The sequence below is a fragment of the Schistocerca americana genome, chromosome 2 (genome assembly GCF_021461395.2).
Source record: "Schistocerca americana isolate TAMUIC-IGC-003095 chromosome 2, iqSchAmer2.1, whole genome shotgun sequence".
NCBI lineage: Eukaryota > Metazoa > Arthropoda > Insecta > Orthoptera > Acrididae > Schistocerca > Schistocerca americana.
In genome coordinates this window covers 374,472,340-374,616,518 of record NC_060120.1, presented here as the reverse complement: position 1 = coordinate 374,616,518, position 144,179 = coordinate 374,472,340, and the positions used below count along the sequence as shown (strand labels likewise).

Sequence of the window (144,179 nt, the reverse complement as noted above, 5' to 3'; positions counted from 1 at the left end):
ATACATTCTGTTGTTACCACCTCCGCCTATGGTTTTAGAAATTCTGATGGAATGTTAGCAACCCCTACTGCATTATTCTGTCTTAAGTTTTCCAAAGCTCTTCTAAATTCCGATTATAATATTGGATCCCCTGTTTCTTCTACTATATGTCCGAGCAGGCACACGGGGAGAGGGGTTTATTAGTTACTGGGAGCTCCAACGTTAGGCGGGTGATGGAGCCCCTTAGGGAAATAGCGGAAAGGTCGGGGAAGAAGGCCAGTATTCACCCTGTCTGCTTGCCGGGGGGTCTCATCCGAGATGTGGAGGAGGCCCTGCCGGCGGCGATAGAGAGCACTGGGTGCACCCGACTGCAAATTGTTGCTCATGTCGGCACCAATGACTCCTGCTGTCTGGGTTCAGAGGTCATCCTCAGTTCGTTCAGGCGGTTGGCGGAATTGGTGAAGGCGGAAAGCCTCGCTCGCGGGGTGGAATCAGAGCTAACTATTTGTAGTATCGTTCCCAGAACCGATTGCGGTCCTCTGGTTTGGAGCCGAGCGAAGGCTTAAACCAGAGGCTCAGACGATTCTGCGGAGATCTGGGGTGCAAATTTCTCGACCTCCGCTATCGGGTGGAGAAATGTAGGGTCCCCCTGAATAGGTCAGGCGTGCACTACAAGCCGGAGGCGGCTACAAGGGTAGCGGAGTACGTGTGGAGTGCACATGTGGGTTTTTTAGGTTAGACAATTCCCTCCCTAGGCTCCACAAGACGCCTCCTGAGACGCGGCAAGGTAGGAGTAGGCAAAATGCAACAGGGAATAACAATATTAATGTGCTAATAGTAAACTGCAGGAGTGTCTATAGAAAGGTCCCAGAACTGCTCTCATTAATAACCGGTCACAACGCCCATATAGTACTAGGGACAGAAAGTTGGAGAAATCCTAAACTCAGATTGGAATGTATACCGCAGAGACAGGCTGGACAGTGAAGGGGGAGGCGTGTTTATAGCGATAAGAAGTGCAATAGTATCGAACGAAATTGACGGAGATCCGAAATGTGAAATAATTTGGGTGAAGGTCACGGTTAAAGCAGGCTCAGACATGGTAATTGGATGTCTCTATAGGCCCCCTGGCTCAGCAGCTGTTGTGGCTGAGTACCTGAAGGATAATTTGGAAAATATTTCGAGTAGATTTCCCCACCATGTTATAGTTCTGGGTGGAGATTTTAATTTGCCAGATATAGACTGGGAGACTCAAACGTTCATAACTGGTGGCAGGGACAAAGAATCCAGTGAAATATTTTAAGTGCTTTATCTGAAAACTACCTTGAGCAGTTAAACAGAGAACCGACTCGTGGCGATAACATATTAGACCTTCTGGTGACAAACAGACCCGAACTATTTGAAGCAGTTAACGCAGAACAGGGAATCAGCGATCATAAAGCGGTTACTGTATCGATGATTTCAGCCGTAAATAGACATATTAAAAAAGGTAGGAAGATTTTTCTGTTTAGCAAAAGTGACGGAAACCAGATTACAGAGTACCTGACGGCTCAACACAAAAGTTTTGTCTCAAGTACAGATAGTGTTGAGGATCAGTGGACAGAGTTCAAAACCATCGTACAATATGCGTTACCGTGCGGTTCTGGCGCTGCAGTCTGGAACCGCGTGACCGCTACGGTCGCAGGTTCGAATCCTGCCTCGGGCATGGATGTGTGTGATGTCCTTAGGTTAGTTAGGTTTAACTAGTTCTAAGTTCTAGGGGACTAATGACCTCAGCAGTTGAGTCCCATAGTGCTCAGAGCCCAGCCAATATGCGTTAGATGAGTGTGTGCCAAGCAAGATCGTAAGAGATGGAAAAGAGCCACTGTGGTACAACGACCGAGTTAGGAAACTGCTGCGGAAGCAAAGGGAACTTCACAGCAAACATAAACATAGCCAAAGCCTTGCAGACAAACAAAAATTACGCGAATCGAAATATATTGTGAGGAGGGCTATGCGAGAGGCGTTCAATGAATTCGAAATTAAAGTTCTATGTACTGACTTGGCAGAAAATCCTATGAAATTTTGGTCTTATGTCAAAGTGGTAGGTGGATCAAAACAAAATGTCCAGACACTCTGTGACCAAAATGGTACTGAAACAGAGGATGACAGACTAAAGGCCGAAATACTAAATGTCTTTTTCCAAAGCTGTTTCACAGAGGAAGACTGCACTGTAGTTCCTTCTCTAGATTGTCGCACAGATGACAAAATGGTAGATAGACGACAGAGGGATAGAGAAACAATTAAAATCGCTCAAAAGAGGAAAGGCCGCTGGACCTGATAGGATACCAGTTCGATTTTACACAGAGTATGCGAAGGAACTTGCCCCCCTTCCTGCAGCGGTGTACCGTAGGTCTCTAGAAGATCGTAGCGTTCCAAAGAATTGGAAAAGGGCACAGATCATCCCCGTTTTCAAGAAGGGACATCGAACAGATGTGCAGAACTATAGACCTATATCTCTAACGTCGATCAGTTGTAGAATTTTGGAACACGTATTATGTTCGAGTGTAATGACTTTTCTGGAGACTAGAAATCTACTCTGTAGGAATCAGCATGGGTTTCGAAAGGGGCGGTTGTGTGAAACCCAGCTCGCGCTGTTCGTCCACGAGACTCAGAGGGCCATAGACACGGGTTCACAGGTAGATGCTGTGTTTCTTGACTTCCGCAAGGCGTTCGATACAGTTCCCCACAGTCGTTTAATGAACAAATTAAGAGCATGTGGACTATCAGACCAATTGTGTGATTGGATTGATGAGTTCCTAGACAACAGAACGCAGCATGTCATTCTCAATGGAGAGAAGTCTTCCGAAGTAAGAGAGATTTCAGGTGTGCCGCAGGGGAGTGTCATAGGACCGTTGCTATTCACAATATACATAAATGACCTTGTGGGTGACATCGGCAGTTCACTGAGGCTTTTTTCAGATGATGCTGTGGTGTATCGAGAGGTTGTAACAATGGAAAATTGTACTGAAATGCAGGAGGATCTGCAGCGAATTGACGCATGGTGCAGGGAATGGCAATTGAATCTCAATGTAGACAAGTGTAATGTGCTTCGAATACATAGGAAGATAGATCCCTTATCATTTAGCTACAATATAGCAGGTCAGCAACTGGAAGCAGTTAATTCCATAAATTATCTGGGAGTACGCATTAGGAGTGATGTAAAATGGAATGGTCATATAAAGTTGATCGTCGGTAAAGCAGATGCCAGACTGAGATTCATTGAAAGAATCCTAAGGAAATGCAATCCGAAAACAAAGGAAGTAGGTTACAGTACGCTTGTTCGCCCACTGCTTGAATACTGCTCAGCAGTGTGGGATCCGTACCAGATAAGGTTGATAGAAGATCCAACGGAGAGCAGCACGTTTCGTTACGGGATCATTTATAATCGCGAAAGCTTTACGGAGATGATAGATAAACTCCAGTGGAAGACTCTGCAGGAGAGACGCTCAGTAGCTCGGTACGGGCTTTTGTTAAAGTTTCGAGAACTTACCTTCACCGAAGAGTCAAGCAGTATATTGCTGGCTCCTACGTATATCTCGCGAAGAGACCATGAGGATAAAATCAGAGAGATTAGAGCCCACACAGAAGCATACTGACAATCCTTCTTTCCACGAACGAGACTGGAATAGAAGAGAGAACCGATAGAGGTACTCAGGGTACCCTCCGCCACAGGTGGCTTGCGAGGTATGGATGTAGATGTAGATGTCGACTCCTGATTCTTCTTCTATCACGTAATCTAACAAGTCTTCCTCCTCACAGAGGAATTCGAGTACCTCTTTGCACCTATCCGCCCTCTGCTCTGCATTTAAAGGTGGAATTCCCATTTATACTCTTAATCTTACTACCCTTCGTTTTAATTTCACCGAAGGTTGTTTTCACTTTTCTATACGTTGAGTCAGTGCATCCTATTTCTTCAGATTTTTCATGCAGCCATATCGTCTTAGCTTCCCTGGATTTCCTATTTATTTCATTCCTTAGTGACTCGTAGTTCTGGACTCCTAAACTTCCTGGAATATTTTTCTGCCTACTTCTTTCGTCTATCAACTGAAGTATTTCTTCTGTTACTTACGGTTTCTTTACAGTTACCTTCTTTGTACCAATATTTTTCTTTCCAACTTCTGTGTTTTTCCTTTTGAGCCTCAGAAAACTTCAAGCGTCTGTCTGTATTCCCTTGTACTTCCGTATCACACTGCTTTCTACATCTACATATATACTCCGCTAGCCACCAAGCGGTGTGTGGCGGAGGACACAAACCGCGCCAAAGTCATTTTAACCCCCCCCCCCCCCCCCCCCTGTTCCACTCGCGGATCGCGCGAGGGGAAAACGATTGTCTGAACGCCTCAGTACGGGCGGTAATTTCCCTTATCTTTGAATGGTGATCATTGCGCGATTTGAAAGTTAGTGGTAGTAATATATGCTCTACATCATCGGTGAATATCGTATTTTGGAATGTAGTGAGCAGCCCCTTCCGTTTAGCACGGCGTCTATCTGTAAGTGTGTCCCACTTCAAACTTTCAATGAGATTTGTAACTCTCTCGCGATGGCAAAATGTACCAGTCATGAATCTTGCCGCTCTTCTTTGGACCACCTCAATCTCTTGAATCAGACCCAACTGGTACGGGTCGTATACAGGCGAACAGTACTCTAATACTGGACGAACTAACGTATTGTAAACAATTTCCTTTGTTGAATGACTGCATCGCTTCAGGATTCTACCAATAAACCGCATTTAGAGTTCGCCTTTCCCGTTGCTTTTATTATCTGATCGTTCTATTTGAGATCATTTCGAATAGTAACACCCAGATGCTTGACTGGGCATTTATTTTGTACTCATACATTAATGGGGATTTTCGTCTTGTTATACGCAGTAGGTTACACTTACTAATATCGAGAGATAACTGCCAATCATTACAAATGGTTCAAATGGCTCTGAGCACTATGGGACTCAACTGCTGAGGTCATTAGTCCCCTAGAACTTAGAACTAGTTAAACCTAACTAACCTAAGGACATCACAAACATCCATGCCCGAGGCAGGATTCGAACCTGCGACCGTAGCGGTCTTGCGGTTCCAGACTGCAGCGCCTTTAACCGCACGGCCACTTCGACCGGCCAATCATTACACCACGCATTTATTTTCTGGAAATCCTCATTCATTCGTTCACAATTTTCGTGTGATACTACTTTCCTGTAGACTATAGCATCATTGGCAAACAGTCTAATGCCGCTGTCAATACAATCAACCAGATCGTTTATGTAAATCGTAAAAAGCAGCAGACTACTACGCTGTCCTGGGACACACCTGAAGTTACGCTTGTTAGTGTTGAAGTCTCCCCATTCAGGGCGACATACTGCTCTCTGTCTGTTAGAAAACTTACTATCCAACCGCATATGTCATCGGATAGAGCGTAAGCGCGCACTTTTTGGAGCAAGCGACAGTGCGGAACTGAATCGAACGCCTTTCGAAAGTCGAGAAATATGGCATAAACCTGGGAGCCGGTATCTAGAGCCTGTTGTATATCATGCACAACGAGGGGCAGCTGTGTTTCGCATGACCGCTGTTTTCTAAGACTGTGCTGGTTTCTGCAGATGAGCTTCTCAGAATCTAGAAAGGTCGGTAATTATGTGCGTCCGATTTTCTACCCTTTTTATAGATTGTTATGACCTGGGCCTTCTTCCAGTCCCGTGGCACTTTCCGCTGTTGCAATGATCTCTAATAGATGATGGATAAGAATGGTGCTATATTTGTAGCATAGTCAACATATAATCTTACAGGGTTACCGTCTGGGCGAGATGCCTGCCTGGCCTCTACGGATCTTAACTGTTTTACAATCCCAGATACACTAAACACTACTTAGCCGTTCTTGCGTTTGTTCGATAGTTGAAAGGGGGAATGATGCTGCAGTCTTCTACCGTAAACGAGTTTTTGAAAGCTAGGTTTAGAATTTCGGCCTTCTGTTTATCATCATCCGTTACATTACCCGTTGTGTCAGCAAGAGAAGGTATTGAATGATTTGTTGCGTTCATAGATTTTACGTACGACTAAAATTTTTTGGGGTTATTTTTATACTCTGCAGATAAAATATTGCTTTCAAATTCGTTAAAAGAATCTCTCATTGACCTTTAGACAGCTGCTTTCATTTTGCATAACCGGAACCAAGTGACCGCTACGGTCGCAGGTTCGAATCCTGCCTCGGGCATGGATATGTGTGATGTCCTTAGGTTAGTTACGTTTAAGTAGTACTAAGTTCTGAGGAACTGATGACCTTAGTTGTTAAGTCCCATAGTGCTCAGAGCCATTTTGAACCATCTGTTTGCCAGCGGGTCAGAGACTACGTTTAAAACGACTGTGCAAAATTCTCTGCTTTCTCAGAAACTTCTTAATATGTTTGTTGTACCAAGGTTGATCCTTTCCCTCCCCTTTCCCTCACCTGTATTGCTCGCAAGGCACAAGGCTTCTACTTACGGGTCGCACGCATTATTCACCACTGCTGGCAGTGCACTGACCATCTTGTCGTTTAGTGGATTACTTTGTTTTCTCAATAATAACTCTGTCATTCACGAAATACAGAGTGTCAGTTTGGCAAGTCTTAGGTTGATAAGTTGCGTCTAGCATGTGTGCATCGCTCTGCATGACGGCACATGCGTCATTATTTTCATATTTCTCATATGAGGAACAGGAAGAAAAGCCTTTGGTAAATCTAATTGCCAGTCGTTCAGTATTAAAAATACGATGGGTTACTGAGATTCCGCCAAGAATAAAACAGAACTGGCAATTTACTTTGTGTGGATTTTTAACCTTTTCACATTTGAAAAAGCATATAACATCTATGAGTGACGGCTACATTTATCTTGTTGAGAGGTTCAATTGAGTTTCTTCTGCCAAAAGAGAGTGTAAATTGCTCAAACTCTCCTTGCAGTAGCAACAGAGTGCCTCATTAAACAAGCAGTTGACAATCAGAGAGGTCAGTAGCTTACGGAACACCTCATTGTGTTGGTTTTCAGTAATGTAAGAGAAAAAAAAACATGTTTGTTTTAAAACTAGAAAATTTTCTTTTAGCAGCTGGGTTTACTCTTAAAAATTTACAGTAATGCATTGAAAAAATGAAATAAAATTTATATCTTTTGCTATATTGTCGTAGATAAGAAAGATCTATGTGTTAAACGTATGGCAATATACTCCCTTCCTTGTGTACTGTCATTCGTCAACAGGTCTTTTCGTTATCTCGACTGGTTTAGGAGATATTAGGGACGTTATGAATATTTCGTTATCACGTGTCTGTGATCAGATATGAACGGGCTACGTAAAATCCATTTGATCGAGACTGGAGACAAACAGAAACCTTATTCCAGCTCGAAAGAAAAGTTCAATATGCTAGCTAAATTTCATACATACCAACATATAGTTAATATGCACCAAACGCAAAATCTTTAAGACCACTATTTTTCATTACAAACTTAGCCATTTTCGTATCTTTTTCAGCCCGTTAATTGAATATAACAGCATAAGGTTGGAAACTTGTGCGCATTACGAACCGAGCCTTACATCCTAACCTAACACTAACTCGCTTTAAATACTCCGGCCCTCCAGTTCTCGTTATTGGGATCGACGGCATTCACAGTAATAGCACATGATTCCATCATTATCATATTGTAGTAAATCTGTGTACTAGATGCTGCAACACAGTCTAAGAACTAGCCGAAGTTGTATTCAAGATGTTGACATTCACCTGATGAACTTTATGCTGGTCGCCGCCTATCATCGACTGATGGAGCAACTGACTGCCTTCCGACAACAGCACATTATAGGGCGCTGCTAGTACTGAGCTTCGACACGAAATCTAACAGTGCCTCTTGGGGTCAACGTTCCCTTCCAAAACACAGACGTCTTCAAGTGCTGACCCCTACCGCAGGTAGGTACGTGAAAGCTGTTTTTCAGGTTGAACATAAGGATCTATTGGCCACGATAAAGAGTAGTTTTTAGTCGTTTGATAGCAAGTAATAAAACATTGTTACACGAAGTAGAGGAAAAGAACAAAACATTGGTAGATTATGAGGAAAATGAACTAGCTATTGAACTGCAGAAAGGTCAGGAAGAGTTTAAGCTAACTTTGCAAGATCGTTTTATGGTACAGATGCATTAAATCAATAACCAAGTCATCCATTTGACTGAGATGGTATCGGAACGAATAATGGAGGAAGTAAAGATGTACGAAAAAAGTAAAAAAATGCACATGAGGCTAAGTAACTTGAGAGTGAAAGGTCGACGTGTCCAAGTGGATAATGTGAGTGTGGCAAGCGTGGAGGGTTACGCCCGTAGTAGAAAAGGAACAAAGGTCAGCGTAATGATGAGACACTCACTCCGTACTGGGCCGGAGACAATGAAAACCTGCTAAAAGCGAGAATTAGACAACTAAGGAAACATTCTGAAAATTACGTGGGAGCCGGCCAAAGTGGCCGTGCGGTTAAAGGCGCTGCAGTCTGGAACCGCAAGACCGCTACGGTCGCAGGTTCGAATCCTGCCTCGGGCATAGATGTTTGTGATGTCCTTAGGTTAGTTAGGTTTAACTAGTTCTAAGTTCTAGGGGACTAATGACCTCAGCAGTTGAGTCCCATAGTGCTCAGAGCCATTTGAACCATTACGTTGGACGTTTAGACGGAAAACAAAGTTCAAATGGCTCTGAGGACTATGGGACTCAACATATGAGGTCATCAGTCCCCTAGAACGTAGAACTACTTAAACTTAACCAACCTAAGGACATCACACACGTCCATGCCCGAGGCAGGATTCAAACCTGCGACCATAGCGGTGACGCGGTTCCAGTCTGAAGCGTCTAGAACCGGTCAGCCACACGGCTGGCGGAAAACAAGGAAGAGTAAATGTTAACAATGTTGTTCTTCTCAAGCAGAAGTCAGCGATAGTGATAATCAGTTTTGGGAAGAATGGGCAGATGGCTAAATCAGAAATTTCCGACCTTTGACCCAAGGAAGGAACTGACCCAGGTATTGTTCTGAAGGCGTTTCACTAACCTTCCCTGCAGCTTCGGACTACCGAAGAGAGATATGTTTTGTGATAGTTCAGTCGGTGGTAACTGCTTTGCAGTGGGAACTGTTAAATGTAGACATATTTAAGTCCTATGAGAGATCTGAAAGACTAGTCAAAGGATGAATAGAAAAGTTTAAAGTAGCAGTTGATGTGCTCAGGCGCATACAAAGAGATATAGGGTGGTTATATGAATTGCATGGAATATTTAGATATTTATGAACCACAACTGACTGAGTTGCTGATCAGTAGGTTAACGACAGCCGTTAGAGAAACCTGATAGGAAGAACTTGGCACAGTTCCCAACAATTGCTACAATTTATTGGTCAATGCGATTATTTAAATTCGTCAAGGCATAGTTATAATAACAAGGGAGTACAGAGTGGTCATAAAATAACTGGTTAAAAAGGGAGAATACCCAGGAGGTACGTACCTGTCAAGACAGCTGTGGACGGGTTGTGTACAACCAACAAAATGCTAACCAAAGTAAGAGAGGAAATACACATACATGATGGATATCAAAACCAGAACTATAATAATTGTAGTAATAGCAGTGAAGGAAGGAGATATGGAAGAGTCAGTCCAACCCGAGGAAAGAATATGTCAAGCGCTAAGAGGCAGTAATAGGCCTTGAAGAGAACCGGTTGTACCGAAGGTATGAGAATTAGTGAGTGTACACCTGAGGCAGGAAAGTAGATCTGCTGATAACACCATACCCAATACAATAATGCAGGAGTCACCTTTTGTAAGATGTCAAGAAGGAGTAAAATTAAAATAATAATAATTATTAAAGAAACAATTTGAAGGAGGACGACTTATCAAAACCATTGCTAACAGGACGTGTCAATGACACAAAGCTGACATTAATGATCGACTTCAGAAGCGACAAATTTTTAATTGACATAACGTGTTGGGCGGTTATTAAGAAGCATGTGGAGGCAGTTATCTTACCGATACAGACGATTTTGCATCAGGTGACTGGAGTTAGCAGTAGGATGGTAAAGGAGGACGCTAAAATAAAATTTTGTATTGAAGAAATGAATTTCGAGCAAACAATGTATGTAGTAGCAGGAATTGACTGTCCTTAAAAAAAAAGTCAATGTCTTTATTGGGGAATGGAATATGAGCGTATCTTATGAGGGAGAGAGAAGGAAAGTAAGATATTTTTGGTGATTAATAAGTGTTGGAAGAGCAGGCTTCGGAGGAAAATGTGTGGAAGGTCACTGTAGTAGCATTTGAGTAGCAAAATGATGTAGTAAATAGGAAGGATGAACAGCTTGTAAATGAGGTAAATACGGAAGACGATTTGTGAATCAACCTTGAAGGATGTAAAAACTTAGAACCAGTACAGAAACTGTAGGCGATAACAAGACACTACATAACATCACAAAGAAAATGTCGAGTAAGAAATTTGGCGGTGATTTGCCAATCAAGGACAAGCAAGGGAAATTACTCACAAATCGAGAAGACCAGATGCAGAGGTGGAAACAACATTTTGAGAACATTCTGAACAGATGACAATATAACTAATCTGAATGTAGATGGGGAATGACTCGCACAAGATATGTCAATTAATCTAGAACTGCCATCCAAAGAAGAAATCGCTAAAGCAGCCAAACAAATAAAAAATGAAAAAGCTCCGGGCCTGGACAACATCAGGCCAGGGTTATTTAAAGTAGATCTCTCTATAACAGCAGAAATTTTACATCCACTCCTGACAGCAACATGGAGGAATGAAAAAGTACCGAATGATTGCAACAGAGGGTTGCTCGTCAAGCTCCCTGAGAAAGGAGACCTATCCGTTTGTAACAATTGGAGGGACATCACCCTACTGTCAATCCCAAGCAAGATCTTCTCACAAATAATCCTCAATAGGATAAAATCATATATAGACAAGAAAATAAGAAGAGGATGAGCAGAATTCAGGGAAGGTCGCTCTTGCATTGACCAGATAACCACCTTGAGAATAATAGCTGAAAGTTCATATGAATACCAGTTTCCGCTCTACATGCTGTTTTTAGACTTTGAAAGGGCCTTCGACACCGTAATTAGAACAAAATTATGGATCTCACTACAAACTTTTGGAATTCCCAAGAATGTAATTGCTCTTGTCATGTGCATGTATGGAAACTACACGTGCCTGGTTCAACATCAGGATCTGCTTTCAGATCCAGTAGCAGCGAAAACAGGAATTAAGCAAGGCTGCATGCTCTCACCAATATTATTTAACGCAATAGTGAATCTTGTAAAGACGCAAGCAATGGATAAAGCGAGAGGAATGAAATGGTGCAATGGAACACAACTAGAAGACCCAGATTTTGCAGATGTCCTATGCCTTCTGTCCCATACCCCAACGACATGAAAGAGAAACTAGAAGATCTGAAATCTGCGGTGAAGAAAATGGGTTTGAAAATTAACGCGCAAAAAACAAGAGACATGCGGGCAAACGATAACAACACTACAGAGCTTAAGCTAGGGAAGCAGGTAATCGAAAGGGTGGGTAAGTTCTGCTACACTGGCGGCATGATCGCATCATCATATGGTGGTGCAACAGAACACATTAACAGCCGCATCAACAAAGCGAACAACGCTTTTTCAACTCGCTGCTCTGTCTGGATATGGAAGGAAATGACGTTGAGGACCAAATTGCGGATACTTGAAAGTAATGTAAAATCTGTGCTTCTATATGGATGTGAAACATGGAAAGTGACAAAGCAACTTTTGCATTAACAAAACACCATGAGAAACAACCAACTAGAAGCCAATAGTGCTGCAGATAAGAAGCGGAAAGTGGAGATGGTTAAGGTATATACTTAGGAAACCAAATGAAGATACTGCGAAGGAAGCGCTTTATTGGACCCCACAGGGACGACGGAGACGAGGCAGGCCCAAAATGACGTGGAGACGATCAGCTGAAGCAGAAGGTCAACAGCAAGGAATACAATGCGAAGAAGTGAAAACACTAGCTGAAAGTAGAACAAGCTGGCGATCTTTTGTTGCGGACCTATGCTCCTCATAAGGAGTTAAAGGCATTAAGAAAAAATATAAATAAAGTGCAGAAAGTGCAACTAGAGGAAGTGTTAAACCAATATGGATAAGGTATTTTTTTCCAAAAAGCCCTGGAATTATACCGGAGTATGAATGAAACAAAAGACGAAAGAGAATACAATGCTTTACAAATCTCGATAAACTAGTCACTAAGTATTAGACAGCAGGTAAGAAGGATGTTAGAAGTACAGGAAAAACCTATTGTGAGAGAAAGTCACGCTTGCTGAACATAAGGTTTCTGTAATAATATATATTTACACTGGGTATGACTATTCCGGTGAGAGTAAATGTTTTGTTCATTTGAAGAAACGAAAACCCTCAATATAGGGAGAAGGAAGGAGCAAGTTAAGAAAAGATTGAAGTATTAATGAAATTTTCTAGTAAAGGTGTGTGGTTTATGCAAACTTGGATATGGGGAGAAGGAAGGAAAAAAGTTAAGGTAATGAGATTGTTGTCCTTCCAGAGTTCAAGAACAGACATGCTACAGTACAGTGGAAGAAAGAGCTTAGACGCAGAAAATATTCACGGTGAATTTGTTCAGTAGTGGCCTATTATATTTAATTTTAGTATTAGGTAACTTTTTTATGTTGTACAGTAATGAAAGATGATTTTCTAAAAATTTCTTCATACAGTGAATTCTGTATGTCACACACTTAGCACTGAGGGTAGTGGGAATAAATAAATAAACGGTTGCAATACTGAAGAACTTTATTTAAATAAGTAAACCAGAAAATTTGAAGGAGGAAGACTTTAAACAAAGATCAGGTTATTGAATGCTAAAGAATTCCATGAAAGAAAAAGGGGTGGCAGAAAACAAGTTTTATTGACACTTGACAATATTAGCAACTATGTGAGTAGGACCATTTTTAACTCCATTTTATGTGAAGGTAATATTTCAGTGTTGTGAGTGCATGAGTGCATGTTCAGTAGTGGAGTGTGACTGTTGTTTGCAAGTGTTGTTAACAGAGTGTAAGGTAACCGTCATTCAGCGAAGGAAGACTGCTATTCATTTATTTATGCAGAATGGATTGTTATGTTACGCAGAGAAAAGTGAAGAAATTAGTTTTGAGTTATTTTTGGAGCCCAGAATAGGTGATTTAGGAATAATGAAGAGGCTATTTAGTGATTAGTTTTGGATGGAGTGAACTGAAGGCTTAAGGAATAAGGCGAAAAACTATTCTGTTAAAAAAATGGTGTTTAAGGTTGCGCTAAATATGAATGGTAGTACGAATGAAAAAGTATAGTGTCACATAATCTCAATTACATGCCACAGTAACACACCAACTGCTCCATGTTGACACGAAAACAGCTAACTGGAAAAATATTTACTATTGATCATAAGAATTCATACCCTCTGCTTTGGCATGTGGACTGAAACACACAAAAATTATAACGGCTGTGATATATAGTAAAATTTTACACGGGAAAATGTTATTGAATAAGTGAAAAGGAGGAATTTTTTCCTTTTAATATGGGTAATTGTTTCACAGAGTCACATAACAAAGCAATACGAATTCCTTTCACTTCATGTGTGCTAAGAAATTTTCTGCATTTGGTAAGAAAAGAAGGTAACAGTTTTTGGCGCAAATACTTTCACATGAATTTCGTTCACAAAGCTCAAAGCGTTTTTTTTTTTTTTTTTCATGGAATGCATATAATTTCTCGGCGCACATAAATTGAGTATAATTTAAGTAAAACGTATTGAATGATGAAGGTAAAGAGGAAGTAATGGTTAAAAGGTTTTTATTTCGTTATTCATACCGCAAAGGATGGAGAGAGAGTGAGAGACACGTCTGTGACAAAGAAGAGAATTTCATCTGTGTGGATTAAGGAGGACGCGATGTAGAGAATATGAGCTGTGGACGAGAGTGACATCTCTGAGCGAGTGATAAACCCCAAAGAGCGCCAGCGGGTTTTTAAAATGAGCGATGTAACTATAAAAACGGTAATTATTCTTTGATATGACGATATACTAATTAATTATTGTTAAGAATCGCCTTGTGTCATGGATGGAGAAGAGATAGTAGTACCGTTCACACGACATGGAAAGTCTCCAAAATGGGCGGGAGAGAGAAATGCTGACCACATGCCTCTCCATACCACGTCTAGATGTTGCCGCAAGGCAGAGAATAACATGGCGGCCGGTAGACATTCACTGGGGCTTCAAAGCCTGGCCCAGAGCTCGCAACCATATTTCTTGCCTTGATAATGCCCTCGGGTCAACTAGCAAGACAGTACGGAAGTTCCTATTGGTATGCCATACTCTGATAAAACCACTCGATGATGACTTCATCATAGCCATTTCCTTGTCACTAAACTTTAAATGGAAACACTACAAGCAACTCAGAAACTCTAAGAAGATTCCGACTTCATGTACGAGGGTTATTCCAAAAGTAAGGTCCGATCGGTCGCGAAATGGAAACGACTATGAAAATCCGATAAAGCTTTGCACAGATGTGTTGGGTAGTGTCTCTAGTGTAACCCCAGTTAGCATCACGTCGCTCTTCTCATTTCTGAGCTCGCAGTGAGTGCGTAAAGATGTCTAGAAAATAGTGTCTGCCGCCAAGTACGACATTCTGCAGGGGCAATGAAGATGCTCCTGCATCGTTTTCAAATGGAAATGTTAGATTACCCACAATACAGTCCGCAATTGTCTCCCCCTGAGTTTCATCTCTGGTCACATGAACCGCTGTCTTTGACGACAACATTTTGACACAGACAACGAGGTGTAGGCCAGCGTGGAGAATTGGCGGAAAGCACTGGCGGCTGCCTTCTATGATGAGGCTATTGAAAAGTTGGTACAACGCTATGACAAAAGTCTAAGTCAGAACGGCGACTATGTAGAGAAGTAGCTGAAAGGTGTAGCTAATTGTTACAAGTAAAACATTTCTGATGTTCACTGTGGTTTCAATTTGGCAATCAATCGGACCTTACTTTTGGAATAACCCTCGTATATCTAAAATGTGACAGCAAAGAGAAGAGTTCGAAAGTGTTATTTTCTTGGGATTACATGTTGAAAGTGAACTGATTTCGGACATCGTGCCTCAGAACTCTTAAAACGCATATGCAAATATTTTTTATCTTACGGATACTGTCAAATACAGAGGAAATAAGAATAAAATGTAGGCATGCTTCGGCTACTTTCATACCATTTTTTGATATCTCTTCAAAACAAGCTGCTTGCAAAATTATTTTTTGTATGAACATAAGAACTTCCTACAGAGCTCATTTCAAGCAACTGGGCACACCAACTACTAGTTACAAAAGTACACACCAAACATATTCGGAATGAGTAAATACATCGAGTTGCGGTTTTCACCAAGCTATAACGGACAATTGGCGAATTTAGTGACGTTCACAAGTAATTGTTATATTTGTGGTCTTCGAATTACGACACCGACTGTGTTTTTTTGCTACTGAAACCTGTAAGCTTGAAGATCATAGGTCTGTGTTCTCTAAAGCACTCACGATCCTTCTTTGCAAACATTATTGAAAAGGTTCTAAAAACTGGAATTGTGGAGAATAAAGTACGCCACGGATAACGAAGAGCTACAAGTGAAAGAAATGAAACTTAGATGTAGTAACACAAAATGCAAATGTCACTACAAGCCATCTCGGAAGTACGAGATGGGTCAACGAAACGTGTGTTCTGTGAGCAGTGCATTCCGTCGCATTTCATCCTCTTTACATTTCTCTGCATCTGCAGCTTCGTGACGATAATTTCCAAAATTGGTTACAGAATGGTATCTACGAAAAGCAAGAAGTGATGTAGCTTGTCGATGTATAACTGCCGGCCGGAGTGGCCGAGCGGTTAAAGGCGCTACAGTCTGGAACCGCACGACCGCTACGGTCGCAGGTTCGAATCCTGCCTCGGGCATGGATGTGAGTGATGTCCTTAGGTTAGTTAGGTTTAAGTAGTTCTAAGTTCTAGGGGACTTATGACCACAGCAGTTGAGTCCCATAGTGCTCAGAGCCATTTGAACCATTTTGATGTATAACTTTGTGTAAGGAAGAAGCAACGTTTACAAACCTTGGGCTAGGTAATCTTCGCAATGTTCACCTCAGCTGAAACTTCATGGTGACTCAAAGATGTGGATAGAAACAACACTCTTGGTCTATCAACATTTCGTGCGTTTTTTTCAAGACCTGCAACATTCGTCCCAGTTTATTGAGGTGGATCGAATCACACTCAAGTATATCGAGTTCGAGTTATTAAGATATGCTGCTACCGCAGTTACTGGTGGATATCCCACTGGATATAAGGTAATAAGTGTGCTACCAACATGACGTATGTCTCTCCTATTTTTCACACGTAATTCTAGACCCTCATAAGAGAGCATTTGGAGAGCACTGAAAAAATCGTTCAGGAAACACATTAACTAAGCTCAAAACGTTTGAACTTTTATCTGTGGCGATGATTAAAACAAGACGTCTATTAGGAAACACCAACGACTCGCGAAAGCATGAAATGCCTTACAGCACGGGCCTGTGCTGCCGTTAACTCGAGATCAAATCCAACGTACGGTACTGTTTCTCCAGAATCAGTTTACAGTGTGTAGCAAGGCTCAAGGTCAACATTCTGAGCACTTGGTATGACATTAGTGATAGTAAAAACACGAACAGTAGCGGAGTTACATGTTTGCTTACATCTGGTACAATAGGACAGGCGTTTGTGTAACGCCGGCCGCTATGGCCGAGCGGTTCTAGGCGCTTCAGTCCGGAACCGTGCTGCTGCTACGGTCACAGGTTCGAATCCTGCCTCGGCATGGACGTGTGTAATGTCCTTAGCTTAGTTAGATTTAAATAGTTCTAAGCACAGGGGACTGATGACCTCAGATGTCAAGTCCCATAGAGCTTGGAGCCATTTGAACCATTTCTTTGTGTAACCTCTCCCTTGACGGCGGGACAGTTGCTTGCGGCGCTGTTATCTCTATACTATTTGATCATGTTATATCACCAAGTTCTCTTACAAGCTTCTTTCGAGTAATACATGAAAAAAGTATATAGTTTCACACTAGCAGTAGCAGTAGCATACAAAACTTGGGGTTTGAAGATTAATTACCAAAAAACAGAATACTTGACTAATGATTCAGATGAGCTTTACATTGAAGGAAAGAAAATCAAAAAGATAAACACTTTCTGTTATTTGGGATCAATTTTAGAAATCGAGGGAAAATCAGACTCAGAAATCAATAAAAGAATTAGTAGCGGACGGAGGGTCATTGGGATGCTTAACTCAGTCTTATGGAGCAGGAATGTAATGAGTAGAACTAAAAAATTAATATACAAATCCATATTAGAGAGTGTGGTTCTGTATGGAACGGAGACCTGGACAATTAACACGAAGCACACTAAAAAATTACAAGCTCTAGAGATGGACTTTTGGAGAAGATCGGCAAGAATCTCCAGGAAAGAAAAGATAAGGAACACCGAAGTAATAAGGAGAATGGAAATAAAAGAAAGAATATATGACGTAATGGATAGGAAGAAATTACAGTGGTACGGGCATGTATGACGAATGGAGGAAGCCAGAATACCAAAATTGATACTGGAGGGGGAACCGGAGGGGAGAAGAAGAAGAGGACGACCTGTGACCACTTGGCTCCAAAATGTACAGCACACAATGAGGAGAATGGGCGCAGAGGAAGAGGACACGCAAGATCGAAACACCTGGAGAAATATTTTGAGAGTATAGTTTAAGAACGTTTATTGTTTGTATTGTCATTTCCAGGTAAATTATTATGTTGGAGATAAGCCTCTGTAATGAGGAAAAGCTCAAAATAATAAAATAATATAGTTTCATTAAAAAAAATTCAATGTCCTAATTCAGAGACTATAAATAAGAACAATTACTTGCAAACGTCGGAAAATCCACCATATTCTATTCTATAACTAGACATCTCCATATTTTTATTCATTCTGTATATATCTGGGGTGGCCTGTCTTAGCTGCCTCACTCTGAAATTTTTTATACATAATACATACATTTTTTTCGAACCAAAAGCGCTGTTCTTGGAATGAGTACAAGAAATAAGAAATGCGGCTTAATTTAATCCATTATGAAATAAATCTACAACTTATAGACAGGAGAGATATTAATTCGTATCTCTATGTACCGACTTGACAGAAAATCCTAGGAAGTTCTGGTCTTACGTTAAATCAGTAAGTGGCTCGAAACAGCATATCCAGACACTACGGGATGATGATGGCATTGAAACAGAGGATGACACGCGTAAAGCTGAAATACTAAACACCTTTTTCCAAAGCTGTTTCACAGAGGAAGACCGCACTGCAGTTCCTTCTCTAAATCCTCGCACAAACGAAAAAATGGCTGACATCGAAATAAGTGTCCAAGGAATAGAAAAGCAACTGGAATCACTCAATAGAGGAAAGTCCACTGGACCTGACGGGATACCAATTCGATTCTACACAGAGTACGCGAAAGAACTTGCCCCCCTTCTAACAGCCGTGTACCGCAAGTCTCTAGAGGAACGGAGGGTTCCAAATGATTGGAAAAGAGCACAGATAGTCCGAGTCTTCAAGAAGGGTCGTCGAGCAGATGCGCAAAACTATAGACCTATATCTCTTACGTCGATCTCTTGTAGAATTTTAGAACATGTTTTTTGCTCGCGTATCATGTCATTTCTGGAAACCCAGAATCTACTATGTAGGAATCAACATGGATTCCGGAAACAGCGATCGTGTGAGACCCAACTCGCCTTATTTGTTCATGAGACCCAGAAAATATTAGATACAGGCTCCCAGGTAGATGCTATTTTTCTTGACTTCCGGAAGGCGTTCGATACAGTTCCGCACTGTCGCCTGATAAGCAAAGTAAGAGCCTACGGAATATCAGACCAGCTGTGTGGCTGGATTGAGGAGTTTTTGGCAAACAGAACACAGCATGTTGTTATCAATGGAGAGACGTCTACAGACGTTAAAGTAACCTCTGGCGTGCCACAGGGGAGTGTTATGGGACCATTGCTTTTCACAATATATATAAATGACTTAGTAGATAGTGTCGGAAGTTCCATGCGGCTTTTCGCGGATGATGCTGTAGTATACAGAGAAGTTGCTGCATTAGAAAATTGTAGCGAAATACAGGAAGATCTGCAGCGGATAGGCACTTGGTGCAGGGAGTGGCAACTGACCCTTAACATAGACAAATGTAATGTATTGCGAATACATAGAAAGAAGGATCCTTTATTGTATGATTATATGATAGCGGAACAAACACTGGTAGCAGTTACTTCAGTAAAATATCTGGGAGTATGCGTACGGAACGATTTGAAGTGGAATGATCATATAAAACTAATTGTTGGTAAGGCGGGTACCAGGTTGAGATTCATTGGGAGAGTGCTTAGAAAATGTAGTCCATCAACAAAGGAGGTGGCTTACAAAACACTCGTTCGACCTATACTTGAGTATTGCTCATCAGTGTGGGATCCGTACCAGGTCGGGTTGACGGAGGAGATAGAGAAGATCCAAAGAAGAGCGGCGCGTTTCGTCACTGGGTTATTTGGTAACCGTGATAGCGTTACGGAGATGTTTAATAAACTCAAGTGGCAGACTCTGCAAGAGAGGCGCTCTGCATCGCGGTGTAGCTTGCTCGCCAGGTTTCGAGAGGATGCGTTTCTGGATGAGGTATCGAATATATTGCTTCCCCCTACTTATACTTCCCGAGGACATCACGAATGTAAAATTAGAGAGATTAGAGCGCGCACGGAGGCTTTCAGACAGTCGTTCTTCCCGCGAACCATACGCGACTGGAACAGGAAAGGGAGGTAATGACAGTGGCACGTAAGGTGCCCTCCGCCACACACCGTTGGGTGGCTTGCGGAGTATCAATGTAGATGTAGATGTAGATGTAATGTTATAGTGGTACTGAAAATCAGAACAATGACGGACTGAGAAAATTCTACAAAAAAATGGCTCTGAGCACTATGGGACTTAACAGCTGTGGTCATCAGTCCCCTAGAACTTAGAACTACTTAAACCTAACCAACCTAAGGACATCACACACATCCATGCCCGAGGCAGGATTCGAACCTGCGACCGTAGCAGTCGCGCGGTTCCAGACTGCGCGCCTAGAACCGCGAGACCACCGCGGCCGGCGAAAATTCTATAAGATATCAACAGAATTAAGTAGTAATAAATTGTAGTGTTTATCATGCATTCGACATAGTGTAAAAACGTGAAATAAAATTTAAATATTGGTTATTCAGTTTTAGTACTTTTGCTTACTAAACTTTACAGCTCATCATGTTGACGGCCGTGCTGTAGTGTTTTTCTGTTGATTGACATAATTAAAGTGATCGACCTTGTTTTCAAAGCTACATTCTCGTATTGTTTGTGTAACGTGTAACTTGTCTTCTGTATTCGAATAAATTCATGTGTAAAGAAGGTCTGATTGCTCCTTGTCTTCCCAGTCTGACGCGTTCTTGCGCAGGTATGTCGACCGAATAGAAGAATTTTTAATGCTATAACTAACCCATAGAGATCGAAAAGGTGCCAACATCGTATGATGACACCTTTCCGACGTTTATATTCGACATTTTTTTGCATTTCGCTTCTTCCGCAAGAAAATGTGTTCCGTCTTTACGATTATTCATCTGGGACCATGGATGAAGCCCAGATGAAGACACATTGTGTATCATAGAAGTGATCTTCAGAGTCTGCTACAGTCGCTCTGGCATGTTAAGCTGAATGTAGTCTCAGCAGCCAGCCGCTGTAGCCGAGCGGTTCTGGGCGCTTCAGTCCGGAATCGCGCTGCAGCTACGCTCGCAGGTCCGAATCCTGCCTCGGGCATGGATTTGTGTGATGTTCTTAGGTTAATTAGGTTTAAGTAGTTCTAAGTATAGGGGACTGATGACCTCAGATGTTAAGTCCCATAGTGTTTAGAGTCATTTGAACCATTTTTAGTCCCAGTAAGCAGCCACTTGTACTGATTTAGCCCGGAAGTAACGTGTACTTTTGTGATGAGTAACTGGTGCAGGGGGTGACGGGAGTACCTTTTTAGTAATTAGGGACACATTTCGGTCAGGTACGCAACAGCCAAATTTAAGGGAAGAGGAGAGTGTCATGCGTGTTGGAGTGGGCCTCCGTGTCCTCTCATGGTCGACTTATCCTTTTTCTGCAGCTACTGTATATAACATACTATACAAGGAGGCGTCCAAGAATGGTTTGGAGACTCTTCCGGCAATGTTCTGTAAAGGTTCAAATCCGCGTCGGCTCCAGGACATAGCGGAAACCACCGCCACAGCAAATGTTACAACATAATTTTCCGTCAAGAATGTGAGGCCGAAACGAACTTCAGCCGGTAGCTTTCACAGAGAAACTAGAAGTTTCACTGTGAAGCGAAATCAATTCTTTGTAACCTGCTTGGACAGAACGCACAACCACTCTACCATTATCTGGGTATTGAAGCCGCCTCTATAAATATGAAAATATTCTGCGAGTTTATTAGCAAGAATGGTTTTTACTTATTGTTCTGACCGAGCGAGGTGGCGCAGTGGCTAACATACTGGACTCGCATTCGGGAGGACGACGGTTCAACCGCACGTCTGGCCATCCTGATTTAGATATCCCTAAATCGCTCCAGGCAAATGCCGGGATGGTTTCTTTGAAAGGGCACGGCCGACTTCCTTCCCGGTCCTTCCCTAATCCGATGAGACCGATGACCTCGCTGTCGGGTCTCCTCCCCCAGAACAACACAACAACCCCAACTTATTGTTCTGTTCCTGTACGCGCTTTTGCTGGGAAGTAGAAGACATCAGCTGCTGAAATTGTTTCGTTGCAATGGCAGTCTGAATTAGGTAATTTGTTGTTCTTCGGATATTAGGTAGAATGTTATTTACATTTATGAAGTTTGTATTTAATTCTGTTTTAGGTGCAGTGTTTATCCATAGTCTGTCCATATCTTATTGATACAATCTGTCAAGTATCTGTCTCAGTGGGTGGTCAATTTCAGAAAGCCTTTTTATCGGAAATGTGTCTGTCAGCCGCGCGGGATTCGGCGAGCGGTCTTAGGCGCTATAGTCATAGACTGTGCGGCTGGTCCCGGCGGAGGTTAGCGTCCTCCCTCTTGCATGGTGTGTATGTTTGTTCTTAGGATAATTTATGTTAAGTAGTGCGTATGCTTAGGGACTGATGACCTTAGCAGTTAAGTCCCATAAGATTTCACACACATTTGAACATTTTGTGTCTGTCATTAATTTCCATTGAAAGGCGTTGGGCATTTTTACAGTTTCTGGTAACAATACATTTGCTGGTGTCTAACAGTTAACTACAAGGCAATTCCTAATACATCTAAAATAAGTTTTTCCAGGTTCGAAATTGATTTTCTCTTGTCTCTACAGAACAAAGAATAATTCGGGCACATAAACACGTAACTACAACAGACAACGCAGACTCACGCCAAGAAAATCATCCCACAACATAAACACAAAACAGCACACCAAAACATACCATCACCAGTCACACACAAATTTGGTAACATCTTCAAAAAACGTAGGAACAAATTCTATAACGTAAAAAGATTAAAAACCATGAAATAATATAAAGATAAATACACTACAGTAGTTTAGGAATATATGAATTAAAATGTAATAGCTGCAATTTTAGATCTGTTGCGGTGACTACAATATGTTTTAATGCTCAGTACAAAGAACTTATAACGCTACTGAAGAGCGAATGTACGTATTCTACATATGCAGAACATCTAAAAAAGGGAACTCGTGTACGACACTGAGATAAACACAAGCTTGGAAATCTCATATTGTAATCACAAAGGAAAGAGAATACTCAGTCTCCAGGAAGAGTGTTTCACACAGAAGTGCATAAAGGAAGATGGAAATATTTTCAATGACCAAGCAATAAGCAACATGAGACGCTTGGAAATTATTCAGCATACACATGAAATAACGCACAAGGATTCCCTTAATATACATGTGCAGTCCACATGCATATAGTATGAGAAACAAGGCAAAATTGATTTCCACCTGTTTATCAAAAACATGTCCTCTTGCAAATATTTTGAGGTCTGGCCTCCTCACTGAGCGGATTTTTAAAGAGCCGCGGTATTTTGACCGTGCAAAGTACTAGCAAGATTCTACTGACCCTCGGCCCCCTTTCCTACAGCTTTTCATTTATTGACTTCATTGTTAGTGCTTCTTTGTTATTTTTCTCTTTGTTTCTATTATATTTCTTGTTTTTGATTTAGTCATATAGAAGTTTTACTAACAGTTCACTGATTGGAATTGTATTTATGGAATTGTTTTTCTTTCTTGAGCTACAATACATTCTGTTTCTATTATGCTGTACCTAACGCCTTCTTTAACGCATATGTTTCCGCTTTATTCGGTTTTACGTCAGCGAGATTAAAAAAAATGCTTCAAATGGCTCTGAGCACTATGGGACTTAACTTCTGAGGTCATCAGTCCCCTAGAACTTAGAACTACTTAAACCTAACTAACGTAAGGACATCACACACACGTCCATGCCTGAGGCAGGATTCGAACCTGCGACCATAGCGGTCACGCGGTTCCAGACTGTAGCGCCTAGAACCGCTCGGCCACTCCGGCCGGCCACGGAGATTCAATATTATTTTATAAAATTGTGTCTTGTGTTGGGAATCTTGTTTCTCTCTCTCTCTCTCTCTCTCTCCGTGTGTGTGTGTGTGTGTGTGTGTGTGTGTGTGTGTGTGTGTGTTGTGTGTTTTCTGTGTGTGTGTGTGTGTGTGAGAGGGAGAGAGAGAGAGAGAGAGAGAGAGAGAGAGAGGGAGAAAGGTATAGAGACAGAGAGAGAGAGAGAGAGAGAGAGAGAGAGAGAGTCGAAGAGAGTGACGTGGGTGGGGGGGGGGGGGGGGGCAAGGGGGGTGATTTTAGAGTGTGGTCCGGCAGTTAATCTCTCATGTCAGCGTTAAACTTCTTTTAATTGTTTCCTGCTGTTCTGTTGATATTTTGTTATCTATCTGTTCTTCCTAATCTACCGTGTGCTATAGGGCGGTAGAGTTGTTCACGTAAGGTGCTGTGTGCAGGTGCTAATTGTTCCGTTCGAGTATTTTTTGCATCAAGATGCTTAATTTCATTATTTAACCGAGTCTCTGTGCTCCTAATTTCGCATGGTGTGCTGCTTAATAATCATTATTTAACTTTACACAAACGTCATTCTAAATCATTTAATATTGATTACACTGTTTCATGTATGAAAGAAAAACCTATCTGTGTTAGGCTGTAAAATTATATCCTTCATTCGTTGTGGTATTGACTAGTTTCGACACTAAGTCATTTTCAAGCACTTACAACGTGGATGAGTATTATATTATAGATACACACTGTGGAAAACCATTGAACATATCAGTTCCGTTTAAATGTTACAGAAGAAGTCTTACTTCCTTATATGTGAAGCATTATGCAATATGTCGTACTTGTTGGGGCATACAATAGAGAAGTCATTCCATAAGTGAAGCCTTACGTTAAATAATTCTTCTACATTACGATCTAACAACGGAAATATCACGCTAAAAGCGTATAACTACGTCACATCATGTGTGAACCATACAACTTCCATGTACAGATTGAAGCCGAGGTCAGGTGCTCTAATTCTAGCAAAGATACATTCAAAGGTAAAGAATATGACTTTCGATAACGTACACCATTGTATATTACATGCTTCCTTAGCGTGCCAAAAATTGCATATTGATCTTATGTACACCATACTGCGTAATACTTATGTAAAGTGAGGAGGACTGCTTCTGTAGAATTTAAACACAACTGTAGTTACGTTCAGTGGTTTTCCACAATGTACATATTCCATGTAACACTTGTCTATGTTGATGCACTCTTTTGCAGGTGCTTGAAAACGTTTCAGGGTCGAAATTGGTAAACCACACAACGAATGAAGGATATATTTGTACAGCCTGCTACGAACAATGTTTTCTTTGATAAAGTTTTTGGAGGTTGTGGAACCACATACACGTATTAACAAAGTATACAACATTTTTATTGAATTTGATATTGATTCTCGTCCTGTGGAGTTGAATGATGGTTTTCTTGTATGTGTTTTAGGTCGGCGATGGAAATGCTTGGCAGGGAGTAATAGTATAACGAATTTTGCATACATTCTTGATCACATGAGACTTCAGTTGTGTTCATCAAGTATATAAGAAAAAATGTTATCCGCGACAGTGGAATGTACCCTTCCTAGGCCTATATCGGAGCTAATGAAAAGTTATATTAGCCAGTCAGTGACGAAAATTGTGTTATGGAATATTACGGATTATCATGGTCTTCCTGGAAATGGTGTTTGTCGCAGTGAACCGTTACTGAAAAACTTCTAAAAACGTCTGGTGATTATTGTAACCACCATTCCTTAACATTATTTACAATAAGGGACGCTTTCTTGCATATCACAGACAACACTATCAACAAAATTCAGGGCATTTCAGTGGGAATACAAGTTTTTCTCCCAAAACGTTGATACTAGAAATAAAGCTATCATCCGTTTGTTACAAGGTTAACACACATATACAATGAAGAGCCAAAGAAATTAGTACACCTGCCTAATATCATGTAGGGCCCCCACGAGCACGCAAGTGCAACAACACTACGTAACATGCACTCGACTGATGTCTCAAGCAGTGCAGGAGAGAATTGACACCATGAAACCTGCAGGGATGTTCATAAATCCGTATGTGTACGAAGGGGTGGAGATCTCTTCTGAACAACAGCATGTTGCAAGGCATCCAAAATATTCTCAATAATGTTCATGTCTGGGAAGTTTGGCGCCCAGCGGAAGTTCTTAAACTCGGAAGAGGGTTCCTGTAGCCACTCCGTAGAAATTCTGGACGTGTGGGGTGTCGCATGGTCCTGCTGGAATTGCCCAAGTCCGTCAGAATGCACAATGGACATGAATGGATGCAGGTGATCAGACAGGATGCTTACGTACGTGTCACCTGTCAGGGCGCTATCTAGACGTATCAGGGGTCCCATATCACTCCAACTGCAAAGGCCCCACACCATTACAGAGCCTCCACCAGCTTGAACAGTCCTCTGCTGACATGTAGGGTCCATGGATTCATGGGGTTTTCTCCATACCCGTACACGTTCATCCGCTCGATACATTTGAAAAGACACTCGTCCTACCAGGCAATATGTTTCCAGTCATCAACAAACGAGGTTTAAAGTTTTGTGTCATGCAGTCATCAGGGGTACACGAGTGGGTCCTCGGCTCCGAAAGCCCATATCGATGATGTTTCGTTGAATGGTTCGCACGCTCACACTTGTTGACTGCCCAGCATTGAAATCTGCAGCAATTTGTGGAAGGGTTTCACTTCTGTCACGCTGGACGATTCTTATCAGTCGTCGTTGGTCCCATTCTTGCAAGATCTTTTTCCGCCGCAGCGATGTGGGAAATCTGATGTTTTACCGAATTCCTAATGTTCATGATACACTCTTGAAATGGTCGTGCTGGAAAACTGCCACCTCATGGCTACATCGGAGATGCTGTGTCCCATCGCTCGTCCGCCGACTATAACAGCACGTTCAAACTCACTTAAATCTTGGTAACGTGCGACTGTAACAGCAGTAACGATCTAACAACTGCGTCAGACACTTGTCTTATATAGGCGTTGCCGACCGCAGCGCCATATTCTGCCTGATTACATATGTCTGTATTTGAACATGCATGTCTATACCAGTTTCTTTGGCGCTTCAGTGTATTTGGTGCATACCGCTCTTAGTAGCTAAAGTGAAAACGGAAAATCTATCAAATGAAGCCAATAATATACTTCAAACTGCTCATAATATAATGATTCACCGTTTTAGGCCCCCAGGGTACGGAAATCCAATAAGATTGGTATGGCGTGAGTGTGTCCGATGCAATGCTTAGGTTGTGCATGGCCAAGAGCGCTGGACGAGACTAATATCATGCCCCGGCTTTCCTAGCCGTAGGTAGCTATGTAGTTGACTTATTTCCACGAGAGATGCGTAGTTTATGGAGGTGCTGACAACTGTAATTGGACGACAAAATACTGCGTATGGTCTAAATATGTGTGTTGGCTTAGTTCTCTAGCTGGCCTCTTTCCAGTAAAGGCTGTTGTGGTTGAGAAATATTATTGACAAGTAAAATACTGAGCTGCGATCAGGATATCTTGGCTCAGAAGCTCTCTTATTTGCTTATTTTCAAGAAAAGGGCTTGGCTTAAGGAGGGGGTGATTGGTTGTTTCATTTCTATGGCACAAAATATGGAGTCGGTTCTGGGAGAGCTAAATATGTGTTTTGGCTTAGAAACCCTCCGAATATCCTACTTCCAAGGAATTTATGTACCTTAATAAAGGAAGGGGAGGTGTCTGGCTCACGATGTGTTCGTGGGTAGGGAGATGGGTGAGACGCAATGATGTCATGCGTTAGCGATTACCCTTGAATGGAGGGAACTTGAGAATTAAAATTTAAGTTCTATCTTGAATACTCACTCATTCCTACATCGGCTAACAATAAAGTTATAGCTTGGTACATAATGATGTTCAGTACAACGAGTGTAGGGCTAGAGGTAAACTGATGATAGGGTGGAGTAACAGTGAAGGAATATCCTTGTATATGATGAAGTAGTTAGCCGACAACACAGCTATAGTGCTTATAGCAATCATATTAAGAGAGTGTGGTATTAGTCAAACAATAGCCTGCCGCATTTAGAGGAGTTGGTTAACACCAAGACTGTAGTATTAATGGTATATTAACACTGTGTGATTATTTTGGGCTTCTTTTTTACAAGAGGAAAATTGGTTCATCGTAATATCATGGAAGTTACCCGCCCTTTTTACCGACCACAAGTGAGCTAGTTTCATCATCCCAAAAGTTTGCGTACGTTAATTCGTCATTTCTCACCATCTTTGATTATTCCCGTCATTTCACACGGAGTGACATTATCGGCAAAAGAGGTGGTGCCACCGGAAGTAATGTAATTGTTGAAGGAAATCAGAACCACACCATCAGTTCTTTCATCAGATAACTATTAATTTGAATTTCCCATTAGTCTTACGACAGAAGTGTAATGTGTGCTTGATGGAGGAAAGCTGTGCACTGGGAAGAATCCTGGGATGGTAGCATTAAATTTATTCAACAGTGTGTTACACTTAAGGAAACGAAACTATAAGTCACCAATTCGCAGATTTACAGGTAACTCACAGACACATGTGCGTTACTAACAAGACGAAGTTTTCACAGCGTAGTGAGATGGGTGTAGCAGGAACTGTGGGCAGTTCTTCTGGTGGTCAGTCTAAGTGTAGCATAAATGGAGAGCTCAAACCCAAATTGATTAACAGTTTCCAATGACTGAATCTTGCTAAACAGTGCATCAACTTTATTCTAGAGGCTACACTCCTGAAGTGCTTGAAGAGGGTGTACAGGAGGAATTGGCGCTACTCACATTGGTTCCGCTGTACTCCGGCTGCACCAACAGCACCACGTTGCTGCAGCTTCCAATAGCTTCAGAACCTGGCGTTTGCGTCTCCATCGTCCGAGAAGCCTTAGTCAGTGCCTCTCTGCTCTGCCAAGTGGTGCATTTTTTTGAAGATCGAGAGGCGCTCCTTCGAGACGGCACAGGTGACTTAGATATTTCAGAAAAGATGGCTACTAGATTTTTTACAGAGACATTCGTTAGCCATGCGGAGCTTCCTTTTCTAGAGCAGGCAGCCTCCTTTTCACGGAGAGCCTCGCTTTTAGCCTTGTCGTCAGTCGTACCATCCTTATTTGCGTTACCTTCATCTGGATCTTTCGGTGCAAGCTGCGTTTCACCAAGCTCTTCTGCCTTGTCGATATTACCTTCATCTTTCTTGTGTTTCTTAAAGCTGCCTTTGCCACCAAACTTCTTAATCAGTTGTATTACTCTCTTACTCGAGCAATCAGGCTTTTGCAATTCATCTCTTATTTCCATCACCACTACTTCTTGAGAAGGTGTCGAAGACCGTATTGGAACATCGTCGCTTGATAAATGTTCGTCATCGGTACTACTTTCTAATCTGCATTTAAATCCTTCATCACCTACGTCGCTAAACGACTCAGATAATGGCGATTCTCGAATTTCTTCCGGAGTTTTCTGTACCTTTACAGACTGGCTCCTGGGAGAGTCGTCCATGTCGCTAAACGATTCAAATAACTCTGGTTTCGGTATTTGTTTTTTAGTTTTCTGTACCGGAACTGACTGGCTTTTCGGAAACTTTGGACAATCCATTGCTTCCTTGGAAAATGCTTTCACCAGCTGCTTCACGCACGGCCCTCTTGATATATCCCTCCATGTTCGCGGTGACCTCTGATTCATCCGATTATAAAGTTTGTACAGGATACTCTCGAATATTCCCCTAGGGACTTCACTCACATGCTCCAACGTCTTGGGCAATTTCAACTTAGCTTCTTCCTCGTTAGATACAGTAAGCTCATCTTTCATTCCTTCAGATAGTTCTTGTGTGACTGGTGTCTTCAGTTGATGGTCTGTGCCGCTGCTTGATGTGACATCAGAGTCCGAATGCGAAATGTCTCCTTGTCCTTGTGTTTCACCACCCACGGGCGTTCCGATGAGCTCTGTTTGTGGCAAATCGTCTAGTCCTTTTGCTGTTATCTTTGCTCTTTCCGCGGTACCCGAATCGTCCTTCCCGCGAAATGTGAAATCTTGCTCATCTGAATCACTCAGCATTTCGGTACTAAGCACTCGCTCGTCAAGAGACTCCGAGCGGACGTCAGAGCTCACACTGTCCTTGTCTAGAGTTATTTGCAAGGGAAAACCGGAGCGACTACTCTCTTCGTTTTTACAGTTCTTTCCTTGAGAATGCACATCCCCTTTCTGCTGGCTGTTTGGTCCCACCTTCCCATCTTCAGTAAATTCTACACTGGGATTCTTTTCGGCGGCTGTTTTATGATTCCCAGAGTCCTTGAGCGTAGAATTCTTATCGGGATGTGTTGTGTCTGATACATCCTTGCAAACTACTGACGTCTTACTATTATCTTCACTATCAAGCGATATCTCACTTAGCATAGAATTTCGGTCCAAATCTTCCTTGAGACTTTGTTTACATATCTCTACTGCCTCTGCATCTATGTTTGTCATATTTTCTTCAAAATAATGCCGTTCACTAACGCAGGATTGAGGAGAGTCAGATTTATCTTCTAGCTGACCAGCGCAACTTTCTTCAATTTTATCAGTTACTGCTTCCTTAGATCCCAATGTATCACTTTCTTCCGCCGTCGGTGTTGCGAAGTTACTGTCTAAATCGGTGTGGCTACATGACTTTTTCGTAGCACATTCCGTAGCGTCTGCTTCGTCCGATGTCTCAGACGATTCGCTGTCCGTGGGACTGTACTCGGGAGTTTCGGGCCCTTCGACAGTTGTGTTTCCCGGAAACTCGTCTGGGTCATCCATCTCAGCGCGCCTATCCGAACGCGACGGCCGATGTAGATTAACAACGTCTTCTCGCGCGCTGCCGCCGCTGGTCACCAGTGTGGAGGTGACCGAGAGAACCGCCTCACGCGCTGTCTTCCGCGTTTGCTGCTGGCAGCTCACCTGTGGAGCAAAAGCGTTCCTGTTCCTCGTGCCCTCAAATTTTTCAATTTCTACTTTTAAGTGAACACAGGACTCACGTGAGCTGCAGCAGAACTGTTCCTCAGTGAGGCGAAAGTTAATCGTTACACTGCACTTTGATGTAGAGCTCTGCGCTTCCTTAGTGTCGTCTGTCTTCTGAAGGGCGCCCTCGCCTTCCTTAGCGCTCTCGTTGTGTTCCGGACAGCAGGTCACGCTATTAGGCACCGCATCGACGTCGTCTAACGAGGCGCTCAGGTATACGCTGCTGTCGTCAGATTGCACGGCTAGGCTGTCTCTGTTGCCCGTTAACGCACTCGCACCTTTTGTCTCTGTTCTGCTCCTGATGCCAGTCTGTCGTGGTAAGGATCGTCCCAAAGTTACATCTGCAAAGGGAAACGCAAGTATAACTTCACGTTAAAAGGCTGGAAGTGTCAGAATGTACAAACTGATAGATGTGTTTAAGCTTAATTCAGTTACTACCTTGTGGTTGTCTGCTGTTGATATTCGCTGAGATCCCTGACGCAAGGCAGCTCTGTTCTCCTTGTGTTTCCAGAATAGTTTCTAACTCACTGATGTCCTCAAAAACGCTTGAAACGCAGTATTCATTTTCGTCTCCACGGTTTTGTGAGCCTTGTATCAACTCTATGCCCACATTATCCAGTGAATAGTTTTCCATTGTTACTCTCATCTTTTCTGAAAATAGTGAGTACAGCACTACACATTTCGAATGGAATATCGGTGTCTTTCAATCTGACATTTACTTCCATTAGTTAGAGATTCTCATAGCATATACCAACAGCATACATAAATACTTGAAACTTAAGAGTCAAAGAATACATAACAAGGCTATTCCTTTAGTTCCGTCCTCTCATGTTCTACTTACTATTTTGTTCGCTCCAACAAATGCACATTAAAACAATACAATAGTCGTTAAGTCATAGAGCTTTTTATGAGAGGAACCCCGTTAATAAATGTCTATTAAAAATGTAATCAGTAATATAGTTATTTTATAGATGTAATTGTGGTTAAGATTTGGGAAAGTGGTGATGTAGCTAAGTTTTTATAAATTTATGAAGCTTTACCATTGATACTAATAATCATCTGTAAGGTGTGCTACAACAGTTGTTATACCAATTTAACACAAGGATTACTTCTTGATGGTAATGTTATAATCATGAAAATTGAGAGATGGCAGGAGTAAGACAGCTTTTTGTACAGGTAGTAATAAGTAATTAATCAATTTCCTTACTTGAAAGACTTTCAGTCTGTATCCTTCGACTTGATCAGAGAGTTCTGCTGTCGTCAGTTACTACCAGTTTTCCGTCTTGAGCTTACTGCAACTTAATTAAAGAGAATTACACCTGAAACATTTCGCTTTTATTTTTAAAGCATCTCTCGTGATTATTCTGCAAATTGGATACATACGTTTGTACATTTCTGGTTGTTGTGGGTTAAATACAGCTTTTTGTTTGTAAATTTGCTATGCAAGTTACTTACGGTGTTTGTTTACATATTATGCTTCTTCCCTCATTGCTAGCAGCGGTTGAAGTCGAATGACTTTGATTCCCGTATCGAATTGGCATTTTTTGCCATTATGCAATATTTCTTGCGGTGCGTTACATACACTTCACTTTTGTAAACTGAACTGAGGTTATGTGTCATTCTCACTCAGCACAGTAATAGTGTTTGTGTCTGGTCGTTTGTTTTGGATCACGTTATGAGTGTTGCCAACCTTTAAAACTACGAGATGAGGGGTGTGTGGGGGGTTCAGTGCAAGATAGTGGGAGCCAAGGATGGGCCTGTATGGTGATTAAACAGGATCTAGGAGGAGATGGTGGTGGTAAATGGAGCCTATGGTTACACGTATACATTTAATGACATATTAAGTGGTCAACCAGTCTAAAGAGTGTGTTGTTTACCAATCTGATGATTTATGAGTTGTTTCTTTTCTGTGATATTTTTCTTGTAAGATTAGGAGATGTTTTTTGTTGTTGTTTATCCTTATGATTTCCATGTCAACGTCTCTGGTGGTAATGTTATGTTGGTGCTGGGATAAGTGATCTGCAAAAGTTGAATGATTTGTCCTATACTTCCATGCTCTTACCACGTTTTCCTATACTGGATTAGGTATATAGATGACGTCTTGTACGTGATAGACGATTCGTTTTACAATACAGAAAAAGCAAAGCAGAGAGTTAAATGTCTTGGACAACACCATAAAGGTTGAAAACAAACAACACAAATTTGACATACACCGAAAACCTAGAACAACAGCTGAAATTATACGTCAGACATCACAAACCCCAGTTCTCAAAAGCAGACACCACTTAGTTACATGCTCCACAGAGTAAACACAATACCATTAGATACATACAATCACAAAAAAGAAACGAGTACCATAATACAAATATCGTAACACAAATAGCAACAAACACTGGATACAAAGCAAACTTAGTAACAATGCTGAACAATAAAACCAAGAAACAGAAAATAAAAGAACAAACACCCAGCTGTCACGAACACAAGGACAAAATCACACACAAACAAACACACAAAATACAAGAACACAAACAACACAAAATGTGAAAGAAATACAAAACAAAATACGATACACAGTTACATACATGCATACAACCACCCAGATTATCCAGTATTTTCAAAAACCAAGACATAAAGATAGCCTACCAAACCAACAATTCAATTCAGGAATATTTCCCAAAAATAACAGGAAAAACTGATATATATCAGAAATCAGGAGTATACCAACTGAGATGCAATACATGTGATGGAAGGTACATCGGTCAAACCTGGAGGACATTTGACACCAGATACAAAGGACATGTAAGAGCGTACATCTACATCCACATCTACACACCCAACGGTGTGTGACGGAGGGCACTTTACGTGCCACTGTCATTACCTCCCTTTCCTGTTCCAGTCGCGTATGGTTCGCGGGAAGAACGACTGTCTGAAAGCCTCCGTGCGCGCTCTAATCTCTCTGATTTTACATTCGTGATCTCCTCGGGAGGTATAAGTAGGGGGAAGCAATATATTCGATACCTCATCCAGAAACGCACCCTCTCGAAACCTGGCGAGCAAGCTACACCGCGATGCAGAGCGCCTCTCTTGCAGAGTCTGCCACTTGAGTTTGCTAAACATCTCCGTAACGCTATCACGGTTACCAAATAACCCTGTGACGAAACGCGCCGCTCTTCTTTGGATCCTCTCTATCTCCTCCGTCAAACCGATCTGGCACGGATCCCACATTGATGAGCAATACTCAAGTATAGGTCGAACGAGTGTTTTGTAAGCCACCTCCTTTGTTGATGGACTACATTTTCTAAGCACTCTCCCAATGAATCTCAACCTGGTACCCGCCTTACCAACAATTAATTTTATATGATCATTCCACTTCAAATCGTTCCGCACGCATACTCCCAGATATTTTACAGAAGTAACTGTTACCAGTGTTTGTTCCGCTATCATATAATCATACAATAAAGGATCCTTCTTTCTATGTATTCGCAATACATTACATTTGTCTATGTTAAGGGTCAGTTGCCACTCCCTGCACCAAGTGCCTATCCGCTGCAGATCTTCCTGCATTTCGCTACAATTTTCTAATGCAGCAACTTCTCTGTATACTACAGCATCATCCGCGAAAAGCCGCATGGAACTTCCGACACTATCTACTAGGTCATTTATATATATTGTGAAAAGCAATGGTCCCATAACACTCCCCTGTGGCACGCCAGAGGTTACTTTAACGTCTGTAGACGTCTCTCCATTGATAACAACATGCTGTGTTCTGTTTGCTAAAAACTCTTCAATCCAGCCACACACCTGGTCTGATATTCCGTAGGCTCTTACTTTGTTTATCAGGCGACAGTGCGGAACTGTATCGAACGCCTTCCGGAAGTCAAGAAAAATAGCATCTACCTGGGAGCCTGTATCTAATATTTTCTGGGTCTCATGAACAAATAAGGCGAGTTAGGTCTCACACGATCGCTGCTTCCGGAATCCATGTTGATTCCTACATAGTAGATTCTGGGTTTCCAAAAACGACATGATACTCGAGCAAAAAACAGGTTCTAAAATCCTACAACAGATCGACGTCAGAGATATAGGTCTATAGTTTTGCGCATCTGCTCGACGACCCTTCTTGAAGACTGGGACTATCTGTGCTCTTTTCCAATCATTGGGAACTCTCCGTTCCTCTAGAGACTTGCGGTACACGGCTGTTAGAAGGGGGGCAAGTTCTTTCGCGTACTCTGTGTAGAATCGAATTGGTATCCCGTCAGGTCCAGTGGACTTTCCTCTATTGAGTGATTCCAGTTGCTTTTCTATTCCTTGGACACTTATTTCGATGTCAGCCATTTTTTCGTTTGTGCGAGGATTTAGAGAAGGAACTGCAGTGCGGTCTTCCTCTGTGAAACAGCTTTGGAAAAAGGTGTTTAGTATTTCAGCTTTACGCGTGTCATCCTCTGTTTCAATGCCATCATCATCCCGTAGTGTCTGGATATGCTGTTTCGAGCCACTTACTGATTTAACGTAAGGCCAGAACTTCCTAGGATTTTCTGTCAAGTCGGTACATAGAATTTTACTTTCGAATTCACTGAACGCTTCACGCATAGCCCTCCTTACGCTAACTTTGACATCGTGTAGCTTCTGTTTGTCTGAGAGGTTTTGGCTGCGTTCAAACTTGGAGTGGAGCTCTCTTTGCTCTCGCAGTAGTTTCCTAACTTTGTTGTTGTACCACGGTGGGTTTTTCCCGTCCCTCACAGTTTTACTCGGCACGTACCTGTCTAAAACGCATTTTACGATTGCCTTGAACTTTTTCCATAAACACTCAACATTGTCAGTGTCGGAACAGAAATTTTCGTTTTGATCTGTTAGGTAGTCTGAAATCTGCCTTCTATTACTCTTGCTAAACAGATAAACCTTCCTCCCTTTTTTTATATTCCTATTAACTTCCATATTCAGGGATGCTGCAACGGCCATATGATCACTGATTCCCTGTTCTGCACTTACAGAGTCGAAAAGTTCGGGTCTGTTTGTTATCTGCAGGTCCAAGATGTTATCTCCATGAGTCCTCTTTCTGTTTAATTGCTCGAGGTAATTTTCGGATAGTGCACTCAGTATAATGTCACTCGATGCTCTGTCCCTACCACCCGTCCTAAACATCTGAGTGTCCCAGTCTATATCTGGTATATTGAATCTCCACCTAAGACTATAACATGCTGTGAAAACTTATGTGAAATGTGTTCCAAATTTTCTCTCAGTTGTTCTGCCACTAATGCTGCTGAGTCGGGAGGTCGGTAAAAGGAGCCAATTATTAACCTAGTTCGGTTGTTGAGTGTAACCTCCACCCACAATAATTCACAGGAACTATCCACTTCTACTTCACTACAGGATAAACTACTACTAACAGCGACGAACACTCCACCACCGGTTGCATGCAATCTATCCTTTCTAAACACCGTCTGTACCTTTGTAAAAATTTCGGCAGAATTTATCTCTGGCTTAAGCCAGCTTTCTGTACCTATAACGATTTCAGCTTCGGTGCTTTCTATCAGCGCTTGAAGTTCTGGTACTTTACCAGAGGTATAGGACAAATCATTCAACATTTGTAGACCACTTATACCAACACCGACATAAAAATTACCATCAGACACACAGACATGAAAATCACAAGGATATAAACAACATTAAATACCTCCTCACCTTACAACAAAAGTACTACAGTCAAAAAATTATTAAGGGAAAAGAAACAACCACCTTGGTAAACCACACACTGTTTAAACTGACGGACCACTTAATATAACATTAAATACACATGTATAACGACGGGATCCATTTCCCACTACCATCCACTCCCTGATTCTGCCCTATAATCAACATCCAGACCCATCCCCGCTTCCCGCCCCCCTCCCCCCAAAAAACAAAAAAATCTTGCAGTCAACCGTTCCCCTCCCCTAACTAGTGCCAGATCTCTCCCTAACATACAAGACTTTTTCACTAATTTACACTATCTTTCAAAGTCACAACATGAACGAAAACAAACGAACAGACTTAAACACTTTTACTGTGCAGAGTGAGAAACACACATAGCTTCAGTTCAATTTACAAAAGTGAAGTGTATATAATGCAGCGCAAGAATTGCTGCAGAATGGCAAAAACTGCCAACTGTATATGTCAATCGAAGTCGTTCGACGTCACCGTTCCCACCAAGGACGAAAGTAGCAGAATATGGAAAGAAACACAGTAAGTACGTAACTTGCACAAAATCTTTAGAAACAAAACGCTGTATTTAAAATACAGCAACCAGAAATTTCCAAATATATGTATCCAATTTGCAGAATAACCACGGAAGATGCTTTATAAATAAAAGCGAACGCATCTGGTGTAATTCTCGTTAATTAAACTCCAGTAAGCTCAAGACGGAAAATCAGCAATAACTGATTTTAACAGCTGCTGCGGAAGATGGACATGCAAACATACGCATTCTGTTGTACTCAGTGTTCTAAATGAGTGGAAAGACTTTAACGTGAGCTGTTTCTTAACTCAGAAGAGATTCTTATGTCGACTATCAATATTGTAACCTCAGTAGTATTTAAATTCTTTGACTTACGATGCATGTACATAATTTTTCTCATTCTGTAACATTACGTAATCTTGAAATACTCCGTAAACGTCTTTTACCAATATTCATCACGATACGTTATCTATGTGCTAAACTGTAACGTATGTAACTCGCTCACGCAAAGGAAATTTAGTATTTATGTAACAGAAAATATGGAGGGAAGTCAACCCATAGCGAAAAGGTTTAGGCGGAAGCGAAGATGTGGAAAAGCACGAGTTTGTGTGCCTCGTCTTTCTGTGGCAAGGGGTCTGTGTTTAGCCTTCGAAGAATAAACATGCTGAGAGAAGTGTGTATTTCTAGAAAACTGAATAAACATCCCTCCGATGTGAATTAGGATTAGTCGTTGCATCATGGCAGTTATTGGATTACTCTGAAATTTTCATTTCGGACGACAAGAAGAAATATTCAGAGCGTCATGCGGCATTATTATATCGTCATGAGGGTTTGTCTCCCCATCCACTTTCAGATAATAGTCAGCCCAAACAATTGCTGCATGGACTAGTATTGGAATGAAGTTTTCACACTGTAAGTGGTTAATCTTAAATGTGTGCCACGAACCTTGATTTATCCTATATCACTTTGATAAGATCTTATTTCTATTCCAAAATATTTGCAGTTTTAAAAACATAGTAAAAGAGTCGCACTAAATTACATAAATTATTTAAAAGCGTTGTTAAGGTCCATGGAGCAATAGTTTTCGGAATAGAAAGCAGGCTTTCGTGTGAAGTTCTCAACGTGGTAGTGATTATTAACTACATACTAGGCCATAAAAGATCACAGGCATGCGACGTACCTCATTATGTAACAGGTTTGTAAAAGTGCTTTTTTGTATTTATACTTATGTGTTTTTCTTGTTATTGTTTTATGGTGAAAGTGTTAGTCATGTAAGTCTTGTACGTTTCGTGGCCTGCAGCTTTTAGAAATCGTAAATATATCATCTTATCAATTAATCGTCCGACAAAACTGCCTTCTGGTAGTATTTTATTTTACCGTACTAGTTTCTGACGTTGCCCATCATCAGCTGTATCTGTTTCTTACAATAAGTTATTACAGATATATTGTAGAGTTTTATGCATCTGTGATTTTTCAGTTCATTGTAATTCTACTTCTCTTGTGTATCCCATTGAAAATATTTCGTAATATTAATGTAATAATCCTTCCCCCACCCCCCCTCCCATGAACCATGGACCTTGCCCTTGGTGGGGAGGCTTCCGTGCCTCAGAGATACAGATAGCCGTACCGTAGGTGCAACCACAACGAGGGGTATATGTTGAGAGGCCAGAAAAAAGTGTGGTTCCTGAAGAGGAGCAGCAGCCTTTACAGTAGCTGCAGGGGCAACAGTCTGGATGATTGACTGATCTGGCCTTGTAATACTAAGCAAAACAGCCTTGCAGTGCTGGTACTGCGAACGGCTGAAAGCAAGGTGAAACTTTTTTCCGAGGCATGCAGCTTTACTGAATGGTTAAATGATGATGGCGTCCTCTTGGGATCTACGGATCGAAGCGTAGAATGTCACAGCCCTTAATCGAGCAGGTAGGTTAGAAAATTTAAAAAGGGTAATGGATAGGTTAAAGTTAGATACTGTGGGAATGAGTGAAGTTCGGTGGCAGGAGGAACAAGACTTCTGGTCAGGTGAATACAGGGTTATAAATACAAAATTAGATAGGGGTAATGTAGGACTAGGTTTAATAATGAACAGGAAAATTGAAATACGGGTAAGCTAATACAAACAGCATAGTGAACGCATTATTGTGGCCGAGATAGATACGAAGCCCACGCCTACCATAGTAGTACAAGTTTATACGAAAACTACCTCCGCAGTTGACGAAGATTGATGATATGTATGATGAGATAAAAGAAATTATTCAGAGAGTGAAGGGAGACGAAAATCTAATAGTCATGGGTGATTGGAACTCGAGAGTAGGAAAAGGAAGAGAAGGAAACGTAGTAGGTGAATATGGAATGGGAGTAAGGATTGAAAGAGGGAGGCGCCTGGTAGAATTTTGCACAGAGCGTAACGTAATCATAGCTAACACTTGGTTCATGAATTATAAAAGAAGATTGTATATATGGAAGAAGCCTGGAGATACTGGAAGGTCTCAGATAGATTATGTAATGGTAAGACAGAGATTCAGGAACCAGGTTTTAAATTGTAAGACATTTCCAGGGGCATATGTGGACTCTGATCACAATCTATTAGTTATTCACTGTAGATTAAAACTGAAGAGACTGCAAAAAGGTGGGAATTTGAGATGAGACCTAGATAAACTAAAAGAACCAGAGGTTGTAGACAGCTTCAGGGAGAGCATTAGGGAACGATGGACAAGAATGGGGGAAGGAAATATAGTAGAAGAAGAATGGGTAGCTTTGAGAGATGAAATAGTGAAGGCAGCAGAGGGTCAAGTAGGTAAAAAGACGAGGGTTAATAGAAAACCTTGCGTAACAGAAGAGATTTTGAACTTAATTGATGAAAGGAGAAAATACAAAAATGCAGTAAATGAAACAGGCAAAAAGCAATACAAACGTCTCAAAAATGAGATCGACGGAAAGTGCAAAATGGCTAAGCATGGATGGCTAGAGGACAAATGTAAGGATGTAGAGGTGCATATCACTAGGGGTAAGATAGATACTGCCTACAGGAAAATCAAAGAGACCTTTGGAGAAAAGAGAACCACTTGCATGAAAATGAAGATAGAAACCCAGTTCTAAGCAAAGAAGGGAAAGCAGAAAGGTGGAAGGAATATATAGACGGTCTATACAAGGGCGATGTTCTTAAGGACAATATTGTGGAAATGGAAGAAGATGTAGATGAAGATGAAATAGGAGATAAGATAATGCGTGAAGAGTTTGACAGAGCACTGAAAGACATAAGTAGAAACAAGGCCCCGGAGTAGACAACATTCCTTTAAAACTACTGACAGCTTTGGGAGAGCCAGGCGTAACAAAACTCTACCATCTAGTGAGCAAGATGTATGAGACAGGGAAAATACCCTCAGACCTCCCAAAGAAAGCAGGTTCTGACATATATGAAAATTATCGAACTATCTATCAGTTTAATAAACCACGGCTGCAAAATACTAACACGAATTGTATACAGACGAATGGAAAAACTGGTTGAAGCTGTCCTCGGGGAAGATCAGTTTGGATTCCGTAGAAATGCTGGAACACGTGAGGCAATACTGACCCTACGACTTATCTTAGAAAATAGTTTATTGAAAGACAAACCTACGTTTCTAGCATTTATAGACTTAGAGAAAGCTTTTGACAATGTCGACTGGAATACTCTCTTTAAAATTCTGAAGGTGGTAGGGGTAAAATACAGGGAGCGAAAGGCTATTTACAATTTGTACAGAAACCAGACGGCAGTTATAAGAGTCGAGAGGCATGGTAGGGAAGTAGTGGTCGAGAGGGCAGTAAGACAGGGTTGAAGCCTATCCCCGATGTTATTCAATCTGTATATTGAGCAAGCAGTAAAGGAAATTAAGAAAAATTCGGAGTGGGAATTAAAATCCATAAATTCGGAGTGGGAATTAAAATCCATGGAGAAGAAATGAAAACTTTGAGATTCGCAAATGATATTGTAATTCTGTCAGAGAGCAAAGGACCTGGAAGAGCAGCTGAACTAAATGGACAGTGTCTTGGAAGGAGGATATAAGATGAACATCAACAATAGCAAAACGAGGATAATGGAATGTAGTCGAATTAAATCGGATGATGCTGTGGGAATTAGATTAGGAAATGAGACGCTTAAAGCAGTAAATCAGTTTTGCTATTTAAGGAGCAAAATAACTGATGATGGTCGAAGTAGATAGGATATAAAATGTAGATTGTCAATGGCAAGGAAAGCGGTTCTGACGAAGAGAAATTTGTTAACATCGAGTATAGATTTAAGTGTCAAGAAGTCGTTTCTGAAAGTATTTGTATGTAGTGTAGCCATGTATGTTAGTAAAACGTGGACGATAAATAGTTTAGACAAGAAGAGAATAAAAGCTTTCGAAATGTGGTACTACAGAAGAATGCTGAAGATTAGATTGGTAGATCACATAACTAATGAGGAGGTATTGAATAGAATTGTAGGGAAAAGAAATTTGTGGTACAACTTGACTAGAATAAGGGATCGGTTGGTAGGACATACTCTGAGACATCAAGGGATCACCAATTTTGTTTTGGAGAGCAGCGTGGAGGGTAAAAATCGTAGAGGGGGACCAGGAGATGAATATAATAAAGAGATTCAGAAGGATGTAGGTTGCAGTAGGTACTGGGAGATGAAGAATCTTGCACAGGATAGAGTAGCATGGAGAGCTGCATCAAACCAGTCTCTGGACTGAAGACCACAACAACAACAATGTAATAATACGATTACATGAATTATATGTACATATATATAATCAGCGTAAGCATTTTTTTATGAAGTGTACGCAGCTGTCATTGCATATTGCTTAAATGCAAATATTACTTTTGTTGTACATCGTAGAATATGTAGTTTGTATTTCTCATAAGAATCGTCAAGTGCATTTTCTCTGTTCTTTCAGCAGATATTTACAACTTCGCCTTTGCGTTGTGTAGCTGGAGTCAGACCAAACAATTATTGCGCATCGCGTCAAAGGCGACGTCCAGTGTCGATGGAAAACTTTGGCTTGTTTCCCGCAACAAAGGAAATGATTTTTAAAGCGGAATTTTACGTGCCCATTCGATAGGGCATTACCAGATTGGTCTAGCGCGATATTTGTTTTATCGCTATGTACTACAGCGGCAGTAAAACGCCAAGAATAACCAAATCTCCAGCAGAGGCAGGACTACTATAGCCCGCGCTGACTGTTACCGCCAAGCATGCAGCTTTACTCAGTCGCTGCTGGACAGTTGTATTTTACTCTTGTTTTACTGCCCCTATTAGTACACAGCGGTAAAACGAATATGGTACTAGATTAATTCTGGAGCATTCAGTTGAATAGGCTCACAGAATTCTCCAAGGAAAGAAACAGACGGACTCTGTTGACAATGGTCGTCGGATGAGAGCCGTGACAAGCATTAATTGTTTGAGTTGACTCCAACTACACAATTTAAAATCAAAATGGCAAGTGTTTGCCGAAACACATGAGAAAATTTTCCTTACTACTCTTAGGAAACACACCCAGTATAAGGCTACTTCTAATATGTATTATCTGTGTTGGCGGAGCGAAGAAATATATTTTTATTAAAGTATACTTCCGAAATTTTCGACAAACTTTTTTGTTTTGAAGATCGGTCTGTTGGTTTAACATAATGTAAGGACGTTCTGTTACGTATGTGCAAATTTCTGTTGCTTCCAAAATATTTAGTAAACTTCCTCTTTCGTCAATATGTAGGACTCATAAGCAGAAAAGCGACCGAAAATAGGTTTCAGAGTACAAAATACATCACGATCACAGATTTGTTCCAACATAGAACAATCCTACAAATTTACATGTTCAGGTGTTTTCGAGTTAAAATGCCATAGCTATGGGCAAATGTACTTAGAGCAAACTACATAAAATTTCAGAACAAGCTTTAAAGAACATCAGAAACTAACTGGCGCGAAACAGTCTTCGTTTAGTATACACTCAAAAGAGTGAAACAAAACAGCGAGTGACATGACAATTTCTATCAGTCCTAAATGTTGCAGAAAAAGGCAGTTTACTACATATTTAGGAAAAAACAGAAATTTTCACTTATTTTAAACGAACAAACCGATCTAAAAACAGCACAAAAAACAGTGAAAAATTAGCCAGTATATTTTAATAAAAACTCAGTTTTTTGGTCTGCTAACTGATTTAATACGAATTAGAGGTGATATTTCTTTGATTTGTACCAAGAGTAATCATTCCAAGTACAGGAACAGCCACTGACAGCCGCATATATTTCGTAAAAACTCAGTATTCCGTATACTGTGGGAATATATATATATAAATAATGTAATTGTATTATTATAGGATCATTACGAAATATTGTCACTGGGATACGCTAGAAAACATTACGTATAAGGAAAATCGAATTAAAATGAAATGAAAAATCACAAATACATTAAACCCTACAATACACCCTGAAAGTTACTTATTAAATGAATGTGTGTCTTTTGTATAGTATAGGTACCACTGATGACGGGTAACTCCCGAAACTAGTACGTTGAAAGAAAACACCATCACAAAATAGGTTTTACGCGAACAGTTAGTTAATAGGGTGACATACTTACAATGTCAGCCAGAGCTCGTTGTAAGACAGAACAGTTTCGGTTCCTTCCATGCTCTAGTCATTCTTTCAGTAATTCTACAGTGGAAGTTGATGCAAAGTTCAGTTAATTGTTCGTGAAATATTTGTGCTCTTAAAATTATGAGTTGCAGTATCTGAATCAAGCTATATCAGATTCACGGCCTCCATACAAAATACATGACTTGTGCAATGCAAAGGCTTACAAACAGTCAAAATTATTTGTGTTCATGTTAGTTAAAATAAGAGCTTTCTAACGATTTCAAAATTACTGTTTACTAGTAGTGAAGTTTCATGGCCAACCCACGTCAAAGTAATTAGTACTGTTTGCTTGCTAAGTGGCACAGTGCGGGCATCATGCTCTTGTTACACATTGTGTTGATATGCGCTGCTATAATTACCTCATGACTGGTTACTTGTTAATGCATGCTACCGTCTCTCGTGTCCTATTACTAAACAAAATCCTTATTGAAGAAAAGCTTAATGCAGCAGTTGTTTCAACTTTTGCTATACCTTTGGCTGGAATTACCTTTGCACTTTGTAGGGTGGCGACCGACTTTAGTTTGCATTACCAGAAACTTATACTCAGTGATAACAAATCTTTGGTTGGAATTCCATTAGAATATTTTTTCGTTCTTTCAATAGAGAGCTCACGCGGGAAACGAAATAAAGTCCGATCACCTTTCCATTAGCACACGATCACGATCTATTTGAAATCCTGGTAAAGGGGAGCTTTGTAGGGTGGTATTGCTGTATCAGTAACACCCCTCCCCCAAAGCGTTGTTAACATGATTGAAGAATGAAATATGTACCACTGCAAGATGATCAGACTATACCACTTTATAATGGAAAGAGAGTATGTCGGTGGTCCAGGTTATGCGGATGCACTCGTCGCATGCAAAAATGATTTCCAAATTATTACAGAAGGAATGGGTTACCAATAATCGAATTTTAATGTTTACATCATGCAATTGCTACAGACTGTACTTGGGTAAGTCGATTTTTGGGATTTTTTCAACGGAACACAAGATATTTGTTAATCACTAAACCATGAGGTTTTTTCTTTCATATAACAAAACGGCCACACAGAAATAATCTTTGTGATATCGAGGCTGACAAATTCAAATGGTAGCCGGTGCTGTCACACAAATGGTGTTAGAACTTTTTCGAACGTAGTACGTGTACAAGGAAAAATAACTTTCACCGGGTTCATTTTTCGTAGCTTGCTGGTGGACATACGCATTAGACACTGTATTGGATGGGTTCGATATGACTGACTTATTTTAATAGGTTAGTTGGTTTCTTGCTGAGTACTACGTTGTGATCAAGATAAAAGAAGCCCAGTGTTATACCGAACATGATATCTGAAGCTATTTCTTTAATGCTAGAGCGGCTCTCGATAATGTTGAGCGGCGATTTTGTTATCAGTGGTGCGTCGTCAGTCGTCGGTTTGAAGCTTGTTGTGAATATAGTTCTGGAGAATGTGTTTTTCAATTTATCTATGAGTGTTTACTCTTGAAACGTTTTTTGGATGCAAATCGTTTAAAACGTTAAATGAAAAGTTGACGATAAAATATCCAGAGTCAACTGCTGCTGCAAAAAGTGTTGTGCAGAAACTGATTACTAAATTTAGAGCAACAGGTTCAGTTGCTAACGCCAAATGCAACTACAAAATAAGTTTGTTCGCCGGAAAATAATGGACATGTTCATGAAATTGTAGTAAAAAGTGCGCGGAAATTAACTAGACTCGCGTCCGCGTGGCGGAACATGTTGAAGTTGTTTCATATGCGAGCATACAAAATAAGAGTATTGCAAGCATTAAAAGCTACATATTAGGCACAACGGCAACACTATTGCGAATGGTTACGAGTGTCACTGATGGTTTTCTGGATCCAAATTCTTTCTTCAACTCCGACTATGCGTGATTTCACCTTAGTGGGTACATGAACCATCAAAACGGACGCTGTTGGCCAACAGACAAACCGAGAGAACACTTTGACGTGCCTCTGTATGATCTGAAAGTAGGTATTTGTTATGCATTTTCAAGCCAACGGATTGTAGGCCTCACTTTCCTTAACAACACCGTGAACTCTTAGGCACCTGTAACGGAATTCTTGGAACCATTAATAGCGAAGCTAACGGAGGAAGGACGAGAGTATGTGTTTTTTCAGTAAGATGATGCTACGGCACATATTTCATAGTTTTCAGTGTCATACGTCCATGAAGCTTGCTGAGAAGAACGTACAGTTTCGTAGGTTTATGGCCTCCCATATCACCCGATTTGTCTACCTGTGATTTTAATTTGTGGGGTTATTCAAAGGGTTAAGCCTACAGTAACACCCCACATACAGTTGAAGAGTTGAAAACAAACATTCGCAGTGTTATTGCGGAAACCACACTATGTGAATTAAGGAAAGGTTCAAGAAACATTTTGAGACGTGGTGAATTGTGTATTGAAGTTTGCGGTGAACATTAACAGCACCTCCCGTAAACTATTGATCTACTGAACGCTGAGTACGCTATTTTCTATAATAATTATTTTCTACTTTGTATTCTGTGTTTAGAGTAAACGAGTGTATTGTCTGTATTTGTTTATAAGACACGGAGCTTCCTTTATTTTGGACACCCTGTACATGCCTGGGTCCCTTTCAGGAGTTTGACTGAGTAGCGTTGAGATTTTGGCCACCGAATGATTGTAACTGTGCATTACAACAACCATTAATAACACAATTAAATGTATGGTTTATCGACATGTAAGGATGCACTAAGAGTTTGTCATCTATTCTGATGCTTTGATGGAGTGTTCGACAGTGCCATCTGATGCACAAAATTGTTTTGTTGGATATTGGTGGCCCCTATCTTTCAGTCTGGGCTTATGCTCTTAGCAATGAGCGTACCGAGGTATTTTATATTGAGTTTGGTCCATGGTTTGCCGGAACTTGTGAATGTTAATACGGTTTAACTGCGTAACTGTTTTATACCCTATTCTTGTTGTGGTACAGTCTTTATAGATTGCGAGTAATACAAACGCTTAAGGAGAATAAAAAAATTAGTGGTGGAGAGAGAATTATTGTGTTATATAAGTTTCTCTGAGTTCTGAGAAGGAACAAGCTAGGTAGGGGCTATCTACTCTTCACCTTACGTTAACAGTGGTACTAACGTACCACCTTGTTTTAGATTTTCGATGCATCTGGCTACGATGTAAATATGCTTATGTATTTATTCGTTTCTCCTAAGCAAGGGAGTGTGTTAAAAAAGAAATTGTACGCGCTATGTGCGCCATATTGAATTTGGTGCCAAAACAGAACCTGTAAATGCGTGTTCGATCACTGAACAAATTTCTCCATGTATCTGCGAATCATCTCTTAAGTTTATGAAAATTAGTTCAAAGAAGAAGTAGATAAGTTTGATATAAATTTCAAAAGAACACGTAGTGTACATTGATGATGTAATTCAATCGCATTATTATGCATGGCATCCAGTAGCTTCTTATTGAGCTGCTAACTGTAGTCTCACTTCATATTATTGGAGCAACGAATGATCACAACTGCCTGGAGCTCTCACTAGCACGTCTCCGTTCCACTTTCGTACAGTGAGGTAGGTAAGTGGGCAACAGGTTTCATTATCTATTGTAATAATTCAGAATTAAATGATTCTCATTGTATGTAGTAAATCGACATTCTAATTAAAGGTCGGGGAAAAATACGTTGATTATAAATTGTGGGTTCTACTACAAAGTTTATTTAATGACACCGTATGCTTTGCGGCCAGTGCTAGGGGCACTCACAACAGTGCCTTCCGCAGTAGGTCTTCGCAGAAGTCCTTAGGCATATGCAGTGGAGACAGACTGGGGATTCTGGCAGTGACTTGGTCGAGGTGGTGGTGGTGGTTGTTGGGATGTTTAAGGGGGACTAAACAGCTAAGGTCATCAGTCCCCCATTCCAAAAAAAAACAGGCGAGACATAAAGTCGCGGAGCAGATAAAACCCCGAGGGGAAGGAGACTCCCACCCCCCCCCCCCCCCCAGGCACTAAAGAACACAAATTAGGCAACAAACACTACAGAATAGAAGAGTACAGACGAACATCAGACAGAAAGAAATAGAAGAAAAGAAGATGGCCGGAGACTGGTTGACTGACCACAAGAACAAATAAAGGGAAAGAGTCAACCATCCGACGACACACCAAAACAGCCACAAATATTGAGAGACGCGAGGACAAAAGACACAGAAAGGGAAAGGTGCAGGACCCCCCTAAATGGAACCGTAAAAAGGACTACCACGGATAAAATGTAAAACATTGTCAGCGATGAAGGCATCGTCGCATAAAATCAAAGGCAAAGTGCCCGGGAGATTGAAAGACTGCCGGAGGGAGCGCAGTCGGGGACACTCCAATAAAATGTGGGCGACCGTCAGCCGGGACCCACACCAACACAGGGGAGGATCCTTCTGACGCAAAAGATGGCCGTGGGTCAGGTAGGTATGGCCGATGCGCAGCCGACACAGGATTACAGAGTCCCTGCGAGAAGCCCGCAGAGAGGAGCGCCACACATCGGTCGTCTCCTTGACAGCCCGCAGTTTATTCGGGGCTGTCATGCCACGCCACTCAACAGACCACATCCCAAGCACCTTACAGCGCAACACCAGCTGCTGATCGCGAGCCGTAAGGCCGATCTCCAAAGCTGGGGCATCGATCGCCCCTTTGACCAGCCTGTCAACACTTTCGTTCCCCGGGATGCGAACGTGACCTGGCGTCCAAACAAAGACCACCGAACGACCAGAGCGGGTAATGGTGGAAACAGACTCCCGAATAGAGGACACGAGAGGAGAAGAGGGATAGCAGCGGTCAATGGCCTGGAGGCTGCTCAGGGAGTCACTGCAGATGACGATGGACGTACCTGAGCAGGAACGCATATGCTCAAGAGCGCGCAATATGGCCACCAGCTCTGCAGTAAAAATACTGCAGCCAGCCGGCAAGGAGCGCTGTTCAACATGGGCAGCGTGAGCAAAAGCGTAGGCAGTGCGACCATCAACCAGGGAACCATCAGTGTAGACAGGCTCACAGCCCGGAAATGAGGCGAGGAGCGCAAGAAAACGGCGACGGAGGGCCACAGGCGGAACCGAGTCCTTGGGTCCCTGTGCCAAGTCCAGACGGACGGACGGCTGGGGCAAACACCAGGGAGGCGTAGGTGCACGGACCCGGAAGGGAGGCGGAAGAGGGAATGAGCCCAGTTCCGACAGCAGGGACTGGACGTGGACAGCTATGGAAAGCCCAGACCTAGGTCGCCGTTCGGGCAGATGGAGGACCACGGCAGGGAAAAGCAGGCGATGATTGGGATGGCCAGGCGAGCAATGCACGTGGACAGCATAGTCGGCGAGCAGTCGATGGCGGCGAATCCGCAGCGGGGGAACCCCGGCCTCCACCAGTAGACTATCCACGGGGCTCGTACGGAAAGTGCCAGTTGCAAGCCGAACCCCACAGTGGTGTATGGGGTCTAACAACTTCAACACTGAGGGTGATGCACACCCATAGGCCAGGCTCCCGTAATCAAGCCGGGACTGCACAAGGGCTCTGTACAATCGCAGCACCGTGCAGCGATCTGCACCCCAAGACGTGTGGCTAAGGCAGCGGAGGGCGTTGAGGTGCCGCCAGCATTTTTGCTTCAGCTGAGTAATATGAGGAACCCATGTGAGCCGGGCATCAAACACGAGTCCCAAGAAGCGGCAAGTGTCCACCATTCCAAGCAGGTGGCCGTCGAGGTAAAGTTCAGGAGGAGGGTGGACCGTCCGACGCCTGCAGAAGTGCATAACTCTAGTCTTGGCTGCAGAGAATTGAAAACCATGAGTCAGAGCCCATGATGCTGCCTTGCGAACGGCAACTTGCAGTCTGCGTTCGGCGACTCCCGTAGTCGTGGAGCTAAATGAGATGCAGAAGTCGTCGGCATACAAAGAAGGAGACACCGACGACCCCACGGCTGCAGCCAGACCATTAATGGCCACGAGAAATAAGGAGACGCTCAACACCGAGCCCTGCGGGACCCCATTTTCCTGTATATAAGATGAACTAGAGGCGGCACCGACTTGCACCCGGAAAGAGCGGCGCAATAAAAAGGTTTGAAGAAAAGCCGGGAGCTGACCACGAAGACCCCACTCATGCAACGTGGCGAGGATGTGATGCCTCCATGTGGTGTCACACGCCTTCCGCAGATCGGAAAATACAGCAACGAGATGCTGACGTCGGGCAAAGGCCGTACGAATAGCAGATTCCAGCCGCACCAAATTGTCCGTGGCAGACCGGCCCTGACGGAAGCCACCCTGGGATGGAGCGAGGAGACCGCGCGACTCAAGGACCCAACACAAACGCCGCCCCACCATACGTTCGAGCAATTTGCACAAAACGTTGGTGAGGGTAATGGGACGATAGCTGTCCACCGCCAGTGGGTCCGCACCGGGCTTCAAGATGGGGACAATAAGACCCTCTCGCCATTGCGACGGGAATACGCCTTCGCTCCAAATGCGGTTAAAGATGGTGAGGATGTGTCTCTGGCAGTCCCTGGAGAGATGCTTCAGCATCTGTGCGTGGATGCAGTCCGGTCCTGGTGCTGTATCAGGGCAATCGGCGAGGGCAGCGAGGAATTCCCTCTCGCTGAAAGGAGCATTGTATTTTTCAGAACGACGCGTGCGGAACGATAACGGCGTCTTCTCGGCTCGCTCCTTGAGAGAGCAAAAGGCGTGGGGTAAGTTGCAGTCGCAGAGCTCTTAGCAAAGTGCGCAGCAAGGTGTTCAGCAATGGCGGCAGCGTCCGTGCAGACAGCGCCGTCCAAAGAGGTCCCAGGGACACCCATAGGGGTCTGGTGTCCATAAATCCGCCGTATCCGGGACCACACGAGCGAGGGGGAGACACGGGAGCCCAAGGATGAGACATACCGCTCCCAGCACTCCTGCTTACGCCGTGCAATACGACGACGGCTTATTACCGATCATCCCGTTTTTCCGCACAGAAACAGTGTTATCGACGGCATAACTGTCAATCAAAAGTCAAGAAATATGGCACATGACGTATATATATCAGAGTTCCAAATGTAGGCCCTGACTATTATCTACTTCAGAGCAAAATTATGATTTCTAAACTATTAAAAGTCATTAAAAATCGGAAGAAGCATTATAATGAGCCTGTATGTGACGAGTCAGAATATACAGCAAATAAAACATTTCACCGAATCATCATCCAAGATGCTACTCCAGGCGGGTGTAAAATGTATGTGCCCAACGGAAATAATAAACGCTAGAATGAAGATTTGGTCCTGTCTGACTATCCCCTGAAGCAGATCTTAGTATCTCTCAATTCTATAAATTACAATCTAAACATAAATGAATGATGAAGGCAACTAATTCTACTAAATGATAAACGGTGTTCCTGCTTATATATTTACTGTAGGTTAAAAAAAACTTTATGTCACAAAGTTTGCATTTCCGAAGTAAAATTACTAATCAATTGCCCATCTCTGCCCCTTATTATGACTGCGCGATCTAATAACAACGCGAAATGATTGACATCACCTACGTACCAAACACTAGAAGACACTACTTGCGAAGATGATCTACGGTGGTGTGGAACCTCAGTGGAAATAAACTAACGTGATCACAGCTGCTTAACTTTATAGCTCTAAAAAGCCGCAGCAGTTTGCGATACCACCGTAAGTGCTGCGACCGGTACGTCGAAGTGATGGTTCTCGTACTCGTCTGCGACGATGGAGGAACTCCAGCCACATATAAACTCCTTCACACACTAGGACGGCAGAAGACGGTCCTCTGACTAATGTACTCCAATACTATTTTCTCCTCTCTGTGCTCTACAGACGAGAAATACGAACTACTGGCCACAAGGACGGAGTTCAGATAACGTCTCAATGTAAGTATAGGCAGAGGAAGTGCTCTCAGTTACTGAACGCAGCGTACTCAACGACGACTTCGAACCCGGAGGTGAAGTCCAGAATCGTACATGTTCGAAACAGTACAGTGCCTAACTGTTCTAACTATAAACTCTCAGCCGCCCGGTGTGGCCGTGCGGTTAAAGGCGCTTCAGTCTGGAACCGCGTGACCGCTACGGTCGCAGGTTCGAATCCTGCCTCGGGCATGGATGTGTGTGATGTCCTTAGGTTAGTTAGGTTTAATTAGTTCTAAGTTCTAGGCGACTGATGACCTCAGAAGTTAAGTCGCATAGTGCTCAGAGCCATTTTATAAACTCTCCTGAGAGCAAAGACAGCAAGTCCGTCTGTACCAACAAAGCTGATACTGCACGACCGTCTCACACGGGGTGCTCACAACGGAAAACCTCGTCTCTCCACCGCCGGCCTCCCAGCAAGGCTCAGCTCCCCTCCATCGTAATTCCGAAAACGAATCATCTTCCCAAAACCACAGAATATTTTCCCTCTCTACAGATTCTTCCGAACGCCGACCAACCATATTTTAGTCTTTTGTCGTCCAGTGCTGAAAGTTTGCGAGGGAGAACCTATACTCGTACAATTTTACACTTCTGAGTAAAAATTCTTGGAAATAACCCAGCCTGCGTGGTTTCCTCTCACCTGCGTCCAAGATTTCCGTAGTTTCCGAATTATAATCCTTCCGGTTCGGCTACAAGACCGGCTGGTTTCGACTCTATTGTGCTCCAGCGCTTAGGTGCTACGACGTCCGTCTCCTACTTCCTGTGTTTAAGCAGGACCAACACACCTGTGTGGGCCTTCCACCCAGGGCTTGTGTTCCGTCTGCCGTTTCATTTCCACTGTCGTTCCAAACTCTACTAGTATGATAATAAAGACACTCCGTCACCTTTCATGCATTAAGCGTTAATAATTATTTACAAGGCCTATGTGACAATGTCAGTCTCATTTAAATACTCATATTTACTACCTATCAAAGAATACCTAATATGGTTGTAAATACGGCAAAGTATGTGGATGAGTGCTTGAAAGGTGCGAAATTATAGCCACCTTACAATAAAACCACATGCTCTTCTCGAACGCCGCTTAACTTTCGGGAGGGACCTTAATTTGTTTCGTACGCAAGTCGGGACGATGGTAGATTGCGGGGAACCCAGAACAAGGTCCACAAAGTTTAAGATAAAATAGGACACAAAGCTTGAAGATACTGACAAACAAGACGTTAATTGTGAAATATTTCAGAATTAACGTGTTGTTTGTCAGTATCTTCAAGTTTTGAGTCCCATTTTATCTTAAACTTTGTGGACCTTGTTCTGGGTATTCTTAAGTGCGTGTGTTTTCCCAAGGTGAGAAGAGACGTTTTTCAATAGCAAACGAAAGTTGCTAAGAAATATTCGACTTGCAATAGGAAGAATTTGAACAAAACCTCGAAAAGCGCCGGAGAAGGAAGAAAAACGATACACTGTCCGACCAAAAATTCTAAGACTAATTTTGGTCCTGGAGTATTAGCAGAGTCATAGCTGTAGCTACCGTGGCTGCTTGAACTAACTACCGTCAGCAACAGACGTTCATTCGACGAGTCAATTGTAAACAAGCAGTGTTAAGTAGCGGATGTGCAGCCGTAGAGTGTCAGCGTTGTTGTGTCACAAATTGCAGTCCAGAAAATTGTGGAAAACAAGTGTTCAAGACATTCGCCAGAATGACTTGAAGATTTTATCCAGCACACCTCGACTCTCGAAGAAAAACGATGACTCGTGGACGCCTGCTGTGACCTGATTAAAATGCAAAACGCGGACATCCGAAAGAAGGACTTATCTGGAAGTTCCACATGACGGTATCAACATTCTGGGCACTGTCTAGTGTCTGTGGGTGGAGTAGGGTGTGTGGGTGGGTGGGGGGGTGGGGGGATGGAGACTATGCAGAGCACCTGAAACATTAAAACTAATATCTGGACTTTTCTCTGTCTCAAAAGTTTCTGGACTGACAGGGTACATTACCGTGCTGTGAGACACTGCTTCTACGGCTGCTGTGGAGTTTTTCACGTTCCATAAAAAAACTCGCTCAAAACTTTTAATGCTACTGTACTTAGTCAATGATTTATTTGTGAAGAAATTAAAAAATAGGAAAATTTGTAGATGACTCATGTCGCTTATACAGAGATTTATGTTCAACAGTTATAGTGTTGTTGGGATGGTTGCTATCCTGTCCTCATGTTTAAAATATTACCTCCCTTGTTTATTTTAATTTCTAACTAATCCCACAATTTTTCTCTATTCCGCGAGGTATACATATTACATTATACACGTTTCCTGAGACAGTTTACTTTTAAGGCTCCTCGTTCGCTATCGGAGAACGGAGTCAATTTTATGCCGTTAGCGCAATGATCTGTTTGTTCTGCACCCTGGAACTTAAGAGTGACTCAAAAAGGCATTCTGTGCTATTGTGCTACCATGTTTGTTCTTCACTATAAACACTCGACTCTATGCTCTACATTCTACAGTGTAGCTTTAAGATGTTTTCACTTGCAACGTATTAATTACTCTTCCAATCTTTGGCGCATTAAGAGTTTATGAATAATGGTTGCTTATGAGCCAGTGAGTGAGTTGTAATTAAGAGTCACAGTCACTGCGAGAACAGACCCAACTAGCACCCGGAATGTTCCTTCGAGTCTGCTTAAAGAAAATTCTTTAAAATTCTAAACACATTACTCAAGACTGTTACAGCTTAGATGTTCCAGTCCTTTCTCGTAGCTAGAGAAATTAACTTAGATTCTTACCACGTTTTCTCATACATTTGGCGTCTCTAATGAGTTCAGTCTGGTCATCATTCCGCACACAAGAATGGATGTTATTCCTCAATTCCTACGCCTAGTGTTTTTATAGATATTACTTTCGTAAACGAGTAATTGCAGTTTACTACTGTATTGCACTAGCAGGAAAGCCTTGGACACTGATTCATGTCATATTAAGCATTCGTTCTAACTGCTAAGTAGCTGTCTTACTGATTTAAGTAGCTACTCATTTACCCTGTAGCCGAAATAGGCCACTTGCTTTATCGTTCAGAATAGTTGTCAACATACTGTTTCCATGCAAGTAGCGACAAGCCTTGGATAAAGCCAAAATTTTACTTAGCTGATCTCATCGTGCTCAGTCATTTGAACCATTTGAACTTAGCTGACGTAATTTATACAGTTTTCCTTGAACAGCCTTTCGTAATGATTAATTATGTACTCACTTAAAATTATAAGAGTACAACTCAATGAACGACGTGAAGTCATGTTAACACCTGCTTTGTTGTCTACCTTTGCTAGGGTTTGATGCAGCGCTACGTCCTGACTGGAAAATACTCCCATAAGCTGTGTATCGTCTGTGACGAGTGAAGGTCTTCTCTGCATAGGAAGCTTTTAGATGGACGAGAAATATACAATTGACCTGGATGTCTCTACAAACACTTTTAAAGACTGATAATTTTGTCTCGAATATTCTTCGATTAAAAAACTGAGATGGTTGCGATGGATGACATTTGTTGGGGATAGGTCATTATGTTATGAGCACTAGATCTAATATGCTGACTATACAACTCCAGGTGTTGATAAGCACTTCAAGTCTATATAAAGCGCAAGAACAACAAATAAAGAGGTAACGCAGGAAACAGACGAAGGATGCACACCTGGTATATACTGGAAACGAAGGGTACAAACCAAAAAGCAGTTTTGTTCAAACGATATAAAATTACGAATGACATCTTTGTATCTGTAGTTCCCTCAGGCCCGAACTATGGAACTCGGTGCAATTGAATGGCTTGATTGTCTGAACATCACAGAGAACTAGACCGTAGATGCAACCACATTGGAGAGATGTCTCTAGACAGATAAAATTAACATATGGCTCCAGTATAGATTCAGCAGCCTTTTCTATAGCTGTAAGGACTACAGACTGTGTGACTGATATGGCCTTGTACTAAAGGGAACTTGGCTATCTAAGCTGATATTTTGGCACGTCTGAAGCAAGAGAAATAACAGACGGTATATTTCCCTAGGAAGACTCTCATAGAATGTTACATTAAGGTGGGGTAAAAAATTTGATAAGATATACGGAAAGGATAACGTTACAGTGGGAATTAACGAAGTGCTGTGGCAGGAAGCACAGAACGTTTGATTAGGTGAGCAGAGGTTTACAAATACAGGGTCAGATAGGGATAATGCAGCAGTAGGTTTAATAATTAACTAGAGAAGAGGGATCAGAATGAACTAAAATGAATAGCATAGTGAACGGATTAAAGCAGCCAAGATAAGACACATATCCACGGCCACTACAGAAATAATTAAAAGAAATTATTCAGAACGTTAAACAAGTCGAAAGTATACTTTTAATGGAAACTAGAACTTTGTAGCAGGATAAGGAAGAGAAGCGGGAAGCAGTATGTGAACAGTAATTGCGAATGAGAACTGAAGAAAAATCCGCCTGGTAGTATTTTGTGCAAAGCACAATTTAATCACTGTAAACATTCCCCCGGTAATCGTTTCAGAGGGCTGTACACGTTGAAGAGGTTTGTAGACATAGAATGGAGTCAGTGACTTTTGAAATCAGATTTCACACCGAAAAACATTTCCATGGGCAGATGTTAGCCATGATCATAATATATTAGTTGTTAAATACAGATAAAAACTGAATGAGTTCCAGAAAGTTAGGAAACTGAAGAGACGAGATCTGAATAAGGTCAGAGAACCAGTAGTTGTTGAGGAGCATTAGTTATGCCTCACTGAAATAGAAAAAACACAAGAGATCGAAGTATAGCTTTCAGAGATTAAGTAGTAGAGACAACAGATGAGAAATTATGTATAAATATGAATCCGTACAGGACTCTTTGGATAGCACAATCGGTATAATATACAGTGTGTTACAAAAAGGTACGGCTAAACTTTCAGGAAACATTCCTCACACACAAAGAAAGAAAATATGTTATGTGGACATGTGTCCGGAAACGCTTACTTTCCATGTTAGAGCTCATTTTATTACTTCTCTTCAAATCACATTAATCATGGAATGGAAACACACAGCAACAGAACGTACCAGCGTGACTTCACTTTGTTACAGGAAATGTTCAAAATGTCCTCCGTTAGCGAGGATACATGCATCCACCCTCCGTCGCATGGAATCCCTAATGCGCTGATGCAGCCCTGGAGGATGGCGTATTGTATCACAGCCGTCCACAATACGAGCACGAAGAGTCTCTACATTTGGTACCGGGGTTGCGTAGACAAGAGCTTTCAAATGCCCCCATAAATGAAAGTCAAGAGGGTTGAGGTCAGGAGAGCGTGGAGGCCATGGAATTGGTCCTCCTCTACCAATCCATCGGTCACCGAATCTGTTGTTGAGAAGCGTACGAACACTTCGACTGAAATGTGCAGGAGCTCCATCGTGCATGAACCACATGTTGTGTCGGACTCGTAAAGACACATGTTCTAGCAGCACAGGTAGAGTATCCCGTATTAAATCATGATAACGTGCTCCATTGAGCGTAGGTGGAAGAACATGGGGCCCAATCAAGACATCACCAACAATGCCTGCCCTAACATTCACAGAAAATCCGTGTTGATGACGTGATTGCACAATTGCGTGCGGATTCTCGTCAGGCCACACATGTTGATTGTGAAAATTTACAATTTGAACACGTTGGAATGAATCCTCATCCGTAAAGAGAATATTTGCACAGAAATGAGGATTGACGCATTGTTGGATGAACCATTCGCAGAAGTGTACCCGTGGAGGCCAATCAGCTGCTGATAGTGCCTGCACACGCTGTACATGGTACGGAAACAACTGGTTCTCCCGTAGCACTCTCCATACAGTGACGTGGTCACTCTCCATACAGTGACGTGGTCAACGTTACCTTGTACAGCAGCAACTTCTCTGACGCTGACATTAGGGTTATCGTCAACTGCACGAAGAATTGCCTCGTCCATTACAGGTGTCCTCGTCGTTCTAGGTCTTCCCCAGTCGCGAGTCATAGGCTGGAATGTTCCGTGCTCCCTAAGACGCCGATCAATTGCTTCGAACGTCTTCCTGTCGGGACACCTTCGTTCTGAAATCTGTCTCGATACAAACGTACCGCGCCACGGCTATTGCCCCGTGCTAATCCATACATCAAATGGGCATCTGCCAACTCCGCATTTGTAAACATTGCACTGACTGCAAAACCACGTTCGTGATGAACACTAACCTGTTGATGCTACGTTCTGATGTGCTTGATGCTAGTACTGTAGAGCAATGAGTCGCATGTCAACACAAGCACCGAAGTCAACATTACCTACCTTCAATTGGGCCAACTGGCGGTGAATCGAGGAAGTACAGTACATACTGACGAAACTAAAATGAGCTCTGACATGGAAATTATGCGTTTCCGGACACATGTCCACATAACATATTTTCTTTATTTGTGTGTGAGGAATGTTTCCTGAAAGTTTGGCCGTACCTTTTTGTAACACCCTGTATAATGGAATAAAGGAGAAAATGCAGCAGTGTAGCAAACTAATGGGAACACAGACATCTACAAATGATAGTGACAGGGGCGGCTAAAGGGGAAACGTGAAGCTGTAGAAGCAAGAAGGGTACCGGAAAATTACTGAAAACTTTAGAGAAGAGAGGACAGGTTGTATGCATATTAAAGGCCCAGATGCCAAGCAAAGAAGTGAAGACCGAAAGGTGGAAGTCTGTATAAAGGAATGAAACTTAAAGAGAATGGTATGTAAAGCAAATAGAAAGTGGATGAAGTGAAATGGAGGCTGTAAAACTGTGAGATGTATTAGAAATAGCACGGAGATACGTAGTCGAAGTAAAATATCTGGAGTAGAGCTATTAAGATGCACGAGAAAACCTACGTTAACGAAACTGTTATATGAGAAATTGGAAATAGTAAAAATACCCCCAAACTCCAAGACGAATGTAATAACACAAATGGCAAAGAAGGCAGGTGCAGACAGGTGTGAGCATTAGAGATCCACCTAATTAATAATCATATAGTTGCAAAACATTACGTAAAAAGAATGGCTTTCGAATACATGTAGGAGTCCTCGAAGCAATGCTGAACCTACTGCTTCTCTTAGAAGATACACTGCAGGAAGGTAAACCTACGTTACAGCATTTGTAGAATTAGAGAAACCTTTTTAGATCGTTGACTGGAACATAGAATTTAAAAGTTATACGCAGAGAAAGGTGTGTCAGAAACCAAGGAAATATATGGAAAGGAAACTAATGTTCAACGAGAAAAATAAAATAATTGTTCTATCATATAGGTAAGAAAAAAGATCCATCTTTTTCAAGTCAGTACTTTATTTGTGTGTATCAAACACGTCTCTTCTATTCATGCTAGGCATCTTCGATAATCTACAATATAAACGATGTTATTGAATTATACATATTTTGATAGGAGATTTTTGTGTCCTTTTCAGGGATCCATGCGTTAGTCTGTATCTAGTAGATGCGCATAGTGCAAGTTTCTTGCAGTTGAAATTTCACATTTAAACATTTCACCGCACATAACTGTGGCATAGCACACAGCACATGGTTTTGCTCACATGTTGTAGGCCTGACAGAGATGGGAACTATATCGAATGAGAGTAGGTGTGGGAGTAGGGATGCAGGGAGGTAGGCTGAAAGAAAGCTGTGCTATGTGTATCTAGTATACGTAGAAGAATATATGGATACATGATGACATACAATGAATATAAGTATAAAGAAATCACGAACATATATATGCAAACAGCTAATTTAAATCAATTGCCAAGAATCACTATTGCTTGCCCATGAAAATACGTATAATTGAATAACTTTTCATGTGTTATAGACCACTGAATATACATAGCATGCATTAGTCAAACATACCTGATACACACAAATAAGATATTTAGGTGCTACATACGAGATTTCTTTCTTAAATAAATGATAAAAATAATTCTGATCCGGGGAAAAGGCTGCAAATATTAACAACAGAAATGAAAGACGTTTATTGATGACACTGTTATAATGCAGCAACATCAAAGGACTTACAAATCAAATATCTGGAATAATTGATGTATTTAAAGGAAGTGTAAGATGAATAACAACAAACATAATGTGAAGTTAATGTGATGTAATCGAATTAGATCAGATAAGCCCCTAAAATTAGACCAGTTTTTTTTTATTTGAGCAGCAAAATCAGTGACTATAGCCGAAGCAGAGAGGATATAATAGGCCGACTGGTAATAAATGATTTTAAGAGGAAGAAAGATTTCTTAACATTCATTACAAATTTAAATCTTAGGAATTTATTTCTGAAGATATCTAACTGGAGGGTAGCATTTTACAGAACTGAAACATTGACAATAAAAATTTCGGATAAGGACGGCACTTATGGAGTCCGATATTACAGGAAACAGTGAATATTTGGAGAACTCGAATTACTGGGTCTAGGCCAGACGGCATCAGGAAAATTAGGAAAAGGGTGCCAGATAGCAATTCTTGTGTATGCGAGTGTTATCCTTAGCCACGTGACAGAGGACATATCAAATTTCTATAAGGATTTTAACAAAAAGCATTCGCTAGCCATAGTGGATGGAGCAATGAGCAGCCTGGCTATAAACAGAGTTACAGCATTAATGCTGACTTGGATGGCATAGAAGTAGCAACTGCACATATTAGGGTGAGTGTTGTGGTGGTCTTTGGCAGCACCAGATCAGCCATGAGTCAGACACTGCTGTGAGTGTACTTCTGACTAAATCTGTCATGAGTGCAATACATATTAGGACAACTGACAAAGGGTATGCGCTATACATGGCCTACACTTGAATAAGAGAAGAAAAAATGTACGGCGAGCCAACATCACGCAAAGCAAAATTTCTGTGATTACTGTTGTCAGACACGTATCTTTTTTAGTTTTGAGACACGATACTAACATCCTGTTGTGAAATGATTGACATCCTTCGCCATTTTGAACAGCACATAACCACAGGATTAAAGAGGTTAAATATAAAGTGTTACAATAAAGCACATTAATCACGTAGAATAAAAATGGAAGTCATTTCATACACAGAGTTTGTCAGGGGGTGCATATGCTTTAAGGGGTGATAGTACTGCTGATTCTGAACAAGAAACTTCATGTGGACATATACCCCATTCCGAATGATTTCCCAAGCGCAACACATTTAATGTCAGTTTTGTAAATTTTTCTCGAATAACTTGAAAACCGCTACAGCAGAAAAGTATCGCAGTATAAAATTAAACTATATTAACTTCCCAAAAAAATCCTATTCATTTTTTTCTCTAGAGGAAATAGTCTGCGCGAAGAGAGCGTGAGAAGACTGAAAGCCTCATGCGACGATCATGCGCAGTAGCTTAGGTAGTTTCGTAGACCAATTTGAGGTAGTTGCCGCATTTCATAGTCCGCAAGTGACCCATATCAAATTGTTCGTCTCTCACTCACCTACACTAGTGTGCTACGTTTTAATCGATGACAATGATAAAATAATACAGAAAATAGATAACAATGTACATTGAGGGTGTTCTTTAGAAAATAGATAACAATGTACATTGAGGGTGTTCTTTAGAAAATAGATAACAATGTACATTGGGGTGTTCTTTATCGGAAACCATTCGGAATCACCAATATTGTCACCCCTCAAAGCATGTACCTTTTCTCTTGACTCATCATGTATAAAGACAGAACACTATCTCAGATACATTGAAAGAAGGTGATTTGGTAGAGATGAGAACATACAAACGTATGCTAGTGAATCAATATTAAAAGAATTTCATTTTTAATTGTAGCTGTTCATAGATACTCTCTGGGAAAATTAGAACTGTTAATGAGGCTTGTGAATTACTTACTATGCTGTAAGCCAGACAACAAGAAGCAATTAACAGTCTGTGGTGATTTCGGTGTATATTTTCTAAGGGATTTTGATAGATAATATTATCTCTAACGTTTATTTATCTCATACAGTTTTAAATCAGTAACTAACGTTGCGACATGAATGGATAAAGACAGCAGAATGACTGATAATATTCTCTTTGATGAAGCTCAAAGCACGAAAATATACGTATACCTAGTAGCAAAGATTTCTTTCTGATCATGAGACACAGTTAGGATAAACATGATAGTGCATTAAGCTATAGATTACATCCAGTGGAAATCGGTAAGAATACTTAATGACTCCACGTCAAAACTTCAAAAAATAGTTTATAATTTATGGCCCGGGATGAAATGCATAGCGACTCAAAGGTAGACACAAAATCTAACATATTCCATGATAAATGCATATCATTATCGGAAAAAAGCTTTCCTCATAAATAAGAAAGGATTTTCTGTGATGTATGTAAGACTATGCGCTTATCATTTGAGGAAATAATTAATGACGGTGACTGAGAGCTACCACTTTGTTTCATTAGCTTGGAAGAACAGACTAATATTAGCAGCATCGCAAAAGGAAATCTGTAAGGACAGTATTTATCATAACTCTTGAATAACGGGTAAAATTTAGCGATAAAAGTATTCGGTGTAAATCAAAGCGCACATGTGCTGCATCCGAACTGCATTTGTATCTATCAAATAAAAAATAACGAATAATGTATCTGGCAATGGACGCACCGTGTTTAAAGAAAGAACATTCGCAGAGAATACTTGTCAACGAACGTCTAGTAGGATATGTTGAATGCTAGCTTCCGTTCAGTGAATCTGAATACAAATGAGAACAATAACTGAAGCATAACAATATCATATTATCGTGAAAGATTTACATCAAACACGTTAACTATGAAACAGGATTATGGTCTATGCTCCTTACTGTGCAAATGGTTCAAATGGCTCTGAGCACTATGGGACTTAACTGCTATGGTCATCAGTCCCCGAGAACTTAGAACTACTTAAACCTAACTAACCTAAGGACAGCACACAACACCCAGCCATCACGAGGCAGAGAAAATCCCTGACCCCGCCGGGAATCGAACCCGGGAACCCGGGCGTGGGAAGCGAGAACGCTACCGCACGACCACGAGATTCGGGCCTTACTGTGCAATGACATTTAAATTTTAATATTTACTTCGATTACTTTCAGACATTAAAATTCCAGGCAATTCTTCATATTGTAGTTAATTAAATTATTAAATTAATTAAATTTTTATATCACTAGCCGTGGTTTAAGTATTTGAACACGTATCTGGTATATTACTGACCGACCTTTAGTGCTTGTACACAATGTTTTCCTTTCATTTAAATGTTCCAATAGGAAATCAAGAACAATTAATACGTCTATTAACACTCAGGTTTTGTCTCATTTGAAAGTCAATTTAAAGACACCAACTCTATTTAATTTGTCGGTAGTAAAAATGCATAGGTTTAGAGTTAAAACCAACTGACATCGACGTCGTTACTAGCGGATTTCAAGGAGCGTGCACGATGTAAACATTTGTAACGCTGCAGAGAAATCCTGGAAAATGTCATGAGCATCATCGGCCGAGGAATTATACACAAGGCCTCTCCCGTTCTGCATAAAGTTCTGCCTTTCCCCCATCCCGTCCCTTCTTTCATGGCTAAATTGTTGGAGGTTTTAGAATACTTGTGTAACGACTGCATTTAGAGACAAATGTTTAAAAATGAAACTGTTTTAAATAGCGATGGCATCAGACGCCTGGGCAGTAGCCAATAATAAGCAGTCTGCTAATGTTAATATCGCTTTTTGTGAAATTCCACAAATAAATTACATACTATAGTGAAAAGAATTAAATCTACCGTACAAACTCGTAAAGAGGGTATGTTGTTATCGGTTCTTGAAATATTCCGCCTCAATAGCTGAGTAATGCCGGCACGGTTGCTCAGCGTGTTCAGTCAGAGGGTTTGCTACCCTCTGTAATAAAAAAAACTGAGTTCACCGATTAACAACGAACTAAAACGGGTGCCTTACGGCGTCCGCCCAGAGCAGATGCAACGAACGAAAGCGAACAAAATGAGATTTAAAAAAAAGTTGTCAGCACGGTAGAATGCTATGCAAAGAGCCCGGGTTCGATTCCCTACTGGGTCAGAGATTTTCACTGCTCAGGGACTGGGTGTTGTGCTGGTTTCATCATATCATCCCTATCGCCGAAGCGGCGTCACCTAAAAAGACTTGTACCAGTCGACCGGTCTACCTGACGGGAGGCTCTAGCCACATGACATATGGATTTTTTTTTCTTTGCTGGCGAGTCATTAGTTGGACTACGTTTTAAAAAATGTACTAAAATTTAAATTTTATTAAAATGTTATTAAAATTTCTTGGTAGTCAGTTACTATAACTTTCTGATAGCACAGATATCGATTATTTAGTTATCTTGGGTCTGTGAACGAGATGGTATGTGACAGCGTATGTTACTACTTTGTTATTGTTCATTTCGTGCAGCGGAATGTTGTTCTGCTTTAGGACATATTACCATAGTTTTCTCTGCGTTACATTAAGTGCTTTGGTAGATGTCAGGAGGGCACATATTACTCTCTGACTGGTTCTCATATTTGAAAACGTTAAGGCAGCTTTCAGCTCTGCCCATATTCAGACAGTATATTTCCATTAACAGAAACACTCCTTACGAGTAATTGAGTCAAAAGAAATATTCGACACAAGTCGTCGTGTTTCACTAATGACGTAATGTTAATGGCTGCTGTGATGTCACCTTTTGCTATAAATATTCAAAGTTTGATTGTCAGTTGGCGAAGCCAACGAATGTGAAAGCAAAAAACCAGACTGTGGTGACAGGCCGTTCTGTAGTTAAACCAGTTTCATAAAATCACCAATAACATCACGCCATAGTCGCCATGTTGTTTACGATGTTCATCACGTGTTTCCAACGTCAACAGTCAAAGCCGACTATTAGTACTGAATAATCCTCAGTCCGAGTATTTTCGTTCCATATATGTTAGGTAATGTACGTGATTAATTTGGTGAAAGACATCTCCTAAGAGTATGTCTATAACATACAGCTTGCTTCCATCTTAAAACTATATTTTAAATAGTAGGAAGCATAGGAATGGAGAATGCAATGTTTCAGACAGACCCGGCTTGAGCCTGGAAACTGTTAATGATGACGATAATTATGTCCTCACTACATTAACCTATTACTGGTCTGTACATTGTTAATAGCGCTTCTGATTAAGCCTGGATATTAATATTTCCCGTAACCATAATCTCCACTATAAGTTCGGAGTTACGCAGCGGAAAACAGATAGGAGGTGCCCCGTTGTCTTACTTAAAACATGAGATAATAGATATTGAAATTTGTTTGAGTTTAATGGTAGGCTATATTACTTACCGGTGACGAGGGTACGACCATACCAGTTCCCGCGGTTGGTTATGAAGAAAGTTATTTCCCGATGTTATAATAAGGAAGCGTCATCTTATGAACCGGTAATTGTTTCCATCTTTTTAGTACTTGAAAATTTAACGTAGCATCGTGATCTTTGCTGTTGACTGTGCACAGATGCCGCACATGCCGAACAATAGAATCCGCTGTGAGACAGTTGAGCGTAAGAACTTAAAATTCCATGGAATTTACACGCTTGCTAAGGAATATTAATATTTCTGTTCTTACGTTATATCTGACTTTGTAGTAACTGGGTGGCTAATGATTTCACCATACAGTCTCTGTTACAAAAGCATACCGAAAATTTATATTGCATTTGTTCACTCAAGACTGACTTACACAATCCGTTCTCTGCTTTCTGTAACGGCATTTTCTTGTATGTAACTATAAGGTTAAGAAACATGCAAATATCGCCTTTAGTGGTCTCTTACGTTCATTGAAATGGAGAGTCAGAGGTAATGAAGGATTTCTGTAATAATTTAATGAAAAATATAGCATTTTACATTAAGTATAGTTTTAATAAGCTGCAGTTATTGATGGCCAAACATGTGAAACACCTTCTCAGCTGTTCCTTCGTTCTAGGATTGATCATTATATTGTACACTCATGGCGTTATCAGTTCCATGAAAACCGCTGTTGTCAGTCAAAGATATTATGATTCCTTTGTTATGTAGCGCTTCATATTATCCTGCAAGTAAACAAAGCAGATACATTAGCATATAACTGATATACGAGAGAATCTACCAGAACATTACATATCTACATTTAATTACATGAAGAACTCATGATACAATGCCTTCAGGCTTCAGTAAAGCAAACCAATCATAGATATCATAATAGGTCTACTTGTACGCTACGGGTTTAATACGTTGTTCAAATGGCTCTGAGCACTATGGGACTTAACATCTATGGTCAGCAGAACTTAGAACTACTTAAACCTAACTAATCTAAGGACATCACACACATCCATGCCCGAGGCAGGATTCGAACCTGCGACCGTAGCGGTCACGTGGTTCCAGACTGAAGCGCCTAGAACCGCACGGCGACACCGGCCGGCTTTAATACGTCCTAGGCATCATAAAACACTTATATCTGTAGCCGTCGACATCGTACAGTACAAACGAACTGACAGTCGTACACCATAGAGAAAAAACAGAGCATCGAAAACCAGCTTTATGTTCATGAAAGTAGCTTACCGGATTTCCTAAACTCCGCAAGCATTTCATGGTATCATGGGAGTTGATGCATTCATCGTCTTCACCTGGAAAAGATGACAAACAAACGTGTCAGTCTCAGGAATAATTGCGCAACTTGGTTTTAGATGAAGTCTCTCTTGTGACAACGCCATTTAATTATTATTGGTTTGTTTTGTTCATTGATTATTTATTCAGGCATCGCCAAAGAGGTAAAATCAAATATTTAGTATTTTTGCGTCTTTTTGCATTAGCGTGCTACAGTTTTCTCTCAAATTTGGAGTCCTTTCACTAACGAAACTCCTTCCACCAGATCATGATTGAATAAAAAAATACTGACGTACGATAGAAAAATCTCTTTTGTAACGAACGAGAGCCAAACGTAAAGCCGTTCAACGTTGTCAGTACAGCCTACAGTATAATTTCTGGTATCACTTTCTCAAGTAAATTCCTATATGCGTTTTCAGTGAGAAAATCATCACCTAACTGAGTCCAAGGAGATCGGCAATTCGTCAACGTGGTTGGCATGGTTAAACCATAAATCGGGAATCACAATTTTCACTTCATAATAATTCTTCAGTTGCTTAGATTTATTCATTTTGATTTTAAGGTACAATCATATCTGCTAAATGTCGATATAGGAATACTGTTAAAATAGCATTGACTCTATATACATTGAAGGGAAAAATCGCAACACCAAAAAGTAATTAATGTAGAGCAAGGAAATCTCTGGAATAAATTTTTCTAGGTATCGTATTAAGTTGATTAACATTGAAGATCAGAGGTTAATGTGAGCGCGAGACAAGCTGTTGCAAATTTGAAATGCTGTTACGCTAATAACCGGTGTAACCGCCAGACATTTGGATGGAAACATGCATACGTGCGTGCATTGTGTTGCACGAGCGCCAGATATCACTTTCTGGGAGGGAGTTTCATGCCTGTTGCACTTGGTCGGTCAATACAGGGGCTGTAAAAGCTGTTTGTGGATGACGCTGGAGTTGTCCTCCGATGATGTCTCGTATATGCTCGATTGGAGACGGATTTGGCAATCAAGCAGGCCAAGGCAAAATGTCGTCACTCTGAAGAGCACGTTGGGCTACAACAACGGTAGGTGGGTGAGCGTTATCCTGTTGGAGAATACCACCTGGATTGCTGTTCATGAAGACGTCGAATCACGTTACTCACGTACAAATTTGCAATCTACGCGTGATAACCACGAGAGTGCTCCTGCTGTCATCTGAAATCACACTCCAGGTGTGTATCCAGTGTGTCTAGCACGAAGATAGATTGATTGCAGGCCGTCAACTAGCCTCTTTCTAACCAACAAACAACCATCACTGGCACCAAGGCAGGGACAACTTTCATCGGAAACCACAACAGACCTCCACCGTGCCATCCAATGAGCTCTCACTCGGCATAATTGAAGTCGCAAACGGCGGTGGTTTGGGATCAGTGGAATTCACGCTACAGGGCGTCTGGCTCGGAGCTGTCCTTCGAGTAACCAATTAGCAGCAGTTCGTTGTTTCACTGTCGTGACAACTGCTGTTCAAATTGCTGATACACATGCAGTACGATGCGTCAATGACATACGTCGTACATAGTGATCGTCCCTCTTGGTAGCACCGTGTGACTGTCCGGAGCCCGGTCTTCTTGCGACCGTACATTCACGTGACGACAGCTGCTGGCAATCATGTACGGTGACTAAATCCCAGCCACGTCTTGCTGCAGTGTCACAGAAGGAACACCCACTTTCACGTAAGCCTATTACACTGTCTCGTTTAAACTCAGTGTGGCGTATTTGTCCCCTTAAAGGCATCCTTGCCTAACATCAACTCACCATGTCCAATCTCAGAGGTAACTAACACTCACGACCGTTACAGCGTGTATTAAAAGAAAACCAGATTTGCATCCTCATTATCATGCTACTAGCGCCACCCATATACTACACTACTGGCCATTAAAATTGCAACACCAAGAAGAAATACAGACGATAAACGGGTATTTATTGGACAAATATGTTATACTACAACTGACATGTGATTACATTTTCAAGCAATTTGGGAGCACAGATCCTGAGAAATCAGTACCCAGAACAACCACCTCTGGCAGTAATAACGGCCTTTATACGCCTGGGCATTGAGTCAGACAGAACTTGGATGGCGTGTACAGGTACAGCTGTCCATGCAGCTTCAACACAATACCACAGATTATCAAGAGTAGTGGCTGGCGTATTGTGACGAGCCATTTGCTCGGCCACCATTGACCAGACGTTTTAAGTTGGTGAGAGATCTGGATAATGCGCTGGCCAGGGCAGCAGTTGAACATTTTCTGTATCCAGAAAGGCCCGTACAGGAACTGCAACATATGGTCGTGCATTAGCCTGCTGAAATGTAGGGTTTCGCAGGGATCGAATAACGGGTAGAGCCACGGGTCGTAACAAATCTGAAATGTAACGTCCACTGTTCAAAGTGCCGTCAATGCGAACAAGAGGTGACCGAGACGTTTAACCAATGGCACCCCATACCATCACGCCGGGTGATACGCCAATATGGCGATGACGAATACACGCTTCCAATGTGCGTTCACCGCAATGGCGCCAAACTCGGATGCAACCATCATGATGCTGTAAACAGAACCTAGATTCATCCAAAAAAAATGACGTTTTGCCATTCGTGCACCCAGGTTCGTCGTTGAGTACACCATCGTAGGCGCTCCTGCCTGTGATGCAGCGTCAAGGGTAACCGCAGCCATGGTCTCCGAGCTCATAGTCCATACTGCTGCAAACGTCGTCGAACTGTTCGTGCAGATGGTTGTTGTCTTGCAAACGTCTCCATCTGTTGACTCAGGGATCGAGACGTGGCTGCACGATCAGTTACAGCCATGCGGATAAGATGCCTGTCATCTCGACTGCTAGTGATACGAGGCCGTTGAGATCCTGCACAGCGTTCCGTATTACCCTCCTGAACCCACCAATTCCATATTCTGCGAACAGTCATCGGATCTCGACCAACACGAGCAGCAATGTCGCGATACGATAAACCGCAATCGCGATAGGCTACAATCCGACCTTTGTCAAAGTCGGAAACGTGATGGCATGTATTTCTCCTCCATCACGAGGTATCGCAACAACGTTTCACCAGGCAACGCCGGTCAACTGCTGTTTGTGTATGAGAAATCGGCTGGAAACTTTCCTCATGTCAGCACGTTGTAGGTGTCGCCACCGGCGCCAACCTTGTGTGAATGCTCTGAAAAGCTAATCATTTTCATATCACAGCATATTCTACCTGTCGGTTAAATTTTGCGTCTGTAGCACGTCATCTTCGTGGTGTAGCAGTTTTAATGGCCACTAGTGTAATTGGAATAGACGTCATCTTTCATATGTAGAATCGTGTCTATTAGTGCTGCGATTTTGGTCTGTCTGTGTATGTGTGAGGTTGACATATTAAGTGCCTATATTATTTATTGTTTTCCACTTATAATAAAATGTGCTCTAGAACAAAATTTCAAAACGCGTTGGGCAGATGTGTCCACTTTCCAACCTACTCTTCCATAGTGTTCAAAAAGCCGCGAATAGGATGGCCCTGGTTGTCGCTCGTATTTACAAAACTTCGCTCTCGGGCATGAGGTGGTTGAAGCGGGGGCAAACAAACAGTTTGCTCAAAAGTTTAAGAGCTGTTCTTTCAAAAAGTCATAACTGCGTACTATCAGAAATGTGGTCCAAAATTTCGCCAGGGGTCGTTTCCTGTGGCTGATATTTTGCGCGTGTTTATTTTCCTGAAAATGTGAGTGCTGTCTTAGGAGACAGATGCAAAATTCTGGGGAACAGCAGTAACTTAAAAATTCTACGAAAATAAGTATTTCGAAACCTTTAGCTCAAGTGTAACCAAGAAATGTGTTGCATCTGAGAAAAATCCAAAGGAAAATTCGGAAAATCAGTGGAGCAATAACAGGGGAGGCACAGAGTTCTAAAAACATCCGAAATTGTAACCGATAAAAAAATGTGCTTGTAACAATGTAGAAGATAGCAACGCATTATTAACAACGTCCGCCCCTGGTAGCTGAGTGGTCAGCGCGACAGACTGTCAATCCAAAGGGCCCGGGTTCGATTCCCGGCTGGGTCGGAGATTTTCTCCGCTCAGGGACTGGGTGTTGTGTTGTCCTAATCATCATCATTTCATCCCCATCGACGCGCAAGTCGCCGAAGTGGCGTCAAATCGAAAGACTTGCACCAGGCGAGCGGTCTACCTGACTGGAGGCCCTCGTCACACGACATTTCATTTCATTTCATTATTAACAACCATATGTAAAAGTGGACCGTCGAAAACAAACATGAAACCTGCAAAGAACATGCAATCTTTCAAACTATACCAAACTCTACGGAAGATACGGTGAATGTGTCAGCTGTTGTCAAGCTTGGAGTGAATTTCGGAAACGTGATCAGCAATATAGTAAAAGAATGTGCCAATTCTACTATAGCTAAAGAATGTGACAATTCTACTAAAAGTGAATCTGTTGTTCTCATAGCGGAATCAAACAGTATGTGTTATAATGAAATCAGTGCATTTGTAAGAAATTGACCATTATCTTGTAGTTGCGACTACACATGTGATAGCTAGGAATGTACCTCTGAGATCTGATTTGTATGAATAACGAAATTCGACAAACGCATAAAAAATCAAGACACTCCCACTCAAAGTTTAAAGAGGAAGGGATTTTTGAAGTCAACAGTTATGAAAAATCTAGTTTCACAATGCAATAAATTCTTGATGAAATAATGCGCGAAAGCAGTTGTGGAAACAAACAAACCATCGCCCTAAACACTTACAAGCAGGGGAACTAGCGAAAGGGGCCAATTCCAACGGGATCTCGCCCAATAGTAACAATCCAGAACAAGTACTGAGTACACAAGTGGAAGATGACGCCAGTATTGTGATTCGCATAGGAGTATACTTTACGCAGACTGAAACTTACACGAGAATAATCTATCATTTTTTCAATATGATGTACAGGATCTAGCAAACAAAACAGATGTTTTTGAATCATTTACCAAAGTAATGGCTCCAAATGTTGTTGCTCTTACACAACATCAGATTTCTAAAGATAACGTAAAACATTTAAAATCAAAAGGCTATAACATATCAACAGTCTACCGTAGAAGCCACACTAAAGGTAGTGGTGTTGCCATTTACTCAAGAAAAATTTCTTTGTATAAAGAAGTTTTATTTATCCTTCCTTCGAACAGTGCTAGAACTGCAAGTTTCGCAGGAGAACTTCAGCGAAGTTTGTATGGTAAGAAATGAAGTATTGGAGACAGTATAGATACGAGGACGGCCTCTGAGCCGTTCTTGAGTCGATAGAGCACTTGGTCATAAAAGCAAAGGTCCCGAGTTCGAGACTTGGTCTGGCTCACAGTGATGATCGTGCAGGAAGTTTGAAGTTCTGCGTTTATAAAGATTTCGAAACTGGAATTGTTAAATTCACGTTTTGCACTGTCCGTTTCCTTGTTGTAGGTATATACAGATCTCCTTGTGGAAATTTTTATGCTTTCCTGAAAACACTTGATGGAGTTCTGAATGAATTAATGTCAGGTCGTAGAAACGTAAATTTCATCACACCTGGAATCAGAAAATCAACGTTTTACATAACTGTCAGAGAAGCTAAGATTTTGCAGACTGTATTCCATGAGATTAAGGACCTAGCTGGACTAGTACACACTAAAATAGATAACACACAGCCGTCCAGTAGATCATATTAAAACAAATTATGAGCACATCATCTGAGCAAACACCATAAATCGTCAATTCTCACATCATATAGGTCAGACACTAGTGCTAAAATGTAATTCCAAGTTCAAACCCAGAAAAATGGTCGAGAATAACATCCGCAAACAACATTGTTAAGCTAGGACATAGTTCAACTTAAGAATCTTGGTAGTCAGTTATTATTAGCATTGGTGTCAACAATAAATGGAACATTTTCTTAGAACTTTGACTAGGCCCATAAATAGCACTTGTACCATCCAACTAAAATAGGTGAGTGCTTTAAACATACACCTATAAAATCATAAACTATGCCGTTACATATTAAAACTAAAGACCTGAAAGAAAGAATGGAAAACACGTTTATCTTGCACAGACAAACTCCGAGTTTCATAAAGAAGTCTAGAAGCAGTACACAATCAGAACCACAAAGAAGTGAGGATATTAAAAGGAGAAATAATTATCCAACAGATAAGAAGGTCAGATAACGTGTCAATTTCCCGCTGGTCAACTGTAAACGAAATCAGAATCAACACAACAGAATCTAATTTAAATAATGTCGAAGTAACTGCGAATAATAATGCCATTCCCGAGCCTCTTGTAGTTAGAAAGATTTTTCGTGATTACTTTACAGATACTGCCGAAAATTATGTCTACAAGAAGCCGGATACACAGCATACATAAGCACGAGAGACATTTTGCAGCTTATTTACAGCCTCAGAAAGACTGCCTTCTGCCAGCGCCGACCCATTACGTGATGGGAAGGCCACCACTCCACCTCTTACCAAGATTTCACCTCTTCTTTTGACTCCGGTGTGATGGAGGTCAGAACCGCGATGCACAGTTAACATCACTCGTTTTTCTTATGAGCGGCCGAGGAAAGCATTTCGAGCACACTGTTGCTCAGTATAGACACGCATACAGGAGTCAATGAACCAACTCCTTCCCTTAGGGCAACAGTCACACCCAATTCGCGATCGAAAACGACAGTTGGCTGTGCGATGAACAGTAGGACGACGTAACCTTTATCACTGCCAACGCCCCCAGGAAGATTCAACCCTTCTCCAAGGATATCTTGTGCCTTCAAGTCCATCGAACATCAGCACAATTGTTTGGAGTGTAGCCCGACCACAATTTTGCCTCTGGTATGTTGGGTGAAACCACTGCGGACCGCTCAAAACCATTCGAAAAATCTGTACGTGGTCCGAAGCGGCAAAGGGTGCGTATGCTTTTCCAGCACTCGTGTGTCACACACTCCTGTGACATGAAAATTGGGGTGCGGGGAGCGGTGCGACATTGGGACATGAGTGAAAAAGATGGCAGAGAGTCGCTCTAAGACATCTCAGTTCGGCAGCACCGTCTGTGCCAGTTGCGCACCTCTGTTGAGCACTTCAAAAATCTACCACACCTGTCAACGCTACAGTGGCAACATTATTACAGTGCTATACTCCTTCCCAATTTGCGTCTTTTCATGGGTGCATTTTTATGGATGCCAATACGAGACGGCATCGAACTGTGCAGGTGGACAAGCTCTTGCAAAGGGAGGGTATTCGTCGAACGGGTTTGCCTGTCGGTTCCTCCACTTAAATCCCACCGTGCGCTTGTGTGGCGCGTCGTGGGGGCGTATTGCGGCTCGTCCACGTGCACTGACGACCATCCAATGGTTGTCAACAGTGATTTCGAGGAAACCATCACGTACCACGGTGTTTTCAATGTAATTATTGCTTTTGAACAAAAATGCCTTTTCTGTTCGTCTTATTGTGAATCTCTTTCAATTCCCTTGCAGTTCTTAAAATGTATCGTCCAAGTTTCATCCAGCTGCGATACTTGGCGTCGACACTCATGCGACAGCTACTTTCGTACTTACGTTTTGCACACCACTGCGTCTGGCAGCAGTACACTTAATGAGACAAATACAAGCGTTTTGAGCGACTTCAATTGTATCATAAACCTTTGTCTCATGTTATCTAATTTATGTTGTGTCAAAACTCCATCACATTCTTCGCTGATACCATCATACTCGGTAGTTAATACCTCATTACCTCTAATTTTTGTTTTCTAATGATATCTCGAGACCTAAGTCGAAACAAGGCCCCGGGAGTAGACAACATTCCATTAGAACTCCTGACACCCTTGGGACAGCCAGTCCTGACAAAACTCTACCATCTGGTGAGCAAAATGTATGAGACAGGCGAAATACCCTCAGACTTCAAGAAGAATATAATAATTCCAATTCCAAAGAAAGCAGGTGTTGACAGATGCGAAAATTACCGAACTATCAGCTTAATAAGTCACAGCTGCAAAATACTAACGCGAATTCCTTAAAGACGAATGGAAAAACTGGTAGAAGACGACCTCGGGGAAGATCAGTTTGGATTCCGTAGAAATGTTGGAACACGTGAGGCATTACTGACCCTATGACTTATCTTAGAAAATAGATTAAGGAAAGTCAAACCCACGTTTCTAGCATTTGTAGACTTAGAGAAAGCTTTTGACAATGTTGACTGGAATACTCTCTTTCAAATTCTGAAGGTGGCAGGGGTAAAATACAGGGAGGGAAAGGCTATTTACAATTTGTACGGAAATCAGATGGCAGTTATAAGAGTCGAGGGGCATGAAAGGGAAGTAGTGGTTGCGAAAGGAGTGAGACAGGGTTGTAGCCTCTCCCCGATGTTATTTAATCTGTATATTGAGCAAGCAGTAAAGGAAACAAAAGAAAAATTCAGAGTAGGTATTAAAATCCATGGAGAATAAATAAAAACTTTAAGGTTCGCCGATGACAATGTAATTCTGTCAGAGATAGCAAAGGACTTGGAAGAGCAGTTGAACGGAATGGACAGTGTCCTGAAAGGAGGATATAAGATGAATATCAACAAAAGCAAAACGAGGATAATGGAATGTAATCAAGTTAACTCGGGTGATGCTGAGGGAATTAGATTAGGAAATGAGACACTTAAAGTGGTAAAGGAGTTTTGCTATTTGGGGAGCAAAATAACTGATGATGGTCGAAGTAGAGAGGATGTAAAATGGAGACTGGCAATGGCAAGGAAAGCGTTTCTGAAGAAGAGAAATATGTTATGATCGAGTATTGATTTTAAGTGTCAGGAAGTCGTTTTTAAAAGTATTTGTATGGAGTGTAGCCATGTGTGGAAGTGAAACATGGACGATAAATAGTTTCGACAAGAAGAGAATGGAAGCTTTTGAAATGTGGTGCTACAGAAGAATGCTGAAGATTAGATGGGTGGATCACATAACTAATGAGGAGGTATTGAATAGAATTGGGGAGAAGAGGGGTTTGTGGCACAGCTTGACTAGAAGAAGGGATCGATTAGTAGGACAGGTTCTGTGGCATCAAGGGATCACCAATTTAGCATTGGAGGGCAGCGTGGAGGGTAAAAATCGTAGGGGGAGACCAAGAGATGAATACATCAAGCAGATTCAGGAGGATGCAGGTTGCAGTAGGTACTGGGAGATGAAGCAGCTTGCACAGGATAAAGTAGCATGGAGAGCTGCATCAAACCAGTCTCAGGACTGAAGACCACAACAACAACAACAACATCCAGAGACGGACACATAATAAGTATCAGTTTGAGTCAGTCTGTGGTTTTCGGTCCTTACAGCTTAAACGTGTGGCGCGGATCGACATACAGTACGTACCTTCGAATTCGCAGCCCTCGAGATCCCGCGTCACTGCATCCGTGTCGATCGTGTATCTGTCCTCGGACCCTTCCGAAGCCATCTGAAGCGTCTCTTTCAGCACCGTCACGATATTTTCCACCGCAACTCCGCCACCGTCTTTAAGCTGTTAAATAGACAGCCACATAGGCCATTAACTAGTCACTGAGAGTGTAAGCGACAGAGCTGTAGTATTTAATATACGTAGTAAATTATGTCTTAAGGTTAACTTAATGTTAAGATCTACTCATTGACTATTTGCATTGCTGTTATACGATATTTTCACTTTTTTCTCTTTTCCTAATTACAACTCTTAGCCTACTTCACAGATCTACGAACACAACAAAAGGAACACATACGTGTTTGCAAATTTACTTGTTATTTTAGCGATAAGACTGGAGCTAATCTGTAACGAAATTCTCCCTATTTTCTTACATTATTTGTTTGTTTAGTACTAGTTTATTTCATCTCTTTACCTTCAACTTGACTGAAGTCACTGGGACGTCTAATTTCCTAACAATGAATCGGTTCGCAATTTGAGAAGATCCCCAAGAAAGTAAATCTTGTCATGAGAGAAGAACACGGAGCCGTGTATCGACTCGAGCTACACCTTGTGTTTAGATTCCATTGGTTTTCGTTTTCTTCCCCTGACATGTTTGTTTGATATGTTGTCTGTCATTAAGTGACTGTTTGGTTGTCTTTTCCCTCTGCTATCGATATCTGCGTTTTTGCTTCCGGGAAACTGCTATGGAGGAAGTGAGATCTTTGACCGGTTGTAACCTGGTGTGGTGGTGCGGAAGTATGGGCGTTGCGCGCAGAGAGAGTGTGGTGGACACGGTAGGGCAGTGTGGCTCTCCAGCGTTAAGCAGGCGTGGTCGGTTGTACCGAGTCGCCACGTGATGTATGTCGGTTGTGTGTAACGAGCGGGTCGAGTTGGCGGAAGAGCTCCCCCGCGTGTTGTTGTATACAGAATCGCCCAACGATTAGTTGCTGTTCATTTCGCCTTGGTGGGACGTTAACAAGCTTCTTTAAATCCTCCGTTTCAACACTGGAGTTTAAAAGGAGACACTTAGCATGAAGGAGCGGTCACTACCCGTCAACGTTGCAGAGAAGACGTGAACTCCGGCGACAGAGCGTGTTGTCGCGCGACCGTGGTGTGTTGGGTACGCTGGCGACGCGTGCGCGGTCTGATGTGTGGATCCTTGCCATCGGAGGTCGTGTACTGCCTGTTAGAGCATAATTGCAAGTTAAGCTGGTGGAAGGTTTAATAATTAGGTTATAATTTTGTGTAACCAGCATCTCTTCTGCCTTGTGGCCCACGGCGACCTGGTTTCCTGTCCCTGACACTGGTGTAATTGAAGACAGTGATCTTTCCTCCTCCTCCTCTCGTTACTGTCAGATGGGAGGTGTAGTTTTGGCAGTTTAATTGTTTCGCTATTTTGTAATGGGTTATGAGTAAATTCATGCTTCTTGTTGGTTGATCATGTGGTCGCTCGTTAAGGACTGTGTGGTGTAATGTTTCCTTGCACGAGGTTAGCTCTAATTTTGTCGGCAAGGTACGCCATCTTATAACAAGTTTTCGCTGGCTGAAAGTAGTTGCAGTGACTAGCCTGAAAGTGGCAATTGTGTTTACGGGCGCATTTAAATTAGTCAATATTGTCTAGCCTGAGCATCCCTGAGTGGGTGATCTGTGGCCGCCTTACTCAGGTTCGTGATATCAGTTATGTTCTAAAGATATTCCAGGACACTTGTTTAAAAAAAAATTTTAAATTCCTCCAAGTTTGTAAATTTTTTTTTATTGCCATTAATCGTGTGTTTGAGACCTGTTTAATTTTCTTTTAATGGCGGTGTTGGAAGCTTCACTACCTCGCCGTACTTTATTAACAAAGTTCTGTATTTACTTTATTAGCCTGTTTACTAATGTCATCCAAATATTTTCAAATTGTTGTATTGCTATAAATTACTTGATTGCCGTTAGTGGCGTGTTTAAAAGGCTGTTCAGTGCCTTACTGCTAGTTTGTAAGATACGAATAAGACTTTTGTGAAAATCTCAACTCGACAGTAAACTACTAGAAATTTGGCCCCGTTTCCCAATTTGTGGTTTGGCTTGTAGTAACCGTAACCACTGTGTGTGTCACACATAATATATATTTGCAAGAAAAGCGCTGTAGTAATGTTCCTTCCACAGATTCTAAGTTGAATGGCCTCATGAACGTGGGAGAAATCTGCAAAAAATTTCGCTTAAACAATAAGAACAAATTTGTCACAAAACACACACATGTACTGTCTGAGGAGCATATGATGATTTTTTAAGGCATCGGAGACTCATTATCAAGCGTATAAGCAACTTACAACGCTCATTTGCACTGAGCACTTTGCTACACTGAAAATGTGTAGAAGCCAATTTTTGAAAAACTCACGTTACTTGATTTTACTACTAACATACACAATTAGTTCTCCTACGAAATTCTTTAATGGAGAAGGAGTTCGCCTCTAACAGATCCTTAGGCTCCTATTAATATGAACTTTATTAACTGGTTCTAAACAGAAATACATTATTTATGACAAGTGTCATTAACGAATTGAGATATAGGAAACCTGACCAGTAATTCTAGTTCCCAGAACAGCCCTCAGGACTTCCTTCATTTCGCATCCCAAATCATTTGTCTGCACGTTTCCCACCCGGAAACCTTCGTTTGGTTTTGTAAGTTACCCAAATATATTATGTGTATGTGCCAGTGTTTTCGCTTGTTCGTGTGGTTGTTACACACAGATAGGGCAGAACGATTTTCCTAACGTGATGTATCTCTGAACTGCAACTTTTTTGTGGAATATCCGCTAAGAGTAGCACCAACGACAGATTAAAATAATGTGGTGGTACTGGCTTCAGGCTTGAACCTTCGTGTTCTCAATTGATCCATCAAAGCAAACTTCATTGTGAGACTCAAATTTTCAGTTCAACAGTCTTTTATTTCACCGTTCCTAATCCGTGATCAAAATCTGTTCGATCCAATTGGGAGAACTGACACCATAAGAGTAATTTAAAACGTAATCAAATTAGTTTGGTTTTTAAACATAGGGAGATGAGTTTGTGGATTCTGAAAATCCGTTCTGTTCCACTAACAGAAGCCAAGTATGGGGTGGCAATGAGACCCTTCGTAATCCTGGAGAAGATAATTATACAGAATAGGAACATCCGTGACATCAGTATCACCAGACTGCTGCAAAGTCTTGAGCAAATTTTAAGTTCGAAGTAAAAAATGTCTTTGATAAAGACAGTTTCCGCCCGCAAACCAGCATGGATGTATAAATTATCGCTCGTTAGAAACTCAACTTTTCTGTTTCTGGTGCGACATTCTGCAAATCGTGGGTGAAAGGCAACAGGTCGGTCCAGTATTTATAGATTTCCGACAAGCGTTTGACACGAAAATTTCTCGCACCGGACCCTCACTCCCCTCCCCCCCTCCCAGCCCCCCTCCTACCCCCAGCCCCACCATTTCCATGCATTTCCGGACGTAGTCAGCCTTTTCTCACTATGTCGTTCATAAATGACATCTTATTTTCACATCTCACACTTGTGTGTCTCTAGTATATAAGCCGGCCGGGGTGGCCAAGCGGTTAAAGGCGCTACAGTCTGGAACCGCACGACCGCTACGGTCGCAGGTTCGAATCCTGCCTCGGGCATAGATGAGTGTGATGTCCTTAGGTTAGTTAGGTTGAAATAGTTCTAAGTTATAGGGGACTGATGACGTTAGAAGTTAAGTCCTATAGTGCTCAGAGCCGTTTGATTTTGTAGTATATAAAGGAAAACCGGCTATGGTCGTATATCGAGAAGGTGATATTATCCTGTCCCATAAGCCACGACCACGATTTATTCCTCAATAAAAGCAGTTTTGAAGGCAGTCATTTGTTGTAGTGAAAAGTAACAGTTAAATCAAAAATAGAGATGCTGAAACGCAGAGCGAAATACGACGAAACTGGATAATCAGCGTGTACAGTGTTAACTTGCTTCACTTCCAAAGTGAGATTTGGTACGTTTTTTCAGTGTGATTGAAAAAACTGTTTATGTCGTCAAACCGAGAAAGGAAAGGGGGTGAGAGAAAACTTAAAAGACGTTACAGACGAAGCAGAAACAAATTTACAGGAGCGTGGCAAGAAGGGGAATATGAATTGTATTAATGACAGATCCTAGGGACAGGGAGTATTGGGGGAAGGATTTCATGTAATTTTCCACGTGTACACGTGCAATGTTTGGATTCAAAAGATTATAGCATCTGAAAGGCAGTGCCTGTCTTGCTTATTCTTTATTTGCTAAAAAGTGTTTTTCTCGGGGATGTTGCTACAGGTGTTCAAGTTCGCGGTATAGGAAAAGTTAGGCCATTCCATTCTCCCATTTATTTCTATGTATTTACTATAAAGTTAAGCGCTGCTGTAGGGGCTTTCATGCTGACATAGCTAAATTTCAAGTGTTTCGTAGGTGCATGTTAGCTGAGTTGGCAACACTGTTACTAGCAAGTTTTGCTATATTGACTCACCCAAGGTGACCAGCTCCATTACTTAACATGTCAATTGTTTCACAACACCGTAAACAATTTCCAGTAAGACACCAGATTTAGTGAATGATTTCTTTCTTTGTCTTATTCTCTCACTTCTTCATGGGTGCACAACTTACATTGACTTGTTTAGTTTACCCTTTTGGAATTAAAATTCAAGATTTTTTCGCCCCAACAACCTTCCTCCCCGTGTGAACGCGCGATTCGCACCATACCCCACCCCCGTCGGTTCATGGAGGTGTTTGCAAACGACGCTGAAGTTCACGGCATTGTATCACAACGCAGGGTGACAGCGATGAAATTTCTATTTGGTATGGTGAGGGGCGCCCTGCTCTAAGTATCGAAAAATATAAGTTAATACAATAAGCAGGAAAAGCGTTCTGCATTGTTAGAAAACAGTATTAGTGGCGTGCAGCTTGACTGTCATGGCGTTGCTAAGTGATACGAAATAAAACGAGCACGTAAGGTCGGTTGTAGGGTAGCCGAAAGTTCGACTACGGTAATACCTGGTGAGAAGGTGACCATCTTTTCCGAAACAGTGTTGAGATAGTTTCGAGAACGTGCATCTGCGTCTGATTTCAGAACGATCCTGTAACTACCAAAATACGTCTAGCATAAAGTCCACGAAGACAAGATTAGAGAAATCAAGGCTCGTATGAAAGCATATGGACCGCCGTTTTCTTTTTCTGGCTGCATTTGCGATTGGAAGCGGAAAGGAGATGACAAGTAGTGACACTACGCACCGTGTAATGCCTGACCACGTGTGTACTGGTATGTAGATGTGAACATACACATGCTATTTTGAACGCTATTGTTCCTATTGATAAGGAAGGCAGCAATTGATATCATGTGATTCTTCACAGTAACTTCTGAAAGCATTGGAAGTTACTGTGAAGAATCACATATATCCATTGCAGCCTTCCTTATCACTTTTTCAGGTCAAGTAACCGCCGCCTAAAAAAAGCGGAAGAGTGCACAATGCGGAGCTTCACGCTACCAGACCGAAAGTAAATAGTTAAAAACGAAATAACGAATCAACGTGGTACATTCCGAATTATGTTTTGCTGGCAAATCAGGTTAAAGTGATCTGTTACGTGAACAAATGCTTCACACCATATTTTGGAGCTTAAGGTGATCGGAGACGTGTTCACAGGACGAAGGACGCATTCAGACAATTCCGAGTAGCCTGAAAATGTACTCAAATTAATCACAGTAGCACGGATCTGATGTTGGCAGCGATGCAGAACCAATACATCAGATAAGATGTCGGTCGTAAAACGTAAGCAATTAACAGATCATCTTCAGCAAATGCATGATCAGCATTGATGGATTACGGTGGCTGACCATTTCCGCATAGCATCTTTGAGGGATCGTGGAATAGAGGACAAAAAGGAGGCCCAGAAGAGAAAGTGGAAATGAGGTGATCGCACTCCAAGGGAATTCAGCGTTGAAGAAGAGAGAGAAATGAATCAACGTGAAATAGTAATCCCAGGCTGGGAAACTGAGTCGAAATCCATTCGTGTTGTGGTGTACTATAGCAGTGGCACGTTGAACGTAACCAGCATGTAAAAGTACATAGCGTTTTGAGGGGACAGGAAGTTATACAAATTAACTGCAAATGGGGTGATGTGCACACTGTGCGAGAGATCTTGTCACGTACGTTAATTAGCGACTCTGGGCAAGTTATTTATACCAGGGTGGATTCGTTATACTTTTTCAGATCATGGAGCTAATTTTCACTACTTTCATCAGTTATTTGATACAATAGATTTCAAGGGTTACGGTCTGAAGTGACTCCAACCGAAATACTGAAAACGTTGTGGCAAAAATAGATTTAATGCGGCAGCTGCAGTAACGTAATTACAGTAAACCATAACTGCTTTTCTTTCCTTATGAGTAGCCCATTTTTGTCAACAGCTAAATTAATAGTTTACTCTTAACAGTGTTAACTTTACTCTGAAGTATTTTAACAAATACAATTTCCATTTTTATGTCACAAACTAATATTAAAAAGAATATAAAGTACGCATTGTTTGAATAATTGTATAAAGGTCACCACCTTGAGTGTTAGTGATTAGTGCCACACTGAACAATGGCACACGAGCGTTTACCGCGGTACTTTAGTGTATAACATTACTGGGCGACGATTGGTGCTTGGTGCACTTGGTGACATGTGGCATTAAGACTGAGGGTGGAAGAAGCCAACATCGACAGCCAGCAGAAGTTGCATCGAGCATGGAATGGACCAGGTATCTTGCAGAACTGACTGACAAATTGTCATTAGTTATGTTGATGATCAAAATCTTAAAATAGCAAATTCTGAAGTGTCCAACTTTAGAAGTAGGAGCAGACTGAGTTTATTTTGGAACCAGGTATCTTCCATGGCAAACGGTAAAATTTTCGGTGGGCATGCTATTTTGTTTGATTGGCCAACTCTGGTTTTGAGTCATGCAAAAGGTACCAAAGAATACTGTAGCTAGGAACATTCCAGTTCGTTGTTACGTTTCAATGTCTCTCTCAGAATATAGATCTCAGTGTTGAATAAGGTTGCAAATTTTCTGGTTCCTGAGCAGAGCTATGGTTCCACCATAGAAAAATGGCAGCTTGAAGGTCAATAAATGATGGGTGCTCACTACCATACAAGTATAAGTTTGGGGGAGACGGGGGATGGGGGAACTTGCCTGAAACACTATCTGGCGAAAAGTGTTTTCGTGCTTTTGGGTCTCTCCTTATACAGATATACTTTACACCTATGATGTGAAACCACGCGAAGTTCATGAAATCAAAAATTTCTGGTGTTCAAATTTCAATGGTCTGCAAATAAAATCTCCATTGTACTTCCATTCTACACGTACTGTCGTCATCCATTTACCCCATACCTTCTTTCTTCAGTGATTACAGCTGTATTTTAAATAAACACTGCTCTATATTTGCCTTCTGGCGTTTTCTACGATTTTTGTTACCGTATCTCACAATGTGAAACAAATTATATCCGATTTAATCAATAATATCAAGATGAAACACCAATGAAAATGATGAAAATTCGGATATATGACAACAGAACTAATAAGAAAGTTTATGTATGCATCCATGGGAATATTCAGATCTGAGACAAATATCTAAGAAATATGTGAAAATAGTTAAATATCAATATAAGAGATGTGTTGACAAATATATCTTTGTTGTTATCATTATTATCATTCACTTCATATTTACTGAAGTATGAAGAACTGCTTCAGTTATAGGCAGCGCTGGTGCTGCATCTTGTTTCATGACATCTACCCACTTCGGGTTAAGTTGGTGTTTTGGCTGCTCTTATCTGTTGACTTCCCACAGAGCTACATTTCACCATACACCCCGATTCACATGGTTAAATGTCCCTCCCACCTGCACTTCATTTTCATCAGTCATAATTATACCTACCATTCCAACTCCCAAACCATATGAATGTTTTCCTAACCCTCCTAGAAATTTCCAACGTATGTCTCTTTGTTAGCTACATTGTAAACCTCAGTTTATAATTTGTTTTCACATAAAAAGTCTGTCTCAGTGCCAGTAGTTGTAATTGATAAGTCACAGGTAGTAAAATTTACTTTTTAGTCACATCATAAACTAATTCTGTAAACACTGTTGTTTACTACAAGCACTTAATGCCGATTTTACTCCTATTTATATTACTCTCAATGTTCGTTGTGTTGTCTTCAGTTGTCTCAAATATAAAAAACTTATAAATTAGCACTATGATATAATTGGTAGTTTATGCTATGTTTCCAATGCGTTCACTGAAAACTGATTTAGTTTTATTGTAATTCATGTTCAGCCCTACTTTCAAGTATTAAGTTGCTGTATTACTTTCTTGCTTAAATCTACCTACATGAGACTCAAACTGTGTAACGTTACCTGAAAAGGGAGGTGGGTTCTCACTGATTCGTTTATTCCTTTGTTTGCTCAAGTTTGCCTACCTTTAAATATCTAAAGTCATCCTGATGAATTGCAGAGAATATTTTTATTGAAATGAGATCTCCTTGCGTAATTTACTCCTCTGTTGTTACTCAATATCACTATGCTTATGAAGTCTAATGAAATCTGTGAAACTGTTACGTTTATATTATCGGTTACTAATATAGGTTAAATCAATGTTGTCACTAAAGGGCTGTTAGAACAAACTGAGTTGAAACTGATTTCAAAGCTCTACCTAAATGCTTTCTGCCCTAGTCACAGCACTAATACTCAACAATGGCTCTAATTTATGACTTCATTCACGATTTGCAAATGGGTCATTATATAGTGTGCACTAAAGCCTTTTCATATGTTTCATTAAAAGCTTGTGATTTTTCTTCGCAGTTGGTTGGAATTTAAGTGAATCCCATGAACATTAGAGGTGTTTATGTAATTATAGTTTATTAAATATAGCCTGTCTCCGTTATTATTAAGGGGAATGGTTACTCAACTATTCAACTTTTGTGGATTTTTCTACTTTTGCAAGTATTCTGAAACTACCGTTGTGTAATCCTTCTTTGTAGCTTCCTCCAGTTTGTCATCTCTACTGCCAGACAATTATCCCCATAGGCAATTTCCTCTCTCTCTATTGGAATAGCTTTACCTGTCACTCTTGGCTTTACTTTTGGAACTCTGTTATTTTCATTATTGAGGATATGTGTTTCTGATCAACTTCTTGTACAGTGCAAAATTTTGAAAGTAATGGGAAATGCTTGTAAAATTGGTTGTTAGTAACCATGGCAACTGATGTTGAATTAAGTGTGGTGTTAACCAAACATAAATCTCTTTCATTTTATTTATGATTTTGTTTTAATCGTCTGTCTTCAAAATATCCAATGTACTCTCACTTATCCTACTGAAAATGTTCATAAATAATTTTAGTTTAAGTCGGCGCCTTCTACCACGTTACTGTTCCTGTTTCCTTCAGACTCTTACCACACCTTTTCTCTTCATACATGCAACATATTTCATTGTGAACATAATCACCTTTGTTAGGTACTGCAATTTTCGTGTAGATGAGTATGACCTTAATTTCCTATGACAAGGAAAACATTAAATTTAATATGGCATATTACCCTTCAATGAAATTTTGTAATATATAGTTCTTTTTATTCTAATAACAAACAGCAAAAATTAAAATTTTAGTTCCACGTGATCATTTTCGAGTCAAAGATGAACATTTGATATGTTTTTGTTTTGGATCACTTTTCAGTTTTGTGTTTTCAGTTGCTGTATATGAATTTCTCCACTGATGACATGTTCTTAATTGTACGCCCTTCTTTTGCACCAAAATCCCCTTTATTGTGAATGTTAGTATTTTCATTTCAGTCTTTAAGGTTTCAGTTCAGCCTGTTGTCACCATTATATAATGTATTAACAAAATTAACCTACAGACTTCGTCTATCAATTAACCATCCTCTGCAGCTTGTTGTGTGAATCTTTTATATGAATTACTTACACAGTGCACGCTCTGTATTAACTTACCAGTCCCATCTCTTTAGCCATGCATTCTTGAAAACACTGAAACAAAAAACGTGTCTTAGAAAACTCACGAGAAGTTAGATGAAATACTAGTTTTTATGACTCGCACTATCAATTACATAGTTTAGTACAAACCAAAGAAAGAAAAGTTATACACAAACAAAACGATTTCTCTGTTTTTGCAGTCAAGTGAAAGGGAAGGATAAATAATGTATAAAGAAAATTCTTCTCTTTGGGATAAATGAATGCTGGTGGCAATGGTATGTAAAGGCATTCCAAAGCAAGGTTATTAACACCCTTACTCAACTAGTTACATATGAATGCATGAAAAGTATGCACCAAAGGGAAAATATAAAAGTTATACTCAGCAATCCTGGAATACTCTCACACACACACACACACTCATACCTTCATACAGAACCCAAAGACGTAGGCCTCGAGGCAGTTTCAGCATTACATGTACACATCTCTCGCCACATGAGCGTACCCAATGCACCCAAGAACACTGTCGAACATGATCGTTCTAGTGATCTGGGTATTATGGTGTAGAGGTATGACGTTACATGGACGTATTTACCTCCAAATCTTTAAACACGACACTGACCGGTCAACGTTATTGTGACATGGTGTTCTGTCATGTGCGTTTTATCAATTTGGCCCAGATTTTTTTGGATGGCAATAGTTACATAAGTTGCATAGGAAGAGACTTGGCTTTCACTATCTGGTCACCATTATCTGTTGACAACACGTCATATGACGTTTGTGCGGCTGGCAAGAGCCAATTTACGTTCAACCTATTAAAACAATTCTGGTCTACCGATGGACACTGTACATAAGTTATTAACGTCTAATTTAAAAACTATGAAACAAAAATTAATCCAACGGGATCCATCTTTCTGAAAAACCCTGCATTCCATGCCGAAGTTGCTTTGACGATTCTGAATACATGGATTGCGTAACTATAGTGATTAAACAATTAACTTCTCTTACATGGTAACACAAGATTCCTCAAAACGTTTATGTAAACCTTCTATATAAATCTTATTAGGGGCTTAGTTTTTCAGTGTGATTTCAAGTTTCCCACGTTCCTGATATTGTTTACTCACTTCAGTCTGAGATTTCAAGGAAAACAGAAATCGGAGAACACAATATTAATATGATAACGGATATGATAAATATCTCCCACCCAAATATTGTAACTGTATTTGTGGCGCTTGCAGGTGCATGCAAAAGTACAGCTGAGGCATCCATCGAGAATATAAGTGGAAAGCTTGGTGTGTCAGTTAAGAGTCCCAGGTAAATGGAAATATATAAATTTATGGAAACTATAGGTAAATACTTCTTACCTTATTGATGTTTCTATTCCAGTTCTGCATTTACACCCGCAAAGATATGATCAATCCGAACATTAGGTATACAAATTTTCTGCCCATTGTGAAAATTTTAACGCAATGTCTTGAAATCGTGACACTGCTATCTCACTTTTCTTTCTCTCATTGCGGTAGGCCTGAATTTTTTACACAGTTGATCGAGAATTTCACAATTATTGCCAATTCTTGAAGTTAGAAGTCTTATGACAGATCGAATTACTAATATAGCGTGGCTTGCTTTTATCACATTCATTTTAACGTCTTGTCCTGCAACCTGACAGTAATATGAAGTTCACTTTTGCAACAGACAAGTTAACCTTACCTACCATCACTAACGATTATTGATTTTTCATGTGTCATTGCTTCCTAATTTTATCGCCATGACTCAAGATGAGCTGCAAATGCAAATGATTTACAAGTAACATGTCATTGAAGTTAGCTTTTAGTAGAACATAGCGGAAAGTGAAATATGGACACACACATTCTGAACCATCGGGTGGTTTGGGGTGAAATAACTGCATGCTTTGGGTTATGTAAAACTGGAGCTTTTCGGTTATTTTTCAGGAATTGGAAATAAAATTATGAGCAAATATAACCTCATCCACACAAAGAAACTGATAATGAAATGAAGATACACATAAACGACTAACAACTGTGAGAAGATACACATGCCATTAAGAGTCCACAGGACTATATAAAGTACATATGAAACAGCCATCAAAATAAGTTTGAACCTGCCATCATGAAGCTGCAGCCTCCCAATGTACTGATGTTTTATCGATATAATTCAAGAAGTACATTACTGAGAATACTTTTGCATACGATGTTGAAGTAATTGAGAGCAGACATTATTACTGAGAATACAAATGTTTTCCATTATAATTGGTTCTTTAATGGTAGGCATCAAACATGAACTCATTTTCATCTTTAGAGGTACAAAGTCTTGCAATGTGTGATGATTAATTGCAACTCATCAATTGTGAACATTAACTCTACTATACTGCAAAGTCATTTAACAGTAAAACAGGTAAGTATTTCAATATTGTGTCGAACAAATTTATATTATTGAGCTTCTAGTTTCGTGAATTAGTTAATCCTTGGACTCTTAAGTATTAAAACTGTTTGTCAATGTAACCACAATATCGAAATCTATGGCTACCTCTAGTTATACATTAAAAATTCGGCTCTAATTTTGATAGCATCTTAACTGATTTCCACAATCTTTTTAATAGAATAATGCATGTTTAGTCTTATGGAATTGTTAAATACACTTACCCTTTGCGCAACTGAACTCTCATCAGGTAATGAGCCTTTGTTCTTCTGCATTTCGTCAACGATTTCTGGAAAAGTGAGAGAAAATTACTGTTGAAAATAAGGTACATACGATTTTACTGTTTGTTCTACATTCTTCTATAAACATTTCATAAGAATTCATAAATTAATTCGGTAATAATGACGTACAGAGCGTATTTGAGTATATTTTTCGATCACATTTTGAACAGATGGTAAGAGAACTATTCTGCTAAGACATAACATTTGATTTTAATGCGTTTCATCAATAGCTTTCAGCTGTAAAGTTTAGAAATTTATTATTATTAATATAATTTGCAAAGTTTATGTTAACAGTCAAAAGAAAATAAGAAAAAATAAATAAAACGACATTACAGATATTGAATGAATCTTAGGAAGAGGGACAAAACTTACTTTCAAAATAAACAAAAGATACTGATGAAATTTTCTTGAGTTTTCAGCAGAGTTGTGGTGTCGTATTGTCACTACGTTTTGATGTGTTTTTTACCTATCGACTTCAGGCAAAGTATCGGTGTCACACCCACTTAGTTTCTTTATAGCTGCTGAACCACATGTCTTCCGAGGGCCCAACAAGTAGGCAGTGGTGGGAGGGACCCTGAAAGGGTGGTGGGAGGACCAGGTGCCAACTCCTGTTGCTGTCTACTTATTCCTGCCACTGCTTTCACATCAAAGCGCTGCTGACTAATTTTTGCTGACCTCAGATGGAAAGTGCTGACAAGATCATCGTATATTCTTATTTTTACTGACAGTTTTACGATCGAGTCCCAGAATCCGTGCTGCGGCACGGCATCTTTGTGTCCTCTGTTGATACTGTGCTCAGTTACTACAGACTTGTCAGTTTGACCGAAGAGAATGCTTTTCACATGTTGTAAACATCTTGCAACACTGTTCTTACATAGCCAAGAGACTGACCCATCCATCTTAACCTCGACAGAAGAGTCTGCTGTCCAGAGGCTAAAAAGGAACGAACTGAATGTGAAATCGACACTTCACTTGAAGACAAGCACCACTGTTCTGACCACAAACAGGCCAAGCACGTGCGACCAACTGCCGTGTCCTCCATCAGCCAATGGTACGAGGGGTGTTTGAAAAGTCCATGCAAAAATAAAAACTACATACCTGTTTGGGATAATCCTTCTTTATTTTTCGACATTGTCTCATTTTAGACTTATACACTTCATGCAACGCTGTTGTTGGTCAGTTCCGAATAATAGGAATTGTCCACGTCTGCAAAAAAAGCCATTAGTTGCTGCAATCAGCTCCTTGTTTGAATAAAACCTTCGTCCTGCCAGCCATTTCTTCAAATTGGGGAACAAACAGTAGTCTGTGGGAGCCAAGTCTGGAGAATAGATGAGATGTGAAATGAGTTGTAATTATATTTCCATTAATTTTGCGACCACAACTGCTGAGGTGTGTGCTGGTGCATTGTTGTGATGGATAAGGACTTTTTGTGGTCCAATCGCCGGTGTTTTCCTTGTAGCTCGGTTTTCAAACGGCGCAATAACGATTAATAAGTCACCTGTAATAGTTATACGCTTTTCCAGATAGCCAATCAGGATAATCCCTTGCGAATCCCATAAGACAGTCGCCATAACCTTTCCGACCGAAGGAATGGTCTTCGCCTTCTTTGGTGCAGATTCTCCCTTGGTAACCTATACTTCTGATTGTTGTTTGGTCTCAGAAGTACAGTATTGTACCCATGATTCATCCACATTGACGAAAAGACCCTTAAAGTCCTGCAGATTCTTCCTGAACAGCTGCTAACGCTTCACACGATTCAGCTTACAGTCAAGTGTGAGCAATTGCGGAACCCATCTTAAGGGTAGCTTTCTCATGTCAAAATGTTTATGCAAATTATAATGTACCATACCCGATCATTCGAGATGCCCAAAGCACTAGCAATCTCACGCACCTTAACTCTTCTGTCCTATATCACCAGATCATAGATGTTATCAACGATTTCTGGAGTCTTAACCTCCACAGGGCGTCCAGAACGTTAAACTTCACTTGTGCCCATATGGCCAGTCCGAAAATTTTGAAACCACTAATAAACTGTTCTAATGGAAGGTACAGAGTCACTATAATGTTTATCAAGTTTCTCTTTCGTCTCCTGAGGCGTTTTGTCTTTCATAAAGTAATGTTTAGTCACCACAAGAAATTCTTTTTCGTCCATTTTTTTCACAATCACTCGACTTCCTTGATTCACACGAATGCCAAACACAAAGAAACAGACCAATATGACAAACTGGGTGTGCGTTCTTTCCAAAGATGGTGCTAACTGAACATGACCTCGATACGCGCCGGTGGTGCCATCTCTCGGACTTTGCACGGACTTTTCAAACGCCCCTCGTATTATGCGGATGCGGTGTGGAGGCCAAACATCACAATCTCGGCCAATGTCGAGATAGAAAGCTTGATGCCGCCACCACATGGTCAAGTAGCACCTCAAATGGCATGGAGAACCTGAGTGCACTACGTTGCAGTCCGCCCAACCCGAAAAATTCATAACACCACCGAGAATCGAACCCGGCTTTTCCGAATGGCAGTCGGCTCCGCTGAACATTAACCTAAGGGAGAAGACTCGCCCCAAGATCAAGGCCAGGAAACACGTCGAGGCGTTGCGAGAACATGATGCTTCGGCTCGACTGATAACCCGAGAAGATTTCAGCAATGAAATTCGCAGAGAGAACCTGCATTCCAAGCAGCAACAGATATATACTATTGGCCATTAAATTTGTTACACCACGAAGATGACGTGCTACAGACGCGAAATTTAACCGACAGGAAGATGCTGTGATATGCAAATTAGCTTTTCAGAGCATTCACACAAGGTTGGCGCCGGTGGCGACACCTACAACGAGTTGACATGAGGAAAGTTTCCAGCCGATTTCTTATACCCAAACAGCAGTTGACTGGCGTTGCCTGGTGAAACGTAGTTGTGATGCCTCGTGTAAGGAGGAGAAATGCATACCATCACGTTTGCGACATTGATAAAGGTCGGATTGTAGCCTATCGCGATTGCGGTTTATCGTATCGCGACATTTCTGGTCTCGTTGGTCGAGATCCAATGACTGTTAGCAGAATATGGAATCGGTGGGTTCAGGAGGGTAATAGGGAACGCCGTGCTGGATCCCAACGGCCTCGTATCGCTATCAGTCGAGATGACAGGCATCTTATCCGTATGGCTGTAACGGATCGTGCAGCCACGTCTCGATCTCTGAGTCAACAGATGGGGACGTTTGCAAGACAACAACCACCTGCACGAACAGTTCGACGACGTTTGCAGCAGCATGGACTATCAGCTCGGAGAGCATGGGTGCGGGTACCCTTGACGCTGCATCACAGAAAAGTGCGCCTGCGAGGGTGTACTCAACGACGAACCTGGGTGCACGAATGGCTAAACGTCATTTTTTCCGATGAATCTAGGTTCTGTTTACAGCGTCGTGATGGTCGCATCCGTGTTTGGCGACATCGCGGTGAACGCACATTGGAAGCGTGTATTCGTCGACCGAGGCCTGAATAGACAACTGTTGATTGGTAGGGGTGGAGAAACTATTCTGGACTGAGAATTAATTAGTGCTAATAAGGTGCAAGACGGCGAAATTCTGTACCGGTTCCGACTTGTTTCTTAGAACATAAAACTGCGGTACATCGGATACCAGACTTACCGCGTTCGCAAAATTCGCGTATCTTCAGTGTTCCCCAACCCCTAAGCGGGTACGCTGGCTATCGCTGATCGTAACAGATTGTAGCCACCACCCCAGTTACATTGGCTGTAAGACCCTTTTCTGCCGGCAAACGTCTGCTGTGTCAGGCGTCCGAATCAATAAAAGTTGGAAGAGACTCTCAACCCGTCATGCGATTGCATTTCTTAGTCGGAGCCAGTTCGTGATAGCATTAACACAGGTGTCGCCGCCATTCCTATTGTCTCTGCACCTACCTACTTCTGTTACTTGGTAGAAACCATGGAATGAGCAGTTCGTTTTAGTACCACACATTCTCTACAGAACACTAGCGGTAATTTCGATCACGATTTCTACAGAACACTAGAGGTTATTTCGATCAAGATTTCAGAACGATACATCCAACCACGTCTCGATCAACGTGCATGGCTACTTTATCCATGCTATGCGTTAAATCAGTTACTATTACCCCTCTCTGGGCTCTCGTTCAGACGCAGATCTCAGGCTGTTAACTATTACCCTTTGTATCACAAGTTCTATACTTCCGTAGCGACTTCTGTTCGCATACTCTCGTCAGAGGGGTGGACAATTGTTGATATTTTAATTCTTACATTCAGTGCAGTTTTACTGCTTCACATTTGAGCTGTAGTAAGAGGTTGTGCCAGGTTATTTTTACAGTCTACACTCCAAGATGCCATTCCAAGCGTGTGTAAAATGAATGCGAGCAACGGAAAATAATAACGCTAAAATGAAGATTTGGCCCTGTCTGACTACCCCCTGAAGCAGATCTTAGGATCTGTTAATTCTATAAATTACAGTCAAAACATGAATGAATAATGAAGGCAAGTAATCCCGCTAAATGATAAACGTTGTTCCTGCTTATATATTTACTTCAGATTAAAGAAATAGATTGCAAAGATCACATATCCTAAGAGAAATTAATAAATTGTCTAACTCTGCCCCTTATTACGACTGCACAGTCTAATATCAATAACGCGAAATAACTGACATTATCTATATACCAAACTCTAGGAGACACTACTTTCAGAGGTGATCTACGGTGGTGTGGAACCTCAGTGGAAATAAACTAAAATGATCACAGCTGTTTAGCTTTTAGAGCCCTAATAAGCCGAAGCAATTTTCGATATCACAGTATGTACTGCGTCCGGTGCGTCGAAGTGATGGCTCTCGCACTCGTCTGCGACGATGGAAGGACTCCAGCCACAATTAAACTCTTTCAAAAACTAGGACGGCAGAAGGCGTCCTCTGGCTAATATACTCTAATATTCTCTTCTCCTGTCCGTGTTCTACAGACGAGAATCGCGAATTCCTAACCTCAAGGACGAAGTTCAGATGACGTCTCAACGTAAGTATAGGCAGATGAAGTGCTCTCAATTACTGAACGCAGCGTACTCAACGACGACTTACAACTCGGAGGTGAAGTCCAGAATCGTATAGGTTCGCAACAGCACAGTTCCTAGCCTTTCTAACTACACTCCTGGAAATTAAATACGAACACTGTGAATTCATTGTCCCAGGAAGGGGAAACTTTATTGACACATTCCTGGGGTCAGATACATCACATGATCTCACTGACAGAACCACAGGCACATAGACACAGGCAACAGAGCATGCACAATGTCGGCACTAGTACAGTGTATATCCACCTTTCGCAGCAATGCAGGCTGCTATTCTCCCATGGAGACGATCGTAGAGATGCTGGATGTAGTCCTGTGGAACGGCTTGCCATGCCATTTCCACCTGGCGCCTCAGTTGGACCAGCGTTCGTGCTGGACGTGCAGACCGCGTGAGACGACGCTTCATCCGGTTCCAAACATGCTCAATGGGGGACAGATCCGGAGATCTTGCTGGCCAGGGTAGTTGACTTACAACTTCTAGAGCACGTTGGGTGGCACGGGATACATGCGGACGTGCATTGTCCTGTTGGAACAGCAAGTTCCCTTGCCGGTCTAGGAATGGTAGAACGATGGGTTCGATGACGATTTGGATGTACCGTGCACTATTCAGTGTCCCCTCGACGATCACCAGTGGTGTACGGCCAGTGTAGGAGATCGCTCCCCACACCATGATGCCGGGTGTTGGCCCTGTGTGCCTCGGTCGTATGCAGTCCTGATTGTGGCGCTCACCTGCACGGCGCCAAACACGCGTACGACCATCATTGGCACCAAGGCAGAAGCGACTCTCATCGCTGAAGACGACACGTCTCCATTCGTCCCTCCATTCACGCCTGTCGCGACACCACTGGAGGCGGGCTGCACGATGTTGGGGCGTGAGCGGAAGACGGCCTAACGGTGTGCGGGACCGTAGCCCAGCTTCATGGAGACGGTTGCGAATGGTCCTCGCCGATACCCCAGGAGCAACAGTGTCCCTAATGTGCTGGGAAGTGGCGGTGCGGTCCCCTACGGCACTGCGTAGGATCCTACGGTCTTGGCGTGCATCCGTGCGTCGCTGCGGTCCGGTCCCAGGTCGACGGGCGCGTGCACCTTCCGCCAACCACTGGCGACAACATCGATGTACTGTGGAGACCTCACGCCCCACGTGTTGAGCAATTCGGCGGTACGTCCACCCGGCCTCCCGCATGCCCACTATACGCCCTCGCTCAAAGTCCGTCAACTGCACATACGGTTCACGTGCACGCTGTCGCGGCATGCTACCAGTGTTAAAGACTGCGATGGAGCTCCGTATGCCACGGCAAACTGGCTGACACTGACGGCGGCGGTGCACAAATGCTGCGCAGCTAGCGCCATTCGACGGCCAACACCGCGGTTCCTGGTGTGACCGCTGTGCCGTGCGTGTGATCATTGCTTGTACAGCCCTCTCGCAGTGTCCGGAGCAAGTATGGTGGGTCTGACACACCGGTGTCAATGTGTTCTTTTTTCCATTTCCAGGAGTGTATAAACACTCCTGAGAGCAAGACAGCATGTCCGTCTGTACCAACAGAAGCTGATGACGAGCAACCGTCACACACGAGCGCTCACAACGTATGCTCTCTTCTCTCCACCCCTAGCCTACCAGTAAGGCTCGGCTCCCCACCATCGTAATTCCGAAAACGAATCATTTTCCCGAAACCACGGAGTATTCTCCCTGTCTACAGATTCTTCCGAACGCCGACCACCCATATTTTAGTCTATTGTCGTCCAGCGCGGAAAGCTTACGAGGAAAAACCTATACTCGTACAATGGTACGCTTCTGAGTAAAAATTCTAGGAAATAACCCAGCCTGCGTGGTTTCCGAGGTGCCGGTTCTTCGTTCCTCTGACCTGCGTCCAATATTTTCGTAGTTTCCGACTTATAATCCGTCCGGTTCGGCTCCAGCGCTTAGGTGCTACAACGTCCGTCCTGCTATTTCCTGCGTTTAAGCAGGACCAACACACCTGTGTGAGCCTTCGGCCCAGGGCTTGAGTTCCGTCTGCCGTTTCATTTCCATTGTCGTTCCAACCTCCACTAGTATGATAATAAGACACTCCGTCACTTTTCATGCAATAAGCGTAAACTATTATTTACAAGGTGTATGTGACAATGTCAGTCTCCTTTAAATATTCACATATAAGTTGTACCACCTATTAAATAATACCTAATGTGGCTGTAGATCACGGCAAAGTATGTGGATGAGTGCTTGTAAGGTGCGAAATTATAGCTGCCATACAACATATTCGCCGTTAAGGTTTGCAGCCATTGCGCTTCATACATATTCTGCTGTCTCCGTAAAACATACTTTCGACGTATTACCGTGGCTGTAATAAATTTTGTTGTAATGGCGAATCTACAGGGTGTTCCGAAACTATTCGTTCAGCTTAATACAGGAGGTAGAGGACGTCCAAACCAATATTTTTCGATGAGGAACACATGGTCTCTGAAGCCAGTTTGCAATGTTGCGGAACATTTCGTTAACGGTGCTGGCGTAAGCTGTTGTGTTGTCGCTGACTGGGAACGTGTGCCTACATTCAGGACTGCTCTCTTTCCGGACGATTGACTCTGAGATCTTATTGGAAACACACAGATTCATACACATCACCGCCGCATAAAAACAACGGTGATAGACTGATTGAACAATACATTCCTCCATTCTGAGATATCGTATCTTCGTGGACCTCTGTTGCTAGAACTGCTGGAGGACGTACCGTTTTATGTTTGATAAAGATTTCCAGGTCGACAGAGCACCAGCTCATTTCAGCATTTCTGAGAGGAATCATCTGAGAGCCACTTTTGGGAATTGATGGATCAGCCGAGGTGGCCCTGTGGTCCGGATACACAGGTCGCCTGACCTCACGTGACTGGATTTCTTCCTCTGGAGGCCTTCGAAGCAGATGGTGTAAGAAACCGTTGTGGGAACAGAGGAAGACCTCGCAGCTAGAACTGGCGTCGCTACTGATAACATTGTGGACATGCCGGGGGTATTCGAATGGGCGCGACAGTGGTCCGACGGTGTGCGGCGTGCGCACAAGGCAGTTCATGTGAATGCCGCTGTTGTAAGTAGCGTGCCCAACTGCCTCCCGCGCAAATCGTTCCTATCATCAGAAACTGCTGTCAGGGTCCATTGGTACCAAACTAAATACAGGGTGAAGCGAAATTCGTGCACTCGGGCTTCGCAGCGCGACTCCTGATACGCCAACGATAAAAAAATGTCTGTCGCTAAATTTCGTCCTGTGACTGCATCCGGCAGAAAAGGGATGTTAAAGAGTGGCAATCTGCAACACTGTAACCACATATCTGGTAATTAACTTTGTTAGCAGTTGTTAGTTCTGATACACAGCTGGTGCAGAGGATAGTTTTGGGTTAGCATGCAGGAGGTCGTGGGTTCGATCGTGGGTTATGGCGTATTTTTTTTTATTTGCTAATTTCATTCCGACATTTCATACTGTAATAGACGCCGTTTCATACGTCATATGTATCCTAAATTTACAACATTCTGTAGCTCTGAACGTAACAAATATGTGGTTAGACAAATAAGAAATAGATAGTTGAAGCAAATGATCTGTCATAGGACAGAATTACTACAAAAACAATATCAGTTTGAGATGCTAAAGATGCTCCTGTTCCATGTAATGCGCATTACCCCTTTGACAGACATTGTTCTGCATGATTCACACCGACATCGCTATTTGTGAAATGTTCCGTTCCGCATTACACTGTGTCCCTAACGGTAATAAACGTGATGTTTCCACAATCCCATCGATAGAATAATAATAATGCATTGAAATACGTACTAAACAGCATGCAGTTACCAGACTCAGTCTAGAAAGGCATACAAATAGTAATTGAATTTGGACATTATTCGCAAAGCACGTTGGTAGTCCTACTGGTAACATCCGGTCCTAACGAAATGTACGCACCTGAAAGAGGCAAGAATAATAGTTGCTACTGATCTCTGGGACCATTGGAGGAGGATACAAATAAAACAGATATCGCATCTAGTGGATGAGGTAATTGTGAAATTCCATGACACGAAAAGGGCTTCTTTCAAAGCTGACCAATGTTCCATTTCTACGATTGCAGTATGTAACTGCAAGTGTTTTCTAGACGACCCGCTGCAACCCCTGTTGGCGATTAAGATGCCAGATACCGTACCACTTGCACTACATTTACCAAATAAAAAACATAAGCCTCAACCCAGGATCGAACCATCGGCCTGCTGCATGCTAACACAAAACTACAGCCACTGCACCAACCGTACAGCACCAGTCGTAGGTGCTGACACAGGTAGTTACCTTACACGTGGTTGCAGTGTTGCCAGATTGCCACTCTTTAACTTCCTTTTTCTGTCGGATGTACTCGAAGGGCGAAATTTTGTGAGAGACATTTTTTTTGTTGCTGGCATGTGAGGAGTTGCACTGCGAAGCCAGAGTGCGCGAATTTCGTTTCACCCTGTATATTTGTTTTGATGCTCTCTACCTCCTGCATTAATGTGGAAGGGTAGTTTCGGAACAATCTGTGGAGAACGTTTACCTGTACAACATTTCAAGTCAGTAAAACACAAAAACCGGAAAAAAATGCGAGCAGGAGTTGAGCCCTGACAGTTGTGCACAACTTAATTTTGTGTACACGTAATTCATCTGCAGGGTTTGACGAGTGGTTTATCGGGTATCGAAATCTGTAACACACTAAATCGCATCTTTTTATTGCATTGATTTAGAAGCTTAATTATTTTACTTCGATAAATTTCAACTTAATACCTCTCCCGTTCCTGAGAACAAGGAACCTTAATAGACAAGAAAGTGATCCTATAAGGGTTCACTTTTTAATAATAGAGGTACGGAACACGAAACACTGATGAGGATCTGTTTTATATTGATACGCCATTAAATTTGACAGAAAGGAATATAGAAGAGTTACAAATTTAAACAATTTAGTCCTTGTGCCCATGGAAGTGTGTCAATACAAGCCATTACTGCACTAGTTACTCATAAGCTACAATGTATTATACAGTAAAGGCGAAATGATTTTATCTACCTGTGTACTACTATGATTACAGTGTGACGCCTGTTTGGAAATGTGTTAATTTTACACTAATACCATAACATGTTCTCGAACAACAGGTAACGCGAAATATGATGCCACATCGAACAACAAGATATTTGCTTCACATAGAAGGTAAGTATTTGTGGACTTACAAAAGTCTACTTCACGATTTTCGTGAGAATTATTGCTATCCATTGCTTCCATATTAATTTGCTGTAAAAACGATCATCAGGGATTCGTCTTGAGTATCACTTTTACACCAAATCTAACATGACTCTAGACACTCGTTCAAAATTACGTAAGTCACAGTAGTTACATTTAAGAATGTAATGCCGCAAGAGTATTCTATTCTATCCCCATGTTTGGAATCGTTGCAAGGACTCACAAATGAGACATGCTGATATTAGCCTCTCTGGGATTGAAAAACAGTAGTAATACTTATAGCGAACAAGGCACCAGAACCAGACGGATTTCAGTTGGATTTTATATTGAATACTTCGCGAAATTAGCTCCTATCTTAGAATACATACATCGAGAGTCTCTTCCGTAATGGAAATCACATGTGACACGTAAAGAGCGCAGGACATCCTTTTTTTACAAAAGGGCTAAAAATCGGTTGCACAGATTTACTGAGCATTGCTGGTAACCTGTGTCAGTTACTTAATCCTAGAGCTCATTCTGAGCTCAAACTTTATGACGTTCCTGGATTGAAGCAGCATTCTCTCCAAGAATCAGAGGAATTCAGGAAAAAACACTTGTACGAAACACAGCTTGCCTTTTTAATGTTCGACATCTTGCAAACAACTGGTGAACAGGTAGCTTCCACCTTCCCAGGTTTCCAAAGGGCATTCTGCAATGCAACACTTCATCGGCTACTAATCAAGATATGATCGAATGGAGTGTCTTTGCAGATATGTGACTGACTCAAAGAATGTTTGAGTAGTAGACTGCAGGATATTATAATGGACAGCGGATGTTACACAGAAATGGTAAAATATTTTTGGTGTGTCCCAAGGATAGGAGCTTTAATGTTTTCAACAGGGCCATGTTACGTGACTACTTTTTCCAAAACTGTTTCATAACGTATATAAAATCAGAGTAGAATGACCAATTAGATCGTCTCAACAATTAGAGCGTCTAATTTTTGTCAGATTACAGGACCAGTTTACACACCCCCGCTTTAAAAGACGGGCTGTACGCTTACAACCAGTCTTGCTGACTATTCTATTATGTAGAGTTAACAATCGTGCTGAACGATCATAAGGAATTGCACAGCGACTTCGACAAAATATCCACTTGAACGCTCTCTTTAAACGTTAGTAAATGTAAGACAACTCCTATAACGAACAGAAATTACTGGGTAGTATCTGACTATAAGATGACAGGTGGAAACCTTTAGCACATCACATTGTGTAAGTGTACAGTATAGTACTAACAAAATATATCAAATGGGAGGATCACATGAAACACAGGAGGCAGACTTGTTGAAAGGCATATGGGAAGCTGTATTACATCTGTATAGTAAATATCATACAACAAGCTGATACGCATAATTTTATTGTTGCAATGTTTGGAATCCTTATAATTTAGGAGTGACAACAGACATATCACGAGTACAGAGGCCTGCTGCTCGGATCGTAATAAGCCGGGCCAGAATTTGCGAAAGTGTAGCAGAAATGCTCGGGGAACTTAACTGATAATCTTTGGCAGACAGACAATGTAGCTCTCGCGATACCAGCTAGGGTAAATTCAGAGAACCTGCATTCGAATAAAATCGTGCAACCGTTATGCTGCCACCACCGTACACCAATACCCTGCGAGAGTTCACGAGACGAATATACATTACGTTATGTCGATTCTAGAGCTATACAGATAATCATTATTCCCTCGCCCGATATACGATATCAATCGGACATGACATTGATAACATTAGCAAGAACTACTCTCCACTTTGCCCTGTGGAGTATACTCTTACATGTAGATGGAAATGGAGAATCATGCTGCAAGACATACGTTATTTCCACATACCAGTCGGTATTCATTACGATGAAAATTTCTGCAACAGTACCTCACAAATTATGCTAGTCAAAGCAGCCATAATGCACATAAAAAAGTAGCGTCTTGAGCTCCTAGACAGATCAGAGGTGACGCCATTGGTGATTACTGTCTTTCAATATATGTATTGTAAAAGATGTAAGGATGTCAGGCGTGCAGTGAGCCGTATGGTGGAGTTACCACTCAGTGACTGGTAACACCTACATCTTGGTGCTTAAACTTCCTGTTTCTTTGTTTTCGTTTTGCTACACCTATCTTCACTTTACATGTACACATAATCGTCTGCTATTTTTACATATTAGTGTATCATATAAAGTTTATTTAGAGACGTCTGAACAGTATATCAAACTGTTTCTCTATTTACATTCTTTTATTCCACTTGGGTACGATTGGAAGCAGAATTAAGTGTCTGAGAAGGTGGAAGTGTGACGCTTTTTGAGACTTCTTATGGCAGTAGTCGTTATTTATTATTCGCCGACGGAAAAGGAAACAGCGACATAAACGAAAGTCGTTATGCGTGCTTCTACATCTGAAAGACGATGTGTATTCATGTTTGACTCCAGTCGCATAAGGGTGGAGCTAGTAGTTCCACTATGAGGCCGCAAACAAAGTTTGCTTAAAACATACGCTTTAACGGTCTTGAGCGTTAATTAGCTTTGATATTGGACAAGGGAGTTGGTGTTAGTGATGGAGGGCTTTAAGATGAATAAGACGCCATTATCGGCACCTCAGTGTGCTTGAGAGAGAATATGTAGCAGGAATAAGAGAAGTTGGATGTTCCTTCTGCGATAATGCAGAAAAGCTCGGCAGGAATGTAGCCACTGTCCACGATCGCTGGCAGCGTGGGTCACAGGAATGTACGGTCATAAGATCGGGCGCCGAACGGCCACGTGGCACTATCGAGAGGGGAGACCCCCCCGTGTCCTGCGAATGGTTCTGGTGCATCGTACAGCAGCAATCTGAGCAGTGCTTGGTACAATGATACAACTGTTACAAATCAAGCTTCGAGCTTGTATTCCACTGACCCTAAACCACAACCATTTTCGACTTCGGTGGTGCCAAGTGGTAGCCCACTGGAGGACATGATGGAGGTCTGCTGTGCTTTCTAATGAAAGCTGGTTCTACCTCTATGCCAGTGATGGCCGTGTGTTGGTTAGAAAGAGGCTAGTTGAGGACCTGGACCCAACACGTCTGCATGCTAGACAAACTGAACCTACACGTACAGTTATCGTCTGGCGTGCGATTTCCTATGACAGCAAGAGCACTCTCGTGGTTATCCCTCGCACTCTGACAGCAAAATTTGGTGATTAGATCTGTTGCACTGCCATTCATGAACAGCATTCCAGGGGGTGTTTTCCAACAGGATAACGCTCGCCCGTATGCCATTATTGTAGCCCAACACGCTCTACAGACTGTCGACATGTTGCCTTGGTTTGTTCAGTCAACAGATTCATCTCCGATTGTGCACATATGGGACATCATCGAACGACAACTCCAGTATCGTCCAGAGACAGCGTTAACCGCCCCTGTATTGACAGACCAAGTGCAACGGGCATGGAGCTCCATCCCACAAAGTGACATCCGACACCTGTACAACACAATGTATGGAAGTTTGCGTACTTACATTCAACAGTCTATCGGTTACACCGGTTTTTAGTGTACCAGCACTTAACATTTCCTGCGGCTTATCTCGAGCTTACATTAACATGTGATCTTGTAAAGTTACGTAGACCAATTTTTCCGGAAATTTAATTACTCTACATCAATTATTTGGTGCTGCGATATTTTTGTCGGCGTCTAGAGCCATTTAATGCGTGTTTTATGTGCATTACGAAAAGCTGTTGGGGAGGGCTATTTCATTGGCCTCGATTCCGTAACAACCACTGTACGGATGTATTTGTATTTGATCTAGGTGGAAGTAAATCTTATGAATTTATGAAACCCACATTTTTTAGACAGTTTCTCAAAGTTAAGCTTGTATTTTGAGTGCTTAGGTGACTGAACAAGACGAGGAAAAATTTGTCAACTTATTTTTCCGTCTACATCCCATTTCGTTTTGTTGAACTGCATTATTACATTAGGAAACAAGAGAAAATTAACAAAAAAAACATAATTAAAAATGTCATGGAGTGGATAGTCTTACAATAGTGATATACAGTGTATTTTGATAAGCCATCGAAAATCGTCATCTGTCAAACTATGGCACCAGAGAACTGACGAAAACAGTGTTGTGGTTAACGTCTGTTTGAGCGATACAGGATGTCCTAGAGGTATGCTAAGTATTCCGTATTTCGAAGCAAAACGGTTAGTAACATGGGCTTCAAAACGCATAACTTAGGAGCTATGAGCAAAAAAATGGCTCTGAGCACTATGGGACTCAACTTCTCATGTCATTAGTCCCCTAGAACTTAGAACTAGTTAAACCTAACTAACCTAAGGACATCACACACATCCATGCCCGAGGCAGGATTCGAACCTGCGACCGTAGCAGTCGCGCGGTTCCGGACTGAGCGCCTGAACCGCTAGACCACCGCGGCCGGCAGCTATGAGCACTTTTCAATCTCTGATACAGTGAAAAAAATCTTTTCTGCTGAAAGTTGTTCGCTTTCCACATTTTGAGGTGGTAGTTTAACTCAAAACAAGGAAAAAACTACCGTAAACGTTGGCTCTAATGTTCATATCTTAAGAACGTTAACTATTTGTTCACCTTCGCTACCGCGAAACACATCTCATCTGCTGAACAAATGCTGATAAGTGGTCTGATATTCGTTTTAGAGACTATGTAAACTAGATCCCTTTGCTTCGACTAATAATTCCTGTCATATCCCCGAATACTGATCATTCCTCCTGGGAGACCTTGTGGAGTTACGAGGTGAGTGATCTAAGTCCACGTCCGACCATCCAGATTAACATTTCCTATAGCTCTCCTAAATTGCTTAATGCGAATTCCGGAGTGAATCCTGGCGCAAGGGCATGTTCGATGTCTATCCATACGTGTGTAGTCCGACTTATGCTCAGTCTCTAATGGTTCATTCATCTACATGATTTTGAACCCCAGTAGATGGTTCAAATGGCTCTGAGCACTATGCGACTTAACTTATGAGGTCATCAGTCGCCTAGAACTTAGAACTTATTAAACCTAACTAACCTAAGGACATCACACACATCCCTGCCCGAGGCAGGATTCGAACCTGCGACCGTAGCGGTCGCTCGGCTCCAGACTGTAGCGCCTAGAACCGCACGGCCACTCCGGCCAGCGAACCCCAGTAGAGCACTGAAGGACGTCCCAGCAGTGGAATCGAAACGTCGATCAGTGAAGTTTCTGGGGTAATATCACGCAGCCAAACAACATAGAGGATTTTGTCATCTAAAATCTCGAGTAGGTCTGCTATCAGATGATTACAAAAAGAGTTACTTTCCGCATCACACACATCACACAAGTACAGAAATGAGAAAGAATGAGCACAAACAGAAAGGAGCAGTCAGTAGCTTCACCAGGTAGCATTCTTGAATAGAATACAAATATTCTGCACAACTTTCCTTTCAATATATGCTGCACTCGGTGTCCGGCTGATAAATGTGAATGGGACTTGATCGTGTCGTCTTCAATGCGAACGACAAACCTACTGCGACCTATTTGTGAGGACGAGTCTTTATCAGCGTGGGAAGGACGTTCTTCTTCGCCATAGCTGGTGTGACCCAGATTCGTGCTTCCATGTCAGCACCCCTCCACCGGGTACTGTGCAGGGGTGGGGGAAACTTGGAACACGTCCTCCCTCGGGCAGAAGCGCAGTTGCAGCTTCAACTTCTCACGAATTTTGCTGCCTGCGAGCAACTTTCCTCGGCGTACGATTCCCACATGCAGGACAGGGAACTACATGTCATGCACTCCGTTCAGACTCAGCTTTCTCATGGTACATACAATTCGAATATTCGAAAAAGGTGACGAGCTTGCAGTTCGGCTTAAATGTTTTCTGTAAGATAAACGGTCATTCATTTTCTGTCATTAAATTTTCCTTTACAACAGAAACAGTAGTTTCTTAAGACTTGAAACATACTTTTCCTGCAAATGAGTAACTGCCAGAAAGTATTTAATTATACTTTGCTATTTCCCACTACACGAGGTAGAGAGTGCCCAAAGTAACTTGGCCTATACCTGTGCGCTTGAGGCTCTAGGGGTGGGAACAGTGATGGTGGTGGAGATGCCGTTGTAAACGGCCACTGGGCGGTAGGGGAGGTTCTATCACACAGCTGAAGGCGTCGCACAAACGAATATCTCAATTTGTATGCTACTGTTAGCAAGCTTGCAAACAATCGTGTTAACAGGGTATGTCAGTACGACCAATAATTCGACAAATGTACGAGAGACTTCTTAGATACGGGTTATTTTAATCTTCTGAGCCCTTATCTCCTTGAGTCTATCCTGTATTTTCTTTGTAACGATTACTTTCATGTAACAAGGTAGCAGGAAAGTCGTAAACACGGTCTCCAGGTATTCGTAGCATCATGATATTATTAGTTATTGTTAGTTTAAAAGGGTACCTTAAGACATTTGCATTCCATATTCAAGGAGTGCGGGAACGAATATTTTGTACGTAACCAATCAAAGTGCTGATTCCGCGCAATGCATTCTCCATTTTGCTACTGTTGCTAAGCCTATTCTACGCTTCACTTTTTCTGTTATATTTTTCCTTCAGTTTCTTTGTTAAAATTGTTAATCATTAATATCATAAGTGCTTATAATTTTTTTTTCAAAAGTAGCTTGTTACTTGGGGTACTTGCATTGTTTGTGACAGTGTATTTCTCTCCTTACATTAAATATTAAGACGAAGTTTATGTAATTTGTAACGAAGATTGTTTCATAAATTATGTGTATTAAGTCGAAGCACTTGAAACCCTTGGGCCCAGTCGTACCTATAAACCGTTCTGGCCGCTTAAGAGGGTGCAGTTTCCCATTTAAGCTGATAGCGGAGCGTGGTGTGCTCTGGTGATGGAGGAGATTTTATTTTATTTGAGTCCAGATACCTTCATTCATTGGTGGCTGCTTCCAAATATTAGCTGTTAAGAATTGTGCTGTTGCAGGTAAACACACTTCTACAATGGAGGCTTGGACGTGCCCAGGAATAGCGATTCTTCGCCATGATCAGCTGGAATATGAAAGTTCATGGTAAATCAACCGAGGAAAATGTGTGTTATTGGCAACTGGCTTATGTTTTGCTGTTGAGCGTCTTGTTAACGCCGTCCCTGACAGTATTGGTGAGGTAAGTCCGGCAATCAATCGTTACTCTTCAGCTCTTGTAGAACTGACTCAACATATGACATTTTTTAAGGATAGTCAGCCTGCCCGTGGCAGCTGTGTTGCGTGCAAGAGCAACTTGCGCATTGGGGAAACCGAGTCTCTTATTTAAAATCACTACAGTTAATTGTGAATCACTTTAGTTTGGTTGACGGTTTCTTAATCAAGTCAAAAAGTTGTTAGTGTTAGTGTCGGTGGGTTGGAACAGGGCAGAGCTATTATTCAGTATCAGGTTGGAGTTACTAGATAGATTTCGAAAAACATCATTGAAGTGGGAAAGTTCTCGGCAAGTAGGGTTGTTGGCGAAGAGTATGCTGAACTGCCTAACCGCCTAGTTTCTTTATTGCGTGAAGTTTCTGATATTTCTGTTGAACGAGCTGCCCCAAGTCGAAAGCTTTTTGTGGTTAACAGTTCGCTCTGAATATCATGCAGACGCATTACGGATTTCGCAAAGAGTCATTATGGAATTACGACACCTATTACCTGCCCCCCCCCCCCCCTCCAATTGTTAAATAGGATTTTTTGGAAGTATTGTTCAATCAAGGTTCCTGAGTGACTGGTGGAAGCGATTAATACAGCTTAAATTGCCTTCTCGTATTAAATGGGAGCTTCAGCACAAGCATTTTTGGCTTATAAAATCGACCTGCGAAAGTTTTGTTGACCATATTGAGAGGTTTCACGCTGCTGTGGCTGCCCCGGAGCTTCAGGTCACTTAGATGTTGTTCAGAATATTTTAGGGGGCATGATACGAACGTCCTATTTTCTAATAAGCCTACTTACATGGTGGAACTGGATGAACTAGTAATTTATAATGAGGTGCTGAGGATTGCCGATGAAAGCCATAAGGAAACCAATAATCCTGTCCCTCATGCTTATGAGGATGTCAGGCATTCAGCATGTGTCCCGCCCTTTCAGCCTAAAGCTAGGCGATATTATCGCTGTTGTGATGGAGGGCATTTGCCGTCCGCTGAGGCTGAGCGGTTCCAAGCGCTTCAGTCCAGAACCACGCTGCTGCTACAATCGCAGATTCAAATCCTGCCTCGGCCATGTATGTGTGTGATATCCTCACGTTAGTTAGGTTTAAGTAATTCTAAGTCTAGGGGACTAATGACCTCAGATGTTAAGCCCCATAATGCTTAGGGCCATTTTAACCATTTTGGAGGGCATCTGATGCCAGCTTGCCCAATGAAGCGAGGTCCCCGTCTGAACAGCTGACGTCGGGATAGGAGTAGTGTGGGTAGTGCTTCGAAACCATCTAGACGTTGTGCTCATATTAGACCTGCCGTAGATGGGACACTGCCTTACGCTTGTCCACAGCTGAATCAGGAGCCTGTCTGTGCACCACATGATTCAGGTAGTATGTTTTCACTTCTTGATTATCAATGGTACCTTGAATTTTGGGATTTTCGTCAGTTGCTCTTCTCTTTCCTTACGTGCTTCCGATCAGAGATGACGTGCGGAGAATGGGCATAGTTCGCCTCTGATGGGTGAAGTGTGTGGCAAATTGAGTATCCTAGGGTTTTTATGGCCGATTAATTTGTTGGTGGTTGAAGATCTTACTGTTAAATTATTGCTGGACTGTGAGTTAGTATGATATACAGATCTTGTTCTAAACTATGGAGGTAACACTTTCTTTCCGAGTATACTTATTGCTCCCTGTTCCTGTTCAGTATGGTGGGGCGGGGGGGGGGGGGCAAAGTAATTTTGTTAGGCGCCCACCTCTCACTGCGTCTCTCCAGTTTTCTCGGTTCCTAAAATGCAGGGAGGAGATTACCAAGCGGTTATTGACTACAGGGACTTGAATGAGATTATCTTAGAATCTGTTTTACGTAGTTTTCTGGAGCTTGTTACTTTACGGTCCTAGATCGCAAGCTTGTTATCTTCGACAGAGGATTGCAAATACCTTACTGCCTTCTGTACCCATTGGAACCTTTATTACATTAAGAGGGTTCCTTTCGGCCTTTCTACAGGGTTGCGGTAATGTTCATGGAGATATCAAATTTGGATGATGTTGTCGCTTATAGCAGAACTTTTGACGAGCACTTGAGTCATCTCGTACAAGTTTTGCTTCGCTTTAGATGCGCTGGATTGACGGTTAAACCATCTAAAATTAACTTATTCCGCACTCAGATTTCCTCTTTGGGCCATTCAGTGCTAGCTGATACATTTAGAATTGATGAAGAACGCACGTGTGATTTGCATTGGTTTCCCCCTCCCAAGCACAAGAAAGGAGTGGCCATTCTTTACTGGTATGGCACTCAGATTTCCTCGCCATTTGGTGTAAGCTGATAGGGTTAGAATTGATCAAGAACGTATGTTGATTTGTGTAGGTTTCACCCCACAAAAGGAGAAGAAACGGGTGGCCAGGCTTATGGCAAACTTTTTTCAGCAAACTCGTATCGAATATTGCGCAGTTAGCAGCTTCTCGTAATAAGTTGCCAAAATTGTGGAGTCCTTTAACTAGGGTGAGAGCCAACAAGCGGCCTTTGAAGTTCTTAAGGAAGCACTAGCTAACCGTCCCGTTTTGGGAATCGCTAATTCTGAACGTACGTTTCTTGTGCAAACGGCCGTCTCTAATTCAGAAATTACTGCAGTCCCTCTGCAAGAGCCTGAGGGGCAAAGACGTCCTATAACCAAACCCCCCACGAGGAGGTTATCTCTAGCCAAACTAAAATACTCTGTGTACGAGTGGGAAATCCTTGTCATGCTATTTACATTAGAAAAGTTCAAATTTTATTTGGAGCATAGGGAGTTTCAGCTCGAGATGGTCGATTAAGCTTTGAGTGGGTTCTAGGGCGCCCAAGGAAAACAGGAAGAATTGCCCTTTGGGTGGTCCGTATATCTACATTCAAGTTAATGTTGGAAAAATTTAAGTTACTGACAACCAAGTTGCCGACGCCCTCAATCGAATGTTTCAAAAGGATGACTAGCTCTGAGGAGGGTTTTTTGCTTCATAGGTGCAGACTGTAGTCTCAGAGTTATTTTCTGATTTACAACATAAGCAACATGAAGACCCAAGTATTTCCTCGATTAAGTGTCATTTACAAACGGGTGAAGAACTCGATGATTATACCTTGACCAAAGGGCTTTATGGATGGTCGGGGTCGTGGGTTAAAAATTGGCCTTCCTAGACTCTGATACCTACTGTATTCCATTTTTTCACAATTCTGTAGTTGGGGGTAGTCGGGACTTCACAAAACCCTTCCTAAAATTAGGGAACATCTTTCGTGGCCTTCCCTGTACAAGGACGTCCGGCGCTTGGTGGGGGAGTGCGAGAAATGTAAAATAGCCAAATCCAACACACCCTATCGAAAAGGCATTTTGCATTCCATTCGTGAAGATCATTCTATGGACTAACCCTATATCGATTGTGTCGGACATCTGCCCAGTACCAGAAAAGGAAGTACGTATATTCTTGCTTTAGAGGATGCAGTTTCGCGCTTTACTTGGTTGGTTCCTAGCCAGGCGGCCACTGCAGCTTTGATCATTCAACATACACGGTGAGTCACTAACTAGTGCCACCTAGAATAACTCAGAAAGTATGATATTAGCTGAAACGTTTGCCAGACAAATGTTGCATGGGACAACGGGGGCCATAATACGACGTTGGCTTTTTGTTGCTTGGTGGGGTCGCGTTGGAGATATGAAGGTCACCTTTATTTTTTTTAAATGGGATGCTACAGTTTGTTACTTATTTTCTAATAGCGGCTATCGAGACGAATTCAATTCTGTGTAACGGTAAGGTGTTTGAAGGTCAACGAAGGTCAAAAAGGTGGCATGAACGTCCATTTACAGAAGGTGTTCGAAAGTGATGACCATTTTTATCAAGCTATAGTTACACAGTCCCTCACCCTTTACGTACACATCAGCAACAGGCATTGGACTTTGGTTACCTTAATTAATTCAGTCAACATATGTAAGAACTCATCATCTATTTTTGGATTTGTATCAGTTCTCCGTTGATCATACAACAATATTACATTCAGAAACACACTTTACCGAAAGGTATATCTTATTTCTTTGACATTCAGGTCTAAATCTTTTATTTCGACAATAATTGCTCTCTGTTTGTTTTCTTTTTTCGAGAATATATATACATAGTAGAGCGTCGATTATCCGAACGTCGGTCAACCGAACGACCGCTTAACCGAACTGTGTACTCGCTCGCACCTGTTACTCTCCCACCCTACCGTCCATCATCCCCCTCACTCCCAAACCAAGGTTCCCACAGTAGTCTCCGCACTGTGCCACAGCTGGCGGAACATTGCTTCTAATAGGGCCGTCACAAGGCGCTGCTGACCGGCCAAGCCGCCAGTCGCTGTGTTTCAACAATCAGCACACTTCTGTCGGCTTGGCACTGGCAGTAGAAGTAGCGGCAGTATCAAAGCTGTTCACAACAACAGCTGCGCCAGCTTGGAGTTGAGGCGTGCCGCTCCGCGCAGTTTGAAGGATTGCGCGCCACCAAGAAGAGCTTTTCACGGTGCGAACAGTCACCTTCTGTTCTCTGTTACGACCACTTGTGTGCTGCTGCGTGAAGAAGTGAACTTGACGATACAAAATGCTTAAACGTAAACGTGTTGTCCTTTCTATGAGGGACAAGTACGAGATTATTAAAAGGTTAGAAGAAGGTGAATCTGCAACCACTTTATCCAATGAGTACAAGGTGGGGAAGTCGGCAATTACGAAAACAAAAGACGAGCATAGCAAATTCTATAGCTATGCTTGATTCTACTGATGGATCAACAAAACTATGAAGCTCGCCACTAACACAGATCTAGATGATGCTGTTTACAAGTGGTTTACACAAAAGAGATCGGAAGGAGAACCTATCTCAGGTCCCATTCTGTGTGAGAAGGCAATGCACTTCAACGAAAAACTTGGAGGGCCCTCGAACTTTAAAGCGAGCACGGGCTAGTTAAAACGCTTCAAGTCAAGACATGGCATTCGTGAGCTTACAATACAGGGAGAAAAACTGTCGGCTGATTCTTCAGCAGCTGATTCTTACAAAGTCAAACTAAGGGACGTATTAAGGGAAGAAGATTATGCTCTCGAAAACGTTTACAATGCTGACTAAACTGGACTTAACTCCAAAGCTTTACCGAGAAAAACTCTTGTTTCACGTCATGAATTAGCAGCACTTGGTCCTAAAACAAGCAAGGTATGCTCCCTGCCGCCGTTGGATAAGCAGCTTCCAGCAGAAAGTCGTATACTCCTAGATCACTCATTTGTTACATAGTTTAATTCTTAATTTCTTTGCGTGTTTTTGGTACTTGCATTGTTTAAATTCATAAATTTCGGGCGTATTATAGTATTTGAGAGTTGTAGCATCGCGTTTTAGTACCCGAATAGTGTAAAATCGCGTAGTCTCGTTCCGCCGCCAAGCAGTGTGTCAGCAGTGCGCAAGTAGCAGCATTACTGCATTTATTAGGCAATCTTGTATTTTAATAACCGTTTAAATTTTGTGTTGATTTGTTTGTGCTCTCTGTAGATTAGTTCAGACGTTCTTTGCACAACAGTTTTTAGCATGGATAGGGAATGCAACTGCTGTGTTCGGATGCAGGCTGAGTTGGCATCCCTTCGCTCCCAGCTTCAGGCAGTGTTGGCTTCGGTCACACAGCTTGAAGCTGTTGCCAATGGGCATCTATGTGGGGGTCCGGATGGGGGTGTGTTGGGGACGGCCAGCTCGTCCCACGCATCCCCCGATCGGACTAAGACTGTGGCTGCCCGGGATACTGCCCACATTGAGGCTGATCCCTCACTTGTGGTAGAGTGGGAGGTCATCTCGAGTTGTGGCAGGGGGCGAAATACATTCCGGGGGGCTGAACGGAAGGCCTCTCCAGTTTGTCTGACGAACCGGTTTCAGGCTCTGTCTCAGGCTGATACTGATGTTCGGCCGGAGATAGCTGCTTGTCCTGTTCCAGAGGTTGCCCCTCAGTCTGCAAGATCCGGGCGGTCGCAGAGGGTGAGCTTACTGGTAGCTGGGAGCTCCAACGTCAGGCGCGTAATGGGGCACCTTAGGGAAATGGCAGCAAGAGAGGGGAAGAAAACCAATGTGCACTCCGTGTGCATACCGGGGGAGTCATTCCAGATGTGGAAAGGGTCCTTCCAGATGCCATGAAGGGTACAGGGTGCAACCATCTGCAGGTGGTCGCTCACGTCGGCACCAATGATGTGTGTCGCTATGAATCGGAGGAAATCCCCTCTGGCTTCCGGCGGCTATTTGATTTGGTGAAGACTGCCAGTCTCGCTAGCGGGATGAATGCAGAGCTCACCATCTGCAGCATCGTCGACAGGACTGACTGCGGACCTTTGGTACAGAGCCGAGTGGAGGGTCTGAATCAGAGGCTGAGACGGTTCTGCGACCGTGTGGGCTGCAGATTCCTCGACTTGCGCCATAGGGTGGTCGGGTTTCGGGTTCCGCTGGATAGGTCAGGAGTCCTCTACACGCAGCAAGCGGCTACACGGGTAGCAGGGGTTGTGTGGCGTGGACTGGGCGGTTTTTTAGGTTAGATGGCCTCGGGCAGGTACAGAAAGGGCAACAGCCTCAAAGGGTGTGGGGCAAAGTCAGGACATGCGGGGACCAAGCAGCAATCGGTATTGTAATTGTAAACTGTCGAAGCTGAGTTGGTAAAGTACCGGAACTTCAAGTGCTGATAGAAAGCACCGAAGCTGAAATTGTTATAGGTACAGAAAGCTGGCTGAAGCCAGAGATAAATTCCGCCGAAATTTTTACAAAGGTACAGACGGTGTTTAGAAAGGATAGATTGCATGCAACCGGTGGTGGCGTGTCTGTCGCTGTTAGTAGTAGTTTATCCTGTAGGTAGTAGAAGTGGATAGTTCCTGTGAAATATTATGGGTGGAGGTTACACTCAACAACCGAGCTATGTTAATAATTGGCTCCTTTTACCGACCTCCCGACTCAGCAGCATTAGTTGCAGAACAACTGAGAGAAAATTTGGAATACACTGCACATAAATTTTCTCAGCATATTATAGTCTTAGGTGGAGATTTCAATTTACCAGATATAGACTGGGACACTCAGATGTTTAGGACGGGTGGTAGGGACAGAGCATCGAGTGACATTATACTGAGTGCACTATCCGAAAATTACCTCGAGCAATTAAACAGAAAGCCGACTCATGGAGATAACATCTTGGACCTGCAGATAACAAACAGACCCGAACTTTTCGACTCTGTAAGTGCAGAACAGGGAATCAGTGATCATAAGGCCGTTGCAGCATCCCTGAATATGGAAGTTAATAGGAATATAAAAAAAGGCAGGAAGGTTTATCTGTTTAGCAAGAGTAATAGAAGGCAGATTTCAGACTACCTAACAGATCAAAATGAAAATTTCTGTTGCGACACTGACAATGTTGAGTGTTTATGGAAAAAGTTCAAGGCAATTGTAAAATGTGTTTTAGACAGGTAAGTGCCGAGTAAAACTGTGAGGGACGGGAAAAACCCACCGTGGTTCAACAACAAAGTTAGGAAGCTACTGCGAAAGCAAAGAGAGCTTCACTCCCAGTTTAAACGCAGCCAAAACCTCACAGACAAACAGAACCTAAACGATGTCAAAGTCAGCGTAACGAGGGCTATGCGTGAAGCGTTCAGTGAATTCGAAAGTAAAATTCTATGTACCGACTTGACAGAAAATCCTAGGACGTTCTGGCCTTACGTTAAATCAGTAAGTGGCTCGAAACAGCATATCCAGACACTCCGGGATGATGATGGCATTGAAACAGAGGATGACACGCGTAAAGCTGAAATACTTAACACCTTTTTCCAAAGCTGTTTCACAGAGGAAGACCGCACTGCAGTTCCTTCTCTAAATCCTCGCACAAACGAAAAAATGGCTGACATCGAAATAAGTGTCCAAGGAATAGAAAAGCAACTGGACTAACTCAACAGAGGAAAGTCCACTGGACCTGACGGGATACCAATTCGATTCTACACAGAGTACGCGAAAGAACTTGCCCCCCTTCTAACAGCCGTGTACCGCAAGTCTCTAGAGGAACGGAAGGTTCCAAATGATTGGAAAAGAACACAGGTAGTCCCAGTCTTCAAGAAGGGTCGTCGAGCAGATGCGCAAAACTATAGACCCATATCTCTGACGTCGATCTGTTGTAGAATTTTAGAACCCAGAATCTACTCTGTAGGAATCAACATGGATTCCGGAAACAGAGATCGTGTGAGACCCAACTCGCTTTATTTGTTCATGAGACCCAGAAAATATTAGATACAGGCTCCCAGGTAGATGCTGTTTTTCTTGACTTCCGGAAGGTGTTCGATACAGTTCCGCACTGTCGCCTGATAAACAAAGTAAGAGCCTACGGAATATCAGACCAGCTGTGTGGCTGGATTGAAGAGTTTTTAGCAAACAGAACACAGCATGTTGTTATCAATGGAGAGACGTCTACAGACGTTAAAGTAACCTCTGGCGTGCCACAGGGGAGTGTTATGGGACCATTGCTTTTCACAATATATATAAATGACCTAGTAGATAGTGTCGGAAGTTCCATGCGGCTTTTCGCGGATGATGCTGTAGTATACAGAGAAGTTGCAGCATTAGAAAATTGTGGCGAAATGCAGGAAGATCTGCAGCGGATAGGCACTTGGTGCAGGGAGTGGCAACTGACCCTTAACATAGACAAATGTAATGTGTTGCGAATACTTAGAAAGAAGGATCCTTTATTGTATGATTATATGATAGCGGAACGAACACTGGTAGCAGTTACTTCTGTAAAATATCTGGGAGTATGCATGCGGAACGATTTGAAGTGGAATAATCATATAAAATTAATTGTTGGTAAGGCGGGTACCAGGTTGAGATTCATTGGGAGAGTCCTTAGAAAATGTAGTCCATCAACAAAGGAGGTGGCTTACAAAACATTCGTTCGACCTATACTTGAGTATTGCTCATCAGTGTGGGATCCGTACCAGATCGGGTTGACGGAGTAGATAGAGAAGATCCAAAGAAGAGCGGCGCGTTTCGTCACAGGGTTATTTGGTAATCGTGATAGCGTTACTGAGATGTTTAGCAAACTCAAGTGGCAGACTCTGCAAGAGAGGCGCTCTGCATCGCGGTGTAGCTTGCTGTCCAGGTTTCGAGAGGGTGCGTTTCTGGATGAGGTATCGAATATATTGCTTCCCCCTAATTATACCTCCCGAGGAGATCACGAATGTAAAATTAGAGAGATTCGAGCGCGCTCGGAGGCTTTCAGACAGTCTTTCTTCCCGCGAACCATACGCGACTGGAACAGAAAAGGGAGCTAATGACAGTGGCACGTAAAGTGCCCTCCGCCACACACCGTTGGGTGGCTTGCGGAATATAAATGTAGATGTAGATATGTAGAAGGACCGTATTACAGCTTTGGCTTGTGCTAATGCTACTGGAAGTTACCGACTGCCTATGTTCGTCATTGGTAAAAGTAAAAAACCGCGTTGTTTGAAGCACGTTAATATGTCAACCTTGCACGTTGTGTACACCTCACAAAAGAGTGTCTGGATGGATAGTACGATTTTTATGAAGAGGTTTCTGGACGTTTTCGTAGCCTATGTAAAAGCTCATCAGCTAAAGAATGGGAAGAGGGAGAAAACACTACTTCTCCTTGACAATGCACCAACTCATCCGTCATGTGATATTTTAAACGAAAAAGACGAGTTCATAAAAGTTCATAAATAAGTAATAAAAGCACTGAAGAACAAGAAAGCAGCAGGACCTGATACTATATATAATTAACATACAAAAGATGCAAAAGAGGCCCTCCAACACATATGGACCAAACGTTTTAACAAATGCCTGGAACTTGGAAGAATTCCGACACAATGGAGACACTCGACAATAAAAGTTCTCTACAAAGGTAGAGGAGACCCAATGGACCCAAACAAGTACAGAGGCATAGCCCTGGAAAATACTCAATTCAAGATGTTTTCAAAGATAATAACACAAAAAATCCAAGCCTCTGTCATCTCCCAGAACGACAAATGGGCTTCAGATCTGGAAGATCAACACTTACGGCAGTCGGGCTTCTTCTAAACAACATCGATGAAGCGCTACAAAAGAAACAAATGTTCTACACAGTGTTCATAGACTTTACCAAAGCCTTTGACCTATTGGAAAGGGAGCTCATAGTCCGAAAACTGGAAAACACAATGGGAAAAGATAGCGTATGGGCAAGAATAATCAAGTCAATCCTCGAATACAACTTAATTCCAATATCAGACAACCTCTCTTTTTCGAACCCCATTCTGCAATTGAACGGAGTCTTACAGGGTGACCCAATGAGCCCTTTGCTTTACATTCTTGCAACTGAAGAAGTACTCCGAATTGGAGAAAATGAAGAAGATGTGTATGTATATGCATACGCTGACGAGATAGCCGTAGGTTCAACAGATATACCGAAGCTGCAGAGAATAATTGAGAAAATAGACAGATGGTGCAGTGAACACGAACTACACATAAACATAACAAAGACAGAAATGGTAATTTTCAGAAAAGGAGGCAAAACATCCAAGAATGCGGAAATGAGTATCACAGGACAAAAAATAAAAATCTCATCAAACTTTAAATACCTAGGAGTGACATTGCAACCAACAGCCAAATGCTTCACAAAACATACAACAGAACGTGCAGCCCAAGCAATAATAGCAATACAGGACATCAAAAACATCCGCCTACTCAGTCTAGAAACAGCCATGAAATTATTCGACACAAAAATATTGCCAATCCTGGCCTATGGGATGGAGGTTATATGGGACCACCTGACAGAAAAAAATCTAGAAACACTAGAAAAGGTAAAATCGACCTATCTAAAAAGAGCACTAGGTCTCTCAAAGACTACAAGATCAAGACTAGTGTACCTGTTAGCGAGAGAGACATTCCTCATTGAAGACATCAGACTTCGATATATGATGCCACACACCAGGGCTTCCAGAAAGCAACTGAAGATCATGGAGGACAAACGAGAAAAAATATGACCGGAGTTTTATAGCACCGAAGCAATGACGAACCGCTCATGGACAGCTCCAACTTCGAACAGCGACATGTCGTAACTAGACTTTCTATTCACGGCTTTCATCATCTAATCTGCAAAAACAAAACTTATCACGACCCAACCGCAACATGTGTATGTGAACTGTGTAACGAAGCCTGTGAACGATATCACATAGAACTGTGCAGTAAAAGAGTGAAATCGATAAATGAATATGCAAAAATGTAAAATGTAAATGTAAAATGTTAAGCAAAGTAACTGTATATGGCCATTTGGCTGCAATTTTATTAAATAAAAAAAAGTAATATTTCTTCCACCTAACGTAACCTCCTTATTACAGCCCATGGATCAAGGCGTTATAGAGACTCTCAAACGATATTACAGGAAAGAATTGTTGCGTAAGTTGTTGTTAGAAAGAGAAGAGGATGGAGAAGAAAGTCTCTTAAGAAATCATAAGAATATTGACTTGCAAGACGCGTCCTACATGATCAGCGCAGCATGGAATAGTGTAAAGGAAGAGAATTTGAAGAAAGCCTGGAATCAAATTTTGGACACAGAAGAAAATTCACAAGGTATGTTTGAAAATGACGAACAGAACGATGTCCGAAATTCTCGGTATGCTAAAAGAAATAGATTGCCACGAATGTGATGAAGAAGACGTTCAGAATGGATGAATATCGATGATGCAGATCCAGGGCACCAAATCATGCAGGACAGCGAGATTGTAAACGTCGTCACTGATAAAGATGACGCCGCCAGCATCTCATCAATCAGTGCTCCAGAAGTGAAGATGAAAGTATACCAACAGTTTCTGAGGTGTTCACTTGTTTAGATACTGCCTTGCGATGGTTTGAAGCCCAAGATGAAAGTGACCAGTTTCATATATCTTTAATGAAAAAAGTGCGTGACTTAGCTGCTCGTAAGCTTAGATGGTATGGGGTGCCGTTGGTTACACGTCTCGGTCACTTTGCATTGACGGCACTTGGAACAGTGGACGTTACATTTCAGATGTGTTACGACCCGTGGCTCTACCCTTCAATCGATCCCTGCGAAACCCTACATTTCAGCAGGATAATGCACGACCGCATGTTGCAGGTCCTGTACGGGCCTTTCTGGATAAAGAAAATGTTCGACTGCTGCCCTGGCCAGCACATTCTCCAGATCTCTCACCAATTGAAAACGTCTGGTCAGTGGTGGACGAGCAACTCGCTCGTCACAATACTCCAGTCACTACTCTTGTTGAACTGTGGTACCGGGTTGAAGCTGCATGGGAAGCTGTACCTGTACACGCCATCCAAGCTCTGTTTGACTCAATGCCCAGTCGTGTACTGATTTCTCAGCATCTATGCACCCAAATTGCGTGTAAATGCAATCACATGTCAGTTGTAGTATAATATATGTGTCCAATGAATACCCGTTTAACATCTGCATTTCTTCTTGGTGTAGCAGTTTTAATGGTCAGTAGTGCACTTTTAAGGGGTCGAATCGTGATAGCAGCATATTACCGAAATCTCCAGATGAGATTACAGGAGGCAGACAAGACGTATCGTTGTGGAAAGCTGTCCAAGGGGACGTTTTTGCTTCACGGCAGCATCCTTATTCATTCTGCACTGGACACTTTCACGCATATTGGCTCTTTGGGTTAGTAAATTTCAGTGGTGGTCCTTATCATGTGCCAATGTGCTACAGCTGGTTGTACATATCACACTAAAACTATATCATTTATCTTCAAATGCGAGTCAGAAGTCGCACTAATATTACGCTATTTCTCTTCGAATGCGATCCAGAAATCGCGCTAAAATTACATGTTTCTCTTCAAATGTGCGCTGGTATGGAAATAAAACGTACGGAAGCATCTTCCGTGGTACTCTCGCCGCTATAACTAGAATTCAGTGTCGCGTGCTTCAATGATGGGCAGCCTCGCTACAGTCAACTCACATAGGAGAGACAGCTGTCTGTTTTCGACTGCGCATGTTCTGATGTGTCGTCGTCCCTTCAAACACCACGAGTGCTACATTAATCATAGCGGGTCAGTATTTTTCTTTGAAACTGCTTGTAGCACACTGTGCAAGTGTCGAATATGAGGAATTTTTGAGGAGCCATTGTCTTGACGGCGCAATGGCAGAGCGATCCAGCACATGGACTGTCAGTTCATGAATTTGGTTTCAATTCCTGTTGATATTAACTTTTCTTTCCATTTTATACTATTCCTCTCGATGTTAAGGAATTAGTTATAAATTTAAACGTATTTAAAGAGCTCAGTTTGTATAAAAAAAATTAATATATTTAATTTAGTTAGATTGCTACGCATATAAGTGAAAAGGTTGCGGGGCACCACATTGTAGCACACTGGTGAACTTTTACATGAGGCACTATTGTGAAATGTACCTCATACCCCACATTCTTCTAAAATAATACCCGGTGACTTCTACCCCTTTCTTCGATGAAGAAATCATAGCATGGCAAGCATTTCCAGAAAGACGACAAGGTGATTTTCGAGTTGAAACGATTCTTCAACAACTCATCCATAGTTCGGGAACAACGTGTCAGGTTGAAGGGTGGATATTTCAGAGACTAACGCCGTTAGCAGCTACATGACCGCAGTTTGATTCTTTTTCGGTAATAATGAAAACCTTATGAATAGCCTTCATACATGGGTCAGTGTAAAAAGACGCATAAATACGGTAATATTTTTCTACGTAGATAAATATTTTACCATCCTACTGTTATTTTTAGAGTTCTTATAATGCCTTGTAGCCACGAGTCGAGAAATCCAATTGCAGTCGTTTCGCTTTGTTGCCGCAGAGAAAACTGTGACCCGTATCCTTTGCTACGTGAGGCGCACAGCACTCAGCAGCGGGCCACCTACTTCCAGTCAGTGCACACACTAGATTAAAGCTCCTCTGTAGAGGCAGTTGACCATTTAATGGGGGACGCCTTTTGTGTGCCATGCCACGGCCGCTGGCAGCTTTTGTGCAGCCGATCGTCGCCAGCCGATAGCCCATGGCACGTAGCGCCGGGCTCGTTTACTCCCCCTCCCCCACCCCCAAACTCACCCCGCGCTCTCCCAGTCGCCATCCTCCGAATCACAAGCCTCTGCATGACACTGGAGTAACGAGATATCTGTACCAGCAATTTGTCGTGGGAGCTCGCCCATTGGATGCGAACGCTACCAAGCAATAACAACTACAGTTAATTAATACATAATAAGCTTATTTGAACTCTCCATACTGATGAGTTTCGAGAGATGAGAATCAGAGGGAGCCAAGTCGGAGCTCTGTGGTGGGTGATCAAACATTTCCCGCCGAAAACACTGCAGTAGCAGCCGTTGGCCATAAAGTGTGTGGCTGAGAACATTTATGAAGAAGGAAATGCATGACAGTTACGTTATGTGGGGCTGCCCGAAATCAGGATAAACACCCATACTTGGCGAGAGACATTATTTTCGACAACCACTCAGCCACCGTACCGGACGTGGAATGAACCACTGATGCTGATAACTTGATAACTCGCATTTTTAAGAATTGCCACCTGCTAGGATACTTCCCATCTGATTGGCACTTAGCACTACTACCAAAGCTGAGGAAGGACCATGCTCCAAGTCCTCCCTCGGGCATGGGTATGTGTGTTTGTCCTTAGGATAATTTAGGTTAAGTAGTGTGTAAGCTTAGGGACTGATGACCTTGGCAGTTAAGTTCCATAAGATTTCACACACATTTGAACATTCTGAACATTTGAAGGACCATGGCCAACTGTGATACTATCGTCCCATCAGCTTCCTGGCAACACTCTTCTAAGTACTTGAACGGATCATTCTCCAGCGACTTCACTCAGAAATCACCGAAGGGGATGCGATACGCCCAGACCAGTTCACCCTCCAGTCACGCCTGTCGACCAAGCTCCAGCTCCTATGGCTTACAGGGTATACAGCATATAATACGAACCGTGAGAACCATCCTTTTTCGATGTTGGAAAAGCATACGGTCGAGTACGGAAAAATAAGCAGCTCACCAAACTGCATGACGTCCCCACCATTCCAGACTACTGCACGAAGATTGACAGCTATCTTCAGAACAGGCGCTTCTTTATCCGAACTCATGATCAGCGGTCCAGCATTCAAAAACAGCCGGAAGGCATCCCTCAGGGCTCCGTTCTGTCCTTGATTCTATTCGTCTCGTACGTGAATGACCGGCTATTGCTTCCACAAGTCGCCCTTGCGCAAATTGCTGACGATACGGTGATCCTTAGCAGCTGCCGCAGTGTCGATGCGGCGATAAGGTGCCTACAAAGTCAGCTTGGACTTATTCTCCTAGGACAGCAGCTAACTGCATTACCCTGAATACGGAGAAGACTCAGGCCATTGTGTTTATTCGACGTCGGCCCTAACTCAGAGACCGTCTCACACCGCACAACATGGCACTCCCTTGGATACATCAGGTGAAATGCCTGGGAGTGATACTGGGCCGGAATCTCCTCTTCAGGGACGATGTTCAGGGAAAACGCAACAGCACTATGCACCTGTTTCACCAATCAACCCTGTCGTGTCAATATCTGAACGTGAAGACAAAACAAAGCCTTTGCCTAACAACACTCCCGCCGTCAATCTGATATGGATGCTCCTCCTGGGGGATAAACTGCAACAGCAATCTCAAACTGCTGCAAACCCTGGGTCAGTCTCTCGTCCCCAGCTTGCTAGTCTGTCTCTTGTCCGCATTTGTTAGGCAGTTAGCGTCTGTCGGTCGTTCGGAGTGCTAATATGTCTGTCGTTCGGATCAATCTTTCAAGCCGGCAAAATGAGAGTCTTTCCACTCCGCCAGCGAGTGGTCGCCCGGTCGGCGCTTAGTTCCTGCATCTGAGTCTGCGCGTTAGGCCGCGAGTCTGCTCGAGTTTGCTCAGGCAATGGTCATTGGCGGTTGGATCGATCGGTTGGTCGGTTACGCACTGAGACACAAGATGACTTGTCCGTCTTGAGCGTCGGCGCATGTGTGGTCGCCACGTGAGTCCAGAGGGCCGCGGCGTATAGCGAGGGGTAGTGACTTCGCGGTCGACACGAGAGCAACAGGAGTCAACCCACAACTTCAGTCTGGCCGGTGCGAGCTGTGACGCCGTGAGAAGGGAGATCGGCGTGCCTCCCTGCGTCCGTTGAAGCGCCTGGCAGCGGACGGTTCGGAAGAACGATTTGGGGGTGCTGCGCCAGGTCTTCTCGAGAAATCGCAGTTTATTAGAAGTTACGTGATTGGCGATATGTTGTTTGATTTACTCTTGTTAAATTCTACTTGTTTTCTTGGTGAGGTCACCAGCCGTTTTGCTTTGGGGTCGTCCCACCATTCTTCTCCGTTTGCTCACCCACGGGAAGGTGGTTGGTTATAAACTGGGTGGTCCGTTTTTCCCTTGTGGAGTAGGGACGGGTTAGAGCAACCTGCGGTTCGGGTTGTTCGGTAATCTCCCTATCAATCGACCGTACGTTAGTATCTGCCTCTGTCATGTTTGTCGGATTTGGTGTGTTAACGAATTTATTGCTTGGAGTGTAACGACCTAATACCTGAAACATGTTTTGATCTTTGGAAACTTTGATATTATTGCCTATGATATTGAGGGGCGGTATCTGTGTACTGTAGAGCATCTTAACTATTGTTTGGCCAACCTTGTAGAATTTTATATAAGATTGCATTTCATTGGCTTATATTTAAATGATCATTTTAGTATATAAAGTTGCCACCCTTTCAGCGTAAGACTTTTCTTAGAAGTTAAAATCAAGTTGCACCTTCGGTGGCATGGTTAATATTTTAATTGTTAGTGTTTTGTACCATCTCCATCCCTCCTACGGGAGGTGCATAGTTTGTGTGCTTGTTAAAGTTATCTGGTGTGTTGAAGATTTGCACCAGTGTAGTCTTTCAGAGACTGTTGTGAGCGGTCGTAACTACGGCCGTGTCAAAAGGGAGCGGCGAGGTTCTCTGCCCGAAAGCTCATACAATAAAAACTTGTTTGTTTCTGCCTCTCAATAAATTGTAACTTTGATTTTTAGAGGATGCATTCTGATTATAATTTTAAATCTGTTTCTTTTAAAAAATGCTTTTAGGCACTATTAAAGTGAATAAAATTCCCATTTGTTAAAAGGAATTTGGTTATGATTTCATCAGTTACTCCCTGGCAACTGCTTCCATGCTTACATAGTGTGATCAAATGTGTTAATGTTCTTGATGAATCGCTAGTAAATAAAATAATTCTTAAGAGAATTCTTTGAAGATAAATCATGGTTCAGAATGTTTATAAACAAAAAAGGAGAGAAAGTAATGTAACGTCTTGTGATAGAAATTTAAAGTCCAATGAACAATGTGTAGCATTAGGAAAATTAATGGAATAACCAACAACTTAGGAGGGCCAAAAAACCTAGTCCTCGACGTCCTTCTCATGCTGAAATAAAGAGAAAATTAGCCCTTCACCCCTTACGCCTTGGAAGTCCAGCGACGAAGTGGCTGTACTTCTGTGAAACCTACGAAATTGCATTGTTTTCTAAGCGTCTTTACACGCTCACTGTACGCTCAGAACTGAGCAAAGAGACATGACGCTATCTACTGGCCTATTAGCTACACTGCCCAACATATATGTACAAAGCTTCATCGGATTTTCACTGTGGCTTCCATTTCGCGACCGATCGTTCCTTACATGCCGATTATCCCCCGTAGAATACAGACATCAGTCAGCAATGCAATTAACATTTATTACATATACAGTCTAAATTGAATGAAAATGAAGAGTATTTCGCATAGAATATCAGAGTTCAAAAGTGGCGTAGTAGTTAACAGGTTTGGCTCACAATTTGTGAATAATTAGCGACAATAATGAACAGCTCACACAATCTGTTCTACGTTAACTGAATGTGTGAACTGTTTTTGACACGGCTTGCTGATCGCACGCCCATCCGTACCGCATCCAACGAGTCACTGGCGGAGCACGACAGGGCAGCCGGTAAGTACCCTTGGATGGAAAATAATTTTTTGTCCCGAGATATTACCTGCAATGACCTAAAACTACTCTGTGTTATAAACAGTTTTCTAACATATTAATAAAGGATGTAGAAATATTCAGGAGTAAGCTCAACTTACCTGAAACTGGCAGCTCAGATGATCAAATAAAAAATGCTAGTGCTGTTGAAGAGACAGGGAACATTATTAAAGGCAAATCCTGTGTTAAAAATATTTTAATGACTAATTCTTTAAAGTAGGTGATAAAAGCTCATACGCAAAGAAGACTTAACATTGATGAAGAGACGCAAAGAAAATTTAGTCAACAATGTCTCTTACATCTCCCAGCAAAATTAGGAAAATCATAGGGGCTCTGAAAACAAAGTGTTCTCACATGATTACTGATAGTTATTATTCGGCCGTGCAACACGGCGATTCCATAATTACGTTTTTAATGCGGTACAGATAAATTAAAATCTTTGGTAATTAGACATCGGTGTAAGAAAGGTGACTCCAAAGACGCCACACTGTACATTTCAGTCTCACTCTTGCAATTTCGATAACTTGTTGAGAGGATAACATACCCAGGGGTTTGCACTCCCCTGTGTAATTGTGAGATATTTGCCAGTCACTATTTGCATTTCGAAAGGACCTCTCCACTGAACCACGTTCACTAAGCACATAAGTAATTGAGTACTATCACTTGGGATCTACTGAAAGTGAAAGCATTTGACTGGCTCAGTAAATATATTCTATTAGAGGAATTATATTTCTAGTTTATACATGGTTCAGCACATGCGTCGTTTAGACAATATTTACGAAGAAAGATACGTAGAGTTACAACAGCACATCATCTGCGTAAGGAGAAATTAAAATCTACATCACGCAAAGTTATATCATAGGTCTACTGCCTCTATTACTTTGCGTATTTTAATATTCCATTTTATGTGACTCGAGGAACAAAATTTCGATCTACAGATGGTAAATGTATTATTGTGAACGGAGCAAGGAAGCGTCGTAGTAGGAAACGAAAGTTGATTTTTTGTGGGGGTTACGTACATGTTTTGCGCATCACAAACTGAATAGTTTTCCAATGTCAAATAGATCCCGTTTGTCCAGAAGTGCTAAGTTATTGTCTGTGTACACTGATGAAAAAAACCCTTCGCGCTGCATCCATTAAGACTTTCAGAAATAGATACATACAGTATATAAGAAGAAGTGAGATGAAAATGAGACACATGGTAGAAATGTAACTGTTTGTTATTTCAAAAGTTGTCACCATAACATTTGATACAGTTACCCCACTGTGAGACAAGACGGTCAGTGCTTTCGAGGAAAAATGTTTGCAGTTGCCTACACAACCACGATTGTACTCATGATTGTAGCCGAAACAAATCGGCGGCAACCTTTGTCTTTCTTCAGGGCTCCAACAACATGGAAATCACGTGTGAAGAGATCTGGAGTTATGTAAGACGTGTAAGGACTTCCAGGGAAACTTCAGTAGCGTGGCCGACACGATGTGGACAACACGTGGCTTCGATCTCGTCTCCGGTGAATTACGTATGTTTGGGGTCCTGAAGAAAGACAATGGTTGCCGTCGATTTGTTTCGGGTACAAACCATGGGTACAATCGTGGTTCTGTAGGCAACCGCAAAACATTTTTCCACGCAACCACTGACCGTCTTGTCTCACAGAGGGATAAATGTATTCACAAAAAAATGGCTCTGAGCACTATGGGACTTAACATCTGAGGTCATCAGTCCCCTAGAACTTAGAACTACTTAAACCTAACTAACCTAAGGACATCACACACACCCATGCCCGAGGCAGGATTCGAACCTGCGACCGCAGCGGTCGCGCGGTTCCAGACTGAAGCGCCTAGAACCGCTCGGCCACCGGCGGCCGGCTAAATGTATTAACAGTTACAGCAATTACATTTGTAATGACATATCGTTTACTTAGCGTTTGTCCCTTTGTTTTGTTTTCATTCGACTGCCGTATTTACAAAATGGTGTTTCTATATTTATTAAAATCACATACGACTATAGTTTTGGGAAACTCATCAGTCATGCGAAACGTATTCATTGTGTGAAAATCAGTAGATTTACGTGTGAGATTTACGTATATAAATGTAATTGCCTAGTACATTGGATCTCCAATAAAAGTTTCCGTCAATAATCCATTTGAGTTTGATGGTTACAAAAATATTCTTAGATTCTAATCAAGAACGAAGAATAAACTGGACTGTCTTCACATAAGGAAGAGTGAAAAAAGAAACTACCTGAATACTCTCAGCACAACCACGGAAATGAAATCTCTAGCCGACAGTAAAGCTTGTTATTTGCCGCGCGGGATTAGCCGAGCGGTCAGGGGCGCTGCAGTCCCGGGCTGTGCGGCTGGCCCTGCGGAGGTTCGAGTCCTCCCTCGGGCATGGGTGTGTGTGTTCCACACACACCTGAACATTTGAAAGCCTGTTATATTCAATTTCAAGTAAAAGTCTACAATTCTTTTATTTTTTTTTTTTTTTTTGTTTTTTTTTTTTTTTTTTTTTTTTTTTTTTTTTGTTAGCTGGCGCATAACATGTAGCAATGTTCATCATGACTATGATCAGCAAGGAAAGGAAGTAATTGTCTAAAAGGTAATTCGCGTCAGTCAGGAGTTGCATAAGTGGTATAAATGTACTCAGATGTGGCTGTAAAATAAAGGGGCTGATGCCGTCACAAAGCACGCAAGTGCCAAAGATGAACGCCCGGTATCTGTGAAACGTGAAGCCTGCTTGACTGCGGCATCTCTGGTTTCCGTAGAGAAATCACTGTAGCATAGGGTTTCGTTTCTATAAGAGCTGTAAATTTGTTTTGCCGGGATAATGATAAATGTAATAACAGAACAACGAATTGTCATGAATTTTCACGTGATGGCGAAGACTGTTTATCACGTACGCGAGTCTATGAGCGGTTCAAGCGTTTCCAAGAAATACGTTGAAGAGGACTCATGCGCAGGATGCTCTTCAAAATTCAAAAACGTATGAAAATATCGGGAAAGTAGGTAATGTGATTCGATATGACCGCCGGTTGAGTATTCGATCGATTGCTGAAACTGCTGGAATTGACAAAGAATGGGAGGAAAATCTTACGCAATCTATTTAACACCAGAAAAGTGTGTGCAAAACTAATGCCGAAAATTCCCATTTTCGTACAAAAAGAAGATCGTCAAAATATTTGTACAGACACTTTAAATATCATTGAAAATAATCTTAATTTTTTGGAAAGAGTGCTGACATGTGACGAAACTTGTTTTTCAACTTGTGGCTACCTCACCGAGAGCGAAAAAAGCCCGAATGAGCAAATCAAGGTTCAAAGCGATGACAATTGTTTTCTTCGATATTCATGGAATTATCTCTCTCCACTGTGTTCCTGAAGGTCAAACTATTAATTAACATTAGTATCTTGAGGTTCTTGCTCAACTCTGTCAAAAAATAAGAAAACAAACGACCCGAATTGTGGAAGAACAAGTCATGGTTTGTGCATCAAGATAAGCACCGGCTCACACTACGTAGCCTTTTAAGTGGTTTGAAGTGAAATACAGCTTCCCAGTCACCGCGTTCACATGGGGCTCCCAAAACCGGATTTCGTAAACCGATATCCCATTCCGCTTCTGATTGGTCATGTAAACACCTCAAAATCGGTTCTGCAAGTCCGCTTCCAATTCCGCAATGGATTTCCGCTCCCACGTAAACGAGCTTCGGCTATCAGGTTTCATCTTGTTATTAAAAATTTTCCGGTTAGTATGGACTGAGTGGCTTTTTTTTTTTTTACAGTGAAGGATAAGTAAAAACGTTAGACTGAAGAAGTTTTCATCTCGTCTAATTGAAAAGAAATAGTGACTGTGTTGACTAAACCTTAAACTGTGTCGGCTGTTTTCCAGGCGACCTATTTAACTGCGCTAGGAAATCCGATTCAGACCTTAACAAAAAAAAATGGTTCAAATGGCTCTGAGCACTATGGGACTCAACTGCTGAGGTCATTAGTCCCCTAGAACTTAGAACTAGTTAAACCTAACTAACCTAAGGACATCACAAACATCCATGCCCGTGGCAGGATTCGAACCTGCGACCGTAGCGGCCTTGCGGTTCCAGACTGCAGCGCCTTTAACCGCACGGCCACTTCGGCTGGCCAGGACCTTAACATGTAAACATTATAGCGAAATTCGATTTTCGTCTTACGGAAGATGTATTGCATGTAAACGTGGTGAATGTTAGACCATGCTCCACATTCGGCTAATCTAGTGCCATGTGGCTTATCTATTCCCCAAGATCAAATCTGCAGTAAGAGGAACATTTCAGTCTGTTGAAGTAGTGCAAGATAGACGGTACGGGTTTTTAAGCGGATCACAGAGGATTACATTCAACACTGTACCCATAAATGTGAAATTTGTAGGGATAGAGGAGTGGACTATACGTAGAATGACAATAACTAAGTATGAATGTTGTTGAAACAAAATGTTTTAAGCAATAGCCGCGTTATTTTATAGCCACGCTTCGTACGTCTTGCTTTTTTTCTTTGTCTCCTTCAGCATCTGTTACTGCCCCTCCCACCCTTCCTCCCTCTCCCTGTGTCACTCCCTCTCTCTTCCTCTCTCCGTCTCCGTCGCCCTCTCTCACCTATCGTCTGTGTGTGTGTGTGTGTGTGTGTGTGTGTGTGTGTGCGTGAGAGAGAGAGAGAGAGACGGAGATATATATATATGAGAGAGAGAGAGAGAGAGAGAGAGAGACAGACAGAGAGAGCGCGCGGCAGAGTATTTTATCTTTTAGTTTGTATGTGTTTTGGACTTTAGTATCGCTTTATTCACATAGGTTCGTCATTAATAACACTACATGAAATAATATATTCTTACCTTGTGATATCTCCGACTTCTCTTGACATTTGCTCACCATTTCTTTCGTGAACGCGAAAGCTGCCTGAAACAAAAAAGATATTCTAGGAATGCGCATGTCATCAAGTACTATTTCATTGGTAATAATTTGCGAGTAATGTACATCAGTACACGTTGTGAGATGACTACACGTAAGGGTTGTCGTTCGTGGTAGTTCCTCAAGCCAATATAAGGACTGTGAGAAAGGTAATTTGAGGTGGGAATTGTTTTCAAGTATGATAAAGCGGTTCCCCTTGTGAGTGCACAGTGGCATAAAATTCGTCGCCATTCCTTGAATTTGTCAGTATGTAATGAATATATCATAATGCTCTAAGGGCAGCATCTGAAACTATGAACCGAAAGGTCGTGGATCACAGTCTGGTTTCTTGCCACTGCTTACATACTGGATAAAAATCACGGTAAAATGGAAATGTCGTGTGGCTAGGGCCTCCCGTCGGGTAGACCGTTCGCCTGGCAGGTCTTTCGATTTGACGCCACTTCGGCGACCTGCGCGTCGATGGGGATGAAATGATGATGATTAGGACAACACAACACCCAGTCCCTGAGCGGAGAAAATTTCCGACCCAGCCGGGAATCGAACCCGGGCCCTTAGGATTGACAGTCTGTCACGCTGACCACTCAGCTACCGGGGCGGACAAAATCACGGTCATGTCGGGCTAATACCTCCGGTATAACGAGTCACACTAATTGTACCAACTGCCTTTCCAACGAGGGCGGAGGACTGGATAGAGCTTCTGTGTAGTTTCTTGCTGTTCAGGTGGAAAAACGGCTCTAAAGATGGAGGAATTATCTTTGATTAACGGACAAAACGGTTGCGTAAACTAATGGAAATCACTACATTAAAGACTTTTAATGTGTATCCACAGAAAATACGGGGTATAGATATTAAAATGTTATGAAGATACTCCATCTTAAAAAGACTACGGATTAGTACGCCATTCGGATCTTCAGGAGAGGACTTTCTAGGATTTGATGACCATGAGGAAAAGAAAGATAACCAATGAAAGTCTAACGAGCCGCAGCGTGGAACGCCGTAAGTCTGAATGTGAGAGGGAAACTATAAAATACGAAGCCTGAAATGCAGAGACTGTATCCAGACGTAGTAGCGGACAGTGAAGTAATATGGCGAGAAGATAATCACTGATCAGGAGAATACAAGGTAATATGAGGAGTAACAGCAAATGTGTTGATGGGAATAGGGTGAGACTATCAATACGAAGGAAGGACAAAGAGTGAGTCTGGCGTTAGAATTACACTTTTCCTATTGAAACCACACCATCGCCAGCAGCTATAGTTGTGACATAATATCCATTCTTGACAAACAATGGACGAGAGGGAAAGGTGCGTGATGGACTTCAGCAGGTAACAGTATGTCAAGGGAGACGAAAATCTATCAGTCAGGCGGAAACGAGTCACTGTAGCGGGATACGAAAGATACGTGTTCGTCTTCTCGATTTCTACAGTAAATGCCAGGTAATGATAATCACGAAAGAGGAAGGATAATTCGAAGAGACCAGGAGACACGGATTACTCCTGCTTCATTACGTCATGGTAAGACAGAGATTTAGAGATAAGATGTTCAGTAACAGATAAAGACTCTGATAACAACATAGAATTGATTACGAATAGGTTAAAGTTTACGAGGAAGAATTAAAGTATAAGAAAGTGGTATAACAATGTGTTCTGGAATAGTGTGTTCAGTGCTCCCTAGCCATGTAGATATTTCGATAGTATATATCAGAATAACTGGTACGATTGATTCCGTAGTGAATATCGATAACAAAAGTACTTACGAATGTTGAACTGAGAAATTTATATATAACAAAGACGAAGAGAGAAAAGAGTGGTAACATAAGAAACAATTCAGCTGGGCGAAAGCAGGAAACGCAATAATGTTTAGGGAACGAAACGAATGCAAACATATTATAAAAATGTATGTGTGTATGTGCGTCTACGTGTACTTTCCACATATCCTCCTAAACCGACAACTCGACTTCTACCATACTTGGTACACATATCAGTAACTGTCAGGCAACAATCACCGTTGCACTAAGAATCACCTCCCTATCATAGTTCAGGAGATACGGCGTTAAACAATGAGATGAGTAAAAACCTGCCGCATATTGTATGACGTTTAAGTTTATTACTTCTGTGATGCTAACTCTATTCGCAATAAATTTCGCATACAGTATCTACATACACCGTTACATACACCTAGAAAATTATATTACCGTACCACACGTAGTTTGACGTCTTACAGCATGAGATGCGCGAAAAATTGTCGCAATGTGCATTACGTTTAAATTTATTACTTCTTTGGTACTAACTCTACTTGCAACACATTTTGCACACAGAATCCACATATGGCGATGAATTTACCTACAGGATTATGTCATGGTAACACACATAGTTCAAGAGAAATGATGCCATGAACTGAGATGCGTGAAAAAATGCAGCATCATGGATGAATTCTTAATACATTTATTCTGTGCTACTAAGATAGTCCTTCAGTGAAGTCATATTAAGGAAATACATGGCATTTTTTGAGTGCTTTTGTGAGCTTTCAACTGCGAAGCGCAGATGGCTTAGTCAAAAACAAAAGCCGTGTACAGAGCTACGAACAGGCTTTGCCTTAGAGACATTCACGAAAACGTGTTCTAGACACGCGAAACAGCTGCGCCGGGCATACAGAAACTGTCCGTTTGTAGAAGAAAATTGGCAAAATACACTCCTGGAAATTGAAATAAGAACACCGTGAATTCATTGTCCCAGGAAGGGGAAACTTTATTGACACATTCCTGGGGTCAGATACATCACATGATCACACTGACAGAACCACAGGCGCATAGACACAGGCAACAGAGCATGCACAATGTCGGCACTAGTACAGTGTATATCCACCTTTCGCAGCAATGCAGGCTGCTATTCTCCCATGGAGACGATCGTAGAGATGCTGGATGTAGTCCTGTGGAACGGCTTGCCATGCCATTTCCACCTGGCGCCTCAGTTGGACCAGCGTTCGTGCTGGACGTGCAGACCGCGTGAGACGACGCTTCATCCAGTCCCAAACATGCTCAATGGGGGACAGATCCGGAGATCTTGCTGGTCAGGGTAGTTGACTTACACCTTCTAGAGCACGTTGGGTGGCACGGGATACATGCGGACGTGCATTGTCCTGTTGGAACAGCAAGTTCCCTTGCCGGTCTAGGAATGGTAGAACGATGGGTTCGATGACGGTTTGGATGTACCGTGCACTATTCAGTGTCCCCTCGACGATCACCAGTGGTGTACGGCCAGTGTAGGAGATCGCTCCCCACACCATGATGCCGGGTGTTGGCCCTGTGTGCCTCTGTCGTATGCAGTCCTGATTGTGGCGCTCACCTGCACGGCGCCAAACACGCATACGACCATCATTGGCACCAAGGCAGAAGCGACTCTCATCGCTGAAGACGACACGTCTCCATTCGTCCCTCCATTCACGCCTGTCGCGACACCACTGGAGGCGGGCTGCACGATGTTGGGGCGTGAGCGGAAGACGGCCTAACGGTGTGCGGGACCGTAGCCCAGCTTCATGGAGACGGTTGCGAATGGTCCTCGCCGATACCCCAGGAGCAACAGTGTCCCTGATTTGCTGGGAAGTGGCGGTGCGGTCCCCTACGGCACTGCGTAGGATCCTACGGTCTTGGCGTGCATCCGTGCGTCGCTGCGGTCCGGTGCCAGGTCGACGGGCACGTGCACCTTCCGCCGACCACTGGCGACAACATCGATGTACTGTGGAGACCTCACGCCCCACGTGTTGAGCAATTCGGCGGTACGTCCACCCGGCCCCCCGCATGCCCACTATACGCCCTCGCTCAAAGTCCGTCAACTGCACATACGGTTCACGTCCACGCTGTCGCGGCATGCTACCAGTGTTAAAGACTGCGATGGAGCTCCGTATGCCACGGCAAACTGGCTGACACTGACGGCGGCGGTGCACAAATGCTGCGCAGCTAGCGCCATTCGACGGCCAACTCCGCGGTTCCTGGTGTGTCCGCTGTGCCGTGCGTGTGATCATTGCTTGTACAGCCCTCTCGCAGTGTCCGGAGCAAGTATGGTGGGTCTGACACACCGGTGTCAATGTGTTCTTTTTTCCATTCCAGGAGTGTAGATATTCGGGCAATACCGGATTTATTAGCTAGTAAAACGTTTATCAGTTAGGAATGAAATCAATATCAAGTTCACTGGAGTTGAAGAGAAATGGGTACACGAAATATGTGGAAAAATTTGTGGTGCATGTTGGTTGAACTCCTCAAAAAAAAAAAAAAAAAAGAAAAAATAAGTAGATACGATGGAGAGAAAGGTGGGTAACGTACATTATTTGTGAGGACTAAAATTTAACAATAAGAATGGTTGAGCAGAAAATAAATGCTCGGGGCACAAGGTAGGCAAGAAGGATTCAAGACCGAAAACCTAACCCCGTTAAGGGAGGGACGCAGTATTTCAAATTCAAATGGCTCTGAGCGCTATGGGACCTAACATCTGAGGTCATCAGTCCCCTATAACGTAACCAAAGGTTTAAGTAGTTCTCAGTTCTAGGGGACTGATGACCTCAGGAGTTAAGTCCCATAGTGCTCAGAGCCATTTGAACCACTAATTTTATTTGGGTTTCAATGTCCTATCGAAGAAAAAATCGATTAGAGATGGACAGGTAGTATAGGGCAAGAGCGGCGAAGGAAATCATCACACTATTTCGAATGAGTGATAGAGGGACACCATGGGAAAACCTTAATATGGGCGGTTAGATGGGGGTATAATTCTGGTCACCCAGAAAGCGAATCTAGTTTCTTATCCAGCCCATCACCTAGTTCACTATGTTGCTTCATTAAGAAAGCGAAATTACATTGGCTACCACATAACACAAAATGTGGAACAAGATGATCAATTGCGATAAGAAGAGAGCACTAGTTTTATGCAGTTAGCAGTCCTGAGTTAAGTACCTGATGTATGTATCTAAGCCCACATGTATAATAATTTCCATGAATATTTCTTATCAATTTGTGTTTCTCATAACGAAGGATTGAGTCGCATACATTGGTAGGTTCCATTCTATAGCGCCACAGAATAGTTACCCCGTATTCCGGAATCATGAAGCATTGAACATGGCTGAAGCAGTAACTGGTTGCTGTAATGTGCAAACAGGAGACAAGGAAAAACGCATTCCTGCACATTTCATTTGATGGTCCCTTTCAGTTCCAGGTGCTGTGACAGTTCGATTTCATTCGAATGTATTTAACTAACAGTATATTCTGAAAGCATACTAGTTTTAGCACGTACAGTTCCTGACTCTCAAACTACTTTATATATATTGCGATTATATAATATATAAAATACTAAGTATGAAGGAATCGTGCTAATTTTTACACGTAATGATTTAGGAAATGGTGGTAACTTCAGTAAAGGCCTTCATTCTCTTTTATATTAGTCTACCGTTTCCGTGTCTGCGCCATCGATCGACGTACATGAGATCATTCCAGTGCAGTCGTTTCGAATCCTGTTGGTGAAAGAAATGTACATTTGGGTGACGTGAAGGAATGTGGTCGCACATAACCCTCTTAACATTAGAATATCGCGCGTATACTGGATTGGCTTGCAGTCAATTCCGCAGTGTCTTAAGGACTGAAACCACGCAAGCGGTCCAATGGACAGCGGCCTCCTTTCTGCTGCTGATGTGTGGTAGACAGCCGCGCTGGCACAGAGGTCGCCCCCTACCCTCAACCCCTTGAACGACACCAGATCAAACACAACTTCGTACATATATTTGTCACTCGCAACTACACCAAAAGGCGTAGAGTCTTGAGTCCAGGAAGAGGAGCCAAGTCATAACCCTTACCGATATTGTGAAACATCTAATTTTGGTTTTACAGGACAGTAATAGTGGGCAATCGTATGTAATTTATGTGAGTATATGTATTTGTTCATTTGCCAAAATAAGAGATACTAGAGTTCTCTGTCCCATTGAGTTCGGCGTAGATGAAAACGGAGAGCGCGACTTCGTATTGAAATGATGTCAGTCGTGATGTTGTTTAAGGTATTGTTCCAGTATTTGCCTTCAGTGGCCGGATGGTACAATGAGCTTCGTTCTTCCCCAATACGAGTTCATGTGTTAAACACTGTGCAGCCAACGCTATTGCATCTCATGCAAGCTTGTGTTTGCGCGCGCACGTGTGTGTGTGTGTGTGTGTGTGTGTGTGTGTGTGTGTGTGAAATAAGACAAAAAGAGGTGAACTCTAGCGAAATGCAACTCACATAATGTATCATTAGATGCAATAGCAAAGGGTAATGGTACTACACGTATTTGCAGAGATGATTCGATCATGTCGCCAGAAACATGCACTTGCAATCAGGCTACACTACGTACGTCGAATGACGTGGAATAGGCACTGAAAAAACTCACAAACAAGACATTTTGTATATGGCACAAGCCGCATGTTCAGGAGGTAGGTAATAAACCCTGATTCGGTAAAGACGAGACACGGTTACAAGCGACTGACCAAGAATTTTTCATATTTTTATTTACATTTTCATCTCCGTCGGCTGAGGCGCAGCAATGTACATTCAGTAGTCCGTGTGGACAATGGCACACGAAGTTACTCATGATCTCCGAGAATGCTTCCGTGCGCTAAGAGTAACATATGTTCGCATGTGATTCCGCGGGCCCTTCAAGAGCATACGCTGAACAGTCATCAAATGTTGCAAAATTGCTATGAATTTAAAGAAAGTTTTAATAACCCAATAGTTGTGTAACTTTGTACAACCTCTTGTAAAGATAATATTTACGACAACACGAATTCCAGGTTTGGCCTGAAGTAACTTACAGTGCACAAAAAAATTACCTAAAACACAGAATTTATCACTCTCCTTGATACCTTTCCGGCAAGTTAATGTGATTTTGTAGAGCAGTGAAGAATATTAACGATATATTTGATGCTCAATTAAGTGCTGTGTCCTATAGCTAGTGCGCCGATTGTAACACTTAAGTCTTGATAACCCGACAAGGTGGCGGTAGTAACCGATCAAACAACTGCGCCAGACACTTGTTGTCTCATATAGGCGTTGCCGACCGCAGCGCCGTGTTCTGTCTTTTTATATATCTATGTATTTGAATACAAATGCCTATACCAGTTTTTTTGCCGCTTGAGTGTAAATTCGGAGATATCCTTTTCATTTCCATAATGAAGTTTTCACTCAGCAGCGGGGTGTGCGCTGATTTGAAATTTCCTGGCACATTAAAACTGTGTGCCGGACCGACACTCGAACTCGGGACCTTTGCCTTTCGCGGGCAAGTGCTCTACCAACTGAACTACCCAAGCACGACTCACGCTCCGTCCTCACAGCTTTACTTCTGCCAGTAACTCGTCTCCTACCTTCAAAACTTTACAGAAGGTTCGCAGGAGAGCTTGCCCGCGAAAGGCAAAGGTCCCGAGTTCGAGTCTCGGCCCGGCACACAGTTTTAATTTGCCAGGAAGTTTCAACCTTTTCATTTGTTTTGTTGTCCAAGTGGATTTGAGAATATGTAAAAAATGAATCACTGAAACTGTGAGTCAGAGTCGGGATCAAACTGCGTAATCTTGATAAGGGAGACAAATTATAATTGTAAAGTAAGCGGTTTTCGATATTTCAGAAATGTAAAACGTAGCTCTGTCCATCAGACGTTTAATAATGGGGTCAACTCGAATTTATCTGATTTTTGGGGTTGGATTCTTTTTTAATTTGAAGTAAATTGATTTCGGAGCGGGGATTAGTCCAAAGGAGGACACTGTTACGTTAAATGAAATGCAATATGAAACTGATTGACTACTGTGTTGAGACAAGAGATACTTTGAGTCTTTTAGTACTTGTAGAGGAATTTCCTTGGTCGGTCTCTGTGATGAGAGGTCACGTAAAGTAGACCTCACTTTTTACTGTGATTGAGGCTTTCTTTCAGAGGGTACAGTTTCAACATGGTGTACTGTATAGTCGTTATCATGAACTTTCACAGTGCAAAAGTGATGATGTGCATTGAGCATTCAAAACTATAAAACATCTTATATTTTTCTCAACTATTTATTGTTGTTGTTGTTGTGGTCTTCAGTTCTGAGACTGGTTTGATGCAGCTCTCCATGCTACTCTATCCTGTGCAAGCCTCTTCATCTCCCAGTACCTACTGCAACCTACATCCTTCTGAATCTGCTTAGTGTATTCATCTCTTGGTCTCCCTCTACGATTTTTACCCTCCACGCTGCCCTCCAATACTAAATTGGTGATCCCTTGATGCCTCAGAACATGTCCTACCAACCGATCCCGTCTTCTGGTCAAGTTCTGCCACAAACCCCTCTTCTCCCCAATCCTATTCAATACTTCCTCATTAGTTATGTGGTCTACCCATCTAATCTTCAGCATTCTTCTGTAGCAGCACATTTCGAAAGCTTCTATTCTCTTCTTGTCCAAACTATTTATCGTCCATGTTTCACTTCCATACATGGCTACACTCCATACAAATACTTTCAGAAACGACTTCCTGACACTTAAATCTATACTCGATGTTAACAAATTTCTCTTCTTCCGAAACGCTTTCCTTGCCATTGCCAGTCTGCATTTTATATCCTCTCTACTTCGACCATCATCAGTTATTTTGCTCCCCAAATAGCAAAACTCCTTTACTACTTTAAGTGTCTCATTTCCTAATCTAATTCCCTCAGCATCACCCGACTTAATTCGACTACATTCCATTATCCTCGTTTTGCGTTTGTTGATGTTCATCTTATATCCTCCTTTCAAGACACTGTCCATTCCATTCAACTGCTCTTCCAAGTCCTTTGCTGTCTCTGACAGAATTACAATGTCATCGGCGAACCTCAAAGTTTTTATTTCTTCTCCATGGATTTTAATACCTACTCCGAATTTTTCCTTTGTTTCCTTTACTGCTTGCTCCAATATACAGATTGAATAACATCGGGGAGAGACTACAACCCTGTCTTACTCCCTTCCCAACCACAGCTTCCCTTTCATGTCCCTCGACTCTTATAACTGCCATCTGGTCTCTGTACAAATTGTAAATAGCCTGCCGTTCCCTGTATTTTGTCCCTGCCAGCTTTAGAGTTTGAAAGAGAGTATTCCAGTCAACATTGTCAAAAGCTTTCTTTAAGTCTACAAATGCTAGAAACGTAGGTTTGTCTTTCCTTAATCTTTCTTCTAAGATAAGTCGTAAGGTCAGTATTGCCTCACGTGTTCCAGTGTTTCTACGGAATCCAAAATATTTATTAATAGGTGAAAAATAGGGTGAAATACGTGGGGCAAACAAGAAGAGGAAAAGTTGTGGACGGTGAAATTGGATTGCTACACCATGATGCCACAGGCATCGCCTGGCTTGCGTGGAACTGACGCGTGGCGAAGCGGGCCAAGCCCAGTTTTCAAGCATCGCTCGGCATGATCTCCCGACTCTCAGTGACGACACTTCGCATTTGCCACAGACGACGAAGGACCAGTTCGACATATTTCGTTTGGTGCTTTCTTGTGTTACAAGAATTATTAGCATGGAAATTAATGATAATTTAGTACTTGTGTAGGGAGTTGGTGCGGTACGTTTCAGTGTTGGTGCAAGTCAAACTAACACCCCCGAACAAAGACAGGGAGCAGGAATAGAAGGTAATTACGTTTTTACTGAAAATGTACAGCAGTTACCTCCAACTGTGGAGGTAAAATTCGAGCAGAGTTCGTTGGTGGGTGCCACTTTGGAGGACAGGTTCAATTTTGAGAATAGTCGATCGATTGAACGACTTCAGCTATCCTAATTTGGTGTACTCTAATCAGGGTGATGTAAATGAACAGAATGCAATGGAAGCTGATGTTAAATTTGTAGTGTTTCCTATAAGGAAATTAAATAGAAATTTGTGAATGAGTGAAATAAAACAGAAAACGAGCAAGAAATACTTGCAACTTCAGTGTTTACAAAGAGCCAAAATGCTTTTGATGTTAAGAAAAATGTCAGTTTATAAACTGAATAACAGCCTAATAATATTAATATTTTGACTTGTTAATTCAGTAATAAAACCGACCTGCACTCTGGTAACGAAAGTACTGTGGTGTGTGAGCTGAAAAATCAGTCAGGCAGCATTTAGGCTGGTGAGATCAAAAGTTTAAAAAAAATTTTGGCATGGCTATCATCCGCAACATGTACAGAAATATGCATATTATAAATTCAAATGGCTTTTCTAACTGCTACCTATATTTGTGTGCCAGAAGCATTTCGCATTGTACAATGCGGCATTTTGAGATGTACTCTGGAATAATACAGTTTTGTTTTTATTCGTAATGACGGTTCTTTCAGATCTGAAAACAGTTCACATCAAAATTTTTACATTAAAAATTATTATTTGCAGGTATTCGTATTTATGGCCGAAATATCCATTTAGTATCACAATGGCATTTTACTTATGAAACATCGACGCTCTACTAAGCATCATGTGTTGGCGCATTTTCACGTGGTAAGATTTACGCTGAATTCTTTTTTTGTAGAAAGACAGCATGATGCCATTTCCCGAAAATGAGGGAATATGCCAAATATGTAATTTTTCAACTGGCTGGGACAGCAACAATCTGAGATCTACGTATAAGAGCATTTACGAAGTGCGTGTGAAACGTTCGATGAATGATGTCACAAAACAAAGGAAACAGGGGTCCAAGACTTACACACAAACTGCATTTGCTGCTCTTCAAAGTAATCATCATTAACTACAATATACTTCCGACACCGATTATAAAGCTGCTGGAAATTGTCAGAAAACGATTGTTGTGGAACTGCTCGAAGCCTCGTGGTCACACGCAGCGTCTGCGAAGCGTAAGCCTTTCAGGGCTAAATTAAGGTGGGGGAATCTGCTGGAGCAAATCTGGAGAATAAGTAGGGTGTAGGTAGAAGAACAGTCACCTTGCGTTGGGCGAGAACATCATGCAAGCAGACGTTGTGGATATCCAACAACGAGCGACTACTGTGACTTGACTGATTCCACAAGAATGGTTGACACCTTCCAACTACTTTATAACAGATGTTAGAAGTGTGTTGTCACTAATGGTAATTATTTTGACTGCCTATAAAGTTATTTTGTTTTAAATCTTTCTCCATTTACTTTATGAGACCATTCACCGAAGTTTTCAGACGTATCTTTTATTAACAATGAGCTGCCTCAGAGGCGGATCGTTCATAGGGATAGTTGCTATTCCATCAATTTGGGGTCGAATGCAACGCAGCGTAGAAACATTAGTGAATGCAAAACTCCAGATGTGATCACAAAAGTTTGTACTGAGATAATAAGCTAGCCATAACATGAGAACACTGCCGGCAACCACATGGGTCTGAGACTTAGAACGGGCAAAAGCAAAAATTCACCCTAAGGTCCTTTCTTTATTCGCAGAGAAAACATAGGCTTTTGAAATGCGAAAATATTTTTTTCAAACACATTGTGCACTGAAGTGACAGACATCATAAGGCAGCGATGTGCACACATACTGATGGCGGTAGCATCGCGTACACAGAGTGTAAAAGAGCAGTGCATTGGTGGAGCTGTCATTTGTGCTCAGGCGAAAAAATTTCTGACCTGATCACGGCCGCACGACGGTAGTTAACAGACTTCGAACACGGAATGGTAGTTGGAGCTAGACGCATGGGACATTCCATTACAGAAACCGTTAGGCAATTTCATATTCCGAGATCCACAACGTCAAGATTGTGCCGAGAATACCAAATTTCAGGTTTACCTCTCACCACAGACAACGCAGTGGCCGATAGTCTTCACTTGACGACCGAGATAAAATAACTCCGTATTTAGCAGTTATATACAACCACTCCCTCACAGAAAGATCCGTACCTAAAGACTGGAGAACTACTCAAGTCACACCAATACACAAAAAGGGAAGTAGGAGTAATCCGCTGAACTACAGGCCTATATCAGTAACGTCGATTTGCAGTAGGGTTTTGAAACATATACTGTATTCGAACATTATGAAGTACCTCGAAGAAAACGATTTATTGACACACAGTAAACACGGTTTCAGAAAATATCGTTCTTATGAAACACAACTAGCTCTTTATACTCATGAAGTAATAAGTGCTATCGACAGGGGATGTCAAATTGATTTCATATTTTTAGATTTCCAGAAGGCTTTCGACACCGTTCCTCACATGCGTCTTCTAACCAAACTGCGTGCCTACGGAGTATCGCCTCACTTGTGCAACTAGATTCGTGATTTCCTGTCAGAAAGGTCACAGTTCGTAGTACTAGACGGAAAGTCATCGAGTAAAGCAGAAGTAATATCCGGCGTTCCCCAAGGAAGTGTTGTAGGCCCTCTATTGTTCCCGATCTATATTAACGACATAGGAGACACTCTGAGCAGCCGTCTTAGACTGTTTGCGGATGATGCTGTCACTTATCATCTTGTAAAGTCATCAGATGATCAAAACGATTTGCAAAATGATTTAGATATGATATTTGTATGGTGCGAAAAGTGGCCATTGACCATGAATAAGGAAAAGAGTGAAGTTATTCACACGAGTACTAAAAGAAATCCGCTAAATTTCGATTACGCGATAAGTCACACAAATCAGAAGGCAGTAAATTCAACTAAATAGTTAGGGATTACAATTGCAAGTAACCTAAATTGGAACGATCACATAGATAATATTGTGGGTAGACCAAACCAAAGACTGCAATTCATTGGCAGAACACTTAGAAGGTGCAACAGGTCTACTAAAGAGACTGCTTGTCCGCCCTATTCTGGAGTATTGCTGTGCGGTATGGGATCCGCATCAGATGGGACTGACGGATGACATCGAAAAAGTACAAAGAAGGGCAGCTCGTTTTTCATTATCGAGAAATAGGGAAGATAACTTCACAGACATGATACGTGAATAAGAGTGGCAATCATTAAAAACAAACCCGTTTTTCGTTGCGACGGGCTCTTCTCACGAAATTTCAATCACCAGTTTTCTTCTCCGATTGCGAAAACATTCGGTTGGCACCCGCCTACATAGAGAGAAGCCGGCCGCGGTGGTCTAGCGGTTCTAGGCGCGCAGTCCGGAACCGCGCGACTGCTACGGTCGCAGGTTCGAATCCTGCCTCGGGCGTGGATGTGTGATGTCCTTAGGTTAGTTAGGTTTAAGTAGTTCTAAGTTCTAGGGGACTGATGACCACAGTAGTTAAGTCCCATAGTGCTCAGAGCCATTTGAACCATTTGAACCATAGAGAGAAATGATCATCACGATAAAACAAGAGAAATCAGGGCTCGCGCAGAAATATTTAAGTGCTCGTTTTCCCGCGTGCCGTTCGAGAGTGAAACGGTAGAGAGACAGCTTGAAGGTGGTTCACTGAACCCTCTGCCAGGCACTTTATTGTGAATAGCAGATTAATCATGTAAATGTAGATGTAGAGAGGAGCGGCGTTTCCGTAGAGTTCTCAGTGCTAACAGAGAAGCAACACAGCGTTAAATGACTGCAGAAATCAATGTGGTACGTACGACTAACGTAAACGTTAGGACATTGCGGCGAAGTTGGCATTAATGGGCTATGGCAGAAGATGACGGACCCGACTGCCTTTGCTAACTGCACACGGCTCTCCTGGGCTCGTGACCATATCGGTTGGACCCTAGACGACTGGACAACCGTGACCTAGTCAGATGAGTCCCGATTTCAGCCGCTAAGAGCTGATGGTACAGTTCGAGTGTGGCGCAGCTCCCAGGAAGCCATAGTCCCAAGTGGTCAACAAGGCACTCTACAAGCCCCTTGTGGGCTGTGTTCATATGAAATGGACTGGGTGTTGTAGTTCAACTGAACCGATCATTGACTGGAAACAGTTATGTTTGGCTACTTGGAGACCATTTGCAGACGTTGATAGACTTCATGTTGCCAAACAACGATTGAGTTTTTATGGGTGACAATGCGCTATGTTATCGGCCCACAATTGTTCGTGACTGGATTAAAGAACATTCTGGACAATTCGACCGAATGATAGAGGCACCCAGATCGGCCGACATGAACCTCATCGAAAATTTATGAGACATAATCGAGAGGTCAGTTCACGCAAAAAAGACTGCACCAACAACATTTTCGTAATTATGGACGGCTACAGAGACAGTATGGCTCAATATCTGTGCAGAGTGCTTCCAACGATTTGTGGAGTCCATGCCACGTCGAGTTGCACCCCTACACTGTTCAAGAGGAGATACTACATGATATTAGGAGTTATCCCATAACTTTCGTCACCTTAGCGTGTTGTAGCATACACAAGAGAAATGAAAAACTGTGGGAGTAGTTACCATATGCGGCGGAGACTCAGCAACCACTGCGGCAAAGGCAGCAGCGACAATCACGGCGGCTACGGTGGCGTGGCAGTGGCTGGCCATGTTGGGCTGCTGTAGGCTGCAGAGTGACTGGACACTGTGGACAGCGGACTGACGCAGTGGCAGCAGCCTGGGTTTCCCCGGCGCTTCCGCAGATGGCGATCGGTGGCTTTGTCCCCGGCAGGAAGCCATGTCGTTCTCAGCTACACGCAGCTAGTGGCTCGCTAACTGCCGTAACTGCTCTGTCCTTGTCCGGGCAAATTCGGGGCCGCTGCCAGATAATGGCTTTGTTTTCAAAACGGTGAAGCATCAGCCTCGTCAACAATGCAACAGTTCCGTTGCTGCATTGTACTACGTTCTCTGCGACACCCACTGCCTCCACATTAAACCGCACCCTGTGTAATTTTGTCTCCATTAATTTCTTTTATCTCAGTATTACCCGAACCATTGTGCACACAGTGACACATTTCCTCCTACACGCGCAATGCACGATTATAATCAGCTGTTGATTCTCGCTCAGATCGTTTCCGTAAAATCGGGAACCTGAAAGAGCACTGAATGTCGTACGATAAATACGCAGCAATACTGGCAATTGACGATAATCACGCTGTGTGAAATATTAGGCTGCACCGCTATGTATTGTGTTTGATGACTCTACTCCTAGCCGGCCGGACTGGCAGAGCGGTTCTAGGCGCTACAGTCCGGAACCGCACTACCGCTACGGTCGCAGGTTCGAATCCTGCCTCGGGCATGGATGTGTGTGATGTCCTTAGGTTAGTTAGGTTTAATTAGTTCTAAGTTCTAGGCGACTGATGACCTCAGAAGTTAAGTGCTCAGAGCCATTTGAACCATCTCTACTCCCATGATCCTTACAGCAGATTCTACTTCTCTCCCAGTGATGAACCGTAATCGACTCAAAAGACAGATTGAAATTCTCCATCTGCAGTGGAATGTTCGCTGATCAGGAACTTCTGCGTGTCGGACTGTGACTTGAACTCGGGATGTTCGCCTTCCGCGAGGAAGTGCTCTGCCGACCGTGTTTGGAGTACTAGTCCCGACAGTTTCGCAAGAGAACGTCTGTGAAGTTCAGAAGGTAGAGGATAATATGCTGCTAGAAGTAAATCGTGAATCATGCTTGGGTAGCTCAGTCGGTAAAACACTTTCCCGCAAAGGGTAAAGGTCCCGAGTTCGAGTCACATTTCGAAGCACAGTCTTTATCTGCCAGAAAGTTTCGACTCGAAAGACTG

General features: G+C 42.2%; 1 protein-coding gene across 1 annotated transcript; it reads right to left on the bottom strand.

Moving 5' to 3' along the window:
* Positions 1 to 65,296: 65,296 nt before the first annotated feature.
* On the bottom strand, positions 65,297 to 143,063 carry LOC124595855. Its single transcript, XM_047134761.1, has 7 exons — positions 142,909 to 143,063; positions 128,545 to 128,608; positions 88,147 to 88,211; positions 85,505 to 85,540; positions 75,450 to 75,594; positions 66,037 to 66,101; positions 65,297 to 65,528 (listed from the first exon to the last, which is right to left on the bottom strand). The coding sequence occupies exons 1-7, from the start codon at positions 142,993 to 142,995 to the stop codon at positions 65,493 to 65,495; spliced, it is 498 nt and encodes a 165-aa protein (XP_046990717.1). The 5' UTR covers positions 142,996 to 143,063; the 3' UTR covers positions 65,297 to 65,492.
* Positions 143,064 to 144,179: the final 1,116 nt, after the last annotated feature.

What these genes read in the sequence shown, in the direction of transcription:
- LOC124595855 (XM_047134761.1), bottom strand. Translation starts at nt 142,995, where the DNA reads ATGGCCAGCCACTGCCACGCCACCGTAGCCGCCGTGATTGTCGCTGCT. An exon ending in CTGAGTCTCCGCCGCATATG is followed by an intron (nt 128,609 to 142,908) that starts GTAACTACTCCC and finishes TTTTTGTTTCAG; the next exon opens with GCAGCTTTCGCGTTCACGAA. An exon ending in AGAGTTCAGTTGCGCAAAGG is followed by an intron (nt 85,541 to 88,146) that starts GTAAGTGTATTT and finishes TTTTTGTTTCAG; the next exon opens with TGTTTTCAAGAATGCATGGC.